The sequence below is a fragment of the Ciconia boyciana genome, chromosome 4 (genome assembly GCF_034638445.1).
Source record: "Ciconia boyciana chromosome 4, ASM3463844v1, whole genome shotgun sequence".
NCBI lineage: Eukaryota > Metazoa > Chordata > Aves > Ciconiiformes > Ciconiidae > Ciconia > Ciconia boyciana.
The window spans coordinates 36,523,910-36,668,088 of record NC_132937.1 but is presented as its reverse complement, the minus strand read 5'-3'; the positions used below and the strand labels follow the sequence as shown (position 1 = coordinate 36,668,088).

Sequence of the window (144,179 nt, the reverse complement as noted above, 5' to 3'; positions counted from 1 at the left end):
ATACTAATGGCAGGTGTTTTGTACTATAACCTCTGGCTGCTATTTTTCACTTGTTTTAGTAATTACTGGCCTAAATTAATCACTGCCAGAACTCCATTGATTCAGCAGCAGACCCTCCTAAATAAATCTATCCCCCAAGTTTAAGCATCTGCTGTACCTGCTCTGGCTCAGCTCTACACTGACAAAGTGGTCCTGAGAAAATGCTCATAGAAATACCTGTATCCCATTCCCTCTGCTACACAGGTATTTATTTCAGGAAGGTCTTTTCATAACATCCTTCAGTTTATCTCATTTCATGGTTTCTCAGCCGTAAAAATTTGGCAGAGAAAATGCATTTGTTTCTACTGGAAGAAATCGCCATTTTGCTGTTCTTCACTATTGCAGACATCCACCAAACTCAAAACATCTGCACTAGCTGCTGGCTTAAGCAACATCTATGTAAAAGGAGCCAGACCCAGAACCTCAGAAGAATGTAGGCCCCTGAGCACCACTGAGAGAGATCTATAAAATAAGGAATACTGGAGGGAACAACAATCACTGTTTCTGAAAGTACAAGATTACTAGGCACAAGAAATTTAACCATGTAGTTTAGGATGATGTAGAAGCCAAAAGCATATGCAAGTCCAATAACACAACAGACAGACTGATGAGCAACAGATCCACTGACTGCAGTTATCGGTGATGATCTGGACACAACCTCCAGCACAGCCAGTCTCTAAAGCACTGATTGCTGGAAACTAGAAGGGCATACCAGAGGAAGGTTTTTCTATATCTGCTTAGTTCCTACACTTGTAAGCACCTGCTGCTCACTGTTGGTGGAGAAGACACTAGAGCAGATGGGCTACTGGTCTCATAAATATTGTAGATACTACAGTATCTTTGAAGATAAAGGCCCCCAGTGCCTTTGTCATCACGTAGTACGGATCAGACCTCATGAAGACCCTGCTCTGACAAGGTGTCCTTCCAGACAGGTAGGACAGTCTCTCAGCAGTTTTATTAATCGACCCAAAGATGCACATCTATGCTCTTGGTCTCAATTTTAGACAATTGTTCCTGGCAGTTTTGACGGAGTGACTTCACACAGCCCCACCTGGGGTGAGTTAGAAATCTGCCACGGATTAGGCAGAGATCACCACAGCCATGGGCTGGATTGGAGAGGCTGCACAGCTGCTCCCCTTGCATGTGGCCTGAAGCATGTGCCACTTAGGAGGAGCGGGGACAGTCTCCTGCCCCCTCCCCACCATCCGCCAGCAAATCTCCTCCTGGATTAAGCAAGTTCAGTAAAAGGTTGTCTGTTATCTGGCTTTATTTCATACAGATCTCTTTTTTTTTTTCCCCTGCGTCTGAGCCCACTGCAATATCTTTTTGGGTGAACTTCTATAATGTGTCTTAGCTCCCAGTTAAAGATTGGTAAAGGCCCTACCGTGTGTTTGTGTGCAAATACAATGCGTGTGTCAGTGTGTGTGTGTGTATGATTTTGCAAATCTCAGTAGGCAAATGACTGTAAACTACTTGTTGTTCATCTTGTTTGACTGGTCATCTAAGGGCATTACGTATAACAAAATTTACTTGCTAAAATGCTTTCTGGAAATTGTAAAGCTCCAGCCTTGCTTGCATAAATTTAAATCCCTGCAGTCAGTGTTGTCCTAAAAGATTTATGCGTACTTACCACTTTTGGAAAAAAAAATAACAAAACTCAGAAAAGTAGATAATGACTGATATTTTAGAATAGCAGAATAATAAAGACCAGCTAAAATTTCTTATTCATCCGTAGAGACTCATGACATTTTCATGATTTGCAGACATGACAATTTCATATTCGTGCAGCTGTCAAGACAGTTGTGAGTTATAACCAGCCTCACAAGTCACAGCAAACAAATTCTGAAATAGAAAAAAATATTTGCAAAGGACTTAGCCAACTTGAATGTTAACACAAACAACTCAAGCATGCCTTTTCATATACTTAAAAATATCTTGGCCTATTCCATAAGACTCACTTTTTCTAAAAATGAAGGTACTCGTTATATTTACTTCTGTGTAGCCCTGTCCACTCCTGATAATGTTAAAATGAATGGCTTAGGACTTACAGACTGCCAAAGTGACTCCAGTTAAGAAAGAAGAAGCTATACAACATGTGCAAGTGCTATAATTTCAAAATAATTCAAGAACAGAAACACGCTCAAAGAACTATAAAACACTTCTGCCTTTAGTCAGTCACACGGCAAATCACAAAACCATTTTTGGAGTCTCTCATGTTTTTTTCAAGGTTGTTCAAGTTGCTTTGTGACGTGCCCATGAGGGATGAAGGGATGGGTCTGTAGGCTGGTTATTTTTAGTGCCTGAGTTAGTGAGAAAACAGCCATCACTGCCTTTGTGCACTTCCCTGTAGCCATTGCCTTTCTGCTGCTGGATACCACCTGCACCCGGCGGGTGCTTCGAGGCGGCGAGGGCAGCGCGTGGTTCCGAGCCCACGGGCAGGCTGGGGACACGCTCTCGTCCCCGTGTCCCACCCACCAGCCAGCGGCGAGCACAGCAGGCGATCGGAGGAGTGAGCGAGCATCCAAAACAAGGGGCACACAGTCTGATAGTCAGGAAAACCCGTGGGGGCATGGGCAACACTCGCTTTCCTCTACGTACTCCCCTGCTGTCCTGAACATGCTGTCGACATCTCGGCTAGGTAAAGAGTTTGTGCAGGCATACAAACACATGTGATTCAATAGCCCCTTCGTACGAAAACCACACTTCAGCACAGCCCCAGGCTGATGCTCAGGATGGGGCGAGCCTGGAGGCGTGGAAGCTTGCTGGGAGTTTGCTGGGAGCCTGCTGGGGCCCCGGGCCAGCTGCGGGGCCATGCTCACCTCGGGGGGCTGCACGGCCACGCTGCTGCCCACAGGCACGCGCCGTCCCTGACCCCAGTTGGCTGCCGGTGCGCCCGCAGCCCCTGGCTTGCCCAGGCCAGGCCGGGCCTGCAAACATGCATTGCCATCACTGACAGATTCTGCCATGAAAGCTGTCTTCTCAGCCAGATGAGACAAAGCAAAGCCATTTCCCTACCAGCTACGTCTCCAAAGACGCTTTGCACATTCACCTTTTGCTGAGCTAATACCTGTTTTTACTTTTCCAGCATTTTTTTTTTTCTTACTTTAAGCCTGCCTAACCAGACTGAAAAACATTTCCCTCTCTCTGAAAAAAATCTGAAGCGGGGCAATTTTGCCAGGAAGGTCTGTGCTTGTTTAACCTTTGGGGAGGCACACCCAGCGCAGGCTCTGCAGGGCGGGGAGGAAGCCGTGGGGTTTCATCTGTCACCAACTGTGCCACAGAAATCCGGCCGCAATGCACAGCGCTGGGCTGCACCCCGGGCCGGCCGCACGGCCCCCCTGCGCGGGGGCTGCGTCCCCTTCAGCTGCGGTTGCCTCGTGTACCCCCGGCACCTCCTCTCGTCTGCTCTCGTGTTCCTGTTCCTGCACATCTACGTGTGTAATCCATGAATTACTTCTGACCAACACATCTGGAGGTTTCAGTTACATTTGTAGAGGAAAAGTTGCTCCTTGTGCTTATTTTTCCTATGCATATATGTGAGAGATAGTAGACAGACACTCCAAGCTGAAAAATGTGTGACTGCATTAGTACGACGCTGGGCTTGAGCTAACAAACCAGGCTCGTCTTTGTGTCAGAGCACAAATTGAGCGAGTTCGTGCCTGTCCATCATATGCAGAGTAAACACACACAGAGTTTTCAAGTGGTCCCAAAGAGCTTCCAGTTTCTCTTGCCAGTTAAAGTATCCACATAGTTTAAGGCCACACTTTGACCCACTTGGATGGTTTTGTGATCTCAGGCAAGGTCCTCTGAAGTTCAAAAATTACTTCATATTAAAGCCACTTGTCAGCAGCAAAATATGTTTTCTACATTTCTGTTGCACGCTGATTCTAGAGACCATAGTAAGAAATGAGCAAACTTTACAACAGCCCTCCTGCAAACATTCACTCAAGCATTTAAAACCACATCAGTTCTGAGCACAGATCTTTTGCTTTCTATGAATAACCGATGAATATTATTACAATATTATTATTTCCAGTAAACTGGAACAGCAGAGCCTATGAAAGCAGACTGCAGCAGAACACAGCAATCGCCCAATTTAGTATTTAACCAGTAAGGCCACCCTCGCTCCCACAGCCAGGATATCGAGTGACCCAGCACCAGCCTGCCACGGCCATTTGGAAGCCCATTGCTAGTCCCAGGACTGCTAGCCGGGTGTGTGACCCTGCTCTGGCCTTCCAAGTGACCTCTACAATGTACTTCACCTCGGTGACTTTTCCTAACCTGTTTACATCTTGTCTAGGTAGACTGGAAAATCTTGGGACCTCAAGAGAGTTTCAGGTTGGGTTACAGCCCTGCATAACACCACGGGAGCACAGTGCTTTCTTGGCCCTCCCAGTACCACCATAATTTCACAATAATTACAGTAGTTATTGTACAGGTGGAGGGGGCATCCATAAATAGGTCTTCTAAGTCTGGGAGCTATTCTGGCTATGTCAAAGCAATAATGAATGCTACTGCAATCTGAAGGCCTGCTGGGTTGCAGATTTGATGCGTCTTCAGCAGCTGTAATAGTGTCAGTCTTCGAAAGCGTAATGTTGTTTTCCCTAGTGTGCTTGGCTTTCTTCTGAACCTACCTCTGGTGCTGTGGCCTACTCAGCTGCTTAACCTCAAATTCTGACAGTGAGTGCACTACGTATATTGACATACCAGTTAAATGTTTGCATTTTTGTTTGAGTTTCATTGGCACATGGTTAAATTGCCACTTCTGTGTAAATATAATAATACCAAACCACAGACCTGTGTGCTCCATTACTCCCAATGCACTTGTCACCTTGCAAACCTGAAGCAAAGCTCACAATCTGGGATGACATATCAACAGGAGTCCCAGGTATGCAAGGAATGCAGGACTAAACCCTTTGTGCCACAATTTGCATTACAGACACCTGGGTTTTTTTCCTCATATCTGGGGCTTCAACATACCTTGGCAATGAAATGTAAAATATTGCTAATCAAAGACTTTAATGGACACATACCTTCAATTACCCCAAACACAAAAAAGACAGAAGTCATCAGCGCATTCACTCCATATTACACACCTCACTGTAATCCCACTGAAGAGAGCCAGAGGAGCAGCTTTTGATGCAATATTGTGCAGCTGCGTTACTTACCTGTGATTTACCTGTTTACATCCGGACCACCCTGGTCATTGCTAAAGCTGCACAAGCAACAACCTGGCGTGTGTCATTGCATTGTACTTACTTTTGCTTGCATGTGCTCAAGTTAACGTACAGTCACAAAATGATCAGCAGCTAAAAAGGTAAACTGGTTCCAGGTTGTAGTTGTAAATAGAAAAATTGCATAAGACAATAACAAGACATGAATGGAGGAAGCAAAAAGTTATTCTCTAGGCACTGTGTAAATTCTGATGCTCAACTTTGTAATGACATCTGCCATTGCAACGTGGCCCCATCAAAACGCTTTTGTTCATGTTACTATTTTTTACAGCAACCATTTTACTTTTCTTATGTATGAATCTGACTTGTCACTGACTTTAGCCATGCCTTGACAACTTCCTCACTTCAGGGAAGCCAGCCAGCTTCCCTGAAGCGTGCTACGTCCCCAGCCAGGTGGTGAGATGTCAGGATAAGAGCTGTAAGCAATTTCTGTGTTTTCACAGGTCAGATGCAAGGGGCCAGCATCCCAAAGACATGCACTTACTCTGGCACAGAAACACCCACTATTATACAAAACTGCAATCGTTAGAAGGAACACAATGTAAAGATACAGGTGTGGGATTTAATCTTGTTATTGTCTTATGATTTCTGCATTAAGAGGCAGAGAAAGATACTCAAAAAACCAGGACTAGAAAGAAGGTGTGTGCTTCCATGGTTTGCTGCAGAAAAAATATGAAGCGTGGCTGGCTGATATCAGTATATTGTAGGCATTAATGAGGAACAGAGGAGATCTGTGTGATATAATAACCTTATGACATAATACATAGATTCCTGTTGTTTCTACAACCAAAGCTAATTGGACTGGATGCTTTATATTTGCCTTTCATATAATATAATAGTGCTCAGAATCAGGGGATGAACTAGTTTCTTTTTTAAGCAGTTCCTCTAAGAATTAACTTCTCACTCAGATTTCCTGTTTTCTGTTTAGTTGTGCCTGTTTGGGTTTGTTACACTGCCAGTGTCATCCATGTGTCCCATTGCAGAGTCAGAACACAACCACTGCTACGGCAGGTAGCGCTCCCAGAGTGGCTGACACTCCCTCACTAGCCCAGTTTTGTGTGTCTCATAGGAAAACTGGTACAGCAAACACACAAAAGCAGAATGGTGCAAATAGCCTTGAAAATACATTCACACATCCATCGGATATTATTCCTCCAAATCCAGTACAAAGATGAGTTGACCTAGCTGTCCCAGCAAGTCAGTGGCACAGCGAGACTGGGATTCCCAATGTGTACATCCCCATCCACTGGGGAAGAGGCAGCCGCCTTCTCCTGATGCAGTGCGGCAAGGGGCGGCTTTCTCCCTTTGCCTTTTTACTATACAGAGATACACCAGTCAGTCTGTTTTGTCTTTTTGATCCGCTCTTCTCGATACTGTTTTCAGCCCACCTGTAATTTGCTATCTACCTTTAAATGACTAACTTTTCTTGTTTAAGATAGTGCATCTTGGAGTTGAAGAGGTAAAAAACATGTTAAGCTTTTCCTGTATTTTACCAATGCAAATTTACTATCACAAAGGTTTACAGCAAGGCTCTGAAAGCTTACCATTCACAGATGATTAGTCATGCTCTGTACTGTTATTTGATATCTGGAATGGGACTTCATTAATTTGCAGGCATTCTTAATGCACTGCATAATGTCAGAGATTACCGGTTTCCCACAAATGAACTTTTCTTCCTCCGCTTAAAAGGATTTAACAGAAAAACAATGCAAGTGTCTCTACTTAAGACCTGCTTCTGCTGGTTCAAAGAGCCAAGTGCTGATCCCACCCCACCATCTACTGGGACTCTGCAGAATCACAGGACTGCCTTAGAGACTCCACTCTGCAGGCCACGATCTGGAGGCTGGAGACTAGGTGAGTGCTCAGAGGAAATATCGCTACATGCTTGTCCTGCAGTTTGCCAGACAGCTGCTGGTGAGTGCTATTTAGACACTGCGGTTACCAGGCTAGGTGAACTTTTGATCTGACCTGGAACAGACACTTTTTTTTCCTTATGTTATCTTGTAGAACAAACAATACAGAATTAAAAGAAAAATTAAAAAGCAAGGGTTTGCACATAAGTTTCCCTTTACCAGTGCAATACCACGAATGTGACATGTCCCAGCTCTGGCTCCCTGGTGTTGCAGACACGAGTGTGTACCCAGGACAGACACACCTGCACCTTGATTCTCCTGACTCAGCAGGTCTCCACACCCACCCCATCTGCTCCTCCACATGCACATCTGGCTTGCCCGCTCCACCAGGCTCTTCAAACCAGCCTTACACCATGCCAGAGATACTGAATGTGGTTTTAGACCTGAAAATATCATGAGGAAGTCTTTGGAGGGTAACAAGAGAAAGCTACAAGCACAGTAAGGGTGATAAACTCAGTGGGAGACTCCCCACTCCTTCTGAAGTGGGCACAACAATCAGTCTGAGAAAAAAATTAAATTTGGTTTAGTTAATTACAAACAGATTATAATTTGGTAAAACAATACCCATAAAACCAGTTACTGTTTAACAGCCCTACTCTAATTACAGAGAGGACTCCGAGGCGTGATGGGCTTGTTACCAAATTTGTCTCACAGGATGCTAGGGATGTCCCAATAAATCATACCATGGGAGGTACCCTGATCCCATTGAAGTCAAGGGCAAAAAGTCATATTGACTTAGCGGAGGATGTATTTGGCCTTATAAAGCAGGGAGAAGAGGAGAACAGATTCCCACTCTGTCTTACATTTCATGTGGGAACGTCTAAGATTAGCTGTGACTTTATTCTTCTTTCTCTAGTCACTGTTTATCTGCTGACATTTTAATGGAGATTTTGCTCATTTGGGTGGACCCCAGATCAGTTCCCACCAGAGAGCACAGCTGAATCCTTCTGCCTGGCTAGGGGTCTGACTTCTCCGCACATGTCTGAGCTTGGTGCTAACGCTCCCAACATTGAGGATGGAGCTCCAAATCCAATCAGGAGTTAGTTTATACATAGCATGGCACTTGAAATAGTTTATAATCAAATTATTATTACTGAATGTCCTTAGGAACAGAAAGTGAAGGTTGATGGTATGCCTTTGTTCATTTCGACTTCCATTCACTAGATTACATGCTTACCAAGCAATACTGAGGGTGTCAACATTCAGGCTTGTGACACACCCGTGAAGAAAGCAGGGAAGGACTTCACCCCTGGAGCGGCTGTCTCTGCGGTGCTGGCTGCTGGCAGTGCTCCTTACAGATGGGGGCACTGCTGCTCCAGGCGCTTTGCAAAGGCAGAAGATCATCCTTCCTCCAAAGCACTGATGTGTCAGGGTGAAAACAGATGCAGAACCCTTGCCCGCTTGCCGATGTCCTCTGCAGGGACAGCAGAAGAGCAGATATGTAAGCTGAGTCTATGCTCATGATGGCAATGTGGCACAGAGCAGGTGCTGACAGCTGTAAGCACCAATGATCTCTCAGCCTCTGCAATGCCAGTCTTCAGCCCTGCTCTGCACCCCAGTAAATAACATTTACATACCATTTGAATATATGTTTCGACCATTCTCTGTGGTCTCACCACAGCTTCTGCATTCACCTAATGAACAACAGTTAGAAGGAGACAGAGTTAACTGCTCCACATGCAGCCAAACGCTGATGCACAGGCAAATGTGGGCAAACAAACACAAAAAAAAGAGCTCTGTGTTTCCGCTTCTCTCTTTTCGTCACTTTTCTGTATCAGGGCTTTCTTTCAGTAAAAAAAAAAAAAACACCCCAAAAAAACCCAGCTACCACTGACAGCATAAAAAGTCAGGAACACTTTGCTTAAATTAAAGAATAATGTAAATTAGCAATATTAAAGCTATCATCTTCATCTGCTGCCTAGACCAGGCTCTACCTCTTTTGTGGCTTTGCTGTCCTTAGCCAGGGTTGCTTTCATAGCCACTGAGCACAGGAGGCCTGAGGAATTTGGAGACGTTTCCTTTAAGTCTTCTAAAGAAGCAATAAAAAGATACTTACAGAGAAGCCAGTGACTCAAGCCCAACTCCTAAATCTCAGCTTTTCTGGCAGCCTCTGAGCTGTGATATGTCTACCATAGCTGAGACACAGAGCTGTTCACTTGGTGCTCCTGTCTACATGGGGAAAGGTGTTTTGCTAAAGCATTGGCCTTGCTTCTCTTCTGATGGATGCAGAGGGCAAGAGTTCCCAGCTCTCAAACAGATTCTGTCCCTGTGGGCAGAGGAGGTGCCTGGCTTTCCGATAGCTGAAGGCAAGCTGAGCCCCTGGCAAATGTACACAGTGCCGTAGGGAATATTGTGCCCCACGTGGGACCCACAAGGAATCAGCTGCCAGGTGTTTCTCCCCAAAATTCCCTGGCTGCATACCTACAGTGCACCTCATTCCCAGACTAAGGGCCTCCTGCCTCCATCTCAGGAGTGGAATGGAAGGACAGAGACCCAGTAATGGTAACTGGGCAGGTAAAACTGTGAGTATTTAATTGATCGGATTAGGTAGTGAACAGTGGAGCGGCCAGCTAACTGCGTAACCTGCACTGCAGCAGTGCCCAAGGTCAGAAATGCTGCGTACACGGAGGACAAAGGGCCTCTTGTCACACGCAGGGAGCAAAGGCCACTTCTGGGGTCTTCTGAAGATCACCAGAGGTGATAATTTGCAGTTCACAGTGCCTGACCACAGACCCATCTCCAGCTCCAGTGTCTCCTCCATGAAGTCAGCAGCCGTGGCAGCTCTTTGAGCAGAGCCAAGGTGTTAGACTGGACGGACTGGACTGTCACCTGCTGGTGCCACCCCCTGAGCCATCCTCCTGGCAAGGAGATGCCAGCTAGGAGCCCACCGCCTGCATAATTAGTTATCTGTTCCCAGAGTGCATAGACAGCACTTGCCACACGGTGGATCCCTCCCCAATATAAAAAAGGCCTGAGACGAGCCGAAGCACAAACCAGTCAGCAGTAGAGAAAAGGAACAGAGCCAGTCTCTGGCTCCACAGTCCCACCACATGCCTCTCCACAGTTAAGGAGCCTTGAGCAGATCACACTGATGCATTTTGGAGAATTTCAGCTCTGGTCTTTCATTTCAGGCTGTTGAGGCTGTATTGCTTCCTGGACCATACTGTCTTTTTCCAAAAACATAGTTTGGATTTAGGTTCAGAAGCAGATGGTTGGGATGCGAATCAGGTCCAGATACAAATCCTACAGTGTCCACACATACATTATGTCTCTAGCATCCGTTGTAATCATGGGAATTGGTCAAAACACCAGAATAGAATAAATACAGTCAATAAAGTCTAGGGACTTCTTAGGCTGACCAAACTTAGGCATAGCTTTAGTGTAGGTCCTGTCTGCACTTTTGGGCCGAAAGTGTCTTGCCTTTCCTAATTTTCATATATGAGTTTGCCTTATTCAGCAGTATTGATGTGTCTTTTCCAGTGCACCAGTGCTAAGTAAACTTGTTACATCCCTCCTGTCCACCAGCCCCTAGGCACTGCCGGTGATCTACTGCTCCAGGTAAATTCAAAGTCAGCCCATTTATTGTTATTTCTTCCATGGAAACAACCCCACAAGAAGCAATGCTCACCAGGGTCCCCTCCCCTTTACAGTACAGAGTCTGAGTTCCCAACTTAGGGAGGTGGAAGCCCGGTCAAAAACATAGCACGAAGACATGGGTCTACTGTTGGTTTGGCAGACAGTGGGTTTGGAGCACCTGCTGTGAATTATAATACCTGTTGCACTATGCTGTTGGAGCTCTCTCTATCCACTTCAGCCATGGTAACGTGCTCTCGGTTACTATCCCTTCATTAAACATTGTACTTTAACTAACTGTAATCGGGTAGTACTAAACTAAGGTAGGAAGGGCTTGGCAATTTGTGTCCTCCACGCAGGAGTCAAACCAGGAATAGGTAGTCTCCGAAAACACCATTTCACAAGCCATCCTCAGACGCACGCTGACAGCACAGTGGTGCAGGCAGCCTGCCCGCCGGCCCGTCCGTGGGCGCAGCACATGTCGCTCGGCCGGCACAGCGAGGCTGCCCGCGCCGGCCTGCGCTGGCGGCTCTGCACATGCTCCGTCTGCCAGCCGAGTCCCGCTCACCCTCCGAGGCTTGTTTGTCTACAGGCAGCGCTCGGCTGCTGAGGCTGGGTGAGCCGCAGCATCTCTCCGAGCTGCTCGCAGGCCGTTTCCCTCGCTGAGGCTGAGGCGGTTTTCAGAAGCTCAGCTAAGCTTCCAGGGATGTCATTTCAAGAGGGTCCACAACAAATAGAATACACCATTCCCATCGGGCTAGTGATAATGTCCTCGCCTTGACAACAACCTGCAGCCGTAAAGCGAGCGTAATTCTCTGACAAGAAGACGCGACAGCTATCGTTGCATTGTTTACTGTAATATATGGGATTCTTCCCTGAAAACCCTGGAGATGGCATTTGTCTGGTCTGGTTGTAAATAATGAGATAGACCACAATGGATTTCAGTTCCTCATCAGTGTTTGATCAGCACAAAGGTAAGTCACCTGCTACTAATTTCAAAATCCTCCGGTCCTCCCATGCCTCCCAAGCAAATGTACTAAGATTACTTGGCAGAATGAATAACAAGAATTTTTGGAAAACATCAGGCTCATAGAGATTTATTTTGGTTACACATAAAGGACTTTCTTCCATCAGTTTTAGACATGGATATTTCAGCTTATTGCTACAGTGACTTTTAAAAATATTTTTTTCAGCAGAATAGCAACAGCATCTGATTGCTCTTACACTTAGCATTGAGATATGTATGTATATATTTATTGTTTATATTATATATTGGTCCTCATGCATATATATGTAAAAACAATTGCAATACTAGCAAACAGAGCAGTTTATAATGGAGTGAAAATTTAAGAAAAGCTGATTTTCATAAGTCTGCTAGTTTGTATACATTAAAAGGACTAGATGCTGACAAGTGATCAATTTTGCTTCAGCAAATCTTAGCTGTATAGGTATGTATTTCCATAATTGTGAATTTAAGGTATCTTTAAAAGCCCCAACATGAAGATTTTCTACGTGGTAAGGTTGCTATGGAAATACAAATGTCTCTTTTTTGTCTGTTTTTAAGTTAAATGGTTGAATTTCATGTCTTTATTTGCCAATACAAGCTTTTATGTTTTACGGCTTAATCCACCGTAAGGAATGTAGTGGCATTCCTTTTATGTTCCCAAAGTAGGAAGCTGTCATTGTTTGATTATCCGTATTGCAACAAATGTCTCTTTAAGTCAGCTTGCCAAATAATTTGTGTGCAGTGGCCACAGTTTCCAGTGCACACCTGCAAAGTGTCCAAGCTGACATGGCCGTGCTGGCCCCACAACGAAGGTGCTGACTGTAGAAAAAAGACGAAGGGCAGGAGGAAGACAGATGCTGCGGTGCCTTTTGGGCGGCCGGGTCCCACAGGTTGTACTTTTGTGCTTGCCTACGCGTCTTTGGTGAACCCAAAGTAAATACACTCCATGTAAAGCAGCAGACTTACAGCTGCCTTTCAGCCACAGTAACGCCCAAAGCACGAAGCAAGCCTTGAGAGTACTGGTCTACACCAGCCCAGCCAGGACCCCACCCTGAGTAGATGGGGAAGAGTGGGAAGCCATGAAGCAAAACTGAGTGACAAGAGAAAAAATATTACCAGCAAGGATAAAGGAGGCAAGGAAGTGCAATGGGAGAAGGGGGATCTGTGCTGCAGGAATAGAGACAGGTGCTCCTAGGTCATGGGCAAATGACATAAGGAGCATTTTCCCCAACAGGACAGAGGGGTGGGGCTGACTGAGCTTCTGCAGCTCCAAACAGCCATTCTCAAGCTCTTCTTCTGCAGGAACTATGAGTATGATCTGTGCCACACACCGACGCAGCAGTGCTCACCCTGGGGAGGGAGAGGGGAAACCCTGCACACTCAGTGCCATGGGGATGGCTGCCAGGGAGCCGATGGAAGTGGTGCTGGGAATAAGGCTGGAATATGACCAGAGCTGGGGAAGGAGGAGTCAAGTCTCCAGATGGATAAGGGGGCAGACAGCAATGCAGGAGGCCACGGACCCAAACCACCTTATCTGGATAGAAGTGAGAGAATTGGGAGGCAACATCTGCCTGTACCTCCCCTTGCTCCTAATCTGCAGCCCCTGCTCCTGCCAGGTCACTCTCCTCACTGACCCATCCTTATTCCTGTCCAGCATCATCTCCAGCCCCATGTCACACTCCACTCACAGCACCTCCCCAGCAACAGGGTCCCCTCCAGATAAATTCACCACCTCCCCTCCACCACCACTGCAGGGATGCTGGCTCATTAGATGGTGGGTGACTTACTGTTTGCCTTCCCTGCTAGCTGCATGGGAGGCAGATGGGGAGCAGGAGCAGACAGTAATGGGACAGTGAACCCATTGGTTGTCATGCAAAGAAAGCTCTATTCAAAATTTACATTGTACGGTGGATTTTATCTAAATAGCATGTTAATGTCTTGGCACATTACTGATTAATTATGAGGCATAAATTTTAGCAAGAAGGGGAATATCTTTCATTGGAGCAATTTATAACAATAGATGAATACAGACTAGCTTTCAAACACACCAGATCAATATCTGTTGGTCCAATAAAATAATCCGGCCCTCTCTACAAACCTTTTCTCCTCCACACACATCAGAAAAGTACCCTAGCTCCAGATAAAAAAAATAGCACTCCCGGCTTGAAAATCATACTGTGTCTTTGCAACACTTCCTATGGTACTGCTCATTAATATCTTGTAACACTTATCAATAGTAACAGCAGTCACGATGTGGGACTTAAAGAAGCCAGGCAACATCAGAAACCCCTCCCCTCCTAATACTGCTTGGTGTCATTTAAACGTGTGCTGTACCTGGCTTCAGATGTTTACCGTTTGAACAGAGAAGCTAGGCAAAGGCCTGGACTGGTACATTCACAGCCAGGCACACACAGGGATTATTACTTTGTTAAGCAATCAATAAATCCATAACATTAGAGAGGGAGTTACAATTTGCAAAAACTGCACGTATCCACCTCCCACTGACCCTTGACACTGACATGCTGATATCAAATAAACTGCCTAGTATTGTGTCCTGCTGACAAGCTGTGGGAAATCACGTAAGGCATTTGGCTACTGGTGGAGGCAAGAGGGTTTATAGGAAAGAGAGGAAATTATATACATCAATATTTCTTCTTCACAATGAACATAAATTATCCTGTTATCCAGCCTTCAGTTTTCAAAACTTAGCGTTTTAGCAAGGTCTAAATCAGTCATTGTCAAGACCACGTACACTAAGCTGCAGCAAATTTATTTAGACCTTAAAAATCCAATGCAGAAGAAAGCATGCACTTATGTACATCTAATGTGCACTTTGTAAGACAACATATCAGCCGACATTGCAAATCATGTAAAACGTGCATTCTTCATAGGAGAGTCAGAGGAGAATTAATGTCACAAGCAGTGTAATTTCATTGCTCTAAATCCTGTGATCATCATGCATTTTTCTTTATATACCCCCTTTTCTGACCAAAAGACAATTACTTTGTGTTAAAGAAATAAAACACTGCACCTTATTTCAGATAGATTGGCTTTTAACTTTGATTCTTTCTGAGGATTTTAGCTACAAAAGAAGATGCCACAACCCTGTATGTCATTGGGTCTTTGCTCACTAAGATTCTTCCAGACCTTTCTATGCCACTGTTGTGCCAGCCTGCGGTTTCTCCCTACCCTTGCTCTATGCACTGGCTCTCAGTTGGACCTTCTGCCTTCCTGAAGCTGGCTGACAGCTTCCTTTCACCAGTAGCACAGCAATTTTCCAAAATAAAATGTGTCTGAAATGGCACCAGTACTCACTGGCATTTACAGAAGTGCAAGACAATAAATGAAGTAACACTAACGCGTTTGAAGATGGAGGATCAGGCATTTGGCTGTTCACAACCCCTTCATTCTGTGTGGTGCTGGTGTCCCAGCCGCAGCCAAGCTCCCCAGCAGGGTAACCTCACAGAGGGGGACACAAGCGCTCAGTACCTCTCTGTCACCTTCTGCAAAGTGCCCACTCTCCAAACCATTCCTCTTCCACCCAGCAAAAAGAAATGGCCTACAAGTTTTGTGCTCATGCCCCCTCATTCCTTGACAGGGTGAGCTGGAGGAAGATGAATTGGGAGATGTTGTGTTACCTGGAGCCAAGTGCCCCCAACATAAATGACATTCAAGACCTCCTGGCATTTCCTGCTCCCTGTCATGTGAAGCATCAGAAGACCATGCATCTGTCTTCCTCCTTGCCCAGCACCCAAAGCCACCCAACAGGTCATGTTAAAGACACCCCACTTGAAATTGTGTCACCCTACAAAAATGGAATTAGTGTCAGCCTACTTTATGTCAGATGCACAATATTGGCGCTCATCAACTCCTCCTGGACCAGTCTCCCTCACCAGCAGGGTGACAGTGTGGTCCACCTGCCTCTCCTTGCTCTGACAGCTAGGACTCATGGGTGGGGAGGTGTGAATCTTGGATGTGGCTTCATGCCACCATCTCTTAACAGGAGTGGAGCCCGTGTTCTGCGAGAGCAGGCATGGGGTCAACATCTTCGTTCATTCATCCATCCATCCATCCATTCATTCAGAGTTTTGCTTCCTCTCCTCATACAGGAGGATAATTGCTCTGGGGAAAGCAGATTCAGCCCAGTACAAGCAAAGGCACAGGGGAGAAGGTGCTTTGGTTTTAGTTAGATGAAAAAGGGCAGAGGGACTCACGGACTCAAATGCAGGTGTGCATCCATGTCCTCATCTTACGGCCATCCTACCCTCCGGGTAAGAAACTGCTCTGCTCGGGAGATGGATTGTGGCTGGATTACTTTGCTCCTGACTCACAGCAGGAAAATTCAACAGCACTTACAGGGCTAAACAGCAAAAACTACAAAATTTACATGTGTAATGCATAAAAGGTGAGGGGCCCTTTGATCCACTGTCTGTCTCAGTACATCTAATGGTTTCTTTCCCAATGCCAGCAGCATCTTCTCTGTACCATTCCCATATCATAACCACCACATGCAGCTGTGAGAGGAGCTGTGTCAGTGCTCGTGCTGGCACCTCCTGTGTGCCTCCAGAGACTGGCCAAGAGGAGCAACACAAGCGATGAACCTCTGCCTTGTCTCCTTGCCTTCCCCCCAGCCCATACTACACCCCTCTTTGAGTAAGGGACCAGCTCATACCTGAGCTTGCTGTTAACATGTCTTTGCTGAGTTTACCGATTGTGAGAGCAGTCTGCAGATCTGGCATGATAAGGAAATCTGATTAACAGGCCCTGTGGTAAAGTCACTTCTTTTTTCATATACTAGTCACTCTCCAGAGGCAATGACTCTTAGTGTCTCCTGACCTCCCAAGCACACAGGTCAAAACTTCTGAGCCAAATGAACAGTTCCCTCAGCAATAGATTCCCAATAGAATAGCAATAAAGTTACCATTTTTAATTTACAAATTTTATCAAATGTGTAATTTAAAAGACCAGCTAGAAGAACAAAAGGAAATTAAATCCTATTCAGTTGAGTAGTGATGGAGAGGGAATCTGTGCACTGGTGAAGGGAGATTTAACATCAGCTTTCTAGTTTTCCCAAGCCCACAACCAGAGCTCCAGCTTTGACAGACTAACCTTTCCCAGACTCAGAGCTGATTGCGTTTCCACGGCAGCCAAGTTTTGAAGTCGAGAGTGATGACTGCATTCTGGGGAGACAAGGTCACATGCGGGGAATTACGCTGGGCTGCCAACCCCAGCATGGAGTTCATGCGGGTTCAGCTGTGACAGCGTCTGATCACAACATGAATGGCGTGGCTAATACTTAAAATTATCTTTAAGGATCTTTTATGACTCAAATATATATATATATATGACGATGTTTAAAATATAATTTGTATCAATGTGTTAATAATAATGTATTATTTGATTATGAAAAAGACTTTTTACTAACTTCTTAAATTTTCTTTAAACCATCTCCCTTTTTTCTGCACAGCTTACATAGTTGTGCTGTCTCCAGAAGACACGACAGTAAGGACAAGTCACCAGTCACTTAATCTGTCTTTCCTTTGATCAACTCTCTAGTGTGATTTAGACGTCAGTTTTACTTTCTCCTTCTAACAAGGTAGTGCAGTAGCTGGACAAATGTTATGCTCTGTAGCTCTGACCCTCAGCCACAGTGAACAGCACAGCTCACTGCAGGTGTACTTCTTTTTGAGTTAACAGAGATCAGAAACTCTTTTTAAAATTAAACATGAGACTGTGGCTGACCAACAATACACATCTAGAGCGTTTTACCATTACATCAGATTTGACCCTGCACCAAAAAATCAACTCTCTTGACTCCTAGAGTTGACAGGTTAATAGTGCACTTGAAGCCAAAGGAGGTGTAAGCATGTGGAGCATTGGATGACCAGTCTGGAAGGAAGTTACAAGCAAAGAAGCAAAGAGAGAATCATCACATTAATTTCTCTCGAAACAAAAATCTGAGGAGTGTTCAGGAACAGGTCCTGCAAGGCATCTGCTTTAAATTATACCTCATACTGTAACTGCCAAACAAAATAAACGTCTCCTGGGTTCCAAGCAATAGTCCACCTTTCCTTTTTGCAGGAATTATTAACACAAACCATTGCTGCCAGAAGTTCACTCTCCTGAGAAGAGAATTCCCCTGGACACCACAGGGAAAGGAAGTGAAAAGCCTAGGTCTTCTGACTGGTGCAAGGTTAACACTGAAACTGAAAACACCTGTGTCCTGATTTCATCCTATCTCATAAAAATGTAGCCAGCAATATTATGAGCTAGTTCAGTTATTACTTAGTTGTTTCTCAAGTCATGTTACATTAATGTTTGTATGATTTCTTATAAGGGGTGGAAACTTTCCAGAAGTTTTCTTATGTCCTCTCAGTGCCGACACCTGACAGGTTTTGGAAGAAGTTATGATGAAAAACAAGTTTCAGATTACTAACAAAACCCACCCAGTGCTGTTTAGATACACTTTGTCCCACCTCGAGTTATATAGTCATAAAAACTCAGTGAAATAAGTGTCATTATTTTCACTGTTAATCATTTGTACTTGCTCTCCGCTTACTCACGGATGTACTCCTCCCCTGCAGGTGATGCAGCAGAAGAGATTGACTTGACTGTGGTTTACCAAGCAGCAGCTAATGGTGATGTGAACACACTAACTGCAGTGATTCGAGAAGATCCTTCCATCTTGGAGTGCTGTGACGGCGAGGGTAAATGAAGGCTGAGCTTGTTCCCAGGGGATTAGTTGATTCAGCTTGCAATTAAATTTTCCAATTTTTATCCTGATTTTTGTGTTCAGCAAATTATATTTAGTAGCAGAATATGGGAAATTTGAGTTATTCTTTGGAACATCCACTGGAAATGCTCAGTTTGGATACTTCTTTCCCCCTGTAATTGTAAGATTTTTTATATGGATACAAATAAGTTGTTTTGCTACAATCAGACAGTACTTTATCATGAATCTATTTTATCTTCTTTAGGGAGATGTTGAGAAATTGTTGTCATTTCAGGGAAGGAAAAATAATATTTTTTATCAAAGCCAAATGCTATACTTTCTGCACATCTCTAGAGTAGAGGGTTACAGTCTTTTGCATTTAAAAAGTATGTGTATAGACACAGTTTGAATGATTTTGTCCTGTAATTTTTTTCCAAAGGCTTGGTTGTACAATGTGCAATGATCTAAATAATCTGTTTTATCTGTGAGCTGTGAGACTGTGCTCCTTTTCATTTTGTGTTCAGGTTACTATTTAATGTTATTACAAAGTGCTGTCCATTGGCTGGGTTTCATATGCACCTATTTCCCAATTAGAGCCACAGATCTCTGGAAGCTTCTCTCAAGGAAAACTTCATTTGTTTAGAAGTATTTTTTTATTGCAGTTTCTTTTAAAAGGTCCATATGAACGCTGTCTATTCTAATCTTTACCAGCTTTTACCAAGTTACCAATTTTTCCTACACTTTAAAGCAGACATCCTAACTTACCTTTAAAACATCTATTGGTCAGTAGGGAAAATGCTTAATCAAGCTAAAATGCTCTCAGTCCAGATCTTTAATGGGAGAGGGACTAGGTATGAAGGGCAATGGGTGGAGATAGGCTGATCAGCAAACGGAAGTATTCCAGCTCCAGAATAAATTTGTTTACTAGGTTGTACATACAAATGTAACTGAAGATCAGTGTTGCAAGACAAAATATATGGCTTATATCCTGCACATACGGCAGATTCTGCATAACCTCAGGTTGAGTAGTGCCCATTTGCTCAACAGTCTCATTGAATCCAGTAAGAATAATTATTCTTCAGTTGTGTCTGAAGTTTCTAGTAGTCTATAGTCTCTAATATTAATGTTTATTCCCAGCTTAGTTGCTTTAAATTGCTTTGTCAGATTCTGCAGGAAAATCTCTTGCTGTTATTCAGCAGTTAACAGAATGGAAGGAAGAGGAAGCAATTAAAGATATCATAATACTTCTTGAGTATTAGGCTTGAATGTAGATTTCAGGTTTTTTCCAGCACATAAATTGTTTGCAGAATATAAAGTAAGTTCTCATGACAACAGAAAAGAAAATATTCTAGAGCAAATCCAGTCTTTAAAATAAGTTATTGTCTACATAAAGCATCAACTCACACACATACACCTTTGCATGGGACAGGGCTTGATTTCATAAATCTTTTTAATACATAGAGACAGAATAAAGCTGGGGTTTGAGAAAATTAGCCAAGCACCATCTGGCTACTAGTCACTCTGAAGAATATCAGCCTCCAAAATGGTGTACAAAGCCAACAGTCCATACTGGGAGCTTGTGAACAGAAAAACACCTTTCCCTCCAGAAGCAGAGTTAATGAGGCAAGGCTTTTGCTAATGAGGTCATGCTCTTTTTAAAAATCAGTGGTCAGTAACTGGCACAGCAGTTATTTCCTGCCTGCAAAAAGCTGAGTACAACCGTTGCACAGTTGTCAGAGAAAGGATTTATTAATTTGCCAGTGCTAACATTAGCACATAAGAAAATATCTCTATCTTATGGCTTTGACAAAATAAAAATTGTAAAAGAACATTTGACTTTCTTCCCCAGGTTGCACACCTTTGATGCATGCTGTTTCAGGACGCCAGGTTGATACAGTGAAGCTTCTCTTGAAGATGGGAGCCAATATTAATACTCAAGATGCTTGTGGACGTACCAGTTTATCTCTGGCAACTTATCTGGTACCAAGACTTGGGGGAGAAGGATGGAAAGATAGATGGAGTGAAGGGAATAAATGTGCAGACCAAATAAGATTTCTGTTTATACTACAGAAAGAAAAAAAGTACAAAACATTTGGGTTTAGACAAGAGTGAAATTGTAAACTTTACAAAGCTGGAATCAATGATTATTAGGAAAAGATCAGGACTCCTGTCAGAGTGTCCTTTCTCTTTCGGGTTGTAAAGTCAGTGCATGGTACGGCGATCTCACTAGATCCAGGGTCCTCTGTGTGGGGTCAAGAAAACTGCTTGCTTCTGTGCACTGGAAAGTCCCCTCTTCTTCTTAATATGCAGATTAACTTCTCCCCTCCCACTGTCAGCATCAGATTTTTATGCTCCAGAGAAGGCATTCCTGTCTCAAATTCTGGTGGTCAGCAGGCATGTTTTCCTGCACACCACATGAGCTAGGGCATTGCTTTTTTTCACTATAGTGCTGGACCTTGTACGGCCAGGTTAAGAACTTAAGTTCAAGGTGCTTCAGGTGCCAGTGCAGATACTCAGATCATAAGCAATCCAATCCTCCAATCAACCCATATGCAAGTGACAGTAGGGGCAGACATCCCATTAAGAAGTTTGGGAAGGGAGATGTGGTGCTCTCTGTCTGAAGCACACAACAATGGTCCTCTTCTCCTTAGTCTTCTGCTCCTCACTGGAGGGAATTCAGGATTCAGAGAGAGGATGGGGACCAAGTTAGTTGGGCAGGGGGTTGGCGATGGGCTTCCGTTATTAGCTGGACAGAAAGGAGGAAGGAATGTTCATCCATGCTGCACAGTATGCGTTATGGCTGGATGACCACCAGCTCATTTAAACAGATACCATGGCAGCCTAATTAAATCACATCCTTTGCATCTAGTTTCTTCCTGCAAATTCAGGACAAAAACAATGCTTCTGCTCAGCTATGCAATATTCAGCCAGAAAATAAGTGTAAAAAATAGCAAAACAGGCAGTCTCATTCAGTGCAAGAAGCATGCCCTGCTTACTTGAGAATAAACATTTCCTCTGCCAGATATTTTTTAAAAATCCCATAATTAGTGTCATGCTCCTTTTTTCCTTCCTCTTTTCCCAGAGGGGAAAAAATATTCTTTGGAAAAAAAAGAAATTACTGGAAAAGATTTAAACCACCCAGGCTTCGAAGTTTCCATTTCTCTTTCTGTAATGGATATAATCGGAGGTCTAGAGAGCATTTGGCTGTGATGTCTGTCCAGAGAACTGAATTCAGCAGAGCTCCACAGTCACAATCGCATGCAGAATTCAGTGGTCTTGTACTTCCACCAGGAGCTGCAACAGGGATGTTCTGATTCCATCATTCCATACCTTTTCCCAATCCGGTGTAGCTGATACAGGAGGGAATGGTCTTTATCAATTGCCTGTGAAGGTTTGAACAAAACACTTAAACACATGCTTGATTTCCCTGGGACTTAAGTATACACTGAAAGATTTATGCAGTCACAACCAGATTGTTTACTTGCTTTTTTGCTGAGGTGATCAATAGAAGGTTTTAGTCCAAGAACTGATTCATCCCATCTGTTTTGGTGCTGGTTTCAGTCTAACATTGTCACTAATTCGAACTTCTGCAACAACGTTTGTAAGACCACACTCTAAGGCTTTTTACTATTGATTTGCCATCCCTGCTAAAATCTGATAAAGGAAATGAGATTAAGTGCTCATGTTCTTGGTTTAACCTAGCATAATTAAATCCACATGCAGGAATATGTGTAGCATTTGCTAGTGATACAGGAATTAGCAAGTTTTTAATCACTGTTTACTCAGTCGGTACTTGCCACAGCTGCAGAAAAAACAACATGGAGTGTAAAGAAAACACCTTATCACAGAAATGAATGATGGAGCTAGTCTGAGACTCAGACTCCAAAGGGAAACTGCTCTCAGTGCTGAGAGACCTCTATTGGGGAAACAAAAGACCAGTTCCTCTGCTGGCAGAAACAGCTACCGTCACACACATATGCCAGAACCACCACGCAAAGATCTGGCCTGATGCATTTCACTTTTCTCTTTGACATGCTCTAATTTCTTTTTTAGGGCTGGCTGGAAGGCTGTGTCAGCCTGCTCAGAAATGGTGCTAAGCAGAACATAGCCGACAAAAACGGGAGGTTGCCACTGCATGCTGCTACTGCAGAGCCTGACGTGAGGTATGTCCCAGGCTCCAACAGCATTTGCTGGTTGAATCTCAACAGCAGGTAGTCACCAACACGAGCTACCCAGCCCAAAGGGGAGCCCGAGTCAGGAAGGTTAGCTGTGACAGTTACGCCTGTGACTTTCTCCTTTGTTTAGTGGTTGTCATAAAGGGGGTAGAGAGGAGGAAAAGCATTGTACAACACTTGTGTAACAGAGATATATGGCCAAGTAAGGTGAGGAGCCTGCTTTAAGATCACAACAGCAGGAAGAAAAAAAAATTATAATACAGGTTGAAACCCTGGGTTTCCCCTGACCAATTACCTTTCTGCCACCTCCACACAAGAAACAGTACAAGAAGCTCCTTCTCTGGACTTCTCCTCTGAGTAGCATGGCAAATACGAGAATAGTTTTCCACACGACAACCTCTCTGAGAGCCCCTACTGTAAAGGGGAAGCTGAGGTTTGGTGGACTGGCTCATTTTTAACTACTTTTACTGAAGGTGGAGTAACAACTACAGAGTTTTTTCACAAGAAGTCTTAAGAAAGATCCTCTTTGTCTCACTCCAGCCTGTGATAATAGGAAGGCTTAACAAATTTTGATTTGTACATCTGAATAAATTAGCTCAAAAAACTCTCCTAAGTAAATCACATCTGGAGGGATAGGAAGACATTAGAGACAGGTAAAACATTCAGTACATGCAAAATGTTCATGTGACTTAATCACTGAGTCTATGGTTTTGCTGCTGGCACCATGTCAGACCAGCTCAGACCTCTGTGTGTTTCTGCTGATCTTGCTCTCCAGCCTTTTTTAACAGCTTTATTCATTTTCCACATTATCATTGCTTTTCATGCATCATTTGGAGAGAATAGTTTGAGGTTTCTGCAGAAGTACGGGCCACTATCATTAAACACAGCCTCCACAGAAAGAAGACAATATTTGTACAACACTGCACATGCTGCTACTTGAAAGGGAACTGTAATCTACTTTACCAGCAGCACACAGGGTTCCCTGAATGTTTCTCACGTTCTCGATGGATACGGGCAGACCTTTGCTCTGCACAGGATTTTACCAGTTGCTCAATTCCTTTTCCTCTGTCTTCTCACTGGGTTTGCCCCATGCCCAGAAGACATGCCTGGAGCACTGAGAGGGAGGCTTTTCTATCATGGTCATTGTCACTCTCTTGAATGACATGTCATTGCCAAAAGGGTACATGCAGTGGCCAGCTATGAAATACTTTTTCAGCCAAGTTTGAAAGCTGGCAGCCCGCTGCTACAACCCCATGTGCTGGAGGCAGCACATGGACCACATGGAAAGACAGAGACAGTGATCAGGCAATTTATGTATTGATTTGGTAATTGGTTTATGTGCTTCAGTTCCACAGAGCCTAAGAGGAAAGGTGGAAGGGGAATCCATGGACTTCCTGATCTATGTCTTTAAGAGTAGATATCAAATAAATCTCAGCTGCCTGGTTGAATATCTACATATTTGAGTGGTAGCACTTATGGTGCCATAGTTGTCTAAGGATATAAGCGAGCCAAAGTTTGTCGTTGATAGAGGTTTTACACTCAAAGAATAAGGTTTCCTTCACATACACTGGTTTCATTGATTAGATCTGAGGTTAAACTACAGAACCATGTATCAGATTATAAAACTATGTGATAAATGGTTTTTACAAGCATATTATGGTTATCTCACTTTCTTTCTACTCACTAATCCATTTTTACCCAGACTTGTTTTCAGATACTGAATTTCTGAGATTCTGAGTCAATGTGCCAAATGACCACAAAATGTCACTTCCCTTTTAAAAATTTTTACCAAACTAATCTCAGCAATCCTAAAATGTCATCCTTTTCAGAATTCCTATAGTATGACTCCATTATGCCATTGGTTGTGATTCAGAAAAGGAGCTGTAACACCCCTTTTCTACAAGTATTTGTATCCATATGCAAATGGATTTGAAGTCCTAGCAAAGCACTGGGATCTGCCCAGTCTTCACCCTTTAGGGATATTCTAGTTTGAAAAAAATTAAATTTGGACTTCTGGCACCTGAAGATGGCATTACCAACAGATAAGCTTCTCACCTGCAGAATTGCCCAAATCATCCCTAAGCAACAGTAAATGTCTTTTTTTTTAATAATTTACATTATCTAGTTGTTTATTACTGGGGGGGGTGGGGAGAAGAACAAATATGTCATGCAACATTCTCAGCTTGATCTGATATACACACCTGAGCACAGTTCTGGAAATTGGAAGATGTTGAAGATTGTCCTAATGAAAAGCAGCAAAAGATTTTCATTCAGTCTCCTATGCATGGGAATAAATTCATGGTTTATACATTTGTCTGTGAATTATCTGTACATTTATCAGAGTTCCCTCCTTGACACTTCATCATCTTTTAATTTCCTTGCAAAACAGCATGTCTTTTAAATGTCCATGTTTTGAAGGTTTCTAGCAAATCCATACCTTCATACCTTCAGATGAGCCATGACTTGCATTATTATCTTATCCTAGGATGCACTTAGGATGTATCTTTCCTTTTGCTAGAATCATAAGAACTGTACATCCATGTTAGGATCTATGCTATTTGGCTTTGTTACAGCCTGTTACAGGACGGTCCTTTTCATTTCCATGGTCCACCCATGTACATGATCCAAACACTTAGCATCCTACTATAAAACACAACCATCTTTGCCAAACCTATAGTGATTTCAGAACACCTTCATAGGATACCAAAAGGAAAAGAAAAGCAAAATCCATGCAGTGTTAAAAATATTATTGCACTTGAATAATATTTAATGTAACTATTTTATTGTAACTGTTCCCTCCACCAGAGGGGAGTGTTTGTAGTCTGATATTCTATAAAATGTGAACCAATGCATTGCTATATTTTATACCATAACAGTGGCCCTATTCCAGCAGACATACTGTAAGGCCTTGTAAAATACCATTGGTTTGTATGTGTGTAAATATGTAGTATGTGTGCACACACACACACACACACAAACACGTACACAACATCACATTACTCCAAGGGTTAAGGAGAGTGAAAAATCCTTTTAGAAACTGGTCATTAGCATTTCTGTTTGTTTAAAACTTTATAAAATAGGATCACAAAGAATTGCTAAGCTATCGAAACCTGCACACATGTATAGTATTTACACACTCTGATTCTAGCCTGGCAATCAGCACACGAATTCTTCCTAGTGGATCTGCTTTTAATTCCCAGCACTAAACTTCTGTTGTAACAGTAAGCCATAAAGTCTTATTTGCTTTTCTAGTATGACAAAGCTCAGACCTAAGATGCTGACCTGTGCCCATCACTAATACTGATTTTTCTTGAAATTGCATGTTTTGTTTCTCAAAAAATGTTGATTTTTCAGGTTTAGTCAGGAGTACAGCACACTGATTATGTCATTGCTTCCGCAGGCTTCTGAACGTGCTTCTGCAGCAGTCAAATCTTAGTGAAATTAATCATCAGGACAATGAGGTAAGTGAGCTTCTGCTACAAGTCACAGTCCCAGGTTCTGGGGCACACAAGTCATGCTGTTCAGAAAGAGTCCACTGTACTATCAATTTTATGAGGAGACTATGCACTAGTCAAAAATTTCTAGAACACTTTTGCTGAATTCTGCAAAGCATTATCTCATTTTTCCTGCTATACGTGATGCACCTTTAGGGTCATAAACCTTCTCCATATACTGCCAACTATGGGGTACCTTGAATCAGTCTCTTAACTCACTTGCCAAGACATTAATTGCTTTTGATTCTTCTGAAGTTAGACATTGGACTAAATCTTCACCTTTACAAAACATACTATCATTAAAATACTGTTCACAGGAAAAATATTGGAAAGGTGGTATTACACAGAACAGCCATGGAGCTACAAAAATTTATGGTATCCTCTGACAGAGGAGAGTGTTAACTTCCCCAATGTGTTCTTCTCCAAAAAGAGAAGCCAAGACACAAGAGAGACTCTGGATGTCTTTTCATGTTTCTCTTCACTCTAACAGTTGCTCAAGGATGTATCTCTTCTCCACAGTGCCAGAACCACCACAGGGTTGTTAATTTTCCCTCTTCCTATGAACCTTCCTTATCCACTGGATGGTTTGCAGACCCTGCTCACAACCACCTAAACCGGACGTATGCTTTGTCTTGGTGTAGAATCATGTTGCTAAGGAATTGCATGGAACCGTGGATCAAAATTTCAAGCCATAATGTTGTGCTGTAATGCACCACTACATGCAATTTGGAACTTCTAGTCCATCTCACTGTCATTTGGCACTGAGAAAATATTTGTTCAAGTGTCAGTACTAAGCCCTGAATATTCATGTTTTCCGAAAAATGTGGATCCTCAAAAATAACTGCAGCTAATAGAGCCGTTCTCTTGGCAAAAGTAAAACACTTCAGTTTTCCCATCTTACACCTGAGAAAAACACCTCAATGAATGCATGAACACATAAACAGTAAGAAATACATCTGGAGGTTTCATAGTTTCCACAGCTGTGGCTTTCTGTGGGTTTACTTATGAAGTCTGTGAGATGACAATGTGAAGAAACATTCCCTGAAAAGCCTTGAATCTGGGCAAAACAAGTGTCACACTGTATTTCCCACAGCCATATTGGTTTTTCTCCTTTTATGTTCCCTAATGCTCCTTATTTTTTATAAATGCGCAATTGTTTGGCTGTCTCACCTTTAATATTATATTCTGCTGGATCTTCAGCTTTGACAGCTCTAATATCACTCTCATGCTTCCTCTTGCAAACAGATGCTGCTCAAGGGTGGTATCACCATGCACAATCAGATGGGTGCGGGCTAGACAGCCATTGGCCACTGCAGCAGGCCCGCACGTGTGAGCTGCCGCTACAACCAGCTCAATGCTCTTTGCTCAGTTGGGTACTCCGAAAGGACACGTGGAATGTACAAATTGTTAGAAAAGAAATAGAGAACAAAACAGGAAGCAGCATTATGCTCTGTCTGAATCCTTGGTACACCCACATCTTGAATGTCGGCTGCAAGAGTAATCTGAAAAAGGATATACAATAAAAGGAACAGAAAAGGACTACAAAGATGGTAACAGTTATAGAATAGCTTCCTTTCCTGGGCAGGTTAACAACTAGAACAAACTAACTACAACAGGACTTTCAGCTTGGCAGTTATGTCAGAGCGATGATAGAATACAAGTCCATGGCATCATAAATTGCATGGAGAAGATGAAAAGAGAATTATTATTAACTGTTTTTTACATCTAAAATGATGGAGACACCTACAGAAATTATCAGGCAGCAGTTTTAAAGAAAATGCAAATAATTACTTTTTCAGAAAATGCATCATTACCCTGTGGAGGTCTGGATGTCATAGGAAGCCTTTAGCCTGATTACCAAATATTAGGTGACTATGTATCATCAAGCCTTGTTTCTTATATTTTCTCCGTAAGCATCTGCTACTGACCTCTCTGAGCTGTGTCCCTGTACCGGAGAGATCTTTGATCCCTACCCGCAGTTCTCACACTCTTATGTTACAGTTGACTCTGCTGGGTACCACAGTAGAAACAGAGAGAAAGTTGATTTTTCAAGGATTTTTTTGTCTATATCAACAGACTGAGAGTGGATGACAGAAAGCTGGCCTGGTACACTACAGCTTCTCCTCTTTCAGTGATTTTTCCTGCTCTCCAGGTCTAGGGGTGAGGACCCATTTCCCAGCTGGAAATCACTTCACTGAAGCCTCACTTCACCGCACTCACAGATACTGAGTGTCTATCAACAGTACTAAGTCCCTCGTGTCAAAACCTTGGTCCACTGACATCAATCGCAGAGCTCCCATTAATTTCAGTTAGGGCAGGATTTTACCCTCATTTTTGGTTTTACAAAACCAAAACCCCCATGATTAAGGTTTGCAAACCGTAACTAAAAACAAAACTGCTCTTGTTCAACTGCTCTATTTTGTCATCACCTATACTTAAGCCATCTGGGGACTTGAAAAGCCTTATAAGATACCTGACGAGTGAGAGAAATTAATAGTAGGGCATTCAAGCTTTTAGTTAACAAATCACTGCTAACAATTTCCACTATTAATGCATTGATAAGCTGTCTGCATCAATGTTTTTATAGCTCGTACTTTACCTGAGTTGTTGCCAATCAGCTTTATGGGGTTCTATGTCAAGTTTTAATTTCTTTTCCACTCTACATTTTTTGCTTTTCATCATTTTGGAAAGCAGGCAAGACCCTTGAAATGCATTTTCCCTGATAAAAGATAGTGAACAACACCTGCCCAAAGTAAAATGTTACCACATCTGAACATTACTAGCAATTTTTAAGAAACACATTATATGAGTAACTTTATACAGAAAATCTTTAATATTATAGATGTAGAGTAAAATATAGGTGTGTATAACAATGCTGATGAAGGTGCAAATACAGGCCATTAATTCTCTGATCTACCAAGACTGACTGAACACAGCTAAGACGGAATGAAAATGCAGGTCAATAGCTTACCATTTGCTTTGTTTTCTCCCTAAACAGTAAATATGAGATGTTTAGATTGTGACTTTTTTGTTGACATCACTGGGCCAGTTCCTTCGCTTGCTGATAAGTGCCAGCTAGAATACTAGCTTATAATATTTATTTTGGATCAAAGATAAGACCTAAAATAAACATCACACTGTGTCATGCCAAAGCACCAGTCTAAAACAGGCTTTTCTCACAGGATCCAAACTGAGCAGTGAGGAACCATCCCCCAGCCGTCGTGGTCCTGACCACGCATTATTTATAACAGGCTATAGTCATGTACGAAAGAAGCATTTGTATTTGTATCAATTTTCTGTAATAACTCCAAAAAGCTAATTGCTTGGTTCCCCCTTATGACTCCACAATTCAGAAGCTGTTACTAATTATCCCAAAGCAAGAGGGAGAGGGAAGAATCTGTCAGTCCCGAATGGTTTCAGAGACTTGAAGGGTGCTCCCGTGAGTGACGATTATTTGGTCTCCGGATTTGTGGCTTTCAGGGAATGACTTCACTCCACTGGGCTGCTTTCCACAACAGGCCCCAGCACACCCAGACTCTGCTGCACAAGGGAGCAGACCTGACTCTGGTGGACAAGGACTTCAAAACAGCTCTGCACTGGGCAGTACAGGTGAGCCACGGCGCGGTTTCACCAGGCAGTTGCTTGAGCTGAGCTGGCTATTATGGTGTCCTAAATATTCCAAAAGCAACTATTTTGGCTGTGAAATGAGGAAAATGGATGCTAGGAATGCCCACTAACAGCCCCAGCACTTTGCCAGTGGGCATGCCAGATCCATGTTAGATCAAGGATCTAACATCTTATTTGGCGAGCAAGGCATACTTAATATAGGCTCAGCACTGTTGCCCTAAACAAAGGTATCATTTATCTCACTGGGAGTATGTGTATGCTTCATGTTGGACTCATGCTTAAATTTTTTCACTAAATCAGGGTTGCAGAAATCAGCAGCTTAAATAGTCTTGCCAAAGGCCTCTGGGAATAAAATTATGTAAACACAAGTTAAAACATAATTCAACAGCTATAGTTGTGGAATAATTAGCCAAAGGGTTGAGGACCTACTTCTCTGGAGATTAAGGAAGACAAGGAGCCAAACACATTTCCTGTTGAGCTCCTATGAGTTCCTATCTCCTACACAAAAAGACTGTCAAATTGCTAAAAATTACTCAGGCCATCATTAGAGAAGAAAACCACATAGGTTTAATGTGGCATTAAACACTGTATTATGCAATTGGTAGTAAGTGGTCTAAAATACAGCGTAATATACTAAGTTACACCTAAACTTACTGCAGAAAACTTCCCAGATGAAATTATAGAAATATGTTTTTACTTGCTCCCTTGCCATAGCAAGTTCCGGTATCAATGTTCAAAACACCTGCACACCAGATAAGCAGAAATAGAACTTGCATGAAAATCCAGTAACATTTTCCTACAATGACTAAATATTTGCATCCTCACCTTTTGGTCTAAGTTCACCCATCTTAAAAATTGTGTCAACAAAGAAATTTAAAAGCTCTGAACTGCCACATACTATATTTGTAAATGAGTAAGGACACCTAGAACGAATAATCTGTTTCCTTCAACCACAGCCTCCCACAGATGGTTCACATACAATAGGCTCAGCTTTTGTTTTTCTGAAGTAGAGGTATATTTTGGCCTCTGCAACTGGTATTATTTCAATGCTAGTTTTGTTCTTTAATCCTAATCAATCTGCAATTGGACTACATCCCTCACTATTGTGCCTTAGGAGACGAAAGGTATCTACTTTAAAACCTGTTGTGCATTTTCACTAGGCTTACTCCAATGCAGGCTACTTCCAGTGGGAAATCTCTGAAACTCATGCAAACTCCTGAAAGCTAGGCAATGGTCTGGATCATAGCTCTGGGAACAAGCTGTCTCTCAAACAGACAAAAGGGAAACCCCTTCATATCAGGACCCTCAGAGTTCCCCTCATACCTTAATCTTTCCCTGACTCTGTATTTTGTAAATTTTGTTATTTAATTCCACCATTAACTCCCACCTCCACCTTTCTCTCACAAACGTGCAGAATAACTCTTGAGAAAGGGGGAAATTAAAATGGCACAAACACCACTTGGCCTCAGATGGAGGCAAATCACAAATGCCTCTTCTTTCTCCATTTAAGCTGCTCCCAGAAATCAGAGGAAATGTGCAGAATGACCCCCCTTTTTTTCTTCTTGAGTCACTCCTGCTATGAAGCCTTATAAATTGCTTCTTTCATCCACATACTTCTCCATATTCTAGGTCCAGAAGGGGTAGTTGAAATACCAGAGCATAGAAGAGATCTGTCAATATTTCTCTTACTCAAGTTTGGCCAAGAAAAAACACTTTCAGCCACTGCTCTCTGCTGCCCAGGAGGCTCAGGGGAAATGCGTACTGTGGACAGGCATGACTTTCTCTGCTATGACAGAGAGCAGAACAGCTCTGCTGGGTAGAATTATCATTATGTCTAATAGCTTCCTCAGTGGCTGCTAGAAAGGGGATATTTTTCCTTTAAGAATTGTATTAATATCTTCAGAGCACAGGAGACTCACATAGCTCAGGCAGTACCAGCTGCACGGGTTGTTTTTGGCTGAACAGGGCCCTGTGTTTAATTTCATTTTTTAAAAATGCACCAAGGGGAAGACCAGGCACTGCACAGAAACTTGTTTCAGAAGTTGCAGGGCAGAGGCAGTTTGTGCACACTGGGCTGAAGCACAGAGCAGGACCACATAAAAACCATTGCCCGCCATTCGAAACCAAATTCTCAGGCATGTTTCATATGAAATAATTGTTCCATGCTGGCTGTTTCAAAGACCACATTTGGCACTTGGTCTCCCATCAGACAAACAGTGGCTGTGGAGTCCCAGCCATGTAACTAGACAGACCTTGCCCACACCAAGGTCTGCTCTATTGTAAAGCTCAAACCTCCTGCTGCTCGAGTTCACGCCTTCAGTGCAAATGTGTTACATCGGTGTCAAAAACACAGATCATTCTGGTTTGAAGTGAGAATATCTCATGTCACATTTTTTACACACGCAATATTTTTAAGAGCTGGTGCAGATAGGGCTATATTAGAAGTGTCTCAGGAGGTATTTCTCTCCTTCCATTGCAGCCAGCAATAATTGCTGTAATGAAAAGGAAACACACCTTTGTAACAAAAAACTGTTAACTGATACTGGAACAAACTGTAAAGCCATTCTAACAGTTCTAGAGAATGATGTCATTGAAATCCTAGGAAGATATAGTTTATACTATACAGTATACGCTATCATACTACATACTACTGTATCATAACAGTATTAGTAGTACCTTGGAAATAGCCTGGGAAGTTTGGCTGAACTTCCTGCATTGGAAGCAGGAGTTCCTGCATTTGGAGTCTTCCTGCATTTGGAGTCTTCCTGCATTGCCTTGCCAGTTGTAATGATTTTTACCAGAAGTTTGTCTCTTTCTTAAAAGTCTGTCTCCCAAAGTCATATGATTATGTAAAAATATCAGCTTTCATTTAAAGAATAAACACACAATCAAACAAAGATTTCTTCTAAAGTGAAGAAATACAAACCTCTAGGGATAAAAAGAAGGTAACTAAAAAGAAGCCATTAAAAACACTATTCTGCCATGTGGAGCTGCACTTATGATTTTTTTGTAGGTTGATTCAGAGTGCAAAGTTTTAAAAAATTACGAGCCTGCACATTTGCACCATAGCAACAATGCAATTATTTCATTCCCCCGTTACCTGAGAGCGGAGTTAAATACCTGTATATCTTAAACACATTGTAAAAGCAAAGCATGGGCAATTATTCATTTGTGTTTGGCTGAGCAAGCGTGGCAGCCTCTCTGTAATTACTTGGATGGTGAGAGTACACTTAAATTTCAGGATCTCTAGGAACAAATCTTTCTGTTGCTGCAGGGCATCCCAAGGACACAGCTGGCCACCCAGCCAGGACAGAGGAAGGGGCCAGGGAAGGCAGCAGTGGCTCGGGGCCAGGGAAGGCAGCAGTGGCTCAGGGCCAGGGTCTCTCCAGAGGGATCACTGCACTCGTCCTCCCTGCCCAGCACCCCATTTTTTTCTTGTGAGCCGCCTACGGCAGAGTTCAGAGACTTCCAAAGACTTCCTGAAACTTAGTGGGTGTTTCTCCATGGCAGACATATTTGTTGTTGGATTAGGCCAGAAAAGGTGCATTTGCTAGGCACGGTTCACAGTCTGGTTGGTTTCAGGCAGATTTCTTCCACTGCAAAATTGTAATTGTTTTCTCCTTGTTTCATGCAGTTTTCTCGAGATAGCTAGAAAGGGAGAGTAGTGATTTCTTTTTTTATGTCACTAAGTTTTAAAGACAATTTTGACTGTCACCAAACAAATGAAAAACAGAAGCAATTTGCATTTTTTAAGCATACCCTTAAGAAATCTCTTTCTTGTGTAAATATTGTCATTCCAGCAAAGGTACAGCTGTTGCTCATGGAGGCTGGAACGTTGCATAGCAGCAGGGCTCTACAGAGTGAGCTGTCAAGTTGCAAAACAAGAAGGAAGAGAGTTTGCAAATAGTTGTGAGTAAGAAATAAACTTGCTCCAATACCATCAGAAGCTATTTCCAAAAAGTGCCCTAAACATTTGTGACAATGTCTGCAATAGCAAATTAAATGTGCTTGAGTCTTGGCTCTGGCACCAAGGCCAACTATCACAGGACAGCTTGTGTCCCTACTGCTAAACTCTCTTGTTCTCTAGAACAGGATGGTTGTATGCAGACTACTTACTGCGAATGGTCTGTGGCCCATGCTAGCTCCTGAACTATGTCCAGGAACTGGTAGGGAGAGTGTTAATTGACCCAAGCCAAAAACCATGCCAGGGAGGATTTGAAAAATTTTACGGTACAGACAACCAAGTTCCGATGCTCGGGGATGTTCCCTAGTGCTACTTAGTTTTTTATATAGCTGTAACCTATTTCTCCACTTTCATTTATGCCAGTTCATAAGCCAAAGCCCCTTTTGTGTCTTGTACATGGTACAGCAGTATTGATACACAAACTCATCAGTACAACCAGATCATCAGAAAAACTGCCTTTACCCAAAATAATTGACTGTTAAACAGTAAGTCCTTCAAGTATGAACATATGCCGTTGCCAATGTAATTATTCACGCCAATCAAATTTCCAAGGAAATCAGTTGCAGAACTCCCACTGAGCTTAGCAGGAATTTGTCTCAGGCAAAATGTGCAGGTAAGTACAGGACAATTGCCAGACCTCTTCCCAGCACACAGTCTATGTGTAACTCTGCAAGTGGAAGCCAGAACATGAGTAATGTACATATACCACACTTTTTGCATATCTATAAATGTCCTGATCTTCTATGCCTGACAAAAAGGCACTGGAAGACAAATGTTTCCATTTCTGTCACAGTAGTAAGGAATAAATCCTTATTCTACTGTGGAATAAAAGATGGCCTCTTTTTCAAAGCACATAAACAGCTCATCCAGAGAAAATCAGTCCTCACAACAATGTACTAGCAGGGGAAAGCTTCCAAGTAATTTTAGTCATAGCCATAGTCATTTACACCATAAATCATATGCACTTATTATAGAAGACTCCAAGTGAAAATAAATTCTCAGAGAGACTTGGCCAGTATATCATGCAGTTTTTTGTTTGAGCAAAGAGAGGGTAAGAGACAGGAACATTATGATAGCCATAGAGGTATGCCTCCATGACTGGCTTTGTCATTTGGTAGCTTTTTCCAACATCCACTAAGGCTGCTGAGAGGACAAATGTTTTAAAAGCATCATGTCTCCTAGCTGTACCAGAGGCAGCAGTGCTCTGAGGACCACAGAACAAAGTATCCTGTACAACAACACGTTCTCTTTCCAAGAGTACCACAAAGTCAAGCCAAGCTGGGTCGCTCTGAGACTGCAAGAGACACTGTCTCAGCGGGTGTCTAAGGCTGAAGCACTAGGGTTAGGAGAAGACACTTGAGCTTCTCTCTGAGCTGGCTGAGTCTCACCAATGTAGCTACAGTGGCGTCAGAAGAGTTATTGTTAATTTATATTGGTTTGCCATCTGAAACACACCCTGTGAAGTGCCTGGGCTGCATCCAGGCAACTTCTGGCAAAGTTTCCCTGGCAGGAGGAAAGCTGAGGATGGTATTATGGATTGTTCCTTTCCTCAGCACAGGGCCCAGTTGTCTCTGTCCCCTGGGGGCAGAGAAACCACAGGGTGCTCTGAATTTTTGCACTGGTTCTCCACTGCCAACACAGCCACCTGGCAGCCAGGGCATGGCAGCATTGGAGGTAGAGTGAATGTGCTTCCATTCCTCACCTTTCCCCAGCCTGGGGTACAGAGGGGGGATGCTGGAAGTCCTTAACAATGGGAGAAAGCTCCTGTGTGTGCAAAACTCTTCAGCAACGCAAGCTGCCAGCTTTATGGACATTTGTCACTGAACTATGTTTGCTGCAGACTAGAAGGAGCCGCATTATGTCTCTACTCTTGAGTTTGGCATTCTCCATGTTTAAAACAGCAGACACCCCATCTACAACAAGACAGGGATGTGTTGTTCTGATATAGACTTAATATTTGATTCCAACCAGACATATCCTCACTGTTAATGCAACATTATGTTTGTCTTGCTCTGATTCTAGGATGAAATTCTGAACTCGTTACGGTAAAGGTAATGGCATAATACACTGCCATGGTGCTCTGAACATGAACACAAGGAAAACTGTACTTCAGTGAAATGAATCCCATAAGGGAAAAAATTGTACTGGAGGGACAGTTCGGTTTTGCCAGTATAGCTGTAACCGAATGCAGGGCTTCTGCCAGCAAAGCCTTGAGTCAGAGATCAAGACTTTTCAAGCCCCAACCAACAGAGCCATGTGGGAAAAGTCTGTGGAATGGCTTTTGCTTTCAGTGAATACTGAATTTCAGAATCAAAAAGGAAAAAAGGCGACTTTGAATTGAAAGATATATTTACCAATGTAACAACCTCAACTGGAGTATAAAGGGAAAAAGTCCACAGACAAGTTATTTGTTCAAATTTTGCTATGGGTTGCTCCACAAATACTTGAAATGGCTCATGTTTCTTTATTTCAGCAAAGGAGAAAAAGATCTTTGCTTTTTTTTTTTTTCCAATGGCCCTGTTGGTGTTACAGTCAATTTCATATTAAAATATGCTATGTGTATCTGTTTGTGAAAGCTAAGAGGAAAGATAAAAGGGTTGGGAGACCAGCCAGCATTCTGTAACATAAAACTCAAACAGCACCCAATGATGCACAAAGATGGTTCCCAGGAGGAAGCTAGAAGTACTGATGCAGATTTAATCTATAGTAATCTATGGTGCTTCTTTATAAAAGTAAGTTACCTCCCAGAGTAGTGCAATGGGAACAGTATTTGCTTGTTGCTGCAGAAAGGAATGAAATAATGGTTGAAATGTCAAGCCATTCAGGGTCAGAGCAGAAGGACATCAAAGAGAACGTCAAAGCTTTGGATTCATAGGTGTGGAATTGAAAGAGGGAATGTAGAAGAAGAGGAAACACAGACAGACCTAAAGTGCAATGCTAATGATAAGAAGCAACGTCAAAAGCTGCTAGTGGGGAATTTCCATCCAGCAAAGCTGGCTATGGATATAGGAAGGCTTTAAAATACACACTAATACAAAGAGACAGAAAATATAGGAGAACTAATACAGCCTAACCACATATTCTCCAGAGGCATTCACTTGGAAGAAAAATACTTCGTCAGGGTTTCCTGAAAACAGCTAAGTGGTCCATAGCTTGTCCCTCTCACCCTCCCACCTCTACATTACTGGTAGCCACAAGCCAGCTTAGCAGACTCCTTTCACAGGATTCTTCTCTTTGGCATCAAAATATCTAGTTCACTAGAGTATTCTGACGAGGGGAAAAAATTAACCCTCTATACAGTGCAGTGAACAAGGAAAACATTGTAGTATGTACAATTGAAGACCTGGCAGAATAAAATGCGATGTTATGTTAGAACATTACATAAGTGACAATAAACTTCACAAGTAAAATTATCGTTCTACATATCAGGTGGACATACAAAGGGCTGAAGTATAAGAACAATGGCTGTAGTAACAATGAGGTAGAGTAACAATAAGTAACAATTGAGTAGACATAGGTGAAAAAAATGTCAGAACCAGAAAAGTGTCCCAAACTTGCAGGATTCTCCTCATGGTACTTGATTTGGTGGATACTTCCTGAAGAATTATTTTCTTATTTTGAAATAATATAATGAGAGATGCAACTATCAGAAGTTGGGCTTTTTATTAACCAACCTAAAGAAAACAGAGTTGTAATCAAGTGAAAGTGAAAGCTCATCACCCTCTTAGTGAATTGCCACTGTCTGGAGATGACACAAATCTCAGACTAAAACTTGCATAAATCACAATGAAAGTTTGCCTTGCAAGGGCTCCTGGATTGAGGCTTTAGGACATTTCTTCTTCATTAAGTAAGTTTAATTTAGATGAGTGATCTAAAAAAGAAAAGTTCACTAAGGAGAATGAATAATGGGTTTAAGCAAATAAAAGTGTGAGATGGGACAAAAGTGTAAAGAAAACTGTGGGGGGAGCCCTGCAGAATTATATAGAAACACATAGCAAAAATAACTAATAATGTCTGAGAACATTGCTGAAAAGAATTTGAATACAAAAAGGGAAGATGAAATGTAGGGATACATACTGCAAGGTTACAGAAACATGTAATTTTCCTATGGTAAATTTACCAAGGAACATCCTTGTCTAACAATAGTACTGTGGTTCATGGTAAATTTACCACAGGAAGACTACATTTTTTGTGACCTCAGCTCAAAGCTATCAATCTAGGAATAAGGGCAGTGTAAGCGTTTTAGGAGAATTTTGTGTGCAACTTAAAAAAGCCAAGATGAATGTAAAGATAAGAAGGCATTCCTAAAAAAAGAGAGCTGGAAAGCCACGAGCAGTTGGCCCGAGATCTCTTTCAGCAGAAGGTTCAAAATATTAGGAAATATCCTTTGATTATTTAGAAAATGTAATTAACAATTTGATAGAATTTTTAAAACAGGACAGTAATTTCATAGCCATCTTCAAAGCAATTATTGCTTCCTCAGATAAGACGCTATTGGATATAGTGTGTTTGAATGCCAATTAATCAGTTTAATACCATGTCATAAAACACAGAAATACTGGAAATGTGCCAACAAGATAAAGTTCATCACATGGCACAGAAAGCTTGTTAAGCAGGTGGTGGATAGAGTGACCATAAAAAGTCCAGTTCTCTGTCCCTTTCTGGTTTGAGAGTACATGCAATTTTAATCACACTGAATGATGTCAACAGCACAATTTGTATAAGCACAACCTGCTATAATGGACCCAGAATTCAGTCCAAAGATAGGATGTCCCAGTGGGGAAGAATAAGGAGTAATGCAATCAAAATCAACCCAGGGACTTGTATCACACATCATATATTCTCTATCAGCCACATTCAGGACAGTTCAAATAATCTTTGGAGGTGGACATCTCACAGACAGTCCAACCAGGGATTTATCATAAGAATGTTTTTATTTGTTCCATAATGAGGTGATGAAACACAGAACACATATATAACCCACAGCTAGAACCAAATTAGAGTGACACCAAGCACTTCATGGGTCAGGATGAAATTCAAAATCATTTTGATAAATTGCAGGAATGAACTGAAATTAATAAAATAGCACTGTGTACAGAACTCTGAAAAATTAAAGCTGTTTGCACAAAATGAAGAGTAGTAGACTAGTAGACTAGTGGATTACAAAGTGAGTAGGAGTTTAAATTATGGTGTTGATCATTCTGGGACATATTAACAGAAGTGTCATACATGTGGGTGCAGGAAGTAGCAGTGTCTTTTTCAATGTCAGGAGAGAAACCTCAGCTGGATAATTATGTTGTTTGGGGTGCCATGGTTGAAGAAAGATGTAGACAAACTGGAAAGAGGCCAAAAGCAAGCACCAAATATGATAAGTGGGTTGAAAAACTTGACCCATGAAGAGAGGTTGAAATGGTTTGTTTAGTCTAGAAAATGGAAGATTGGTGGGAGACAGAACAGTCTGTAAATGTATAAAATGCCAGTAAGAACAGTGGGAAATTTCTTATGCAAATGCTAAGAGTTGTGCAAGAACATTGAGGGACTGAAACTGTAGGTGCAGGATGTGAAATTTGGACTTAGCAAGACAGTATAAAATTAGAGGAATAGTAGTGTCACTAGAACATGACTATAGAAATAGTAAGATACTGCACGTTAATAATTTTTTGTATCAAAACTGACTTGGAGAAGGATGGTAATAGATAGATGTTTATTGTGGTAGTACTGGAATTATATAATAGACTTCTAGATTCAGTTAGCCCTGAATGTGACTAGAGATTTCTCTGATGCTAGTGACCAAAAAATGTAACTGAGAATTAGAGAATTATGCTAGTATGGAGGACACTGTCATTTGGCACAGGGACTGGAGAATAAAAACAACAATTATGCATAGGACCTCAGTGTTGGGAACATGAAGATCAACACTCTTTTTTCATTAGCTATTCAGACAACTATAAATTAATAACAATTTTAACACAATTAATGAGGACGTTATGAAATGCCTGGTCATAGAAAATAAGCTTGGATGGTATGATCATGAGTAGACTCTAAAATGAACAGGTGAGTAAACAAAGTACATGGAAAACAAAATTCCTGATTTCAGAGGGACATATTTTGGTAAATTAAGGGAATTCTCAGCTGGACTGAGAAGCTCTGGGACAAGCAGGTTCCAGGGACCTGGAATATATCCTGTCAATGGTGCAAAATGTAGCAGGAATCTGTACCCCACAAGCAGAGAAGAAAAGTGTGTAGAAGAAGCTTGAGATATAACAGATTACTATCCATCTTTAAAAGACATATTTAGAATAAGTAGACATCTTACAAAATAATGGGCAAAAGTACGGAGAAGCAAAAGAAGTTGTATCTCAAAATCAAGAAGTGAAGAGTGATAATTAAATGTCAAATGGAGGCTGGAAGGAAATTACTTTCAGGGAGAAGGCTTGAAATCAGTCTTGCTTAATATTTTAATGATAACTTGGCACAAAATACAGGGGCTTTCTGATGAAATCTGCCAATAACAAAAAAATGGAAGACAATAACAGAAAAGAATGGCGATATCATACAGGAGAAACTGGGTCACTTCCAAGTCTAAAGTAATACAAATGGGACAGAACTGAATAGGATAGAACGTTTAAGTCATGCACTTGGGTGCTAATAACAGAAGGTCCTCCCAGAAACTAGAAACTCTATGTTTGGAAACGACTATGGAAGTACCGAGGTGTAAAGGGTTATTCCAAAATGACGAGGAGCTTCTAATGGGACACAGCTGCTAATAACGCAAATGCTGTTCTGTGACATACCAAAAGAGGTATTTCTAACACAAATAGGGAAGAGCTAGTGTCATTGTACAAAGAGTTGGCAAAAATGTCTGTGTGTGACTAGGTACAATTTTAATCACCCCTCTCTAAGGATACACAACTAAAACACAGAAGGAGAAGGGTTAGTAGGTTGATGAGAGAAATAGAAAGCATATTTTACAAGGAAAACTTAAAAGGTCTTGATTGATTAGAGCAGCAAGAGAACAGCTCAGAAGGGATATGATGATTGTCTACAAATACATCTGAAGAACAAATACCAGTTAGAAGAAAGAAGTATTTAATCTAAATAATAATGCTGGCACAGAAACAAAGGGACATAAATCAGTCATGAGTACGAATAGAAATTAGAGATACTAATCATTAAAGCAAACAAGTTCTTGAACTGCCTTCCTTCGGGAGTAATGGGGACAAAAAAACTAATTGCTTTTAATGGACACAGTAAGTTTATGAAAGGGATGATGTAACATAGCTGCAAGTGATTGCAGGGATTGAATTTGATGATCGAGAAAGCTTTCCAGCTTTGTGTTTCTATGTTGTTATAAAAAAATCGTGAATTCTTTTTCTCTATTTCCACCAAGTTAGGATATAAAATACTCAGTTTCATTTGCAGGTTAGAGAACAATGTCAACTTTCTATTAATACACTGAAGCACTGGAGCAAACTAGCTAAGAAAGTTTTCAAGAACCACTTGAGCAAATATTTGACATGGCTTTTCTAGGTGTACTTGGACAGGCTTATATAAGTGGGTTGGTCTTTTGAGGTCCTTTCCAACCCTAAATTTCTATGAGAAAATATAGGCTCATATCTTTATGGACTCTGGCTTAGCAAAACAGCAAAAAGCCCAAGTTATTTCTGAGAAAGCTGTTGAGTAATTCACACGCTGTAACTTTTGGACATATTTGCAGTAGTACATTATTTATTATTTTTCCAGTGTTCAAAGTGTTCTAGGAAATTCATAAAGCAAACCCAATTCCCAGCAGGAGATTGGAAGCTTTTGGCTTTCATACCTGGGAAGTCTGGTATACACAAAACAAAACACCATTATTGTATTTAGCCTTCTCTAGCAGAGAAAATGCATTTTGGTGTGAGCTCCATTGTAAAATGCTTTTCTTCTCTGAACTTCCTCCCAGAGTGGCAACAGGATTCTGTGTTCCATCATTCTGGACCACTACCAGGGACCATCAATAATAAACTACGATGACGAGAATGGCAAAACGTGTATGCACATTGCTGCTGCTGCAGGCTACAGTGATATTATCAGTGAGCTGGCTAAAGTCCCGGAGTGCAACCTGCAGGCCCTTGATGTGGATGACAGGTAACCATGGAAACTCTGAAACTGAAATTGCTGCTTCCTTTCTATTAACCTGAGACTAGCTCTGTTTATTCTATAATCGTGTTTCCTGTTTCACAGGCTGTGGCCTAGTTAATGAACTGCACTTACAGAGAAGTAAGTGCTTCAGTACCGTGCTTGCTCAGAAACACTGCAAAGCAGTCCAGCTCACATGAATCATATCTAGTATAATAATTGACTAGTAGGAATATTTAACTCTGTGTTTCTAGTAGGAAATGATAAGACTATGTGTGAAAGGACTTTGTCACCACTTGATTTAACTTTTTTCAATCAAAAGTGAACATTCTTTTCAAAACAATAGAACAGGATCCTACAACTTGAAGCTGGGATCCTGCTGCTATTTGTATTTAAGAAATGGCAATGTTCCCTTGTTGCATTTAAGATGCTAACACAGTATTCCTATAGGACCAGGGGACCTTCACCTTCCATTCTGACAAGGCATTTGATTCCTTCCAGGATGAAATCTCTGTATCATAAGTGCAGAAGACTCATCTTCTTTCCTCTTTTTCACCCCACACCGACCTCTGTTGAAACTTTGCATGTAAATTTATTTGATGCAAACAGAACCAACAGACTCTTCGCATTGATTATCCTGCTCAGTGGAGCAAAAGCCAAGGTTTTCTTGGCTTAGGCCTTCAGGTGCTTAAAATAATAGCATTCTTCATGGAAAAGTGCAATAAAATGGAACAGAAATAAAACCAACAGGGTTCTGGAGAAGTTTCTAAACATCATTAAAATGTAGTTGAGAAGGCTGTGTTTCTATGGAAAGAAGGGTGAAGGGAGGAGTTTGATTATACTTAAAAGCTCAGTAAGACATGACCTCCTATTACACAGATATTTCCATAGAAGGTATTATACTTGAAGAGGGGAAAAGATAAGCTGTTCACTATAAACACACAGTAGATTTCCATTCTATTGTGTTCCTGACTGCACCCATCTGAAATCACTGGGATTGCAAAGAAACAGGCAGAGAAAAGTCAAATTTATTTTTTATTCTTGCACCGTTTTCTTATGGTGTTTTCTGTGCTTTCAGATTTTTCACAAGAGCAAAATATTACAATCTGGAAACTGGACAAAAGTTTCCAAAGACAAGACGCAAATCTTCTGCCAAGCAGAAAATCAGTTTGATTCTCCTACACGGATCCAAGACAATTATATCTGCTCCAGTCTGTGCCCATCAAAGAACACAGAAACTGGCAAAGGGGCAATGACAGTCTGGTAGATGTGTCCTGTCCTTCTCATTCATCTGGGGGAGGCTTCTTCTCCTATTACCTTCATGGAGAGCCCTGAGCCAACCATTGCTAATTGTGTTTGGTAGTAAAGATGAGAAGAACTTGTCCCTATGCAGTGGACACTACAAAGATTTTTTTCAAATTCTGCTCTGAAAACTTCAGGCACTCCTCCCAGTCTGCAACTCCAGCAGTGGAAGAGATGCTATTATATTGTATGTATGGTCATTCTGCAGCCCCATATCTACTTTCTCTACAGCTAAATAGATGTACATAGATAGATGCCAGTCTATGGCCTTATTACCACCACTGGCAGCTACATCAGTGTGGGATAAGTTGCTGCAGAATTCCTTAAAATGAATGTCGTGAATCTAGGCAAGTAGCATAGCAGCACACCTCGTTATGTCATTAATAGTTTTGATAGTAAATTTTTTCATCTATTTTAATGATACTCCCTCTTTTCTGTAGGACACCTTTGCACTGGGCTGCAGCAGCAGGGAAAGCTGACTGTGTGCAGACACTGCTAGAGCTGGGGATAGACAGCAGCCCTCGAGACATCAACGAAAACACTCCTCTGACATATGCAATGTACTGTGGGCACACAGCATGCATCAAGCTGCTGTCTCAGGAGAGCAGGTAAAGCAAAAGTTCACATCTTGCTCAGACGTTGCCACTACCTAGAAAACAAATTTATTGCTTTTTGTATGCTACTGAAGGGTTTGCACCCTGGGTGATGTCTCCTTGATTCATATGCAATACTCAGTTCAAGTTTTCCACCAAAATAGCAATGTTAGAATTAGTCATCTACTGAAGACTCATCACTGCGGTTACAGTGCTAGTCTGCCGATCAGCAGAGGGTTCTGAATCAAGATGTGAGTATAGCTCTTGCTCAGTCACCTTTGTGCAGAAAATTTATCTTACAGAATAATTTCAGTGCTCAGATATATGCCTTCCACTTTTTTGAAATCTCTATGCATTAGCTGCATGTTCATGTAATCAGACAGAGGAATAGACAACACAAAAGCAGCTTTGCCAGATAGATAATAGAATAAATTTCAAGTTTTCATCCTCAGGGTAAGGGTTTGGGAGCATTTTTCTAGCCCTCCTTAGGTGTCTACCTTGACTGTCTCTTCTTATTATCAGTTTTTTTCTGTTAAAAAGTATAATTCTTTTACCATTACTTATGATCTTCCTCTTGCTTTGTATTTCTCATGTTTCAGCATGTGTCATTTAATTCATTTCAGTTCTTCAACTTTGGTAAACGAGCATGCACTTACAAAGACATTTATCATCACATTTCTTTGTGCTTTCCCCTCCTTTCCAGTCAGCAGTTAGTATTATTTCCTGTGTTACAAATTGTGAGACATGGGTAACATTACCTCTCCTCCTCCTGCGCTCTGCCTGTTGGAGTAGGTCTGAAATGTTGATTAGTCAAAATCTCATCTAAAAACCACTACAGCAACACCACTGTAGGTAATTATCTTAATAGATCTTCTGAAACTGTGCCGGGCCTCTTTAGTACAGGCAAGGCAAGGGAAAGGGGAAAAGGGAGAAAGGGGGAAAGGGAGAAAGGGGGAAAGGGAGAAAGGGAGAAAGGGAGAAAGGAAAGGGAAAGGGAAAGGGGGAAAGGGGGAAAGGGAGAAAGGGAAAGGGAGAAAGGGGGAAAGGGAGAAAGGGAGAAAGGGAGAAAGGGGGAAAGGGAGAAAGGGAGAAAGGGAGAAAGGGAGAAAGGGAGAAAGGGGGAAAGGGGAAAAGGGAGAAAGGAAAGGGAGAAAGGGGAAAGGAGAAAGGGGAAAGGGATATGAAAGGGGAAAAGGGAGAAAGGGGAAAGGGAGAAAGGAAAAGGGAGAAAGGGAAAGGGAGAAAGGGGGAAAGGGAGAAAGGAAGGGAAAGGGGGAAAGGAGAAAGGGAGAAAGGAGAAAGGGACGAAAGGGGGAAAGGAGGAAAGGGGGAAGGGAGAAAGGGGATTACCGTGAGAAAGGGGAAAGGGAGATTAAGGGGGGAGAAAGGGGAAAGGAGAAAGGGGAAAGGGGAGAAAGGGAGAAAGGGAGAAAGGATAAAGGAAAGGAAAGGGGGAAAGGGGATGAGGGAGAAAGGGAGAAAGGGGGGATTATAGGGAAAGGGAGAAAGGGAAAGGGAGAAAGGGAAAGGGAGAAAAGGGTCAGGAGGGAGAAAGGAAAGGGAGGAGAAAGGGAAAGGAGAAAGGAAAGGAGGGGAAAGGGGTGAAAGAAAGAAAGGAAAGGGGGAAAGGGGAAAAAGGGATTAAGAGGGAAAGGAAACGATTATAGAGAAAGAGGGGAAAAGGAGCAAAAGGGAGAAAGGGAGAAAAGGAGAAAGGGAAAACCGTGGAAGAAAAGGGAGAAAATGGGAAAGGAAAAAGGGGGAAAAGGAAATGTGAAAGGTCGGAAGGGGAAAGGGGGGAAGGAACGTGGGGAAAGGAAAGGAAAGGGGGAAGGAAAAGAAGGGGGAAGGGGAACGTAAGGGGAAGGAAGGGGAAGGAAGGAAGGGGAAGGGGGAAAAGGGGAAGGGGAAGGGAAAGTGAAGGAAGAGGGGATACCGGGAAAAGGGGAAAGGGACAAAAGGAAGGGAAAAAGGAAAGGAGGAAAGGGGAAAAGGGGGAGTAAAGGGAAAGGGAAAAGGGAAAGGATAGGAAAAGAGGAAAGGGGAAATGTCAAAAGGGAAAAGGAGGGAAAGGTGAAAGGACCGGGGAAGGGGACAAAGGGGGAAGGGAAAGGAAAGGAGAAGGGGAAAGGAAAGGTGAATGTGAATGGGGGGAATGTGTGAAGGGGAAGGGGAAGGGAGGAAGGAAAGTGGGAAGGGAAAGGGGAAAGGGGAAAGGGGAAAGGGAAAGGGGGAAAAGGGGAAGGGGGAAGGGAAGGGGAAGGAAGGGGAAAGGGAAAAGGGGAAAGGGGGAAGGGGGAAAGGGGAAGGAAAGGGGAAGGGGGAAGGAAAGGGGAAAGGGGGAAAGGGGAAAAGGGAAAAGGGGGAAGGGGAAAGGGGGAAAGTGGAAAGGGAAAGGGGAAAGGGAAAGGGGAAGGGGGAAGGGAAAAGGGGAAAGGGGGGAGAAAAGGGGGAAAGGGGAAAGGGAGGAAAGGGGGAAAGGGGGAAAGGGGAAAAGGGGGAAAGGGGGAAAGGGAAAAGGGGGAAAGGGGAAAAGGGAAAAGGGAAAGGGGAAAAGGGAAAAGGGAAAGGGGAAAGGGGAAAGGGAGGGAAGGAATGGTCAACTAGTGCCTTTGTTACAGTGTTAGCAATGACTGTGCTGTTGGAAATACCATTTTCCAAATATGACATAATACAAAGACCACTTGGTTTTAAAGATCTCAGCATGTTCTTGTAATTATTGGATCTTGCCTCACCGTTAAGAATAATGATTCTGCAGCTGGTAGATGCTGAAGCCAGAAAAGTTTGTTTGTTTTTTTTCCTGATAGCTGCACTGAGCCTACATTACAAGCGTAAGGCAATGAACCCTCTAAGAAAGAGTGAAATAACACAGTATCATTTTCAGTCTTTGTTAATTACAAATTTGGAGTCCTAATTTTCTGCCTCCTTGAACCACCCCTGAAAATGTATCTGAACAGTATGTAGCCCATTTCATGGGCTAACACAGGCTGTATTTTTTTCATTTTTTGGCAATAATGACATCACATTTGGATTTGTACTTCCAGTAGATCTGAGCCAGTTCATCAGTTTCCCTCCCAGAACAACAGACTCCTAAAGAAAGAAGGACGATTCAGTATGCTGAACCACATCTTCTCCTGCAAAAAGAAGAAAGATGATCAGAAAACTAGTCAGAAGGAGAGAAGCAGAGACCGATATCCTAGAGAAGAGACCTCAGAAGTAGATGACATCATCACCACTTTTGATTGCATTATGGACACAAACTGCAAAGACGTTCCAGATGAGTGTGTGACCACCACTGACTTTAAAAGAAGGAACACAGACACAAAGTACCTCATACCAGAAAAGAAGCAACCAGAGTGTCAGGGACTTCCACCCGTCAGAACCCAGAGCCTTCCCCCAATCACAGCAGGCAATTCTTTCCTAACTGCTTCCCAGAGCACAACGTCAAGCTTCTCCTCCAGCACCAGCACCCACCATTTTGCACACAAGTCTCAAAAGAGTAGGAGTGAACACAACTTGCTGGACCACAGAAGCAGCTGCCAGGCTTTGTTGGATGATCCCTGGAACACGGACTCTAACCAACTACTCTCCTACAAAGTCTGTACTAGGACTCCTTCAGACAAACTGATAAATGGCTTAAACTCTGATAGAACTCACCATGTGCTTTTGTGCCCTCCCCGCCTTCCCTCACTTCCCAGTTCTCCATCAGGTAATTTCTTTCTTCTCTATGTCCCAAATTCTATAATCTCTACTGATGTGGCAAGCTGAGTCAGAAAAAATAGGTAAGTCTGACCCATGACATTTCTATTTCTTTAATATCTTTTTCAGTTTCTTCTCCCTGTATGTAGTAGCAATTACAGGCAGCATATGGACAGGACATCAGCTGAAGGAAGGTGCTCAGGTGTGGGAAATAAGAGATTTAAGTAGAGATAAGCAAGCAAAAATGCAGGTAATTAGGAAGCATGTAAGGTACCTGAGCAAGGTTAGTACTTCCAAGTTATATATGTGCGCTGTGAATTGCACATTAACACCCACTGCCATGTCCGCTGTCTTGTGTCTGCGTTTAGTCCTGGAACTAGATGTGCAAGGGAACAGTACTGCACTCAAATCTCTAACTGTGCTGAGGGCTGCTTCTGGATCCAACCAGGTAAGTCCACATGTGCCATGCTGGATGGCTCTGCACCATGCCACTTTCCCCTTATAGACATGTTCTGACTCCAGACTGTAGTGTCACCCCTTCCCAATCCTCCCACCCTGAGTGCCAGGTCTTTGGTCTAATGTGCTGTTCTTATGGTTTCTCCAAAGCTGAATTCAGGTTGCTAAATTTACAGACATGGAGTAAATACTCTTATGTTGTGGTTTGAAAGCTGTAATGCAACAGCAATGAAGCAGAGCATCAGAATTCTGAAGTAAACTTGAAACCAGGGTTTGGCAGGATTTAGGATCTCCTACTTTGTTTGACTCACATCCATGTTTAAATGAATCTGGCTGGCCTAAGTGCTGGAGTTTACTTCAACATATCAGTGTCTCCAACTTCATCTCCTTTGGGATTAGTCCCATGCCAAAAATTAAAAACATCTAGCATGCCTTCCAACCACTGTAATATCCAACTGAAAATGAAGCAAATAAAAGCAATCCCCAAACTTACCAGTACACGATTACAAGGAGTAAACATTACACAATAAGTTAATCTACCCTCACCCCAAAGACATGAGTCGTTATTCTCCAGTGGAAAGAGGAGTGAACAGAAACCCTGTCTGAGAAGAACCCTCAGTTAGGTCAGGTCACTATCTGAGCTTGCATGATAGTGCAAACTGTACTGACTCCTAAGCAAAGGGATCTATAAACTAACAAATCTTTGTTCACATCACTCTTGAATAACGAGAGTAGAGACAGCAATTTCAGAATGACAGGTCATTCTATGTTGTGCAAATAAAGGCTGGAAATAGTTTTTCAGGGTAAAAAAGGAGCTACTCAAAAAGTTCTACTTCCTGAACATCAGGCCATGTTCCTGAAAGCTTGATAAACCTGGTCTATAGGTGTCACTACTTTTTTACTGTGCGCTCTTCAGCTATTCACCCAACCATACAAACCCCAAACTCCACATGGCTAGCAAGGATTGCTCCAGCACGACTCTTTCTACACTGAACTCTGCAAGGTTCTGCTCACATGTGGAAGACAAGAAAACCTGCAGGGCTTCTTTACAACCTAGATATAATAAGGTACACTGAGGCTGAGATATTTGAGATCATCCATGTTGACAGTAGAAGGAGGAATGAACTCAAACTGGACAAACCAAACCTGAGGACAACTATGGGGAAACATTTCTTAGTGGAATTAGCTAGACTATGAATACATTTGATGTGGAAGTAACTACCATGTTATTTAAAATGTGATTATAGATTTTTCTTAAAACTGTAGAATACTGTATGGTTAAATCCTTGCTTGCTCTGGACAGAAGGACAGGTGATTTTCTATGAACATCCTATGACAAAAAGCTGCAACCAGCTGAATCAGGACAGACCCTGTGCATCAACTCAGTGCTCCATGATCTGCACAGGGACTCAGTACAGGACCAGCAGTCTACATGCATGAATGAGGGCAAAATCATATCAATTATGTGAAATCTTTTAATTGTTAGAATGGGAGCTGCCTTTGCATGTCCAAAGGAAGAGTAAATCATTTTATCTCTGACGGTTTATTATCCACCTCAGAGAAAAAAAAGCCTGAGTCTGCTTTAAGCCTAGTTTTCTGTGTACTAGCTCCCTTTAACAAAACTTTCCAACAATAAAAAGATTCCTGTAGCTGGCAAAAAGGACATCCACTGAAGCATGTGAATTAAAAGCTTGTAAGGAGGCAGAGAGTGTCTGACAGGAATACATTGCACAACCTAGATACTGTCTAACATTTCTTCACAGTAAAAGATCTGCTTATCCCTCTTCCCGCCTATGTGTGTGGTTTAAATCTGTCTGCCCCTGTAATTAAAGCCACCTGACTTGCTGTGAATTAGAACTGCATTTACTGTATGAGCTCCAGGGCTTCCAGGTCTCCAGTGCAATATGCCTGCAGGATTTACAGGGATCAGAAGCAAAGTAAACCTGGCTCCAGCCCAGCCAGCAGCACTATGCAGGCAGCTCTCTCTGAGGAAAAATATTTCCTTGTTGTTTTTTTTCTGCAGGAGGCCTAACTGAAGGGAAAAACAACATTGGGTCTTTGAAGTACACTGAAGTGTTAATACTCCATTCCTCAAGTCATGACTGCAGGGGCTACATGTAATCTCCTAATCACTGAATATCCAGGGCAGGATTATGGGTATCAATAATCTAGGGGAACTCAATTTGAAAATTATTTTCTCAGCTGACACACAGTGTTGATTGTCTTGCATGACCATGTCTTTTATTAAAGTCAGAGCTAATTTTTGTGTTTACTGCTACAAAGCAGCTGGCACATAGATGGGGATTTTTGGAGGTTTTTTGTTCTGTTTTCTGTGCTCCTGGAAATGAAAGATGAGTCAATTTACTCGCTGAGCCTTAGCACTTACACAAAGGGGAGAGGTTGCTGCGGGTAGCAATGAGACTTTCCTTGCTATCATGCCACTGGTTTCTCTCAGAATAACTACTTTGTCTTGCCCTCCACTGGGGAGAGCAAAGATAGACTATACCAAAACCTACTGTCAATATTGCAAGAGTGCTTGCCAGCTGCAGTGCTGAGCTGGCATCCACAATCTGAAGCATTTTGCATTTATGAGCTTTGCAATCATCTCTTCTTGCAAAATGTACTGCCATCTACTTTCCACAGGGAAAATGGGGTAAGTAGAGAAATTCTTAGTGACATAGGTAAAAGGAAGCCTGTCTCAAATGTCAGGCAGCTCTTAGTACCCTCTAACCAGCTGGAGTCACCCACTCATCTTTTAGATTACTAACCTTCCAGGTCTAAGGCAACACTTTATTACAGGTTTTATTACAGCAGCCCAGTACCTTATATTTGCTTGAACAGGTAATGTAAAAAATAGGCTATTATTAAGCTTATGTTAGCATAAACAGTATGGTATAGTCCAACAGGAAGCACTTCTTGGCCAGGAAGAGTAGAGCAAAGCTGATCACTGTGGCTGTTTCTTTCTCAAACTGAAGGACTGATTTACAGTGAGACATTCATCATAATATTTACAACTTTTCCACAAAACACACCACAATGTGGTTCACCTACCTAAATGCAAAGGAAAATCAAAGAACAACCTGTAGAAGAAGCCAGTAAATGAAATGCAGAACAGCCCTGTTTATTTATAATAATGAAATTGCCTCCTTTCCATTTCATTCAAAAACAAATGCCATCATACATATGCTTTTGGGGATGACAAAGATGATGTTTTAAAGAAAGAAAAACTTTTTTCTCTGATGTTTTGCGGAGCAGATAGAAAGGAAGAGCCAAGAATACTTCCACTTGATGCCAGAACTTTTAGACAACAAGGACTCTTTTCCAAGCATTCATATCAGCCTTGCAAACATGATTATGCTTTGTACTGTTGTTTTGCTGCCAGATATCCCCATTTATGAAATAAACATATCTCTTGATAGAAAAAACAACCTCCCATCATCAAAGCCATAATGGTACATAAATAATAAGCCATTAGTTCGCAGCATAAGCATCAATGAAACCAATATAACTTGAATTGCACTAATGGGAGCAGCAGGCTTGATTCTTTGCTATTTTGGAATGGATATATTTATTTCTTTGTGCACAGTGGATGCAATGTCTACAGAAGAAACTTACCAACTTTTGCACCCACTTTTTGATCACCCTAGAGAAGTGTTAAAGACTAAATAAAGAGTAAAACATGGGAAAATGAAACCAAAGTCTGTTTGTATTAGACACAGCTCGTCCATAAGAGATTCTTCATGCTTTAGCCCAATACACATCAGCTTTACCCAAGGGATCCAGTAGATCGATCCAATGTCTATCGACTGCCGTGGTCTTTGGACCAGAATCTGGCTCTATGTTGAGCTGAACGCTGCACTATAACACAAGGGTTTATCTGATAAACACCACTTTAGCCCCTTTCACACAGAATCCGTTTAGACAGTAACATAGTTACAGCAGTCTTGACAACTACTTCAGTGCATCTCTAGGAAACTATTCTACAACTATTTTCCTACAGCGTTATCTTGCACAGCCCAGCAATACATAGGTATTTTCAAGTACCAACTACAAAGCCACAAAGGCAATTTATATAATTCCATTTCTTCCTATTGCTTAAGATGTCCTACTGCATCCTGCCTGTGTCTCCCCTCATCTCTGCGTGCCGAGAGAGCATATGCTTACTCTGCAATGAGCTATGTTGCAATGCCATGCTGGATGAGCAGCTGTTTGGCAAGACAACTCAAGACTCCTTACAAGGTTCATCTCAGACCTGGGGATAACAAAAAGAAAAATTTGAGGGACTCAAACATCACAGAATAAGATCAACTCAGGAAAAGGTTCTGGGGAAAATGTTGATTTGGTGCTTGACTTTCTACTTTTTAAATAACATTTGATGTGTCATTTATGTAGTGCAATGCATTACAACATCTAACATATTGTCTTTTCTAATAGTACTAGATGAAAGTTAACTTTAATGTTAGCCAGTGAAATGCCACAGTTAGCCAATTAACCTTTAATTTTCTAGTATCTACTCTTCTTGGTAAAAATGAAATAGCCATAAACATAGTTTAATAAGAATCAGTATCAGTTTATCTCAGTTCTGCTATGTTTTCATCTGCAGCAAAACCCTCTCAAAGCTCATCTTTACTCCTGATAGACTTCCACCAGTCTCATTTTCCAACCAGCAGTTGAGCTCCATTTGTGTTCTAGTACTTAGGCTGAGACTGTATTAGAAAAGTTTGCAAACTAAAGCTTCAATTCTGAAATCAAATCCACCTAGTTGAATATTTCTACGAATTTAGTGTCCAAATACTCTTACATGGACCTAGCTACTGGACCATGTCTGTTTTAAGATCAATTACTATATTATATGAAAGGAAGTGATAAGGGTACACATGAAGGTTATATTAAATCAGTCACTCTTTTTAACGAAAGAGAACAAAGCAACTGCTTTTTTCAGTTAGTGGTTTCTTGTTATTACATATTTCTGAGAATTACTACGTAAGTTTTCTTTTTTTTTCTAGAAGCCAGAGATCTACAGTGTACCATATTATTTACAATTATTTTCATATGGTAACAGATTATCTTTTTCTTTCACAGGTAAAAATTTTCAACAGATTTCCGTAGACCAACCCAAAATAAAATATCTTACTCCTGTGCGGAACAGCCTAACTCCCATACCCAACCACTGTGCTCACAAAAGTAAGTACAGGCAAGTCTCAGTTACAGTATCATACTGTGCGCCTCCATCACTGGCATCTGAGGGCTTGAGAGAGGTTTCATGTTCCTTTTTCACAGCATTGTAGAATGGCTGAGGTTGGAAGGCACCTTTGGAGATTGTCTAGTCCCATCCCCCTGCCCATAGAGAGGTCACCTCCGGCAGGTTGATCAGGATCACATGCAGTTAGGTTTTAAATACCTCTAAGGATGGCGACTACACCAGTTCTCTGGGCAACCTGTTCCAGTGTTTGACCAGCCTCAGAGTAAAAAAGTTTATTCTTACTTATTTGTACCCATTGACTCTTTTCCTTCATAGCACACCACTGAGAAGAGTCTGGCTCCCTCTTCATTAGTCCCACCAATCAGGCATTTATACATATTGACAAGATCCCCTGAGCTGCCTTCTCTTCTCAAGACTGAACAGTCCCAGCTCTTTCAGCCTCCCCTCTGAGGTTGGACACTCCAATCCGTTAATCATCTCCATCGCCCTTCATTGGACTTGCTCCAGTATGTCCATGTCTCTCTTGTACTGGGGGCCCCAGAACTGGACACAGCACTCCAGATGTGTCTCACCAGTGCCGAGTAGAGGGGAAGGATCACCTCCCACAATCTGCCGGCAGCGCTTTTCCTAATGCAGGCCCAGTTGCTGTTGGCCGTCTTTGCCGCAAGGGCATGTTGCTGGCTCATGTTCAGCTTGTTGTCTATCAGGGCCCCTAGGTCCCTTTCTGACAAGCTCCTTTTCAGCTGTTTGATCCTCAGCATGTATTGGTGCAAGGAGTTATTCCTCCCAAGGTGCAGGACTTTACATTTCTCTTTGTGTCATGGTTTAACCCCAGTCGGCAACTAAGCACCACACAGCTGCTTGCTCACACACCCTCTGCCTCTCCCAGTGGGATGGGGCAGAGAATCGTGAAAAAAAGTAAAACCCATGGGTTGAGATAAAGACAGTTTAATAGGACAGCAGAGGAAGAGAAAATAATTAATAATAATGATGATGATTATGATTTAAAAAAATGTACAAAACAAGTGATGCACAATGCAATTGCTCACCACTCACTGACCAATGCCCAGCCCATCCCTGAGCAGCAATCACTGCTCCCTGGCCAACTCCCCCCGGTTTCTATACTGACCATGATGCCATATGGTATGGAATAGCCCTTTGGCCAGTTTGGGTCAGCTGTCCTGGCTGTGCCCCCTCCCAGCTTCTTCTGCCCCCAGCAGAGCATGGGAAGCTGAAAAGTGCTTGACTAGTGTAAACACCACTTAGCAACAACTAAAACATCAGTGTGTTATCAACATTATTCTCATACTAAATCCAAAACACAGCACTATACCAGCTACTAGGAAGAAAATTAACTCTATCCCAGCTGAAACCAGGACATGTTTTAAGAGCCTTGTCCGTCCATTTCTCCAGCCTGTCAAGGTCTCTATGAATGGCAGCACACCTATCTGCTGTATCAACCACCCCTCCCAGTTTCATATCATTTGCAAACTTGCAGAAGGTGCACTATGCCCCACCGTCCAAGTCACTAATGAAAACATTAAATAGTATTAGCCCTAGTATCAACTCCTCAGGTATTCCACTAGTGACTGGCCCACTTTCAGCTGGATTTTGTGCTGCTGATCACAACCCTTTTCTCCAATGAGTTTCATAGAGTTGGCCTACTAGAAGCATTGTACATCAATACAGGGGAGAGTTTGGTTCTACATTTGTTTTCCAGAGCAGAGGTGACTGGAATTCTCATAGACATGGGATTTTTCACTCTTGGTTTCACTCTCAATTGCATATGCCTGTATGAATCTATAGCTTTTCAGAGGGGGCAGGACATGACGTCATATGGTGACTTATAGGATGTAAAGAGATGGATGACAACACCCTAATGACTGCATGGCAGAGAAGGGTTGGATATGTGAGATAAAAGCCAGGATAAGGAATGACTATTCTGCAGACAGCATGAAAAATCTCATGACACTGATTTTTGTGTCCTTTTGCTAGCAAAAATTAGAGGGAAGAGGATTAGAACAAGATTATCAGGTTTCCAAAACCTTTTGTAATTTTCTGAATGTTACATCGCTGAAAAGATGTTCTATCTCTCTCTGTCTTAAGTACAGTGGATAGTCTAGCTTTTACATGAGGATGGGAATCATTCATTTCTCTAACAGCAACTGGTTTGGGTAGCTTCTATAACACAGGAGCTAAAATAAAGGGATTGAGAGAGCAGCAGCCTTTTTTCCTCTGCACTTTCAGCCAGCTCCTCATTCCCAAGGCAGTAAGAAGCAAGGTCCTGAAGAGCAGAGAGAGCCTCACCCCGCTCCCACAGCCCCGGCAGAGTGTCAAGACTTAGTGACTGTCCCAGGCTGGATCCAGCCAGTGACTGGGGTGTTCTTCACACACAAACACTAGCCCTACCCCCAGAAGCATCCTGCCCTCACATTCTTGTGCTCCACTAAGCACAAATCCCCCAATGTATTTTGGACGAGGTTTTGCAGGTTGCTGTTTGTAATCCTGCAAATCAGCCAGGTCCTAAAGCATTCACATTTCAGAGCTAAATTTAAGATTCATTGCCTCTTATGATCTGAGTTTCAGAAGCAATTCTGCAGCTATAACAATATTACTAAAAACGAAACAGCAGAGGTAGCTTTATAGGGAACATCAGATTGGGTAGGGGAAATACAGAATCCTGCACTGCTGCTGCACAGTAAGTAAGAGGAAGAAGAAAAGTGGAGATATGTGGAATACTGGGGTGGTATTCTCTGTCTGCTCAGAGCAAAGAAAATAATCTAACTGCTTTCAAAACCCCAGCTCCAAGTCTTCTATTTTTAAGCTTTCTACTAATGTTCTCTGTGTCTTCTAGTTAAAACATAGTTGTAAGCAAAATCCTAAAAAAAATTATTTCATAACCACTGGTGTTCTTGCAGTAATTCATGCAAACAGCCAGGATTTTTGTTCCAGTCTCATGCCAATAACTGTGTTTTACAAATAAGATACAATTATCACAGTTAATAATCATGGTTTAATTAACTAACACAGCACATTTATCCAGGTGCCATTACTGCTTGATCATCAGTTCAAGCCAATAACAGAAAAGCAAAGTTATTTGCAAAATACTTTACATTTCTTCTTTGTTAACACAAATGACACATTTGATCCTGGAGCTTTCCAAATAACTGTTTCAGAGCCAAGATTTCACTCATCTTCCATCCAGCCCTAAAAGTATTACTGTTCTGGACACAGCCTTTATCCAGGCAAATAGCTCCAGCAATGAAGTTTGAATATAAACATTTGTGTTTCTCTAATGTTTTCATTACACAAGATGTGTGTTAAAAAGATGCAACAAAGCCAGTGGAAAAAAAAAGCATCCAGGGAGCTAGAACAATAAAATAAGCATAAATTAGAAAGAGAACTGAAACTACTCAGAGATTAACAGAAAGAAGAAATATCTCCCAAAAAAGGAAGGGCAATGAAAAAAAAAGGAAGAGAGGCTTTAATCTCTAAGCAAAAACATTTAAAAATACAAGTTAGAAAGAGGATAATAGGAATGAAACAGTAGCCTAGGAAAAGAGTACTTGAGTGACTTTAAACCATAGTTTATAAACTCCCACCCTCCAGATGTTCCCAGGGTCAAACAGGTCCCTCACATGGCTTCTTGAGTAGCCTCAGCACAGCCTGGCATCTCTGTTACTCTGCATGCTGTTCCTCCACCCCCAGAACACCCTTTCTATCTCATCATGCGACTCTACCAAGGACCCCTGGGAAACAGGCTTACAACTATCACACACCGCTCACACAATGCCAGAATAATTTTCCAAAGAAATATGGGACTTCTAGAGAACTCTGCTGCTCTCACTTCCTCATGTGGCTTAGAAGGTCTTAAGCCATAGTGAGGTTATTACTTGTTGAACAACAACAACAAAAAATCTATTTCTGCAGATCATTTAACAATATTTTCTGGGGATCAGTGTTTTTGCTGTTTTTCATCGTGATTTGAAGTTTCTCCTTTGCCAAGTTAACAGCAAAGGATTCCACAAAGCACCCTCCTCTCTGCAGAGGGCCACCATGGTCCACTGCTTGCAAAAGGAAGAAAGTCTAAGAGCCATCCCTTCTGCTGAAGTACATACTCTTTGGGCAATGCCTCCCTGACAGCCTTATTCTTGCCTCTGCAGTTTGTAATAGCAGCCACTCGAGAGTCACTACGGAGTGGAAAAGGCTCCCTGAATTAGCTCTTATTGTATCACTAGGTCTTCGGTAGCTGACTCTGCGCTCTGAACATGAATAATTACTGGTGCATTTGCTGTATGTAGCTTCTGGATGTATGACACCCAGCCTAAAGTATTCTGTCTCTCACAGACCCCAGTGCTGGGTCCAGGCTCATGTGTTTCAATACATATACTAATACCAGTCATTATATGTATTATTTCAAAGCCATCCATGTACCAGTCCTGAAATCCTTATCGAAAATCCTAAACTGAGTACAGTATGTAGGACTAGGTGGACAGCATTGACGTTTGGATGCTGGTTTTTACTTCTTTGAATGAGCATGGGTTTGTGATGGCTATTGGGCCACGGGGGTGAAGTTAAACTACACTGCTTTTGCCCTACTTAAATCCATCATTAAGGGCTTATCTAGTATGTAAAGTGTCCTTAAGATATTTTACACAGGTGTAAACATTGAATGCATTAATATATGCCTATGCTCCAAACAGGGAAACAAGTGAGCCTTTCAATATGGTTTACAGACCAAAATTTCAATGAACTCAAAGCATCCTGTCATGTGCCAGAAAATAAATGGGCTCATTTATTGTATTTAGTCCTGCCTGAATCACACAAATTCAATACAAACTAAGCAAAGTATTAATGGTATTATTTTTTTTCATGGAAAGGAGAACTAAGCAATTTCCTGAACTTCTGAACATGAATGAACCTTGAATATGACCTGTGAGTTACACCACATTGCCAAAGGCCAGGCAGCTCTAGTAAACACTGCCTGCTCAGGCCATCACAACTTGAATTGCACTGAAATTAGCATGAAAAGAAAAAAAAATCTACCAATTTTTAAAATCCTCTCTATAAAGATTCTGCTTTGCCCCAGACAGATACCTGGTGGGTCTTAGAGAATTAGCACTCCTGATACATAACTAATGAATGATGAAATGAGTATATGGCATATGGTACAGATGAAATTAGTATACGGCATATGGTACAAGGGAATATGGCAAGGAGAACTTCAGCCTCTTTTGCACAATGTATATAGTAAAAAAATACATAGATCCAAAGCTCTTTCAGTGCCCACTGCAGATATTACAGAGGTAAAATTTGTTTTCAACAGGGCAAATTTCTGACTTATTAATTATATATTACGTAAATTTACAGACACAGAAGGGCTTGCATGAAGACTGGTGTGCTTCTGCTTTGCCAAGGCACGGAAGCTGCAGGGTTCCTGCTTGAACTTCTTCAATATATTTCTGACTCAGGCACAGTCTTTGTCCCTAGTTACCTGCCGGACTGTTACTCCCCTAGCCAGTTATTCCCCATCTTACATTTGGACTTTTGGTGGTCTGGGATTTCTTTGTTTGTTTTCCCTAAGTGTAGTGCTTTGCATTTGCCTTTGCTGAGTTTCGTTATCTGAATTTCTTCCTGTTTCTCCAATTTACAAAGGTCATTTTGCATTGTAAACCTGTTCTCCGGAAAATTACACCTTGAGTGTCTTTTTTTCATCAGGTGTGTGTCTACTTTATAGTAATGGATCTACCTTATTTTTTATGAAAATTTGGGACAAAATTAATAATCCTTCCTTATTAAAACTACATAATTCCTCCCTTCTCCTGCATCCACTCCGCCAGCGTCCCAGTTATTCTTTTTGATATTGCTTGATGAGCAGGCAGACTTCATAGGTTCAAAGATTCACTTCTGAGAAACACCAACTGTGGGCAGGATTTTAGGTATGTAGGATTTTTTAGGTTAGGTTAACTGACTTGAAATTCCTTAAGTCCTCTTTTCTTGTCTTTTTATTCTACAGCCCTCAAGAAACTCCATCCACTACTCTACCTATGAGTTCCTCAAGTGTGCTGAATGTTTAGTTTGGTTTGGGGATTCTTTTTAAGATCAAAATTGACTTGTAAGGTCCAGTTTATCACAGGTGCATTGATTGCAGTAGTTACTCAGTTCATACCAGCTGATTATGTGGTCTGTTATTTCTAATAAAAATGAGTTCATTTATCAGTTTATCCTTTATTAAAACAGTCCAAATCTAGATTAACTTCAGATTTTTCTCTGGAATTACACAAGATTTTCATTGGGTTAAGAGAGAATACTCTTCTCCATTCCTCATTTCTGTAGAATTTCCATGAACCTACACCAGGAAAATTTCTGTCAGAGATTATGAAAAGGGAATAATCAAAGGGGCTGCCAGGAAAAATGCAAACATGAACACTCAGGTTTTCATTGGAGTTGACTAGGAAATGGAATTATAATGATAGGCTGAGATGGTCACCTTCTGAGCAGAGTGCTTTATAGCAGGATTCTTCCTAAATTTAAAGAACCAGGACACAAGCATGATGCCAATCTGAGGACAAGTGGTTGGCTCAGAGAATGGTTTTTAATACCTGACCACTAGGAAGCATTTGTGGTTAGTTTCAAACGATGAAGCCAGCAAAATAGACAGAGAATCCAAATAACCTTCTGGAGGCTGCCATGACTAGTAAGATGAAACTCCAACTAGAACATCTCAGAAGAAAACGTTAATAGCCTGTCATATATTCATCACAACAGATGTGGATGGAAGGAAATCACAGATGGAATGAGAATGCAACCAAGGAAAAATTAATGTGAAAAATTGCAAGGAAGATTCTATAGCCAAAACAGAGATGGTGTTAACTCCAGTAGGGAACCCTTTATATGGTTAAACTGAAAAACCCAAACTGTTTGTATATAGAGCTTGTGAATAAAATGGAGAATTAAATGAAAAGAAGCTAATGCAATTCACAATAAATTCCAAGGCAGAGAAAAATACGTCTACAATTAAGGTTTTGAATTCTCCTTTTAATAAGCTAGGAAATTAGTTAGTGAGTTGCCTAAATGAAGGAGCTTGAGGATTTCAATTTAGAGAAGACATAGCACTATATTAACTTTACAGCACAAACAATGTTACACTGCCAAGTGTGAGGTGGAGATTAAGGATGATCTAAATCCAGAGTTTCTTACAAGACTGCTGACACACACAAGATAGACGACAGCAGTGGCTCTTATGTTTCAGTGTGGGTCTTAGTGTGCTACAGGGTAATGGGCTACTTTTGTGGCCTGTGACTTGCAGAGCACATGTAGACCTATCTTCATGATTGACTGTGCCTACAGCAACCCAGACACAGTGTCCCACATTCTTACATTTCATCTTCCTAAGATTTTGATCAGAATTTACCCCCGGTAATAGAGCATCCTCCCACAAAGGTTTTGTTAAAAACAATATATTCCCATGGAACATTTCTGTTTCAGTCAGCCTGTGGGTTTTGATGAAAAAATGTCTTGTGGAAATCTCTCCAAACAGACCAAGTCTCCTTCAGACAAACTATAGATTCTCTGCTTATCAAAGGTAAACCTTTGAACTTATCAAGTCTTATTGATCACAAAACACAAAGGAAATCACTTAACACTGGAGTTGTTTTCTTCAGTTGAACATTAGCCCTGCCAGGCTCTAGCCATTTTTTACGCATATTTTGATCACATTTTTCAAATGCAGGTTTGAGTACATACAACACAAGACAAACAAACAACAGTTCAAAGAAAGTAGCTAACTCCTTTGTAAAAATGTCATGCTTTTCACTTTCTGTGCACTCTTTCTCTCTTTTTCTTTTTCCTCTAGTTCAGCTACCATCTCAGGGTGCTAAGAAGTTTAAGTCCCTGCCTTTAAATTCCCTAAGGACTGGTGCAGTTATTCTCCCACCAGCCCCAACCTCCAGATCCCAGAAAAAGGGACATCCTCAGAGTCATTTGCTCTATTCTCTCTTGCCTGGTCTATCAGGAGAGCCTCTGAAACCAAGCCGTGTCCTACCTGCTATCCCAAGCCAGAAGAAATCTAACCATGCAGAAGAGCTTGAGAAATCTCTCACCAAACCAGACGCTGAAAATTAACTCATCACACTGGCCTCAATCAGTTGAAATATATCTAAGAGCTTGTTACAAGATAACTGTACAGTAAAATCTCATTAATTTGAACTAATGATGCTCTTGTGAACTGGAGTGTAAATGAACAAAAAGCAAGAAAGGGTAGCACATCACAAAAGCTGCACTGTGTATTTATATAGGCATTTTCATTATAGTTTTCATTTATGATGACATTACTAAATCAGTATTTAATGTGCTGTAAATCTATTTTGTGAATGGAATCCTCATAACATGCAACCTTGTTGCAGAAATGTGCTGTTAAGCCTTTCATAGAAAACAGGAACAAACAGTAAGATTTTCTGCGTGATTTAAAAGTTGGAATTAGGGAAACATAAATTGACAGGGATTCTCTGTAATTTGTAAATGCAAAGGTGCTGATTCTGAGGCTGTGTGCCATCAAAAATCTATTTTTAAGATCAAAATGATAAGCTCAAAATAAAAGGCAGTTTTAGCAAATGAGGGGTTTTGGCTCTTTGTTTTACACATATTTTCTACGTTGTAAGTTTGTGGCTTTTGTGAATTCAACAAGCTAAAAAAGTACAACGAAACACTAATCCCTGTGGGACAGACAGGGCTATAGTACACACTGTTCAAAACTGTTCATTGCACTTACAGATTTATGTTGCTTTCATTTAATTCTTCATATTCCTCAGTGACAAAAATGCAATTGTGTATTGTTATATTCATAAAACAAGGATTGCACAGTCCTGAGTTATTAGGCATTATTTCATCACTTTGATCACCAAACTGAAGAAGGAAATCTGACTAGACTGCTATTCAGTCAGGAGCCTTGGCAAGTGCTATGAGCCTTTGACTAAACATTTCACAAGACTGTCCTTTCCTAGAGGCCGACAAAGATGCCAGCCTCTGCTTGCTTCAGGATTCTTATCTAAATCTTGCTGCTATTACTCTGGAGGCTTCCCCATTTCTGATTATGGAGGGACTGTGGGCATTACTGTGGGCAGGGGGAGGGGGGAATAGTCCCCTTTTGTCACCCCTTCTGTATCACCATTGCTAGTAAACCTGTCCTACATTAGCTCTACATCAGCAGCTCATTCAACAAGGACATGGCATTTCTGTTTATCGTTAGATAAATGTTTTATTAGCTGTACAAACATTTCTTTTGCTGTGTCACAGTAAAAGACAAACCTGACATGAAAGAGCATGTCCCAGTAGCTGCAGTTTCCAATTTCCTTGCGGTAATGACTGTAAATAGAAGGATGGCTGGTGGCTGTCACAGACAGTCCCAGAAAGAAAAAAGCAGAGCACAACAGCTGCTCTGACGCAACACAGGGAAGAGGGAACTTTTGCACACAAATAAAAGGATATTTTATTTTTAAACATCTAATCCAAATGTCACGGTATAAAGCTCAAATTCAACAAGTGATGTAAACCTCTAGCTTCTTGCTGAAATCCGTGAGAGTAAAAAGCTCATGTGCTTGGGCCTGACAGGCAACCTAGTCCTTGAGGCTAGACGGAAAAAGTACGGCATCACAGAAGCATGTGCCATTAAAGGAAAAATCAATTCTGACATGCTCTGTCTTTGCACCTGACCAGTCCTGCTCAGTCCAGCCTCACTGAAAAGTCCAGAGTCCCTCCAACAGAATAGCAGACTGGTGTTTGCTCCACGGGGTCAGTGCCTGAGCTGCTCTGCTCTCCAGAGCCCCTAAGCTTCTCTGCCCTGGAGCTCCACCAGTTGCAGCCCCCAAATTCTCTGTTCTGACTCCAGCCCTTTTGTACCTCTCCCTGTGCCCTCACACAAGAGGCAAGTGGTTCAGAAGTCAGTTCCTAGAAACATTCAAGCTTCAGCGCAGACTTAAGCCACTATCAGATGGTACAGAGCAGATGGTTTTGGTGCAGACTGCACAGAGGAGAAGGAAAAACTAATTCATACAGCTCTGGCTGGTAGCGAATAATCTCTATGTTAACCCGAAGTGTCAGTGTAGACATTACAAGAATGAGGTTTGCTTTTGCAGAGTGAGAGCTCAAAGTAACGACGCTGGCAGAGATTATCTTTAGTTTAACACACTGCTTGGGAATGGGTGCAGTGTGTGGAAGAGAAGACCAAATGGCACAGCAAGGAAATCCCAGTGAGGTCAAATGTTTGTAACTCCATTGCGATTCTAGCCCTTCTGAGTGGGTAAGAAAACTGAGCTTTTTGCTATCAACATGGCTGCCTCAAAAGAGGCAGGTCACATGCTGCAACTCCATTTTTTCCTGAGTAGAAGGGGATCCTCGTTGCTATTATTGGCTTTCAGAGGGGGGGGTGACTCTCTCATCTCCTGTGTTACCCTGCCTTTCCAGTGACCAGGAGAGTCCTGGGCTGCCTAATAGCAACCATAGGAATCATATAATAGCAATAATAGCAATCATATAAAAGCTGTGGTGGCGCCCATTTGTTTGCCAGCTGGGGTTCCATGCTGGAGACAAAGATACAGGAGCAGTCTGTGTTGGCTTCCCATAGAGGCTTGAACAAATTTCAAATGTTTCCAGTATTACAGCAAGAGAGAAAGGGAGAGACATTCCCCCATGCCTTATGCTAGAGACTTCCATTCCCAGAAAGGAAGTAATCGGCTTTCTGGTTTTCCTATTCAGCAGTGCTTTGATAATGTAGCATGGGTGGGGTCAAAGATGAATAATGAACAATTTTTGATCAAAGATAACACTGTCTTTCAAATGAAATTCCTTCAAAAATGCAGAATTTCAGGTGCAGTCACCTGAAGCTAGAAACACACGTTACCGCTGCCTCCTCTCTATACAATCTGTGTGACGGGAGACATCTGCTAGCTGATTTTTTCCTATCATTTCCCCCTTCTTTCCTCATGATTTTCTAGGCAGGAATGTATTTTTGCCTGGGTCTCCAACCCAGAAAACAGACTTTTTCAGGAAAGAAATGCAAATCTAATTGCCTGTTCAAAGGTAAGCATAGAATACAGTACTTACCTGAACAGAGACAGTCTTAAATGCATGGTAATCTGAACTAAGTAAGAACCAGGTCACTTTTCTAATGCATTTCTTCTGTAGATTGTCAATAAAGAAGTAGTTCACAATTTACCAAATACAGATCTTTTAAAAATTAATGCTCATAGAAAGCACTAAAAATTATTCTCAGAAATGTTCCCACCAGGAACTATTCTTATCTTTTGGGTTTGATAGCCAAATTCTACAGTAAATAAACAAATCAAATTAAGTTGAAGTCTTTCACCTTCAGAGGAGAGCAGACGTTGACTGCAGTGTACTGCATGAAAGATAACAAATGAACCAATACCTACTTAAACTACACTGACCTCTTGCTCAGACCTTTCCTGGAAGATAATGGCAGGAGAGACAATAAAAGGCTAACACAGTTGATTAGCAACTGCCAAGAAATGTCTGGTCAGTAGGTCATGACAGAGATTTTTTTTCCTCTGTCTAGTGATTAAATATCTCTGGCACATTCTTCTGTGGCACTAGTTGAGAGTTAACTCATAGAGTGTTGCAGTACTCAGGTGTCTGGGGAGTTTGGCTTGGCACAGAGAGCTAAGAAAATATATATACATACGGGATACATTTTTAGACCAAAACACAATATACTTCCTGACTGGAACACGCTCTACATTCCATATATCATTCTTATGAACAGAATCTGAAAATGCTTTTAAAAATGGTGCAGCCTTTTCCAGTGGACCATTTACTTACACATTGATACTGAATGGAGTGGTCCACTATTCCAGTAAACTGTGCAGGAGGTTAGCACTAGTCCATTATTTAAAACAGAGAAAAATGTTCGTATGTAAGACAAAGGATCATCCAGTATTACAGGGACCTTTCAAAGGCTATGCTATTGATGAGCAGAGTATCTGATGAGCAGGCTAATTTTCTTGTATAAATACCTAAAGAGGAAGCTACATTCTCTAAAATTCAGTCCTAATAAAGCATTTTAAACACCCCTACCACTGCCAAAGGTGGAGATGTCTGTCCCTTCACCCCAAATACACTGCATTCTTCTACCATCACCAAAGAGGAGTTCGCACAATCCATATATTTTTCCACTGCAAAACACCAGAAGCATCACAGTTACCACTTCGGGACATAAAAGCATAGCAACTTTTCAAACAATTCTAACAGGGCTGTAAGAGCTCATCTGATCATACTGTCATCATGAGTCATCAGACCTGTTACTCTGCATCTGCATTATAATAGTGATTTAGAAGAAGACGGAAGTATTGAAAGTATACATTATTTGCCTTTGTATTTTAAAAGTGGAATTTTTCTCTCGTTATTTTCATAGGGTTTTCCTATGTTCCTTAGTTTCAGAGAAAGCAAAGATTTTCCTGTGCTGTCCCTATTGGTGGAAAAGCTCACCATTATGACAGAGGCAGTTCAGACCAGAAGTTGTCAGGTGTCCAGCATCAGAGCCACCTCTCACCAAGGGCAGTGAGTAGTACCTAATGTGAAGCAGTTGACACAGAGCTAAGAAATAAACTCCAGGCCCACTGGGATCCTAAAGTCCAAGTGTTCCCTCCCTGCCAGCCAACACTGTCACAGGCCTGCCTTCTGCAGCTGCTACTGAGCCTAGTAAGGTCTGCAGATACCTACGTGGTACAGCCTCCTGCAGTAACTTTCCATTCCCCACCTCACTGTTTGTGGTGCTATAGGGTACTTGGCATCATGGTGTGACCTCCTGCTGCTCTGCAAACATCAGGAAGAACCTGCAGAGTCAAGGGGGTGTTCATACTTGTCCAAAAGGACTACTTGACTCTATGCACATGTGCCTTCCTGCACCCTCGTGCATGTTTCTGTGCTCAGCATGTGGCATCCCATCCTTTGGAAGAAGGATGTGGTGGACTTCCTTGTATCACACAGGAGCAGACTGAAACTGTCTGAACACATCAGTGCACTAAGAAAAGGCTTGGTCCAGCCCTCCCAATGTGTCTCTGTAGCCGTCATCACCACTACAAAAGACCCCACAGTCCGAGCCTTCCCTATCAAGATTACATCAGGAAGATTAGTTTGGTAAGAGGACAAGTGAGGGGGAAGGAGCAGGAGAGGCAGATCCCCTGCTTACACACAGTGCCACAAACTTCAGCAATAATTTCAGCCTGTCAACTGAGCTGAAAGTAGCTTTGCGTATATACTGAAAACTACGAAGGGAGACCTTCCCACAGTGCATGAACAGTTGGCTACACTTAAATAATTGAAAAGAAATGGGACTGTATCTTTCATACACAGAAGTTGAGGGTAAATATCATCCGAAGAAGGAAAAAATGTAAGGTCTAACCAGAAAGCTATACTAAATATACAGTTGTAAAGATTGCATTTTCAGCTTCTAAATTTGCCAATCCTGTCCTGTTTCTGAAGTTGCTATTTGTAGTAGACTCTTGGAAATAAGGCAGAGATTTATTACTAAGAACAGCTAAACAAAACTGTTAAATGATGACTTAACCCAGAGGGAGGCTCTGCCTCCCATTCTGTCCAACTTCTAGCACCAGACAGACGTACTTTTTCTGATCTGGAGGGCTGGAGCTTCTTAAAGGTTCACTCAGCCTCCAGCTGTTGATCCAAAGGGACATCCTGTGTAGGGAATTTATCAGAAAGGGGCTGGATGCTTTTGAAAACTCTAATACTTGAAATTCTAAAAATATTTTTGTGCTTTGGCCTCTCCTGTTACAGTGTTTAGTGTTTTTTCTACAGTTCACTATGTTGTGATCTTACAGAGATTTTCCTCCCATTGTTGATTTGGGCATTTTTTTCAGTATGTCCTAGAAACTACTGGACTGAAGACACCTGAAGTTTGTCATTGTCCCTGCAGTCTTCCTCTCTCAGCTAAACATTTTTAAAAGATTGATTTTTCCTGTAAATAAATTTGCCATCTTATTTTCATTGTGGGTTCCAAGACATATCTTGGGAAAGCTGCTTCTGATTTGCCATTGCTTAGGTTTCTTCATGAGACACAAAATCATGCGCACCAAAAGGGTTCATGACAATTAATATGCATGGAAATTTCCAGTCAGAGATGTAGTGACTTCTCAGTGGCATAGGCCATGAGGACCAATCTGTGCCCTTGCTGTCCTTCTACTTCCTTCTGTTCTGTTGAGGTTGTTTTATGCCCAATGAACTTACATCAGGATTTTATTGTTTCCACTCTTACATACATGCCTACTGCACACTTAATCAAATGCTGCATTTATAGGCACTTTAAAAGCACAGCTCAAGCCTCCCCTACACTGTTCCTGATGTAGAGCTGGTACTACTTAGTTTCAGAAATACAAAAACCAATGTGTCAGGACTTTCAGCTATATTACTCCTTTCCTTGGAGCAGTCATTGAGAATTCAGACACCACCTTCTTAACTGCAGTAATTGTGAGGTCCTAAATCTCTTGGTTCACAACAGCAAGAAATACTTTTCCGAATTCTTTTTCACAAAGAAAATGGCATTTGACATCAATACTGTCATATCTATCAACATCAGTTTTCAATGTTATTTTTGTAAACTTAAGATCAGCATGTAGACAAGTGTCAAAAACAGACCGTGAAGTTGTGGAAGGAACCAGAGTATGCTCTTTATCTAAATGGAAAAAAGCAAGCAGTAGTTTTTGCACGCTTCTGGTGCTCTCTGGTAAGGTGGTAAACAGGAAGATAGTCTGCTTTCACAGAGGTTTTATTGTCCTCTCAGCTTTTATGTGAGGATAGCACCTGGTTACTAAAATCCACAGAGATCTTGTAGAAAACTGGAGGATATTTTCATATGTTCTAATGAAATTTAGCACTTAACAAAAAGTAATCATTCCAAAACTGAAACCTTCCCAATAGGCTACTAAATAATATTATCCCAATGTCACATATGAAGACACTAAGGCAAAAAGATTAGACACTAAATTTCCAATAGTGGCTTCTGAGAACTGGGCTTGGAGGGCTATCTTTAGTGCTCAGGTGTTAACCCTCCAAAATGTGGCTTCTGTTTTCCCTCCTTACGGGAACTTGCTTGTGAGTGTTCAGTATTTATGGCAATCAGGTGGAGAAATGCAGGAAGCAAATTAAGGGCTGAAAAGTAAAGATTATAAATGGCTCTCCTCAGGGCACAGTGCAGAGAGTCAGAGTCTGACAGCAGATCCTGGCCACTGGCCTATGTTTATCCTTGGCCAAAAGCCACTTTGGCCAGCTCAGCTGCAAAGCTCCTGCTGGGGAGTGTGTAGTAGTCACAGTGCTATCACTGACAGTCTGAAAAGCAACATTACCCACAGCTATGGACAGTTCACGCAGGATGCTGGGGATCTTGGCCAGGAACCGCAGCCCCACAGCAGTAGTAAAGAACTGAGAAAGAGCCTTTATCTTCAGGAAAATTAAGTGACAATCTTCTTCATGGCAGTTACTTTGTGTGATTACTGTCTGGGGTAGGAAATGCATAGAGCTGCATTGGATAAACTATCCGCCAGCTGAGATTAGCTCTTCCTTTGTCTCCTTGATCCTCCTTGTCCTCCTGTCTCCTCAGTCTCCTTAGAGGATGGAAGAGAACAGGCAGAGATTTTGGAGTTGCAGTACCGCTCTGCCATCCCAAACAACAGAAGAGAGACTAAACAAGCTAATACATAAAGAGCATGTTCCAGCTGCTCTCCTGACAGGTTTTGTGACTTCTAACTGAACTCATCATATAATACCTACAGCAATAGTCACTGAACAATGACTGTTACCACATAGGAGAGCTGCAGCCGTTCTCACAGAGAATGGTTTTGTTTCACACCCTCTAGCTGATCCAAATCGAAATGCTGCTGCCCCCTAGTACTGCCCATGCAGGGACAACAAATATGGTACATGAGGTCAGCACAACCTTTCTTGGGCAGCACTGCTTGGTAAGTACCTCAGCACATCATTTTCACCCAAACAAGATGGTGGGTGACCAGCACTTCAGATTGCAGAGCTGTATTTACAGGTTAACCATAGGAAAGTGCTGAGGAGGCTGGGGGGGGGTGTCATGTTCTCCATTTGTAACAAATGGAAAACTCTTGCAGTAAAATCTAAATCACAAGTTTCTTTGTTCTTTTCTTTGACTTGCCTTTAAGACTTAAAAGGCCAGGGCTAACTGTCTTCTGTGAGCTGAACCAAAATCATCAAGTCAAACCACAGAGGCCACTGGAAAGCTATAGGATGAGTTCAGTTCTTACTGACACACTCTGTTTCAGTCAGCAGTCTACTCTGAAGTTTCTTGTATTACTGTGCCACCCAGATACATGCAGTCATGGAAATAAAATCCACATTAGCATAACTCCCTTGTTTAACGCCCTAAACTCCATAATCCTAATTTACTAACCCAAACGTTGGGCTAAATTCAACAGTTGGGCCAGTTCAAACTAACAAGTACAAATTGTTTCAAGTGATGACTTAAATTATCCTAATTTAAAACGTGAATAAAGCCTGAAGAATTTCCTTTCTGCACTAACCTTCACTTGTTTATGGTTTTCTTTGAATATGCCATTACACAAGTAGAAGCTTTACTTATCTCCTGGCCCATCTTCTCAACTCTGTCAGAACATCAAGCTAATTCTCACATTCATGTGCATTTCTGCAAGTTTACAATCTGCAAGAGTGTGACAGATTCTGCATTCCACACTACAGAGTTTGGGGTTTTTTTCTGTTGGTTGCTATGCATAACCACATTGCATTATTTAACTGTGTAACAGTATTACATTGACAGTCACATTGATTTTCTATTCCAAACATTCTTCAAGAAAAATTTTAATTCTTCAGCTGCCTGAAGCTGAGAGATATCAGAGATCTGTGTCAAAATGTTCTCTAAATAAAGAGACCTTCAAAGAAATGCCACCACAGGTGTGAACTACTTCCTTTCAAGCACATCTACCAACAATCTCAATCCTAGAGTTAGTCTGAGAAACCGACTCTCAAGCTATTTTTAAATATATTTTCATAACAGAAATCATATCTCAGCTCAAGAGAGAATTTTTAGAGAGAAAAGCATCGTAGTGACATTTTTTATTTGGCAGCCATCTGGATTTCTTCGAGTCTGAATTCTGCTGGGGAATATTCCTTTCTTCTGCTAACGGGAGACCCCTGAAAGTAGTCAGCACTGACCCTCCAGCTGTTGAAATCTTATCCACATGGTAGGATGAACAGTGTTAACTCCTCAATGCCATCAACACACAGTAATGTGATGCATTATTGGAAATGATAACACACCGCATTATATGAACTCTCAAACAGCTATGTCACAACATCAAAATGGCTGTAATTAGTTCCAGTACATCAGGGTATGGTGGTATGGGGTACCACCTCAGTGTAATGACATGTATTTGTTCAGGCGTTATTTTTTTGGACTAAAACTGTCAGTCTGTCATTTTTAAACGGATTACCCAATCTTCCTGGGCAGGTCTCCCAGAGTGTGTAGCCTTGTCTGTACAGTGAGTAAGAAAATATTGAATACTTTGTGATGTGGGGTGGTTGGGTGTTTTTTTGTTTTGTTTTTAATGGTAAAGGAGTGTCAGCTGAATGCTGAAATTCTAGGAAAACAAAACCAGCTATCTCAGATCACCAGTTCACTTCTGCTGTGTACTCTGAAAAAAATGTCGCTTTCTTTATAAAAATGGTATGTTACCTTCATTTATTTCAGCGGCGTTCTCAGTGGATTAGTAAGAGACATTATTTGTAAATCAGAACTTTCTTCCTGAGGCTTACACTTTCCACCCCAACCCTCTGCAAAGAGGAAACGGTAGTGCCTAGTTTGGCACAACAGAGCAGCCATAGCAACAAAATGGAAGGAAAGATGACAATATACTGAGCTCTGAGTCCAGTGTCCCATACAGAGGCACTCTGGAAAGCTGTTGCCAAGGGGGAAGGAAGGAACTGAGGAACAACCACAAGATGCCACTTTTCCATGGTGAAGCTCACAATGTGATTTGAGCTAAATCAAGATCTTCAAGGAGGTATTCACAGTAGTTGTGGAAGCAACTATTGCCACTGGATCCTAAGTGACTAGCAAATAAATCAAAATAAGATATTCACGAGAGGTAGCAGCATGGTCTCTGACTCGATCTGATTATTTTTCAAGAATATCTGCAGGGTTATCTACATACAAAGAAACAAACACCAGAACACAGTTCCAGTTTCTGCAATCAAAAATGGGAACCTGCTTTCCAGGCAGAGCCAGAGGAGATTATTCCTTCTCTGCGCATTGTGGTCCTAACAGTGACTCTCCCTTTTCTTGTGGATTCCTGGCCACCTTCTGCTGTGAGCATATACTGATTTTCACACCACCCGTTCATACTAGCCAGCACCAACATAGCTGGCTCAGGCACCACCTCAGGAACGTGTTCTATATACATGTGAACTGTTTAGCATTGTACAGCTGTGCCATATAGTGCCAGGACTGTGCTAACAGTTTTGACTTGCTGGGAATACTTATCCAAATTAAATTAAGATCCTACTGGCAAGTACTCTTAATAGCCTCTAGCAAGAGTTTAAGAAAGTAACCAATAAATACGTTTATGAGAGAGTGGAATGTCACTGAGCAGCAGGGCACGTGACAGTAAGATGTACTGGGATCTATAAAAGAGAAACCATTTAGGGTGTGATTTGTGTGGTTGGCTTAAACAGCAAAAAAAAATGCAAATTCCATTATGCAAAATATTCTTTCACTTTGCAGTCAGCATAACTGGAAATACAGCTAGTGGCATAAGCCAGCATTGCCTCAGACTGCAGCCGTCCTCTCCCAAGCTGCAGGGAAATCTTTTGCTATTCATTCTTGTTCCATTAGACTCTAATTGCACTAAAGTCCACCTGTTATACATAAGATGTGACTACTTATTTAACTGTTCGTAATTGATTTACTTATATCAAAGTAGCATCTAGACATTCCAGTGAAGATTTAAATCTCATTGTGCTTCTTACTGTGCAAATACATTGCAAGAAATAGACCCTGTAATCCCAAAATTTAGAACTGAAATAAGCAGGCTACACATACAGTAGCAAGAGTAACAGCAGCAGTGAAATGAAACAATTTGGTCAAGGTGCTACAGCAAAGATGTCTCGGTTGGTTTCTTGATTCAGCCATACATATTGTTAGTAGTTTTCTGAAATTGAAAATATGATGCCCATTTGCAGTTAATGACTGAAAATGGTGGTATTCTCATGTCATTATCCATTAATATCAGTCACTCTGGTTATCAAAACAGGTCAGCAGGAAATGAAGCTTACAGAGTAGCAGGGTGTGGTTTTTCCTTTTATCTCCTTGCTTCAGATCCTCCAGCTGTAAAAGAAAGATATGTTATTTGGAGAAAGGAAGGCTAAGCTATCCATTTCTGATATTCATGAATCAGAAAGAACATTTGCTAATAGCATGTTGTAAAATGTGCCCATTTCTCCACAGAACTATGGTAAGAAAATCATAAAAGTCATGAACTTCATTCCCCATTGTGTTTTTCTTTATGTGAGCTCTGCGAAACAACATTCAGGAATGAAATAAATGGTGCTTTAAATGACACTTTGATGAAACCATTCAAGTGTGAAAGGTCTGCTTTCTCTTTCTTACACCTCTGGTGGTTGTTTTCCCTGTAGCACTACTCTCTTGCGACCTTTTAATTCTCAAATAGACTGAAACTCTTCATATTATCATTGCAACAGGGTCTTACAAATAAGACGAACGTCCTTGCTATTTGATTTCCATAAGCTTATATTGTCATATTCTCATTTTATCTGAATGTGGGATTTCATCAGTGTTTTACAGACATTGCATATGCACTGCTTGTCCTTCCTAGTTATGTACTGTGCGTGCAATTTCACCTTTCTCACTGTTAAATGACAGGATGGATCTATTAACACAGATACATACAATCCGTGTAGTGCTGATAAGCCCTTTTTAACTCACTAACTTTTCCACCCTAGGAGGGGGCTGCATTTTAGCAGTGGATAAAATATAATCATCACATATGCATAATTCCTCAGGCTTTCTCTAAGTATTAGCTATTTTTAAATTAATGGTAACAGCCTGTGCTCCTCCAAACATGTCAGCAATGTATATAAACTAAGAAATCCACATTCTTTCAACAGTTACATAGCTTCACTATTTCGAAGGAACTTTTACACAGAGTGCTCTTTAATCCTCCTGCAGAGCATCTCTTAGCTCTTACCTCATCCCCATTACTATTTTTAGAAGCCAGAGATTTAAAGGTATTCTCTTAAATGGAAGATTGCATTTGGTGTAGGAAAGATTCAACAAGGCCAGTTGAAAAACATAGCTACTTGGATTCTTGCATATGCTAGTGTGAAATCACTGTAGAGGCACATTGGGCCAGTCAGAATTAACTAAGTGATTTAGCTTCAAATGTTCTGGTCAATTTTAAAATGACATTTGTAGAGCTCTGGGATGCTGTTGGACTGCAAAACATAGCGACAGATAAGGGCAGCAGGGCTTTCAGAACCCTTTTTATCTCATGTCACAAGAGCCTCAAGATATATTTAGTATAAATTCTTGATGTTTTGTTAATATTATAAAGCATTTTAAGCATTTTTCTAAATATTTGAGATTTTTAGAATTTTAAAACTCTTTTTTTACTCATTTACACTCCTGAGGTGAAAAGAAAAAAGAAATACATGACAGACCCATTTGCAGCAATGCTTACATCAGTATTTGTATTAGAGAAGAGCATTACAAGAAGTAAAGAGGAAATACTATAATCAGCACCCACAAGCTTTGAATGATTTAATGTAGAAAGTGAAAACAGAAAGACCAACATCTTTTTCCCAAAATATTTCTCGTCCTCTTTAGGACAAATTCCAATTTGTATCTGAACAATATTTCCAATGTAGTTCAAGTGTTTATATAAAAAAATCACCAAAAAAATATATTTTATGTTCCCTGGTGCTTTTAGAAAAAAAGTTTCTGTCACAGAGTTTGAGGCTTAAGGCCAGCTAGAAAGTGTGGCAGCTGCTCAACAACTATTCGAGGTGAACTGTAGACAGAGGTACTTTTATACATGGAAATTCACCCCTCCCTTTTCTAACCAGAAAAACAGGCAAGGTGCCAGGAGCTACAGGCTATGAGCATGTTTTTGAAGGGGGAATTCACCTGCCAAATCATGAGATCCCTGAGGACTGCACGACCTTCCACACCCTCTCTTCCAGAATATACTCTGAAACAGCTCTGCCTGTGCTGCAGCCTGGAAAGATTAGAAACTGTGACCTATTCCCAAGGTCCTTCCCTGGACTTTCCTCACTAATGTTATTTGACCCTGTTCTACGTCCTGCATAATAATTCTCTATGCACATACAGAGAGGCCTATCATGCAGCTATGCTACCGACAGCCTCTCTTACCATAGATTGAAATGGTTCAGAAACCCCTATGGCAGGTTTCTGAACTACATTGGCTTCAGTCTGTTCAGAACTGACATAAGACCTTATCTGGATGAAACAGCTGATGAAAAACTAATAATTATTTAACCACAAAGTTTAGATTAACACTTCTATTTTATTTCTTCTCTGTACTTTCTAGGCTGGGAACAGAATTGTTTCACTGCAAATGTAGTAACCTGGCTGCTGACAACACTCCTTAAAACAATCTTACCTAGGTACAACTTGAGAGTGGGCCACAAAATGTGTAGTGGAAAGCAGCAGTTTTTCTTCTTTCTGACATTACATTACAAAGGTGAAGTACAGCACCATCCTCATCACCCTTAACAGTAAACCACTTCAATGTCTACATAACTTCAACATATCTTCACCGGTTTCACAACACTGCTCAGTGCCTGGGAAGTTTGTGCTTTCCAGCCTTGCAATTAGAATATAAATCCTGTATGTTGCAGCAGAGGGTGTGGAAGCCAGGCCACTGACACAAAGCACCACCAAAGCTGTAGAGTTAGTCTTTATAATTTAAAGCTTCTACAAGCCCCCATAGTATGCAAATTTGGCACTCTTTCAAACCAGGAGAAAAACTGCAGATAATGTTGTTTTGTTTTGCTTTTTTAACAACTCTTATTATCTTGGAATTGAGCACTATTTTGCTCTTCCTGTAAGCTGGAGCAGTTGTTTGTTTCCTGAATTGTAATTGTCAGACATGGTTAGCATGGTTTTCATGAATGCAGAGCTGTAAGAGGCAATAGAGAAGACTTTGAGTACTTCTTCAGAGCAGACTGGCTGTCCAGAGTACGCTTCTGCTTTTATGGCATAGTCGAAGCAACACGAGGTAAGATGATGAACAGTGGCATCTAAGAGATCTCTGGGATCATCAAGAAGTGCAACCATCAAAGAAACCCCTTATGAAACATATTATTCCAGTGGTATCTTGTTCCATTATAGCCCAAAAAAAGAAATCAGCATTCTTTGGAAATGTGCTGAATGTGAGGAAAATGGAACATTCTTCCCCATCTGCTGGAAATACTCTAAAGTAAATAAGGATGTTAAGTACTGGGCAGAAATACTGGAAGTAATTTTTTAAAATAACAAAAAAGCAGACGCCAATGGAGGCCCGTAGTTGTCCTCCTAGGCTTAGCACTGGAAAGAAATTATGGTTTGGGAAACTAAATCTACAGATAGCTGCCAGATGGTTAATCATGGTTAGTGGAGAACACAAAGGGCTTTGCTTGATGATCGGGGCTTAGCAAAATAACAGATGTCCCAAAAAAATGAAAATTTTACAGGTTCTGAAAGGTCTGGAGTCAGTAAATTTATACAGTCTGGCTCACAATTCAAACCCTTAATTTAAATGCATGTCAGACCCCACTTAAATGTTGATTGTTGCCTAGGAAATAGAGGCTGCTAGGAAAAACCTCAACAAACTTGAATCTGAGGGGAACAGGGTTTGACTCTACTACTAGTATACCACAACCAACATTAGACTAAGATGATAAAACTATCAATTCTCATTCTTGTGTTATTAGTTGGTTGGCTAGGAAGCATTTCCCATACCAGCATTAGACAACAGAACATTTGCTGTACCTACTATAGTCACCTCAGGTCTTTAGATACTTTACAAAAGTAGGCAAGTACTATCATCGGCAAGAATTCAAAGAAGTGACCTAGGAAATAGAACACATTCATAATAATTAGAGAAATATGTTTGTTTTTCACAGGAGAGTGAGTTGTATGCCCATTTTACAAATGTAATCAAAAACTGACAGGAACCCCAGTTTTAGTGCAAGAAATAGAGAAGACTGAAATGTTGAAATTTGGTGGGGTTTTAGAGCAATTTATTGCTTAAAGCAACTTATTTGAAGCAATTTATAACATTCTTTGTGTAAGGTAAATAATAAAATATATTTTTTCTTTTTCTTGCAGAAGCTAAAATTTATACACTACCCAAAATATGGTTGACAGGGCCACAATGTGCTCTGTATCTCTTCAATAATCTTGTTACTTGCCTTTTCCTCCTTTTTACCTTGACAATTTGTGGCCCTTTTCAGACAACTTACTTTGCTGCTATTATCCCTAGTTCTTTTTTTAGCACTAGGGTTTGACTCGAATAGGAAGTGGAGTTGCTGTGTTTCCTCTCCTTTCAAGCTGTGTGTATGTCAGTCAGTCAAGCAGTAAGCGTCCTGTGCTTGTTTTCTTGTTTTTCATTTCACTTCACCATTATATTGGAGCTTCTTTTCATAAAGGAATTGACACTAGTGCTGTCATCGATGTTTCAAAAATCAAGATATGTTTCAAAAATCAACAGTAACTGAAAAGATACACACTGTAAAAAAAGTACTGTTAAAGGCTCAAAATGTAGACCTCTGTTACCGTGACTTTTCTTTACATTTTTGGTTAGATCTCAGTTACTCACCTAGGTAGCCTATTTTTGGAAAACTGAAGATGAAACCTGACCTTGTAAAAGACAATGGAAAAAAATGTAACTTCAGCAAGATCAGAATTTCCCTCTACTTCTTCTTTTATACATTAAGCTTTTCCAATGAAACTTTGTTTTTCAGTCTCCATTTGTACATGGGCAACTTTCACAAAACATTATTTGGGCATTACATTTTTTGTGCACACAACAGATTAAATTCCCTTGCAGAAAATGAATTCTGTCTCCCAGAGTGGTGTAACTTTCTGTCTCCATTTTAGACTCATCTGCAAAAAATTAGTTACACAAAACTAGCACATATAGATCGACCTCATTTAACACAGATACACTGCATTAACAGCATAAAGTTTCATATGGGATAAGAAGGTTGCTGCTTAAGTAAGGATTTCTCTTACTAGATATCGGCTTTATATATCCTAGAACACTTTTTCTCCTCAGTTAACTTTAACAACATGGAAAAAAAAGATACTACTGGATCTTGAAATAACTGCACTTTTGTATAGCAGTATTTTATAAAGTTTCTGAATAGTTAAAGATACTTTCAGAATGATCCCATATGCCTGTAGGTAATTCAAAACATCTTGCCTGTTATAATTGCAAATAAGTATTTTCTTCTTATTAATTTCTGAGCAGCAGCCTGTCTTAAGAGCACAGTGACAGGTTTACTTCCACTTCTTCATAAGTCTGAGTTTTGTCCTCCCTAAAGTTACTTTAGAAGGGGATATGAACTTCACTTTAAGTATGGGCTATAACCTCTAAAATATTTTAACTGGTGCGTTAAGTCAAGTTGCAAGTTAAAGATGAAATAAGATAATTCTTATGACAATTCATATTCTTGAGTATTTTCCTGTAAATCATTACAAGTTCATGGTACTGATTGCTTAGGTTCCATATAAACAAGAGGGGTTAGTAGACGTCAGCAGAACCCTGCAGAATTTGACAATGAGAGTCCAGTTCAACTGTTATTGAACTCAACAGTAAATTCCTGTTGATTTAAATGAAATCAGAATTAGGATTAATATACATTCATTCTCATGCTTAACTTTGTAATAGTAGCTGAAGATTTAATTCCTCAGAAAACATCCTCACGCTACAGGGTCAATAATAAAACACTCGTTAGCTTTGCTGGTCTAGAATTTCATCAGTAAGTTTCACTTCACAGTTCAGGAACCAAATCAGCTTGCCCTTAATATGATGAAAATCTAGCTATGATTCTTCAATATATTCATACTATCGAGATGACTTCACGTTACTACCAATGACAACACTGAAAACATACTGGTCATGTTGACTCTGACTAGTTTTGGGGAAAAAAAAAACAGTCGTAAGGTTATTACCAACAGAACTTTCTCATCTAAGAGCCAGAATCCATGCTATGAAAAGGCATTCAGAAATCCTAAATCATGACCTGAAAAGCTTCTACTTAAGATTTTTTTTTGCAGTAACTGTTGGAGTATTATGTTAGGTTACATTCCTTTCCTCAAGAAAAGCGTAATTGATTAATGAGCAGGCAAAAAGTTGTTTCTTGAGCTGGCTGGAAAAGTACCTTCTTACAGCATAGCACATACTCACAAATGATATAAAAAGTATGTCAGTTACCACTTTAGAGCTATCAAGCTTACAGTCTGTGAGCCACTAAGCCCGATCTTGATCTGGATCCAGCTTTGGATAATTAACTTCTTCCTGCCTGCAAAATTCCCCTACAGAATCAGCTGGATATAATTTAAGGCTTCACATTATTGAACAATTGTTACATTCACTCCAGACATGGCTGAATTCAATCATCTGTAAAAGGGACTTCTTACACACAGAAATGAGACTGAACTTTCTGTCTTCAACCCAGACTTTTTTTTTTTTTTTTTTAAGGCTGTGGACAAAGAATTACTGCTTATAGAGAAAAGAACTGTGTGAACGCTGAGAATAGTTTCCTCTCATCCCTCAGATACAAGGGTCAGCAACTTGTAAAGAATTATATGTCAGATTGTATTTTTCTTTTCTAAGTCAGTGGTTGAACTTGCTGGAAGGAACTCAGCAGGAGCCAGGAACTGCTGCTTCCCAAGGGGCAAGATCCCATCTGTATGTGAGGTACTAGTTTCTGGCTGCCACCAAGTCCTAACTCAGGCAGTGAGGGCAGCAGCTTGTTAATCACATCTTCCTTTTCTTCCCTGTCTGTATCTGCTCCTAGTACTTCCATCTGTGGCAAGGGTTCCCATAGATCACAGGCTGTGATACCAGCCCATCGTATGAAATTTGCCTCCTGACACTGAGACATGCCCTGGACGATACTAAATAAAGCCAGATGCAACAGTCAGAAGGAAATGTAGTGGAGCAAACAAGGAAAAAATAATTTTAAAAAAAGCTCTAAAGGAAGACAAGGCAGAAAAGGAGACCGTGACACCTAAAACACTGCAGGAGAGCAGACAGACAGCAACTACCAGGTCATTCCTGAGAACACCAAATGTCCTAAGAAACCTTGAGCTACAAATAACCTGCAAAGCAACTTTAGGCCATAACTTACACAACATTTGAGGAGCTTTCCCAAGGGTGGGAGTGGTACACAAAGGGACTATACACCAGCTTTTGTCAAAATGAGATATGGAATACATCTTTACACTAAAAATGTAATCGCTCCAAAGTAGATGGGTGCTTATTGTGAATGTATTGCTGTATTTCCAGGCATTAATGGTCATCTGAGTCTCTATAAAATGTGCATATTCTCAGTGATGCACAATCACACTTGTAATAAGGTATGCATAAATGTAACATTAAAAAAAAATCTAAAAAGACATATTGAATATATTCCAGTAACCCTATAAATAGCACGTATTGGACAGTACATGGACTAATAGCCCAATCTTCAGTGATAAGCTAATGATTACCATAGAATTGTAAAATAATTTAGAAAGAAAGCTCTGAAGACACTGTAGTCCAACCCTCCCCTCAAAGCTCATATTATCCACCATCAGCCCATGGGAGAACAGTGCACTCAACATATCCAAAGATGAGATTACCAAACTTCACCCTAACGTTTTTCCAACATTTAATTTAAAAGAACCTGCATATACTATTGCTGTTACATGTTGACATGCATGTGATATACAGTATGAACCTGCCAACAGGAACCTACCAGGAGAATGTCAAAGTAATCTGAGAAATTTTCATCAAATCCAATGTATTAAAAGTCATTTGTTAATGGGTCCTTTTGATTCAAGCTTATCGGGCAATTAATGAGTGACATCATAAGAATTTACAAGCATTTCTGAAATACATTTATTCACATTGCTAAGGACTGCACACAAAATATCAGGACAGTGAAAATGTTAATGCCTCTTGTTCAACAAACTATCATTGGTGAATGAATCATTCTTTTAGTTGAGATTGATTATCACAGACAGTCATATAATAAAATTCAATTTCAAAAGCTCAATACTTTACGAGCTATAACTTTGGTGCAAGTACTAGCAAGCAGTTTCATACTGTCCTTCAGAAAGGATCTATTCAGAAAAAGCACTAAAATACAAACAGGAGCAGCCTACGTGTTTCAGGATATATTGATATTGACATGACTTGAACCTCATCTTGAGTACATACATATCTCCAAGAAGATTTGCTCACTGCTTAATTAAAAATATATTTATGTCAGCCTTTACAGGCTGAATGATAAGTGGCTCCAATTACAGAACTTTCTTCTGAAGAGCAAAAGAAAAGAGGCAGGAAAGTGACAAAGAAAGGAGAAGACAAGGATAATGTAAAGAATGGGGGAGCATTAGTCTATGATTACGATAATGATTTGGTTTGTATGTTACATCTCTCACCACTAATGTTTGTCTGCCATTTTCTTTGATCTTTTAGGATCCCTGATTCAGAAGGTCTGCATTTTTCCACACATTTATACACCAGCAAGACAATGAGCTCCTAGTCCAGGCTGGGAAATTTGAGTGCTGCAACAAAATCAAAAAGAAATCACAAAAACTACAGAACTCTGTTCTTGGAAGTTAAAGCTTCATTACAAATATTCATACCAGAATTTCAAGTAACAATGACAATTTCTAAATTGGGGCCTTGGCTCTAGAAAGAATGCTTCACAGCTCAGTGTAGGAGATGCTTTCAGGCTATGATTCATATCTCTCTGGCTTATCTCTTAAAGCAAGCTTTTACTGCTGTTGGCACTACAGAGGAGTTTCAGTACTGAGAAACTAGGCTTGATTTTGCTATGGCTTATGCATGACCACCATCCTTTTTGTTTCCTAAATTCTGATTGCAAAGCACTTGTTACTGCAGGTGGTGAGACAAGATGAAAAGGAACTCTGTAATTTCAGATTTTTGGCAGAATTTGGTTTGTTATATAGCTGAGTGATAGTATAAATAAGGCACACAAGTATTCTTATACAATTAACCTTCTCCTTAAGATAACCCTTAGAAGGAATTCTTTTGACAGGCTGACGCTGGACAAGTTGTAAATATAACAGCTGTATTTAAGGTAATGCTAAAGGGAGCAGAGAAAAGAGGAAAAGACCTGAAAGTAAGGTTGGCAATGGAAGATGAGAAAAAGAGCACAAGGAGATAAAAGGAAGAACTCTTAATAAATGATAAAGAATAAGGGTAAAGTAGAGGAAGAGGAAAATACAGATCAGCGAGACCAGAAATGTAAAATGCAAAGTAGATCCTCAAAGGTAGTGCAGCATATGGGGCAAAGATCTTTATCTGTATCTTTGTACCATATATAAAGTTGCAGTATGAATTGGCTAATACAAATCATTATTGTTTCTTTTATTTCCCAGTGAATGCATACGTTTCCTAGGTACCTAAATATATTGTTCACTCCAGATACAAATTATTTAAGACCTGTAGATGATGGCAGCTATATCACAGTCTAGTATGTCTTAGCAATGGGAAATTATTACCAAAAGCCCATATTCTCCTTTGTTCTCTTCCATTCTGTTGCTTATTTCATTCTATATACAACCCTTTTGTGCTACAATTTCATGTACAAATTCCTATACTCCTTCTTGTATCTCTTAGTTACATATTCACACACAAATACACCTGGCATGCTGAATTTTGTCACTGTTTTTTCAATTATTCCTATTCTCAAGTCTTCATTCCTTCATTGTATGAAGTTGTTACTCTTTCTCATGAATGCACTCACTTTTGGTGACATTACCAGTAAAATACTCAGAACTGAATATATTTTTCTACGCATAGCCTTAACTGCTCTGAATAGCATCAGTCAATTTAACTGTAAGGCAGCAGTGAATGAGGGGTTCTCTAATACAGAACTTGGCTTCAGTTTTACTGATAAGAATGTACTTACCCATGAGTCCCACAGCCTTTACTTGTAGCAACAGGCTCCAGCCTTTTGTGTTTTGTAACAGCTCAAGCAGAAAACTTCAAGCACAAAGCTGTCAAGATCCCTTTTTTAAAATGTGTCACTTGAAGGCAATTAACTATATATCATTGCTGATAGCTCTCTTCCTGGAAATCAAGTGGTATCTCACTGTATTGATTTCTGTCTAACAGTAGGTATAGCGTGGAAAAATACAAAAAAGATTTGTCAGTAGTTTGCCTGTAGCAGATTTCCTCTCTGTAACCTCCATATACACTTTGTTCAGTATGTCTCTACAATCCTACACTGAGAAGACACAAGTTATAGTATCAGAAAGCCAATGTTTCCAACCATAACAACAACTTAATTCATACACAGCATGCTACAACAGAACAGGTCTTCAGAAGCTGGGTGTCACCTCAATATGTGAATTCACAGGAAGCAAATTTATTGTTCTTAAAATAAGTCAAGCTGAACTATTTTCTACTGCATACAGCTTCTTATACCACAACCACCCTGGCTGAGTACTTTCCAGTATTAGACAGCATGACTAGCAGTTATGAAACACAGCAACTTCAAGCACAAAGTTGTGGTTGTTGTTACAGCTTCTCTTTGTGTACAGGAATGTGCTAGCTGGTATACCACTGCTTAAGTTATGGCAATTTTTTTAATGTTGTATTGTTCCGTGATCCTGCTTTCCCTATATAAATTAAGAAGTACACCTTGCACTTAGAGGAAGGATGAAGAGGTCAGCGATAGCTCTTCGTGTTTAGAGTCATTCCACTACCTAAGACCAGCCCTCACACAGACAAGTTTTAGCTTTAGTATGGAGAGCTCCACTGTGTGATGGAGCAATCACAGTGTGGAGCCTGGAGTCAGGCACCCTCTGTGCTGTCCCTGCTATGCTCTGCAGTTGAGGACCAAGAACATGAGCTCCATTTGAAATTCTGTGCCTTGTAAGCCAATTATCATACAACCCGAAGAGGCATGTCATGTGATTTTGTTCTGCACTCACTGGAACGTTGTTACGGCCTGTTCAAAACACAAGGAAGGCCTGAATAATCATGGCCAGTCACAATTTGTCTGACTAGGACTGTTCCCTTGCTCACTGGAAAAGACAGAAAGTGCCACTTACATGTGTTTTTTAAGAGGTCGACATCAGAAAGAAATCCACAATTATATCTATGTAACACAGACTGGCTGTGAATATACATCCTATAACAGGAGACTGAACCATGGCCTTGAGCTTTCAGAATGCCTTTTTCTAGTGCTAGTATCACTTCTGTTAGCCCATATTCAGGCTCAGCTCAGCTGTTCTTCACACACGACCTCATTTTGTCCAAATACTAGATTACCTTGGCAATGAAGGACTGACTTATATTTGCTGGCATATTTGTTATTGGCCATACCGGTTATGAAAGTCTTTGTGGCCAAGTAGGAAAGACAATCCCACTCATTCTGAGGACATCTTCCTCTCCTTTTTAATAATCTTCTGCTACTCCTAGTTGGGTCTTCTTGTCCACTGTCCAAGAGTTCTGCCTTAACCATTTGTCCAAAGAGACGTCTACACTTTGGGCTGTGTATGCCAAATCACTCCAAAGGCTTTTTAGCTGTAGCTCATACTAAACCCATGGGCAGCTCACACATGTGGCATAAGTGACTGCAGCATGTCATAACACCTTCAGCTCATCTTAGCTACCAGTCTGAATCAGCACTTCCTTGCAGTGAACTGCAATTTCACTGTATTACTCATTCTAACTTAAGCATTTTCTATGTTTGATTAATTTTGTCCTTTTCAGTATTTTTATTTTATCTTCACTGATAGTCCAGTTTTGCTTTCTTTGATTTAGAAGCCTTTTCATTTTCCTGGTCTCACTTTTGGCCTTATTCCTCCAGCGAAGGTCAGACCCCTTTTCTTCTGACTGTCCTGCTCACTACCTTTTGGGAAAAAAACACCACCTAGCAACATGTTCCATCAGTCAAAGCTTCCAGCCTAGGTCTAAAATGACATTAGCTGTACAATTTCCACCCCAGAAAAACAAGCAGATTTCTAGGTTCTGCACCACTCTGCCCTCTTCCTGAGAACCACAACAAAATAATTGGGTCAAGTCCTCTTCAACAACACAAAGCTTCCCTGTCAAGCTTATCACATGTGCAGGAGTCAACTATCCCTATTTCTAACTTCTTCCAATGATCACAAAATTTTCCTCAACTGTTGAATCCCAGTTACAGCTCTACAGACCCTGACTGAATTTTGCAAGACCTTGTCCTGAGTCTCAGATTTTAGCAACCTACTGGGCACAGCGACACTAAAGAATGATAGCCCTGTTGCCATATGCATCATTCATTGCTTGGTGCAACAAGTGCCACCAAGTATCAAGTGGACTTGCTTTTGCCTAGGTTGTATATATTTGTTGGTTGCAATAGTGGCTGCTTGGCTCAGTGTACTTTTACCCCTTTGTCACAATGATTACAGACACCTACTTACTCTAGGGAAAAAGCAATATCCTCTAATCTCCCTCAAAAGCAAGTAATTAATTACCAAGCCTGTTTTTTGCTGCCACTGAGCAGCTCATGTGTGGTAAGTTATAAAGCTGGGAAATGCTATAACCTTCACTAAACCATTTCCAACAGTCACATCATGCATTTTTTCCTTGCTGCTGCCTCCCAGCCTGCCTCCTCCCTTCTTCTTCAGGGGACTTTACCATGACTTCATGACCTACAAGACCATGGCTTGAACACAGAAGTCTGCTACTGTTCGCCACCTAGGCCAAAGGACTAGTCCTCTCTACTCTTGGGGAAAAAAAGTGAATCTTCTTACTGTTAAAGAATGTCAGAAGATGGAAATCCATCTTGAGTGTAAGGACACTGAACACCCATATTCGTAAGTTCAATTTCAGGACAGTGATTCAAGCTGAGATAACATCATCACTTCAGCAAGAGGTTTGGATGTGTCACTGAACCTCCCAGATGAATAGTTCTGTATAGTGATTCAGCCATCTCACAGAAAATGTCTTTGACTTGTCATGGGTCAGAACATTGCCATTAAAGGGTCTTGTTGTTCAGCTTCTCCATGACTTTGAAAATCTTTCCAAAAATCTCTGTTCTGACAGTGACCCCATCTCCAACAAAACCAGATGTATCCAGGACTGAGGAATCTTTTCACACCCCTGATGTATCTATGGGACACTTCATGTCCTTATACCAAGATAACAATACATTCCAGAAAGATCTTTTCCTCTCTGTGGCACATCTATTGTAGGATTCATCAGATTTTGCATTCAGTGCAGACTTTGTCACAACTTGTTACAAAACTGCTGAAATGACCCCTAAAGAGTGGTAGAAGTTTGTTCCTAGGCAATCTCCAACAGCATCTCTAAAAATGTCTCTGCTCCTGCAGTCAATCAGCTACCCAGAAACCTTTGCCAATCACTGAATGTTTTTCAAGTGTTACTGCCAATCTCCGTATTCCCACGCTATCCCCTTCTTCCTGGGGCTGAAAAAATAGAGGGTGTGAAGACATGCTCCACCTACTTATATCCTAGCTGTGGATCATGGGAGCTTGGAAATGTGCTGTATGCCATGATCTGAGCACTGTGTTGGAACACAAATTGCATTGTAAATGAGCAGATAGATAGTTCATCTCAAAGACCTTCCAATTCCTGACAATTAACTTCCTTTTATTCTTGCCTCATATATTTAATGAATTCAATAGACTAACTTATTTCATATAGTGCTTAATTCAATGTGCAGACTAAAATGCTGGTTTGCAGGAACATTTTTAAAATGTGGCCAGAATTTTGAATTTCTCTGTGTATTTGAAACTTTAAATTACTGGTGTTTATATTACTTATATATATCAGTACTATACTGCATATACTGCAGCAGTATGCTGTGTATCAGCAGGGAAGAATATAATGCAGTAAATCAAACTAAATAGTCTCTCATCCATGTGCAGAGAAGGCACTTCACAACATGCTTGAAGGCCTTAACTGTTTTCTTTACCTGGGATCCCGAATGTCCTGATTCTATCAAATGGCAGTTGTAATGCTATTAACTTGTTTTTACCTGCTTGCACCAGAAAATGTCTAATGATGTTGTAAGAACAGTCAGATTTTTGGTGTGTTATTGAAAGTACAGTCTGTATATTTTAAAAGGCCACAGTCCCGACAATTTATTTTATAATCCAGGCTACAAGACCCCGTGCCAGAATGTAAGCATTTACAGCTCCCAGGAACCATGTTGTTTACGCCAGCAGAGGTTTTGGCCCAGTGTTTGCGACCACAGTTGAGTTTCACCTTCACCAACAAGATTCAAAACAAAGCGTCTATTACTAGAGAAGATGCTGACACAGAACTAGAAATCACTGCAACATGAACAATCCTCCTGTCAGATTAAAACCCTAGGTTTCGTAAGAATAAAAACAAAACTCAGCCCACTCAGTGATGTAGTGTAATTGTCCAAAACATTCAGTCCTGCCTGTGAAAGAAGGAAAAGATTAATATAAACCACATTTGGGGTAGATGGTGATCATTTAAGAAAAATATATCTTACCATATTTAATGCCACTTACTTCCATTTGCAACACGGATGTCAAATTATTTCCTCTGAGTAGCATAAGGCAAGCCAAACAGCAGCCCTGACTGAGAATTACTGGACTAACAAGATCATCTAAGTGGTCAACAGGGGCTATACAACTGTCTTCAGGTCACCCACAAGGACAGCGGCTACCCCACCATCCATGTCACCATTGCAGTTAGGGCTGGTGGAAAATACAGGACCGACTTGTGCCTGCTGACTGATACCATAGAGAAATGGGACTCAATCTGTCCATAAGGCTATTTCTTTATACTTTTGAGGTATCTTTCCATGCATCTAGAGTTTGCAATGGGTTCTTAAGGGGAGATAAGGTATATAGGCAAGCACACTATCATCACTTTCCAAACCTACAAAAAATCTTTGGGAAAGTCAATCATCTTAGAAAAAGAGCTCACACAATACTGAATACAGCAACTAAATCATTATTATATTAATGATATTTTGTGCCAATACAGAAAAATTAAGTACAATTGCAAACAAATTGTTTTGTTCTTCTGTGCAACTTCAGCTATGTGGAAATAGTTTTACATTGCGTCTATAAATAGCCTATGAAATACAACAGCTCTTGCTTATTTGAAGAGTTACAATACGTGTCATATGTAAGTGAGGCCTGAGACGGGATTGGTTTTGAAGGGGGGGTGTTGTTCTACAAGTTCTGGCAATAAACCAGGAATCGCTTCAGGCTATCAGATTTCGGAATGAGAATGTCACAAGAGGCTTTCTGTGGGCTGGGGGAAGGGGGGAGAGTTGAGTGTCTACTCCTGGAATGTCTATTGACCTTACAGGACACAGAAGATATGCTAAAACAAGATAAAAAGAAACATTATTTTTGCAGTCCCTCTGGTTGGAGCCTGTTTCCACTTAACCTTTTGTTGTCAAACACTGATTTTTTTGAGGGTACTGAAGCAAGTACATCCATACAGACTGGAAATCTACCAGTTATACATGATTCTCAAACTGTAATCCCACATCAACTTAAGCGCAAACACACCAACCATAATCTGAAGAGAAAGCAAAAGTGACAAATTGTAATGCTGAAGTACTTTTTTTCATAATGAAAAAACTGTGAAACTTATTCCCCAGATGTCAGTTGTCCTGATACATTAAGAAGGGTTTGAACACCAAAAACCCTGTAAGAGAAGATGGAAAGGACTGGATCTATTAAGTGCAGAGACCACCAATGGGAGAAGCAGCAACAGTACAAGCATCTAAGGTTGCTATAAAGAGCATCAGCTGTGAGTAGGGACATGAAGTAATAAATTTATTCTGCAGGTTAGATAAATACCTCTCAGAAACTATTTAAGTATAGCCGATTTTGTCTTGAGGAAAGTGGAGGAACTAAATGACCTCTGAAGTGCCCATCCAGTTTTACTCTGTTATGTACAAAATACACAACATTCTTGAAGTTAGTAACAACAATATTTTTGTTGGGGATATTCAGCCATCTCAGCAAGTAAACCAAATATAATCAGAGACTGGTACTAACCACGTGAGAAATAGGTTATCTTCCACTACCTTTTTCCAAAGTTCTTAATCTTTTCTCATTAGCAGCTCATGCCAGCCAGTGTTGGAAACAGGATACTGGACTAGATGCCTTATTTGTCTAGCCAATCTGCCTATTCCTCTAAAGATGCAACGAAAAATATAACATAGTGCATATCCCATTCGAGCCCAAAGATAATCTAAGAAGTAAATGGGCAAAAGGCTAAAGCATATGGCAGGAAGCAACCTGGGCATGCACCAGTAATGTCTGGTACTTTCCTGACTAGAAACAGCCTAGTTTTGACACTCAGTGCAGTGCAAGCTTGTGGATGTGGCACTGAAACATGTTCCTTCTCACTCACGAACTGGAAAAAATTAATCTGGAATGAAGAGGACATCTTAGAACACATGACTGTCTCCCATTTACAAAAGTCATTTTTCAGAGTTACTGAATGAAGAAATGTACAAGGATAACCATCGAGGGAACCCAGAGGCTTCCCTGGATCCTGATCACATGAACGATGTATACTAAGGACCATTTCCTAGCAACCCGGCCTTCCACAGACACCTTTTCTAGGGTCTGCTCTCGGTAACAGCGTTTTGCTAACACCACTGCTGTTTATAAGAGTAGTCTCCAGCCGGCCGTATTCCCAGGGGAGCCTTGCGAAACGCTGGGAGGGCTGCTCGCTCCTCAGGCCTGCCCGGGAGGACAACCCCGCCGCGCCGGCAGCGCAGGCCCGGCCTGCTAAGGGCCGGGAGAAGCTTCCAGAGGCCTCGCCGGCGGCGGCCCGGACAGGGGCCGGCTCGCCTCAGCTAAGGGTCCCGCGGCTCCCCTCCACCGCGCAGGTAAGAGCCGCGGGGGGCGACGGAGGTGACCGCGCTCCCGCCTCCCCGCCCCCCCCCCGGGAAGCTGGGCTCTCCAGCCCCTCGTCTGTTCTTACACACCTTGAAGGGAAAACCCTTCGGGGAGCGTTTCTCCGAGGGGAGGGGGAGCCCAGGCACCGCCGAGAGAGGGGAGGAGCGCCGGGCAGATGGCGGCGGTTGGGCGGGGAGAGGGGGGCACCCGCCTCCCCTCACAGACCGCCGCCGCCCTTCCCGCCCCTCGCCGGCCGCGCGCGCCCCTCGCGCCCGGGATCCTGGCACCGGCCGGCGTGTTACGGGAAGCTCCGCCCCCCGCCCCCTTTCGGAGACGTCACGCCCCCCGCGCGCCAATGGCGGCGCGAGGCGAGGAGGGAAGGGCGCGGGGGGGGGAAAGGAGGAGCGTGACCGGGCGTGGGGCCGTGCGTGCGGGACGGCGGCGCGATGGCGCGGCGCGGCGGAGCCGTTATTTAGGGGCTGTCGGCGGGGCGCGGGGCGCCGTGAGGTGCTGGCGGTAGCGCCGCAGCGGCAGGTAAGGCCGGGGGGCTCGCGGCCGTAGGCTGTCTTCCCCTTCTCTTCGGCCCCCCCTCAGCTTCTTCGCCGCCTCTGTGCGCCTTTCTCCCTGAAGGGGCGTCCGCCGGCGGGGGCCGCGGTGGCCCGTTCGTCGCCTCCGGGCCGTAGCCGGGCTCGGCAAGCCGGGCCGTGCGCCGCGGGCGGAAGGCCGGGGCGGGCGGGTGGGCGCTCGGCCAGGGCTGACTGGGAGACTGGGGGGGAGGACGGCAGCCCTGCGCCACTCGCTTCCCGAGCCGATCCCGAGCTTTCCCCCCGGCGGCGGGGGCGTCCGGCTGCAGTCTTCCGCGCCCCGCGGCCGTGAGCAGTCCTCCCCGGGCGGGGTCCGGCCCGGCCCGGCGGGCTGTGAGGGGGGCGCGGGTGCCTCCGCCCGATCCCCGCAGCGGCGCCTCGCCTCCTCTCGGCGGGCGCTGACGAAGCTGGCCCGGCGGTGGCGCTTAAAGTGCAACATGGCCTCGCCCGCTGCCGGGCTGCCTGGGGCCTCCTCGCTATGGGGGCCTGAGGGGCTGTCGAGTCCCTTTTCTTGCCGGTGTGCGTAGTACCTGCTGCTGGGGGTGCCCCATCCGCAACCCTTCCCCTGTCTTGATGCGGTTTTACTGACCTGCTGGCGTGGCGCGGAGGGTAAGACTGAAGATTATCCGGGTCTTTCTCCAGTGCCGTGGTTGTTAATGCCGACAGTCTTAATTAATAAAGGTGCTGCGGCCCTCACTGGATTCGTGTCTTTCGGGCTTTTTCAACTCTCTGAGAAGCTTGGCCATATTATCGGCAGGCGTTTTCTTATTGAAAAGCGTTACGTTTTGTTGCCTTCACCGCAACTGGTCTGTTCTTGTTGCCTGTAGACCAGAAGGTAGAAAACTGCTGGCCTTGAAAGAAAGGCACACTTTGTTTCACGCTTGGTCCAACTACCGGAGAGATTCCCTGAGGAACTGGGGAGGAACGGGTATAGTGAGCAGCCTGGGCCATCTGCTAGTTTCCCATGTGCTCCTGAGCTCCAGTCATCCTTTCAGTGGGTCTCTGACGCTCTTCCTAAAGAAAAACGGTGTCATTTTCATCTTGCAGATGATGAAATTGAGGCACAAAGGAAAGCAGTCTGCCAAATGTGCTGGCAGTGTGGAGGAGAATAAATCCCAATCTCAGTTTTCATCGTTGTTTTAGGCTGACTAGGTGATTGCCAGCTGGTGTCTGCTTCTTAATTCTGAGGCATTTCCAAAGGAGAAACCTGGTAATACAATTATGTGGGGTTATAGTTTTGTCATTAGTGATCTGTCCTGTCACTGAGAAGGGGAAAAAAAAAAGAGGGTCCACAGCCTGAAGAGGTTGGATACTTTTGGGAGTTATGGGCTTTTTTCTTTCACCCTCTTTTCCCTTATAGAACACTAAATTTATACTTCTCTTCCTAAATACTGCTACTTTCAGAGGAATAACGATATGTAAAAGGTATCTGTTGAAAGCATGTAACTTATGAACTTAAGGAACTTCTAATCTGTATTTTGGTGTATCACAATAGGAAAGTAGTAGAGGATGATGAAAACTTGAGATTACTTCATAGAAGTTAAGCATTAAAAATAAATATTTGGATCTTGTTTACATGTGTAGAAATGTGATCTCCTCAAGTAAAGCTTATATGTACATTGTGGGGGGGATGATACATGCACATCTATAAGTCTGTACACAAAAGGGAGATACACTGACCCCCATGCTGTTTCTCTGGAGGACTGGCACAGTTGTATGAAAACAAATAAAATTCTTGGCCAATTTTTTTAGAATCATTCTTATATTAGCAAGAATTGTCTAAATTAGAGAACCAGCATTGGTGGTTGTCAGTTTTGGAGGTTTGACTTCAAGATGAGAACATGGAATACTAAGACATTATTTTGTATAAATTTATTTGCTTTTTAGACTACAGCTACTTGCTAGCTGCAAAAAAAATCTGAAGTTTTTCAGAGAAAGTGAAATGCAGTTTAAGGTACAGAAAGAAGAACTTAATTCTTGCAAGCAAATATTTGGTGCTTCTAATGAGGTGTTTCAGTCATTTTAATCTGTGCTCCTTTGTTTGGGTTTTTTATTCTGAGTGCTATACTAAAACCCCAGAGGTAGGGAGAAGCCTCCTTCTAGAGGCAAAGGAATGAGTAATGTGGAGAAATGACTTGGCTGTTTGGTGAAAGGGATAGAGATATAATTTGTGTATAGGTATTTTAAATATTAAAAAGAATTTCAGAATATTCTGTGCATATAATGTTAGGTAAGATTTTTCAAGTGATTCTCTTAGAGGTGTTTGGGATTTTTTGAGTCTCATAAATATTTCCAAGAAGGAAGTGAGCTTGGAGGAAGGAAGGAAGCTTGCAGATGAAATACTCCTAATTAGAAAGCAGTTACAGCTTGAGTAATCAAAATTCCTTGAGGATAGTTACAGCTTTTAGATGGGCTTTAAGTACTACCTGGCTTGTTACAAAACCTCAAGCAGTAGCTGCTATGTGCAGTATCACTTTTATGTACTGGTTCCTTGCTCTATCTGCCTGAGCTATGTGGATTCTTAGTGAGAGATTGTAAGCTGTAAGCTTGAATCTGTAAGTTTAGCTCTTAATTTTTTTGAGGAATTTCTGGAAATCCATTTGCCAGTAACCTTTGGGCTTTGATGATTGATGTGATGATGAGCCTTAGCCTAACACCTTCCTGTAGTGGTCGTGGTGTTATCTATAATTCCTGACTGGCAAGCTGGCTTTGCTGGCAAGAACATGTTATTTTGGCTATAGTCTCTTAAACTGAAATTGTCATTTGTAGGTCACTTGGAAAGTAATTGTCACCTCTCTGAAATGGAGAGGTGATAACTCATCATATGACATATACCTGTATTCATTTTGGGGTAGTTCTCATGATTTATGAAATAATATTAATTTGTAAGACTTCTCTGTTGCTCAGGATAAGTAATGATATCTGTTTTGCATGAATGCCTGACATTTCTTCAAAAACTGCTACTCACAGGTTAGTCATAAAGCTCAGTGCTGTTTCTACTTTGTGCATGTAAAGCTTGACTTTAGGGTCGTTACTAGCTTTTCATAGGACACTGCCTGAAGCACAATTTTAAGGTTCAGGCATAAAGGCATATTGCTTTCCTTTCAAAATGGTAGCATACAGGCATAGTGCTTTCCTTTCAAAATGGTAGCAGGATGTGAAGAATAACAGAAGTCCCACATGATTTAGGGATTAAATGGGGTGATCTCATGGCATATGAGTTTCATATGTCTGTCTTTACTGAAGTAATCACAGCTTTTTAACAGGTTTTTTTCCTCTTTAAGATAACTTACATTCTGCAAGTTAAGGACTGTCACCAGCAGCAGTTCTAAATTGACCATGTTGTTTTTACTGTGTAGTATTTTGATGGACTTTGATCCTTTGCCACTTTGGCAGATTTAACTATGAAAGTAACCTGACAAACTTCTAACATAATTTTCTTTCTCTGTCTTCCTTTCCTCTTCACTTAGTCGTCCACAACAACTATATAGTATAGATAAAATGTTGATTTGGCTTTTTTCCAAAAAAAAAAAAGCTTCTGAACTGACTAGCTGCTTCAATGTTAGTAGAGCATCAGGTTGAGCTTTCACCTTAGATTCCTAATACACCACACCAGTCTGTAAAACAGAAGACTTTGGGCTGTGCTGCATAATCACTGAAACTGTTGAGTTTTCTGTTGTCCAGACTTGAAACTTAGTCTGACTTAAAGTAGTTAATGGTGAACAATTGGTCTTTAGCAGCATTTCTTTTGAATGATGGCACTATGTTTGAAAAGTTTTGGTATAGCTTATATACAGGGTTTCTGCACCTGAGCATCTTTACATGCTCAGATTAGAAAACACTAGTTTCTATGGAAGTATTTTCCTCAGTCTAATCTGAAGTATGGGTCCTTGTTTTGTTAGTTATAAGGCCCACCATATTTTTTTCACTCTTTTTTTACAGCTTTCATCTAGGCAAGATGGATGGAAGTGCTCAGTGTAACTCTGGTTCTTTCCCCTAGAACTAAATTTCCATTAAGAATTGGTCTTGTAAAAGCCAGAGAGGCTAATGTTTTAAAAAATAGCACACATTAGAAGGGATTGCAATAGCCCCTTTGTGGGTTCAGAGATGTGTAGCTTCAGTCTTCTTCAAACTACATTGATCAACAGGGGGGGAAATATAAAATACATCACAACAGCCTAAAAGCAGGTAAATGCTGAACTGTAGCATGATTTTGACTCTATAGTTACAACTGCTTATTTCCTGTACTGTAGGTGGGTTGGTTTTCCGCTTAACTTTCCGTTGCAGGTGATGGAGCATGAGTTTCAGTTCTCTTGCCTTTCAGGAGCCAAGTGTGGTCGAATAAGTACTGTAAACTGTGGAGGGTTTCCTTGCTCCCTCAAAACAAACTAAACTTTCCAAAGTGGAAAGAAGTAGAGATTTGGACTTCAGCTTCCCATGTGTAAATGAATCTGCTCCGGGCAACTAAAATGTTGTATTCCAAGTCTGGAAGAGAGTTGAATATAGAAATGGCATTTATTTAAAAAGATGAAATCATCTTATTTTATTTCTTATGAGAAACATTATACTTTAGAGCAAAATATGTGAAAATTCTATATTTTTATTTACTTCTGTTGAGTTGGTTATTGCTTTTTAAGTGTTGGGTTTTATGTTCCTTCAGGTGCCTCACAGTATTTTTTTAACCGGAGACATACTTAATATGAATTAATATGATTTTAACACCAGCAGTTCTGGAGCAGTTTTGTGGAAATATTGTTTAACCTGCAATAAATCATTACCAGAAGGAAAACCAGTAACTTTGTAATGATGTAATACTTAGCTGACACTGCCATTATTCTAATGTGGCACCAATTGTGATACCAAATGGGGGAGAAATGCTATAATGAACATTCTTTTAAAAACCTCCCTTTTTGCCTTTTTACATCTGCTTCACTCTTTCCTCTTCAGTGTGGAAGCTGCTTCTGCTGTTGTTCTGAAGCTTTTGGCAATTAGCAAGGAAGTGGAGCTGCTGCTTCTTTCCACCTAGCTTGTAGTTGCCCCCAGGGTTCTCATGAGTTTCAGATCTTCTGCAACTCAAATTGTTCAACTTAAATAGCTTTAAGTGAATCTTCCTTAAAATAACAAATCTTAAGGTCTATCCTTAATAGAGCACAACAAGCTTTAGGTAGCAAGCAGTATTTATGTTAGAGTAAGTCAAGACACTAAAATGGATTCCTATGTGCTAGTTTTATTCAGTTACTGAAGACCTAAATCAAAAGAGAATACTCTTCTGAGTTTGGCTGTATTCACCATGTGAATTTATTAAAATTTGTGAAACCAATTGGGATTTTAACATGCAGAAAGGCATGGGTGGGTAGAAACCTTATTTTTCAGATATTGGAAGATTTTACATCATAATAAGCAAAAAACAGTTGGTTTTGTTCTCTCGCTGTATGTTTGTAATAAATATGTAAAGATGTATTGCACTTAAAACTGTATAATGGTTTTCATATCCAGCCCAGTGAGTACTTGAGTGTAAAGTAGAAAAAATTAATAGCTTTTTGATTCTTAACTCCATACAACTCCAGTCTGATTATAAATAAGTCTTGTTATTTAGTTAAAAAAAACCAACCTCTAGTGACAAGTACAAATGCTTGTTAACATAATTAAGTCTTCTGATCGGCAATATTTCTAGTATAAAATTTCTATATAGGAAATTTTGGTGGGCTTTTACTAATGAACTCACAAGTATAGATGCATATAAAGACACAAAGATACTGGTGAGTGATTCTGACAGATATTATTTTAGTCCTAACTGAAACACATCTACGTTGGTGAGCCCTACAAAAACTGCTGTAAAGGTTTGAGATGGGCTTTCGTTTAGTTGTTGGTCTCTAGTTCTTGGGAATAGAGATTTTCTTTGCATTACACTGTTTACCTTGGTATGTTAAAAAAAAAAAGATGTGCTGATGCCTAAGGAATGAGGTTCTAGTTTGGTATTGATACATCAGTGCTTAAATGTCTTGTCTAGTTTTATTGATTTATATGAAATACCTTGTGTCTTTCTGTCATTATAATAAACTACATGCAATCGAAGCAGAGAAGTATTTCCTGCTATAAATTGCAGTTTCTTTCCTCTAATAATTGTAAATGTAGCTTTTAAATTTTCCTTTCTAGGGAATACTGAGGGATTCCTTTAAACTTCTTAGTGAGTTGCCTTTTATAGGGGTAAAGCTCAGAATACCAGTTTCTGAAGAAGTTTTATCAGGTCAATGAAAATAAAACTTCAGAAGTAGGGTTGCTGCACACAATCTCAAATAGTAGCAAACCTAGAAATTCTATGTTTAGTTTCTAGCTATAAGAACAGTATGAAGTCTGCTTCTAGAAATCAGGTTGTGGACTAAATGCCCTATTTGACTAAGCCGATCTACCTATTCCTGTAAAGATGCATAAATGTAACTAAAAATAATATAGCTTATATGCTTAGTATAGAATGGTCACTTGCTGTTAGTAATTTAGGGCTGCTTTATAACTGGCAGTTGAGAAATCCTGAAGAGACTTTGTGGCTTCAAAACAGCTGGAGTGGAAACTACTCTGTGAATGCTTCAGTTTCTCTAACCTGTTTTGTAGAATTGTCAAAATGGAGAACAAGTGAGCTCTGCTGCAATCTAGAAATAAAGAACATAAGATGTTGAAAAAAACTTTCCAACTTTTGAGGAATTCCAAACTCCCTTGTAAGGTTTTAAAGAATTAGTTAATGTTTTTTCTACAGTAGTCAACAGTTCTTGATATGGAAGTGTTGTGCTTCGTAATTCTTAAATGTATTTTAAGTCACTCTTGTGAATGAGACGTGGTTTTGTGCTGAGTTGTCCTGAACCTTGTGCAAAGCATTTATGTCGGTGCCTTTGAAAGCTAGGTAAGTATGGTAACCATAATCGAATTCATAGGCTTCTGTTTTAAAACCTGAGCCACAGTGTTACGCTCTTTATTCTAACTGAACATCCCACAGAAGTACCAGTGAAGTTTGTTTGCATTTATGACACAAAAACCTTAAGCAGATGCATTTCTTAAATTTGTAATTAAAGAGGCTTTAAACTGCATCAGTTGTCTTAAGTAGACATTGGATTTTGTTATAGCAGTGAGTAAAATGGAAACAATATGCCCATTCTTCCACTAGAGTGAGAAGATACTAACTCTTTCAGGAAAGTGAATGCGATACCTGAGAAATTGTCATAGATCAATACAAATCTGAATTTGACAGTGATCTAAAGTGAAGAGTAATAGTTTAAATAAAAAAAAAAACAAAACCAACTTTCTCTTGTTACAGGAATTCTGTGCAGCATGTTTTCTGGGTGGAACTGGGTGGCCCATGGCTTATATCTGCTCTTGAATATTTGTTTCCTTGAAGGTAAGACTTCTGTGTCTCAAACACAGGAGACTTGTAGAACTTCTTTGATTGGATGCTTGAAGCACAGACTTGCTTTTTGTCTAGAAACTTGTGGGGTGAGAGCAGAAAGCAAGATGTATTAGGACAGAGAGACCGCTCTCATAGACCGCTAGTCTATGCGCTTAATACTATGGTAAAATAATGCATGTTAAACCAATACTCACTTCTGCTTCTATTCATTGCTCATCTGTGTACAGAGATAGTGAGGAGTGACTTTGGTCAGTGAAAGGTTGCTTTGGTTGCACTGACATCACTGGAGCTGGTCACTGTGGCAAACTGAAGTTTAATTTCACATACGCCAAATGGTATCTAATTGAAAGCATGTCTTGGTCAGACTAAACGCTGTTAAAACAATAAGCTACCAGTGAACTAGTGTAGCAGGCTCTGTGATGAAGTTAGAGCCATGGGCCACTGCTATTGTGTAGCAAATGATCATCCTCAAGATGTTTAGTATGGCTGTTGATTCAAGGCAGTATTTCAATCATCTATTTCATCTTTAAAACTTGACACTTTTCTCTTTATGTGCCTCTGTAGCAATAATCACCATTTTATTGTTGTGTTGAAGTTCCTTTGTAAAACGTACTATCAAATGTGCAGAGTTCACTATAATTCCCAAATATGCTTATAGTATACACTCTGAAGCTTTTGAAATGGACAACTCAAGGATTTAGCTGTTTGCGTGCAATTCTAAAACTAATCCACCACCACAAAGGTGCACACTAATAAAAAATTTTTATTGTAACTTTCTCAATAGAAAATACCTTTTTAACTGCAACAGTAACATCAAGTGTATTACCTTCCTCCTTCAAAAAATACTAAACATTCAATCCTTGACTCTCCTCTCTCTGTAAAGGCCCCTGTTTATTAATAGAGCTTTTCTTGCTTGGTAAAACGCTTTTGCAAAGCATAGGGAACACTACACTGGTTTTGCCCCTTAAATCTGCTTGGTGGTCCTCTAATGCATTTCAGTTTTGTAACTGTCAAGTAATTAGACCCATGTACTATTTTTAACATTACACTAGTGTTATCAGCAATATTGTTTATGGAATGCTCTGTAGTTTTTAATAAAGATGCAATTCTTTTTAGTTTCAGGTGGACTTGTACAGTCATGTGGTCACATCATCCCAGAGTCTCCTGTGTTGGCCCTTGGTTCCAATTTTACAGCATTATGCATTTTGAATGAGAGTTGTCTTGACTTTGGCAATATCTATGCTAATCAAATTATCTGGAAAATTAAAAATAGAGTGGTACCTAAAGAACAGTATCATGAAATAAACAGAACAGTTTCCAGTGTCACATTTAATGACACTTCTTCACTAGCTACTCCTCTGACCTGCAACATTTTGGCAGATGGACAAATTGAGCAGAATATTTATGGAATTACAGTTACAATAGGCTGTAAGTACCATTTTTCTTGCCTTTTATTCTAGTCTTAAGAAAATCGCTTCTGAGAAATGGGGAAGAAGATGTAAACGGTAGAAGGTGTGCACATTTTGAGATGCTTATTTTCATTCCCTCATTTCCTGGATAGTTGTATAAAAACATCATCAAATTACATGCCATCAAAGGTGGTAAATATGCACAGAATAAAGTCTTCTAAAAAACAGAAGATACTTAGTATTTCAGTGTTGAAATAGGAAGAAAACAGAACAACAGAAAAATGTTGAAACAGGAAGATTTAAATTGCAGAAAGAAGATGTGAATTTAGCTGAAATAGATCCTAAGAAATAACTAACTTCTTCTTGCTTCTGTTTCAGTGTTCAAGGAAATACAATAAGGTCGTATGTCCTGCTTTCATAATAACAATGTGAAATTAATGTTTTCTTCATTAACAGACTGGGAAATATTTAGTCCATCTGTATCACTAAAGCTAACCTGAACTGCCTTAAGGATGGACCATGCTATTTGGATTACTCTACCTCTATACATAAGAAATTACTTTTAACTAATTATAAACTTTCCTTGTTCAAGCATGATAGCACTTGCATAGTTCTGAGCAAGTGCTCTTTGAGACAAGGCTGAGGTCTTGAGAAAGTAACATGAATAACTTAATATACTACTTCTTAATTAGTTGGTGGACCGTTTATAAAGTAAGTGTTCAAGTGTCCTTAATGCCAGACTATGAATGGCTGATGAATTTTGTTGCCTCCTAGTGTTGGCAAAAGGTATTGCAGTTCTTGCACTGCCTGTGTACAAAAGGCTGGCTTGAGTTCACAATTTAAACTAATGTGGTTCTAGCATGAGTTACAAAATGCTTTCAAACAACAATGGTTTTTGTTTCACCTTCTGAGGAGTAAATTTTTTACCAGAAAGGTGTGACAGGCAAAATACATGGAAAGGTGAGGACAGATATAATATCCTAAGATAACATTCTACAGTTGTAATTCACATGAATCTTGAGATGCATTTGTATTTAAAGCTACTGTATTTTCATACTGTCAGTTAAAGAAAAATTCTGTAAACAATGAGAATAACAACAGGTTTGAGAAGAATACAACTATTCAGGAACAAAACTATAAGGTTCATAAGGTAGTTCTGTTGAAAATAGCATTCTGTTTGAAAGGAAATAAGATTCTTTCAGTGCATTATGCTCTTGTAAATAGTGATATTCTAAAAGCTAGAAGCAAACTCTTTGTATGCTATTATCTGAATTTAAGAAGGGAAAAAAATAATTGAGCTACACTCTGAAAAAGTTTGTTACACACTACTTAAGTGCATTGATGAAGAACCCTTATCTCTGTTGTCAGTGTTTGCAGCTAAAGCATCCTTCTTCCATAGCTCGGGTGGGGGAGAATAGACCTATCACAATTGCCTTAGAGCTCAGGTTATTGGCAAAGTCGGCATATGCAATCCAGTTGTAGTGCTCATTAGCATTTTTTCTGTGTGAATTAAAATAGATTTAGATTAGAGATGGTTGATACCAGGTGTTCTGCCTCAAAGAATCGGAAATTTGTGCTGTTTCTTCCTGTCAGGTGCTTGTTCCTTATACAGCTTACTGTTTCTCAGAGCAGCTGGTTAAGCTTCTTAACTTCTGTTGGTGGATGGTATCCAGCACTTTTTGCACCCTCCTTTAGAAATAAATCTGACTATAAATACTTCTGATGTTCACTGAAATTGCTCTAATGGGACACTTAGCATGATTCTTAACTGGATTGAAATGTGTAAATATATTAGTTACTACTAACTTTTTCTGTACAGTGCCCCCAGAGAAGCCCAAGAACTTAAGTTGCATTGTGCATCAGGTGTCAAAACTCACGTATCCTATGACTTGTACCTGGAACCCTGGAAGGCATACATTCCTGGACACTCAGTTTAGGTTGAAATACAGATGGTAAGTAGCCCTCTATAGAATATCTAAATAATTTTGAAGAGTATTTGAAGGCTAAACCAAACTTCCTTGAAATTCTGTGATACTTTGGAAGAGTTCTTAACTTAAATCCAGTATTCTGAAGCATTGCTGTCTTTTTGGGGCAGAATGGAAGAGTCAAAGAAGTTCACGTTTCAAGTAATTTTAAGTCAGACTTGAAATTTTATTCCTGCACTTGTTTTGGAGTAACAGCTATCTCGTACCTGAAGAATGGAAAAATATGTGATTACTGTGGCTTGAGTACAATACACCTAATCATTAGGCGGCTGGACCTAAATTATATATTTTACATTTTTCTGTGGTGACTGTTCTATCCCATTCTAAACAAGTAGAAGATGTCCCTGCTTATTTCAGGAGGGTCGGACTAGATGAGCTTTAAAGGTCCCTTCCAACCCAAACCATTCCATGATTCTAAGTAGAGAAACCAACATATAGTGACTGGATTTCGTAGAGGTATTATCTACTCTGTACTTCCTAAGAACTCAGAATGGTGTTTGTCCACAATTAATCCTAACATGAAAGCTTCAGCAAAAGTATTTCTCCTGTGAAAGCAAATTAACTTAAGTATTTTTCAAACTCTTCAAATGGTCTCTTGTAGTTTAAAATGGAGTGGACAGAATTGTTGCTCTGCCTTGGAAACAGGAAAGACTGCCTACAGCTTTCCATCTACCCCATTCCACTAAAGTGTTTTGATAACAAGTTTAGTAGAAAGTATGGATAGATAGAAAATGTTAATGTTTTGCAAATCTCCTGATACCCCTAGAACTATGTGCTGTTAGTATAGCAGAAGATGGTGAACAGAAATGATGACGCATTGCAGCTGTAACACTGTACTTTCTAAGGGTATGCAGGTAATACGGACTACATCTTCTAATGCATGAATATGCTTCTAGTTACTAGCCATATTGCTTTTGAGTAAATGTATCAATTCTCGATCTTCATTTTTTTTAAGTTAAGTCAGGTTTTTATACAACTTTATAATTACAATAATGTGGCTTGTGCTTTTGAAGATATGTGACTTGAAGTCAAGAGATTTTATTCTAGTTTCTGTTCTAATGCAATCATGCATTTGTGGCTGAACAAGCTGTTCCAATCTCTTCACCTTTTCTTCTTGCCCCTCTGCTTACAGAGGTAATGGCAGAGGGGAAACATACGAGCTAAACTGATTGATCACTCTGATCTACTTAAAAAGATTCTCTAAAGGAAACCAAACTTACTGCTTTATACCTTGTTTTTCCTTCTCTTTTTAGGCCACAAGAGAACTTTCCTGACTGTATACCAAAAGTTGTAAACAATTCTTGTACGATTACTGATGTTCAGTTCTTTGTTAACCTGGAGGTCTGGGTAGAAGCAGTAAATGCTCTTGGGAAGGCTGAATCTGATCCTCTTGTTCTTGATCCCATTGAGATTGGTAACTATATGTCTCTTAATAAAGCTTTAGTAGTACATAACTGCTGCTTCTGTGCATATCGCTGAATTGGTATGTTAACGTTTCTTCACTACGGAAATTAACACTGCCAAAATATTGTTGACTAAAACTTGAACTGTGCTGGACAAAGGTAGGGAAGGTGAGATATTTGATCACAAATCAGATAGCAAGTTCTTGTTGAGCAGTCTGCTTTAGAAACTAGTGTGAAGCAGTAGGCATTTGAGCTTGTGAAAGGTTTTGACTGTAGTGTTACTGTATAGTGTACCAACTGCTAGAGTCATGATAAAATACAGCTGTAGATTTGACTCTAACTCCTTCTCTTCTAGTTAAGCCTCTGTCTCCACACAACTTATCAGTCAACTCAGGAATACTACCTACTGTTCTGAAGCTTTCCTGGGAGAATCGGATTTCAACAGCTGTGATGAAGCTGAAATTCAATATTCGCTATAGGATCATTGGTGACACAAACTGGATGCAGGTAATACTACTAATGTCCCTTGTCACTCTTCTGCTGTAACCCAGTCATTTGTCAAACTGCAGAAGAAGTTCCCTCACTGCTACAGTTCAGAGGATTCACTTTATTATCCTTAGGCCTCATGTGGCCTCCGAAGGTAGCTTATCTGGCCTGTTCATGAAGGTTGTGATCTAGGGGTTTTTTTGGCACAATCTAGAGTACAGTGACCTGTCTTTTCTTTGTGGACTTCTTTGCTGTCATGTTGCAGTGTGTTCATTTTGAATTTTTATTTGTACATGCAACATCTAGATCATTCATGAACTTTCATCATCCCATGCACATGCAAAATTACTGATCTGAATGTCATTTAAAGCTTGGACAAACACTGTACAGTGCTGAGATGATTTTTGGAACTTGCTGTACCTGCACTTGGGTCACAATAACCTCATGTAACGCTAGATGCTTGGGGAAGAGTGGCTGGAAAGCTGCCCAGCGGAAAAGGACCTGGGAGTGTTGGTTGACAGCTGCCTGAATATGAGCCAGCAGTGTGCCCAGGTGGCCAAGAAAGCCAATAGCATCCTGGCTTGTATCAGAAATAGTGTGGCCAGCAGGGAGGTGATCATCCCCCTGTACTTGTCACTGGTGAGGCTGCACCTCAAATACCGTGTTCAGTTTTGGGCCCCTCACTGCAAGAAAGACATTGAGGTGCTGGAACGTGTCCAAAGAAGGGCAACGAAGCTGGTGAAGGGTCTAGAGAACAAGTCCTATGAGGAGCGGCTGAGGGAACTGGGGTTGTTTAGCCTGGAGAAGCAGAGGCTGAGGGGAGACCTTATCTCTCTGTACAACTACCTCAAAGGAGGTTGTAGCAAGGTTGATGTTGGTCTCTTCTCCCAAGTAACAAGCAATAGGACAAGAGGAAATGGCCTCAAGTTGCGCCAGGGGAGGTTTAGATTGGATATTAGGAAATTTTACTTCACTGAAAGGGTTATGAAGCATTGGACCAGGCTGCCCAGGGAAGTGGTTCAGTCACCATCCCTGGAGGTATTTAAAAGATATGTAAGTGTGGCACTTACAGACACAGTTTAGTGGTGGACTTGGTAGTGTTAGGTTACCGGTTGGACTTGATGATCTTAAAGGTCTTTTCCAACCTACATGATTCTATGATTCTATACAGTATGGCTGTCCTGCATAAGCCCGGATGTCCTTCCTTTAGCCTGATGCAGTCCAGGAAGTGGAAAAGCATAAGCAATATGCCTTACCTCTAGTCCACTGTAGTATGTTCATGTCATCAAGAGTTGTGGTTTTTTCTTCTACATCAGTCTATGGACATATTTTTCAATAGCTTCTCCGTTTTGGCTTTCTTTAAGCCTTCTCTCAGAGCAGCAGTATTCCAGAAACACTCTTTTCATCAAGATCTTCCCATCATTTGTTTCAGTATGGAGGCCCAAAAGTACTCTTAATTTCATGACTTGTTGGAAGGCAGACTGCTTCTGACTTACCAAAATACGGTGTTTGAAGCAGGTAGCATAACACAGCTGCTTGTGATGAATGTAGTGTATTCCTTTAGAGGAACTTTTCAAGCTTTAGATGCAGAGATTAATTATTAAGGTCACCTGTATTCATATTGTAAAGAACACTGTCCCACACAGCTTATTCTGCAACTCCAGGATCTGTTGTTACATTGTCCTGTTAAGTCCTTTTAACTTGTCTTGCCCTTGTAATGTGCACAAGACCATTGAAATAGTAACTTTTAGAACAACTGAGCTTGCTTAGCTGTGGTAAAACTTGACTATTTTGACAATTCTTTGCACTCAGGATTAACCTCTTCAGTGTCCTGCATGTGTGTTTAATCTGCAGTCATTCCTCTTGCAGGGTTGCTCACTATAAAAACCCCTTAATTGCAAGTGAAATAACATGTGAAGGAGTCAGTGTGTGTGTACCTACATACATCTATTATCTATGTCACACATCTGTTTGTACATATGCAGTAATAATACTTCCTGGCATTCAGTTGCTAATCTAAGATAAAGGAAAGAGCTTATGAAAATAAACTCATTTATTAGCAAAAGTATAAACTACTTTAAAACAAACTGTTTCCAATGTCAGTTAAGAAACACTGTTCTGTATCAGTGGAAGCAGTGATCCTGGATTCTGTAGCTTTATAGGAGGCTTCTAGCACAGGTATTTTGCAATTAATCAAGCAGATAACCTAGCAAAGTTCTGAAGCGCAAGGTGGGATATTACAGATCAGTAAGTAGGGGAATTATATGGGAAGGAAGGAGAGGTAGACATAAACTAATTAAAAAAGAAAACAGAGTATCAGAGATTGTCCTGAGATAGCTGCCTACCTATTCTAGTGTATGTATTGTATTATAGCTGGTAAATACACACAACTGTGACTGATCCCTTACCAAACCATGGTTGAGAATTGAAGCTTTTGGAAATAAGAGGGGAGAAAAACTATGTTGTTTGTATTGGGTGTGTATGCAGTGGGGAGCCCTCTTGGATGTGAGCTGTAGTAGCACAGAACTCAGCTTTACAGTTTTTGATCAGTGCCTCAAATCTTTCTTGCATTTATAGGTTCCTCCTGAAGATACAGCTTCACCAAGAACTTCATTCAGTGTTCAAGGGCTCAGACCCTACACAGAGTATGTCTTTTCAATTCGTTGCATGAAGGAAGATGGAGTGGGCTACTGGAGTGACTGGAGTGAAGAGAAAACTGGGGTCACCACTGAAGATAGTAAGTAATATAAGGAAGTAGGTCACTGACTTTCAAAATGTGTGAGTGCTCAGCAATTTGGCAATAGCCAGCTGAAATTGTGTATCCTTGCTTAAGCTGTTTGGTTATACATGCAACAAGGTTCTCCTAAGTTACTTTCAGTACTGACTGATTTGACCCATGCATTCTAAGGAGCATGAGAATAGCTTCCCATAAAGCTAGTCTAGAGGTGCTCCCCAAAAACAGCTAAAATGGGAGGCAGGGAAGAAAAGCTTTCTTCACAGAAAGTTATATTCTCGAAGTCTTTTAGAAGATATGTAGGCTTTATGCTTGTTTCTGTTGTTCTGAAGGTTATCATCTGTAACAGAAGCTATTCTGCTTGTGTGAAAGGCTTGTGGGGTTTTTTTGTAGACAGACTGCCTTAGTTTACAAACAACTCGCTGTTTAGGAGGCCATTAGATAGTCATAGGTGAACAAGCATAAGTAAGTATGAAACAGAAGATTGTAGTCATATAGGGTACATGGGCTTCTTCACAAACTTAGTAAAGCAATGGTATGAAATAATGTGCATAGGGGAAGTGTAGACTCTTATGCACCAAAGCATCTAAATAAAACACTCTGGTTTACTCAACGTTCCCAAGGTATTCTGCATCTACAACACTTTCTTGCTTGTCAGAGTCACAGCTGCCTCTGCACTGTCTTGTACCCACTTGTTTACAACACTGACGCACAGTAATCAAGAGTCTTGCTGTGCATCGTGGATATGGTTTTCACTCTGGGAGGCGTAAGGGAGAGAATGCCATCTGTAAACTGCTGACTTTAGGCAAGATTGAGACTATGTGGATAATGGTTTTACTTTGGCAATATTTAATCACAAAAATTACTGTTTCTTTACAATTTCCCTTCTTGATGGCATAATCATTGGAATTGTCATCTTGTAGTTATGACTTGTAATATCCTGTCCCTTTGCAGTAGGGGTGAACACTGAATTGCTGCTATCAAGATTTAATGAGGAAAACTTCTTAATAGCATCAGCTCTTTGGGTGCAATATTTGGATCATGTTTTGTCTTGCACAAAAGGACTTTGCAAGCAGGATATATACAACTTCAAAGTATAAACCAATTAGTACTAAAAATACACAAAAGATAGCAAACCACTAGGTGAAGCTTTAAGTTCATAGCCCTGAAAAAAACTTGCTTAAGAGCCTCAATCAAGTGTCAGCCTTCACTGCTTTGTGGAACAAATCCTCAGCATTGCAGAGTTGCTGCCATGCACCAAATCTGTTCACACTACAACCAGCTCATCAACTTGGCTGGCCTTTCAACTCCTTGTGATGCTCCAGTCAGCAGTTATGACATTGTCTGTTTCCACTGAACTGTATGTTCTACAGGTGTGCTGCATTGCCCTGGACTTAGCCATATTCCTTCAGGACAGGGGCACAGAGACTGTTAGGGCACTCAGTGTCTTCTAAGATCTGTGTCCACAGCATTCCACAGCATGTTTAACTTCATTGATTGCTTCCAGTTGCTCATGAACACATGCATTGCTTGAAATATACTGTGGCATTGTTGTGGTTTAACCCCAGCTGGCAACTAAGCACCACACAGCCGCTTGCTCACTCCTCCCTGGTGGGATGGGGGAGAGAATCCAAAGAGTAAAAGGGAGAAAACTCGTGGGTTGAGATAAAGACAATTTAATAGGGAAAGCAAAAGCTGGGCACACAAGCAAAGCAAGGAACTCATTCACTCCTTCCCATCAGCAGGCAGGTGTTCAGCCATCTCCAGGAAAGCAGGGCTCCCTCATGTGTAATGGTTACTTGGGAAGACAAACGCCATCGCTCCGAACGTCCCCCCCTTCCTTCTTCTTCCCCCAGCTTTATACACTACTGAGCATGATGTCGTATGGTATGGAATAGCCCTTTGGCCAGTTTGGATCAGCTGTCCTGGCTGTGCCCCCTCCCAACTTCTTGTGCACCTGTCAGAGCATGGGAAGCTGAAAAGGCCTTGACCAGTGTAAACACCACTTAGCAACAACTAAAACATCCCTGTGTTATCAACACTGTTTTCAGCACAAATACAAAACATAGCCCCATACTAGCTACTAGGAAGAAAATTAACTCTATCCCAGCCAAAACCAGGACAGGCATTAAACTAACTACTATTCACTGTGTTATGAATTTAATATACTTCACAGCTCATGGAAGTCATTGCAGTATTTCCCCACTAGAGAGGCTCTCCTGCAAGTTTGTTCTTAACTACAGCAACTGTGCCTTCTGCCACTGAGTTGTGCCAAAACCATTAGTTGAGTATGTTTAGTGTTTTGCGTTACTGATTTTTTTGTTGTTGTTGTTGGCTGGGGTTTTTTGCAGCATTTCATGACTTAGCAATTGTTGCAGCAACTGTAAACTCGTACAAAATAAAGTTGCACAACAGTAACTGAGCAGTAATTATTGGAACACTGACATTAAAAACACACCCATGCATTTGTTACAGTATGAAAAATCCTGTTCTCAAATAGTGCATTCTTGCATTTTCCACTAACAGAACAAAAATACATGCAGTGTATATACAGACACAACCTAGACCTATGCATTTGGCTCTTTAATTGCTCTCCAAATAAAAGCCCCAGGCTTTGATGTAAAATTTACCTTTCTGTGGTCTATTTTTCCTTTTGGCATTCATCTGAATAGCCCACTTAGACTGAACTGGAACTAATTTAATGTCTTTAATAGATGCTTGAGAGGTGCTAACTGGTATCTTCTTGAATCTGAACCTCTATTGGTGTCAGAACACCCTACATTAGTGTCTTGCTTCTTGCTGAAGGTAAAATGAACTAATTTCGGTGTGCAGTAAGCTGTTGAGGAATACCTGTGCCATTAGTTGTGATACACTGCTGTGCTGGTTTTGGCTGGGATAGAGTTAATTTTCTTCCTAGTAGCTGGTATAGTGCTGTGTTTTGGATTTAGTATGAGAATAATATTGATAACACACTGATGTTTTAGTTGTTGCTAAGCAATGTTTACACTAGTCGAGGACTTTTCAGCTTCCTATGCTCTGCCAGGTGCAGAAGAAGCTGGGAGGGGGCACAGCCAGGATAGTTGATCCAAACTGGCCAAAGGGCTATTCCATACCCTATGATGTCATGTTCAGCATATAAAGCTGGGGGAAGAAGAAGGAAGGGGGGGGCATTCGGAGTGATGGTGTTTGTCTTCCCAAGTAACCATTATATGTGATGGAGCCCTGCTTTCCTGGAGATGGCTGAACACCTGCCTGCTGATGGGAAGGAGTGAATGAATTCCTTGCTTTGCTTTGCTTGTGTGCACAGTTTTTGCTTTACCTAATAAACCATCTTTATCTCAAGCCATGAGTTTTCTCACTTTTACTCTTCTAATTGTCCACACCCATCGTGTGGTGCTTAGTTGCTAGCTGGGGTTAAACCATGACAACTGCAAATGTAAATACAGTCTGTTTTCTGCTGGTAGAACAGCATTTCAACAAATTGTTGTAGCATTTCAACAAATCTGTTCCTTCCTAATGATAACAGGATAGTCGCACTTTTTCTACATTGCTTGCTAATCAGTTAGCATTTTTTTGCTATTGTAGCAATATGTTGACAGTAAAATAATTTCCTGTTCTGAGTTTGCTCACAGACAACTTCAGAGGTGTGGTCACCTCTTGCAAATGCCTAGGTACACTTGCAAATTTATAGGATAGTGGGATAACTTTAAGTTGGAAAGGAGCTCATGAGGTCTGTAGTTCCCTGATCCTTTTTCTACCAAGTGTCAAGCTCAGAGAACGGACTTGAGGTTGCAGTTTTGGCAAAACCTGTACCAAAATTTTATTTGTCAGTTTTTACTGCACGGTTGCCTATTGCAAAGATTAAATGAAACAAGCAGACACTGCACACTTTGTTATTTATACCATTATTATTGCCCTCAATCAAATTATAAAACTGACTTTTAGGTGTTGTGCTTTGTCTAAGACTGTTAGACCCATATCCCAGAAGATTCCACATCTGCTTGCCTTCTGTATGCAAAAGATATGGTGTTTGTCTCAGTAGCAAGCTGCCAAGATACAGGTGTATCTATATTCTATATAGATACTATATTCAGGAAGGTATACTTCTGTATTTCTGTATGGCTTTATCCAAGTGTTATGTTTCCAAGTGTTAAGTACTGTAACTTATCAAGTGAAGTTTCAACGGAATCCTTAAATGCAAAGGCATAAATGTACAATCATGATGCTGAAGAGTAATGCAAGCATTCCGGCAATTTTGAAATCTTTTGGCAATTGTTTTACTACCTAATCCTTATCAGGAAACATCTACTTTGTACCTCCGAGTAGTAACTGTCGCCAAGGGTCTTTATATCCAGCAGAGCAGGTTTGCTGCATAGCTGTGTATATTACAATAATATGCACTGTGATTTCTGGGGATTCTAGAATTAATGAATCATCCTCAAAGGGATTTGATTTTAAAAGCTTATTTGGCTTCCTCCTGAATCATCAGTAGCAGAAGCATTAGGAATCACTTGCTGATTTCTGACTTTAAAGATAATTAAACAATGTGGGGATTTAACGTCTTGTTTTTCCGGGAACTTGGTTATTATCAGTTAGAAACTGTTCTCTTCCAATTCTAGGGTTGTGAGGAGTGAAACTACTTTAGCTTGGTCCCGCTTCCATTTCATTGCTACTTTGATAGCCTGCAAGATTGGCTTTCTTTCTGGCCTATACAGACCTACCCCATATGGAGCTAATGAATGGACCTTCTGGTTGTGTGCTTGACACCCAGTAGGGAAACTATTCTTCCCTCCAACTGCTACAAATACTTTGTGATATCTGTTTAGCTTCTAAGTCAGCCTGATTGATTTTTTTTTTTTAAATGCGCTTTAACCTTTCCTGCTTGCACTCTTCCTGGTCTCCTTTCTGTAATATCCTATCTGTTCCTTAGTGCCTTCCAAGGCGCCCTCTTCTTAAGCAGTCTATTCAGTGCAGGATTTCAGTGTATGTCTTTAAACAGAGTTAAACCAATACAGGTTTCATTGTCAAAACACCACTTTGTGCTTGGAGCTTAACTGCACTGGATCAGAAATCTGTCCTTATTTATCCTAATTGAGTTCCCAGTAATGAATTTTGATTGAATTCACATGTCATGTTATATTGGAGAAGTAAGAGAAAGATTGTAGTATATACCCTACTTGCTTAAACAAAATGGAATTTATGTGTGCATAATGGCATTGCTTCAGCTCTACACAAAACTTACTTTCTCTGGGGGGGATGCTGTAACATATTCTTTCAGTATTCTAGTCACTTCTTTTCAATTCCTAATGACAATATGGTTTTGTTTTCTGTGGTTACTATCTCAACCTGAGCAATGAGGATTTCAAGACTGCCTGCCTATTTAGGCTGTGTTGCTGTTCTGCTGTGGTGATGGGCTTTGCAAAAATACTGCTGTTAGTGATTAAGTACCAGTGTCTTATTTTACGCTCAGAACAAAGGTGTTATAGTAGGAAATTAATGTAAGGCACGTCATGTTGCATTCATGATCTATGTTAGGCAAGATGTGTAATTGCTTCTGTTTCATGTGAATCAGATCAAGATACTCAAATGAGATTGTTAAGAAAGAGCTCTCTTTGCCTCAGTTCCCAGTTCTTCCCTCCTGATGTAAAGCATAATAAGAGACAAGATGCACACTGTAGCCTTGATACTGTGTTTTGGACATAAAACAGCCAAAAACTCGTAATGATTAATATAAAAAATGCAGTAAAAGAGCTCCTAGAGAAAATACAGTCTAGCAAGATTATAAATATAAATGCATTTTAAGGTCATCTTTCTATTAGGGCTAATGTCCTCACAAAGGATTGGCCACTTTTTATTGCTTTATGCACTGTAATAGATTGATTCATTCTACTTTGAAATGAAATTTGTAGTGGAAATAATGCTTGAATTTTTTACAGTACCAATGCCAGAAAGTATTGTAGTATTGTACAAAAGTACTGCAGTTCTGTTACCCTTTTTAGCATAAAGGATATAGGAAACTTGGGGAATTCTGACAGGAGAAATTTGTCTCCTTGTTACCTTTTCTGTACTTTCCTTTTTTAGGTGACTTGATACTGAGGGGTAGGGAGAGTGTTGCAGCTACAGGCCATAGCAAGATTTGCAGTATACAGACGTGCAGGGCTGTGCCTCCGGACACGGACTGCATAGTGCAGGTTTGGTCATGCCTCACTCAGCACTGTCACCGTCAGCCCATTGTTGCAGATGCTTAGCATGGTGACTCTCAGTTATTTTGATACTGTACACTTGGAACTGGTGTTTTGCTCATCCCTTCAGGAAATCTTTCCATGCAGGTGTTCCACTTAATATACCAAGCATTATTTTCTCTGAGGAACTAAGGAAACACTTTTTGTATATGCTTTTTTTTAAAAAAAAAGTAAGCATCTAATGATAGTCAAAGGATGCATTCAAACAGATTAAATGAAAATATTTCTACTATTAAACATTGTTTCTTTCATCAGAACCATCTAAAGGACCACCCATATGGAGGATCATTGATGCATCTCGCTCACCAGCTTCCTGGACTGTGCATCTGATGTGGAAGGTAAAGCAACACGATAAACTGCAGGAACTGAGCATTCTTTTATAAAACATGAGGTTTTAAGTGCAAAATTTACCTCAACAAACTTGAGTAGATAGTTGGGATAGTACAGGTTTGATTGATATGAGAAGTGACTTTAGTATTCTTATTATAATAATTAGTTACGAAAAATTAAAAGTACAAATGTAAAGGCCATCAGTTAACTAACACACATCTGTGATCCAGAGTATACAGAATACACTTTCAGATTCCTGACTTGTCCTTAAGCAGTCTGTGGAATTGGAAACTTTCACTTGAACAAAGTAAACCTTCATGTTATGCCTTCCGCTGTGTCCTAAAACTTTTGTAACACTGTCTGGACAGGGGTACTCCAGCTGCAAAATCCATTAAGCCTAGAGACATTCCAGAGGCCAAACTTATTAAATACAGCACTGCACATTTGCATGCAGTAGGCTGCTGTGTCTAGTTGGCTGATTGGTCCAGGGCTGAGAAAGTGAATGCAATTATGATCAGTCCCCATCTCCTGCTTGCTTTTGGTCTATGAACTTTGTCACATTTGATCTAACTGTCTTTTTATTATTACTTTTTCCCTATTACTAGGTGGCTTGTGTGAAGTTACATGTATATTGATATGGCGGCGTTTTCTGACGTAACTCATATGCCATGTGCTACTTCTGACATTATTAGCTTAGAATAGAAAAAGTGGTGCTACTTTAAAGTTTCAACAATTTTCTCTTAAGTTATCTGAAAACTAATATCGTTACACAGGAACATAGTATTTTTCTGTGTTATTAGATAACACAGAAACAAGTATTTTTCAGTGTGTAATAAAAGAAGACGACTTGGGCTGTTTTGCATTCGCGTTCAACACAGCTTAAGACGCGGGATTCCTTTTATGTAATTGTGTTGTAAAGTCACATAAAATGCAGGTTTTATCAACACATGTTCTACAGTCTTTACAATCTTTCTTGCAATCTTTAGCTTTTATTAAACTACTAGGTAGGATTGTGAGCCAAGAAAAAGAGGACTTAAACCAGAAATAGTTCTGGAAGTTACTGCTTTACAGAAATGAATGCAGGTTATTTGCATTTTCCTTAAATATGCAGTTATTTGATCTACGTAACTTGTCTTGCTCTCAGATTTTTAAATTATGCATCAGACAATAAAGGTTAAGTCATGGTTGTTCAGTATCAGTCTAATCAAAGATGTGTTTCTAACAGGCATTGGAGCCATTTGAAGCCAATGGAGTAATCTTGCATTATGAAGTTACTGTCAGAGCTAAATCATCTCTCTCCAGTCCACCAGAGAAATACAACGTTAATACCACCAACCTTACACTAAAGCTGCCAAATGGAACTTACGAAGTAACTGTGATTGCCCATAACAGAGTCGGGGCATCCCCTCCATCAGTTTTACTTATCCCAGCAAGTAATTCAAAAAGTTAGTGTCCTAGTAATGTCTCTTTCAAATGCATGTGCATGGCTTTTGTTATAAGAAATCTTCAGTGTTGTAAAATGATACCTTTTACATAGACACATAATTAAAGTATTACTGCATGTATCTACAGTCTTATGCTTTATAATTATGCTACCAGTTGTATACTAGGGAATGTGTGGATTTATGTACTCACAGGTTCATTTGAAGCTATATGTGCTATTTTGCTGTTCTTTTTGATCCTTAGAGCTACTATGCACTATATTCCGTATTGTTTCTTTTCTTAGCATAGCAGACATTTTTGTTTTCTTTTTAAAAAATCAAAGGGTTGGAGTAGCAAGCATCCTTTACTTCATGTGTATACCATCTTGTCATTGTTCTTCTTCCTTCTGCTTTCTGATCTCCTTCTTCCCCACCCACCCCCCCACCCCCGCCCCTTGTCACAGTCTCACTCTCCCACATTTTCAGTATCTTGCCTGGTTGCTTTGTCATCTACTTCCACTGTTTCCCTACTGTTCACATTCCTTTCGTTGTGCAGTAGTAGTAACTACAAACTGGTTTCTCCTTACTTCCAGCCTCCTCTTAGACAATCTGAACCCTACCAGGACAGGAAGCAAAAAATAAGTATACAGACAGATGCTGCTTTCAGTGTAAACACCAAGGGAGAGCCACAGGTTCTAAAACTATTAGCTGAACTAATTAAGGGTATGTTTCAAACAGAGTAGCATTGCAGCCAAAAGTACTTGGTAAGGTACATGTGTGAGGTTTAGAATGGGAATTTAGAAGTGTCTCAGGGTTTGATTTCTTGGAGAAGTAGGCCCTTTCTTTTGGAAGAAACATGGTATCTGTTTACTGTGCAATAAGGCAACTTACTGTGTTTGAGAACAGAGAAGCTGAGTCTAATTTCCAGTTTTTAAATAGCCTAATACTGCTTATTTTGAATCTCCGATACAGAGATTCAGATGTAAGCTTCCAAATTTCAGAAAATGGCTTTTATGTTTACTTAGGTTCTGTCAAATTGTCACCATCACAGCAACCCAAAAGTATCCACAATTGACAAAATAGATATTATTATTAATATCTGCTGGAAGAACTGTCAATATTTACCACTTTTCTGTTTTCTTTCATCACAGCTCCTGTGAAGAATGTTAGAACACTACCTAAAGATGGCAAGTTATGGGTAGGGTGGACTGCTCCTAACAGTTATGTTCTTAAGTATGTGGTTGAATGGTGCCTGGTGTCCAACAGCTCAGACTGCATCATAGAATGGCAGAATGAACCAGGAAATGTTCAAGGAACATACTTAAAAGGTATTTAGCTCATAAGTCTACAAATACTTTGTAGAACACTCTAAAAACCTAGTAAGTATCCTCAAAGTGAGGAACATCCTCACGCTGACTAGAATTTTATTGTAGGACTGGAATCTGGGATAATGCTGAGGGCTTCTCAGTTTATCATGAGTGTGAAAGTATCTGTATACTTTTGTCAAATATAAAACTATCTCATTTTGCATTTTGAAATTTATATTATATAACAGCAAGGGTTTTATCTGCATTTTGTTTTTAGGCTTCTTGTTCTTGGAAACCATTAAAATAGTGAACAGGCTGAGTTCCTTCAGAATCAAATTCTCTGATCCCTCTTTCAGTTCAAACAATGAAACTTGATCAGCTTTACAGTTGTTTTCAGATTATGATCAGTGGCTTAAAACAATAATGTGGGGGTTCAGTGCTGCAGACAGATAAAGGCTTTTTATTTAAAATAAATTAGAAAAAAACAGACTTCTATGAAGTCTGTTTATTAAATTTAATATTTGAATGTGAACCATTATATTGTTCCTTTAGTTAACATTTTGGAGCAGTATATCAATGATCTCTAGAAAAAAATAGCCATCTGCATTAGATACAAGTGCATCTAACAAAACAGCCAAAACCCAGAACCCTGTATCTGAAGTAAATGAGAAGGATGGTGAGGAATTTGACTGTCTGTGAAACAACACATTTTAAATTCCTTTTATTAGGTGATATAAAGCCATTCAAGTGTTACTTGATCACTGTGTACCCTCTATATGCTGATGGTCAGGGAAGTGGACAGTCTGTGAAGGCTTATCTTCAGCAGGATCGTAAGTACCAAATAGTCATCTTGGAGCACATAAACTGACTTTCTTGACTAAAAATAATGAGACCTTTGCTTCAGTGTGGACTACGTAATGAAAAATGGTCGTATGCTTGAGGGTCGTCTGACATAATTGATCTTGTCCCTTCTATTAATATCTATTCTGCTTATTTACAGTATTTAGGAGTTAAACAGATGTCTGTGGCTGACTCTTTCCCTTTTTCCAACCTTTATCAGATAATTTGGTATGAGTTTGTTATTTTATTGGTACAGTAATATTACTATGCTAATTTATTTTAAATTTCAAGTATGAAGCCAAGACTAATTAACTACAGTTGAAGATTTCATGTGAGCTGCTGATTACTGTTTTTCATATGTTTTTTCCTGAAGGTTTCTCTTTTAAAACATCTTTTCAGTTGCTATGTTGTCTGAAAGTAATGCTTTGCAGATAAGTTAGTCCAGGTACTCCATTGAAGTTTTTATGCAGTAGCAATTCAGTGCTCATTAATACACTGCTTCTGTGGATGCGAGGGTGCCTAATCTTCATCTCCCATTACAGGTCCTTCAAAAGGACCAACCGTTCAGACAAAAAAAGTAGGAAAAGCTGAAGCTGTTTTGACATGGAACCATCTCACAGTGGATGAACAAAATGGATTTATCAGAAGTTACACCATATTTTACAAAACTATCGATGGAAATGAGACAGGTAACAGAAAGCAGAGAAGTGCTTTGTGGCACTGAATTATTCCATCTGTCTCCTTCCTAATACATGCTCCTTAAAAACAAGATACAGAATCGAGTGTGGCTGACAGTCTGTTCTGATGACATAAAGCTGATGTCTGAGGCATAGCTGTCCTCCATACTGAACAGAAAAGTCCCTAATAAAGAATTCAGAACATTCAGTCTGTGTATAACAGGGTACTGAGTTTAGTTTCTGAAAGCTGATTTGCGGGTATTGTGCTCCCATCTTTCTATCTAAACACAGGATGAGGTGATGGTATAGCAAGATGAAGCTAGACCATTCGAGATGTAAAGGAGCTGACTGCATTTAAATATGATAAAGCCTTAAAAAAAAAAGAGTTTTAATCCTCCTGGAACTCTGGATCAATGTATTACTGATGTAAAACATCTTGTTTGAAGTGTATTTTAGTTCAGTAGTGTGTATGACCTGCAGACATAAGACAGGGAGCTTGCACTATCAAAAGTTTTTCTTCTTTAGATTTGCTTAAATTGGAAGGGTCAATTACTTATGCTTACCCTACTTCTTGTTATTTCTAGTTAACCATGTTTTTTCTAGTTAATAACTAGCTATTTCTAGTTAGCCATGTATTCTGCTTATTAGAGACCTTTAAGCCTCAACTTTACTACTAGTTTAGTTTGTAGCTACATTCTGGGGGGAAAAAAAAACCACAGGAAATTAACACATAAAATATCATCAAGAAAGAGACTAAATTCAAATACGTGAACAGAAACAAACAAACCTCAGCATTTCTTGTACAAGTTTGTAGTCTATGTATGTTATTTTCCATACAGCCATGCATTCTACTAAAACTGTCTTGTCCATCTGAAGACGTGATGTCCTAATGCTACTGTGTTTGTGAAGATCTAATAAAATTGTACAGAAAACTAGTATAAATTTTTTCCTCTCTTCAGCTGTGACAGTGGATCCTTCCAAGACAGAGTATACCCTTTCTTCTCTAACCAGTGACACACTGTATACTGTGCGGATGATGGCATACACAGATGAAGGAGGCAGGAGTGGACCTGATTTTACATTTACTACACAAAAATTTGGTAAGGAAGAGTGGCACAATTAGTAGAAGTAGGAAGTAATGTTGCAACAGTATAGCAAGGGTCTGTGCATGATCTGATAAGAGGGGAAGGTGATTTTATTTAGGAGAAAAAAGTTTCAGTCGCAGTCATACTCACGAGGTGCACGATATCCAGGCAGCCTATCTCGTACTCAATCACAAAGAGGTAGTTTAGTCCAGATTTTTTCTGATTATACAGTGGACAAGCTATTCTCTGCAGGTCTCCTGGATTGCTCTTTTATCTTGGCAAACACGCTGGTTTTGGATGCATTTTCTGTATACTTTAGGTTATAGTATTCTTTTGTCCCAACTTCGTGTGAATCATTAGGATTTACTCAGTGCCCTTCTCTTCTCTTCTCTTCTGGTGTCTGGTATCTCCTAGCCTGGTCTTAAAGAGTCCAGTCTTTGTTTTAATCTGAAGGTAGGTTGGCCTTTATTGTCCTGATACCGGTGTCCTGAGAAGCTGCAGAGCTGTGCTGGGATCTTGATCTGCTAATCTACATGCTAGTCAGCGTGTGCCATTCTTACAACCCTTCCTCAGGTTCTGCATTCTCATTCATATTACTAGTGAAGTTTGCTACAGTTCTCTACAGAGACTCATTCTGAAGAGTTAAATTTATTGTATGTTCAGCTTTAGAGAGTGCTTCCTATTTGTAGTGGTAAGAGCACCAATATTCACTGAACTTAGTTGTGGAAAGCACTTCTTTAGGTTTAGCAGGGTTTTATATTTTTTTTTCTGTATAGTGTTGCTCTTCCCTAAGCATTCTGTAAGTTTTACTTAAGAATGTGTATAATACTGGAAGGAATACATAACAATAATGCAACCTTAAGTGTTTGCAGGCACAGAATGTTTTTGTGTACAGAATAAACTGATGGGTGACTAGTGACTTTGCTTACATTACTTATTTGACCATGATGTTGTTATGGCAGCCAGTAGGCCACTGAAACACCTGGACCACAGATGAATTCACATAGATGTTACTGTCATATCTGCCCTAACTGTAAAATGACTTGCTCTATCAGTATTACAGCTTCTAGAGCAACCTGTGTTTTCTTGATGCAAGGCATTAGATTGTTGGGACAGACCTTTTCATGTTTTCACCAACAGGCTCTTTTCATATGGTGAAAAGGTTCTTCTGAAGGTGAAGCTTAAGGCTGAGCGCTGCGGGTGCATGCAGTTTCAGATTCTCTCTCCCTTTGGGAATGTATGCTGCTGCTGACTTCCTTAAATGCCAAAGTGGGCTGTAACTGCTTCTCTTCATTTTCTTCAGGGAAGGGAGAAATTGAAGCCATAGTTGTACCTGTGTGTCTAGCGTTCCTGTTGATTGTGCTCCTTGGAGTTTTGTTTTGCTTCAACAAACGTGACTTGTAAGTATAAATGAAGTCTTTCTCTTATGCTGCTGATGTTTCTGGGCATAACAGAGAGATGGCAATAATTCAATACAAACAAGTAAATATTCTGCAGTTAGGTCAGAAAAAGAAGGTAAAACACACATACATTGATTGGTGATAAAAATTTTTGTGTTTTCCTTGAGAAATCAGGGCCTCTTCTGATGCTAATTTCTTACTGCTAACAATTAGCACACAAACTAAATGTTCCATGACTCAATCCTGCAAGGACATTCCTGCTTTCCTTGCTAGAGTCTCTCAGAATTAGGTTTGTTAGGTTTTGATCAGGGTATACTGTCTGTGTTGTTTTCTTAGTTATCATATGAGAGTGGAATGATGGTCCCCAGTTTGTGAAGCACAGAATATCTGTTTGCTGTATTTATCTGGCTTGTAAATATCTGGCTGTATTTAAGCTATTTAATTACCGTGTTAGCAAACTTTAAGCTTTACAGCCAAAAAAATCAGGCAGACATCTTACTTATCTACCTTGCATAACCTGTCAAACTCTGTGCCTGTTTATTATCTGCTGGGAAACATCCTGCCTTCTCCTGCTCCCTCTACCCCAGAGCTCTTGTCTGTGGCTTTAGCTGAAAGCTTATTGCTGAATTGTTTTTCCTGGCAAGGAGTAGCACCTCTCCCAGGTCCCCAGTCAACTGTCTTTTCTTTCTAATTACAGCATTTTGTGCCCTTTTCCTTCTGACCTCCCTGCTGCTTCTAAAATCAGTTCTTAATGGATGTCAGTTGAAAAGCCCATCTTGCAATGTTCTTCAGAGTTCTCTTACAGAGGATCTGTTGCTGGAGCCTGTTTATAAAGAGCAGGATAGGTGCATCAGTTTCAAAGTTTGGTTGGGGGTGACTTACCTAGAAACTTCTATTGTTAAGTAATAGTTACTACATTCTTAAGAGTTCAGAGTTACAAAAGACCAAGCAAGTTATTCTTCAAATAATTTCACTTTATTTTTAGCTGCAAAATTGGATTAGATTTTGACAGCTATGATATATACACTGTTGCTTCTTTAAGATAACTATGAATTTTTATACTGACATGCATCATAGACTTTACCTAAATAATTGCTCTGTAGATTCTAGAGTGCTATAAATTTGAAAATCCCTCACTAACTGTTACCATTTGTTGGTTTGCCTTAAGTTGGATGGCTACATCTAATGTGTGGAGGAGTTGTAAGTGCAGTGCTGTGTTTTGCTAAGTAGTGCAGCATCTTAAAAAGATGTAAAGAAGTGCAGGAAGCATTCCTATTTGGAAATAAATACTACTGCAAAATTGCTCTGTTAAGGGAGTGGTGTCCTGGATTATGCAGTACTTCCTGTCAACATAGGAATTTGGGGAGTGCATCTTGTAATTTTATTCTGTTTTTAATCTTTCACAGAATTAAAAAGCATATCTGGCCTATTGTCCCTGATCCATCCAAGAGTAACATTGCTCAGTGGTCTCCTCAAGTTCCAGCTAAGGTAATACTCATCTTTCTGCATCCTGTATCTTCCTAGTCCACAAGGTTTCAAATAAACTACCCAGTGGGAGTCCTCTGTCTTCTAGCACAGACAGATTTCAAGGAAAAAAAGCCTGGATGTTAGGTTTCATGACATTGTTATATGATATGGTTAGAAGACTTTATTGCATCAATAGATTCAGCATTAGAAATACATGGCCCTTAGCACAAGTTCACAACATAGAGCAGGCTTTAACATTGTGAATTATATTCAGTTTACTAGTTGGAAGGGTCAAGTCCTAACTATTTTACTCATTCACAGGAAATCAGGATTAAGTAAACAGAATTCATGACTCCTATTCTTAAAACCCTGAAGTGACTTGCTTGCACAGTTAAGTCATGAATGAGAGAGAAAGCTCTAAGAGTTCCTCATGGATGAGGAGATGGCAGCAAAATTTATGCCCCATGTGGGGTGAATGACATAGCAAATTCTGCTCAATAAACTGAGGCTAACTTCTGTGAAGAAGTGCTGTGATGTTGACTACATTATTGGAAGTAATGTACATATGGCCTCAATATGGAACATTCCTATGCTGCACAGCAAATGGGTTCTACGTTTACAGCTCTTAAGAATAATTAAACTTGGAGCAAAGCTTGCACACCCACTATGGTTTTAGAATAGCTGCATAATTAAGACTTTGTGTTGGAAGCAAAGCTATGTCCTTCATTTTGTAACAGATACTTTGGAGATACTGCCAAACTTAGTAAGGAGAAAACTTATATGGAGAAACTCAAAACAATTACAGAATAAAAATTCAGATATTTAATGGGGTTTTTGATTTTTAACATAACCTTCCTCTTAGGCAGAATCCATCTCTTTCTTTCAGCATAACTTTAGTTCCAAAGATCAGATGTACCCAGAAGGCAGCTTTACAGATGTAAGCGTCGTAGAAATAGAAGCTGATGACAAGAAGTCTTTTTCAGAACAAGATCTAAAACCCTTTGACTTGCTTAAAAAGGAAAAAAATACTTCAGAAGGGCACAGCAGTGGTATTGGAGGGTCCTCATGCATGTCTTCTCCTAGGCAAAGCGTCTCTGACAGCGACGAAGGTGAAACTACACAAAACACTTCAAGCACTGTACAGTATTCAACTGTAGTACTTAATGGCTACAGAGACCAAACACCTGTACAAGTCTTTTCAAGGTCTGAGTCGACTCAGCCACTGCTAGATTCAGAAGAGAGATCAGAGGATCATGCTGGAGGAGGTGACAGTACAACACAGAGGCAGCAGTATTTCAAACAAAATGGTGGTCAGGATGAAACCAACACAGACAGGCCATGCTTTGAAAGAACAAAGCAAATTACTCCTGCTAATGAGGGGGATCTTGTTGGATTTGCACAGCTGCAGATCTCAGGTCAGAGTTCACAGCCGTTGGGCCTTGGGCTGGGAAAAAATACCCAGGAAGCTGCTCTATCAGATGTTGTACAGACAAATACTGAAGGACAAACTGTGAGACCTGAAACAGTGGAAAGAAATCCACCATCAGTTGATGAAATGCCAAAAAGTTACCTCCCGCAGACTGTGAGACAAGGGGGCTATATGCCTCAGTGAGAGAAGAGACTGGCTCTGTTTAGGCCTTCATTAGTGCCTGTTCACACTTTCTCCTGTGTTTCTGATAAATTAAGCTAGGTATTTTTATCTGAATGCAGATAGAAATATTGAAATTAAGTGAAGAGTAATTTGACAAAGTACAATAAGGACACTGTTTTTGTGGAAAATTTGGAGTCCACACCTACTGGAGACTTACCTTTATGCACTACATAAAATCTTATGTCTGGATAGCTGAACAAGCCTTTGTGCTACCTTTGGTTTTTTGTGTCTTGTCATATCAGATCTACACATGATTGAAAATGGCAAGTTTCAATTAATCACATCAACCAGTAGACCTCCTAGAAGAAATACTTCCATTTGCGACAGTATACAAGCCTAAAAAGCCAGCTTTAGTTGCTTGGAGCATCTTTGTGCAAAAGTAAGACTGAAGCTTAGTATTCTATCATGGAAGAATACTTGCATCATATACTTTTCAGTAGCTTGATTGACTTTCTGAATTTTGACTTGGCCCAGTGTCTCAGTTTCCAGCTTACCAGACATGCAAATCATGTTTATCCCCATTTAAAAATTATAAAAATTAAATAGAACTTGCTATGGTGTGCAAATAAGAAAACACCATGATTGCTTGACTCTGAATGCTACTCTAGTAATTGATATTCTGCCTACATTTAGATATGCGTGCACTTGAACTATATAATAATTTGGCCTAAAAATGTGCCTTGCAACTTGATGCACAGCAACTCAGTCTCATGTTCGAAAGTTTAAAAATCCAGATGAAAACACAGATTAACAGTTATTAAAAGGTTTTGTACCCAAATCATTATCTGATTCTACCATACATTTCTGGTCATATAAATTGCCTTTGTTTAATAAGTGCACCTTTGCTGTATACAGCTTGAGAGGCAAGTAACAAGCTGTAAGTTTTTACCATTTTTCTAACTGCTCAGGAGAAAGGGAATATGACCTTCTTCCTGATTGACTATAACGATTAGCGTGCTGCAACTTCACTGCTAATGCCGCAGGACCTCCTTGAAACTGAAAGCAGCAAAAAACAAAGCATTGAAGTCATTGAAGCTCTCAGAAGAAAAACCAAAACCGGTACCCTGAATTGGAATGTTACTGGTAGTATGTATCTATTAGCAATCATGAGCCATAAATAACACTTAGGTGGTTGTTAAAATCCCTTATTTTTTTCTTAAGTCTCACTTTTCCCCTGTTCATACAGTTTGCATTTTATTGAAGAAGATAATTCTTGGAGACTGTCTCCAGGATTTAAAGAAAAATGAAATTATATTAAAATAAACCCCTTCTCCAATGATAACTAGAAATTATGGCACTCTTGTAGATTTTTTTTTTTTAACCTTAACTTAGTCTAGTCAGCTTTCTAACCTGACACTAATAAAACCTTAATTCAAAACACTAAATGCTGTGTTGTGAGAATAAAACAAGGGTTTTATTTCTCCTTCAGCAAAAGAACTATGTATTTAAGACCACCTGAAACCTTTTGTGCTGTGACCTCTGGTGCTGCTGTACTGCAAAGCACTTGTCAAAGGCCCTGGAAAGGCAGGTGTCAGTATCATTTCAACTTTCCTTGTCTGCCAGCTTGCGTGGAAGGACAGGTATACATATAAATGTTCACGTGTCTTCTGTTTTTGTTACAAAGATATTCAATACTCGAGTAAATTCATAAAATGACTTCTTGAAGTCTGGACTATTTAAAACAGATAAAGAATGCAAAATCTTTAATAACATTTCAGTATTCCATAGTTCCTTTCTCCCAACAGTATTTTTTGTATCTGGGCACTTTTTTAAACTAAAAGGCTATGTTGCAGCTTACTATAACTACACCTTTCTTCAAACCACTCCCCTTCCTTTTCTCCTCACTCCGTCTCAGCACCTTCAAACTTCCTCCCAGAGGGTAAGGGCATAATGAAAGCTATGCTGTCATGAGACAGCAGAGACTGTCTTGTTTTTTCAGAGGTTGAAGGAGCATTCCTTTGTCAGAACACATTCCTCTTGGAAAATAATAGCAGTTACTTTACTACTGGGGGATGGGTTGTCTTCTCTATGCAAACTTCATAGTGACTGTAGAAACCACAAGTAAAAGGAACAGTCTCTGTTGAGCAGTGTGCATGCTTATTAGAACTGCCCTGCAGCCATGTGCATCTAATCCACCTCCTGCTCATCTCTGAAATATTGTGGGCCACAACCTGGCTACTTAGTCTGAACATGGCTTCAAAGGCCTAGATGTTTTCAAAAACATGCTGATGATTCCTTTCTCTTTTTTTAATTGTTTTTTTGTGATCCAGTGATACTAACTTTTGATAGCATATGCCATATTTGAGGGACAACTTCAGTTATTCCTGAAGTTGCTGTTCGCCTTTCTGTTGTGTAAAGGGAAGGCATTTTGTTCTTAGTTGCTGTTAATCATGGACCATTTCCGACGTTAAACAGCATCAAGAGATTCTCATTTTTAAAGGTCTGTGCTAAAAAGAGTTCAGACCTGTCACTTCTGGCATCTTTCTTTCTCTGTTGTTTATGGGCCAGTGGTAATAAACTCACAGAATTGTACAGGATTGTATCCTAGAGAGAATTCTGCCTGGCTGGCAGCATTATGTTCTGTCTTTCAGGCTTGTGCATTCATCTAGGGCTAAAATACTAAAGACTAAGCAGGAGATACTGGTGGGTGAACAGCTTGTAGAAGCCACAATACATATAAATAACAGGTTTACAGCTTGTTCATAAACCTATGTGCCAAATGTTATATCATGTAGTGTTCAGGGTTTACCTTAATTTTGTACTTTGGATCATAACAATCTAATTGTATCAAACAGTTGCATACAGGTTTTTAGAGTGTCTGTAATGTAATTATAGCAATCCACTGAAATTCTTTGAACTTGGCCCTAACATAGTAATTAAAGAAAAAGCTTTCCCCCCAATAACTATGGTGCACTTTACAAAATAAAGGCATTATTAAAATAAAATCACACTTTAGTATTGACATTTTCATGTCCATCTCGATTTCCTGGACTGGAATTTTTCAGGTAGGGGTGGGAGAATAGTTGTAAAGACCTTGTTACTTTGGTGGCAGGGAAGGGAGGCTAATAGAAATACGAAGTATTTTTCCTGTATTAGCATGTTTGAAACATCTCTTAAGTGCAGGCTGGCTAACTGCTCCTCTGTTTACAAGAAAAGTTAATATATTTATCTCTGTAGTTCTGTTGTGGTGGTTCTGTTAGAACAGGAGGTTGTTGCGTTTGTTTCTGGGGTGTGTTGGTTTGCTTTCAGGACAGTTAGTCTGGGCATATCCTCTCTTACTGTAATGAAAGTCTTGGGATTATGTTTCATATGCCCTACTGTAGTAAACTAAACTGCCTGTTAAGCCTTAACCTGGCAGTGCACAGCACAGCAGAGCAAACATTTTTCTAAACTTTGTTCTGGAGTGTTTGTGACAAGCAGGTGCCTACCTGTGCTACAGCAGCCTAGTAAAATGCTAATTATCAGGACTGGAAAAAACTGGCCCTGGGAGGAGGAGGGCGTTTGCATGCGAGGGCTGAGTCCCATTCTTGGGCACTGGAGAAGCCCCATGGCCTGGGGTGGGGTTTGCAGCTTCAGCTTTGACTGTAAATCATGAGCACTGCCAAATGGTTAAAACTTACTTTAGTGTGCCCAATATGTGGGAATCCCCATGCCAGTCTAACTTCAGTAACTGAACTTGTTTCATTAGTGCCATGTCTAATGAATATCCAAGATGCACATCAATATCTGTTGCTATGGTATTGACTTCACAGTGGGATCTGAAACTCCAAAGACTCTGAAATTGTTAAGTCAGCCCCACTCCAGGACATACACATTTTAAATTGTAATTTATGTGCATTACATAGGACTAAATATACTGGTTTATTTTCCCTGAGACAGTTGTTGTAATTGAGAGTAACTGTTGTTTGGATATGTTCCTTTAGCTGTGTTAAAAAGTTCTCCTGACTGACGGATTGTAAAACTTCATTAATCCCTTGTAACCTCTTGTCTGTTTGCTAGGGTGGATACATACAGCTATTTTAAACTCCCAAGAGTTGCTTTTAATGTTATTTGGAAGCAGTTTGTAACAAAAATGTTGACTTTTTTGTCATGAAACAGCCATTTGGGAATTACAGCCATCCCCACAGTCCTCAGCTTAGCTCTTGATCCAGAAAATGCAGTGAAGTGGAGGTATAAGTGCAGAAGTCTGGAGAAGGGTAAAATTAAGTATCTTGCATTAGACTCACAAATTCCCATTTCTCTTCCTTAAAAGGGAAGGGATCAGTTAAAAAAAAAAAAAAAAGCTTGGACTTAAAGTCCCATTTCTCTTCCTTAAAAGGGAAAGGATCAGTTAAAAAAAAAAAAAGCTAAAACGCATATGTGTGTGTGCTTTCACTGTTGTTTCCTTTGTAGTACTTGTGCAATCTGAGCCATTCCTAACAATGAAAGCAGTGCTGACTTAATGCACAAGGATGCATTTTTAAGGTCACAAGATTTGATACACACAAATTTAAAATTAATGACTAAGGGCTCAACAATTGCCCACACCCTGCCCTTAATTTTAGTGCAGAGAGAGGGTGGGCAGTAAGTACCTCCCAGAACGCAGCCTTAGCCAGTACCTGTGTTTATTGTCAAAGACAACTTTGAAGGGGATATATGCGTGTCCTGGTTTCAGCTGGGATAGAGCTAATTTTCTTATTTCAATGCAATAAAGTCATTGATACTCTGCAGAAGCACACTTCTGTAACAATAGATGAAAAACATGTATGGCACAACTCGATAGACGGCTGGAAAGCTCCACGTCCTCCTGCTCAGACTGATGTGTCTTCTGCACCCTGCACCGGCTGTTTTTCTCCGGCGATGGCAGACGTCGTAGATGGGCATTCCCGGCAGTGTTGAAACTGGTAACACCTATCGCTTTTCTTCATATCAAAGCACATCCGTTAATGGATCCAGTCAACTTGCCGTGTTTTTTTAACACACCAGTCTTGTTTACAGTGTCACATGTAGCCTGACACTTCAGTACAGCAATGGATTGTCTAGTAACCAAGTGCTTTTATTTGGGGTTAAGGAGTCTATGGTCAAGGTTACTGGTCACCGAATGTTGCTGTGCCAATATATGCATCTAGGTGAGCGGAGGTGTGGGACACAGGGACAGACATACTAACAAGGAAAGTGCCTTGATGCTGGATTGGATGGTTAGTGAATGTAAACATTAAGTCAAATTTTACTATGTACTTACGTATGGCTGATTAAGCTATTGGTAATTTGAATGCCAGCTTTAAAGGGCTTGCATACTCCAGCCAGAGGTTAAACTTGTAAATTGCTGCATAAGCTGTCTTTAAATGGAAATGTGTTTTAATACCAGTACACTATCTTCATTCTTTTGCAAGCTGCATGTTTATTGTCATATAAACTCTGCTTTCTACAATTTACTTTATGGTCAGTTTTGAATGTTTTGCTACCCAGCTGAGCCTGAATGTTGCATTTGTCTAGTCCATAATCTACAAAAAGAAAACAAAAAAAAATTCCATACTTGGCTTGTGTGCTGGAGTCGGTGTTTTGTAGGACTGACTTAAGTAGTAACCACAGAAGGAGAAGAGTCTGGGCACTACCTCATAGGCAAGAAACGGAGAGCCATTCCCAGAGAGAGACATGACCATGGTATACCAGGACAAAAGCACCTAGCTGGGTATACTGGGCCAGTTCAGCAGCAGGTGAATGTCCTTTAGTCCTCCCTTTGTAATTGCTCCTGTAAATAGGTGTCAGCTGTGACTGGCTGCCCTTGGTGGTGAGACAGGTCCCTGTCCCAGGGGCCAGGGAAGGGGTGGCTGTCTGCCTGTGGCTCGGGGCTCTGAAGATGTGGGACTGGCGGGCTTGTTAGGTCTGTTGAAAACAGGAAGACAACTGTACGAAAGTCCAGTTCTCGGGAACACTGTGAGAGTGAGGGGCAGAGTATAATACTGCCTACTCACACAGACCCATTTCCAAGAAAGGAGTCACAGACCTGGCCATGTCTGATATTGCCCTCCGTCTCACCTGGGTTTGGTTCTTTTGTTTCTAATGGGTGGAGGACCCTCACAGGCCTTTAGCTGAGCTTACATCTCAGTACTGAAAAAGCACAGTTGCATCTAAAAAGGATGGTCACATCCAAAAAAGGCTTCAAGGGTGGTGCCTTAGGAAAGGCAGCATCCCCTTCCTGGCTAAAGTTCTGACTCGGACCCACGTAAAACTGAGGGGGCGGGGGGTGGGGATGCGGGTGTTACATTATGTGTCACTTCCAGCACCAAAAATTGTTTATGTCACTGCCACAGGAAAGCCATCCCAGACATGTCATGCCAGTTAACACTTCAGTGTTAAATTAGGTACAAATATAACACTAGACTCCTTTTCCAAAGTGTTAGTTCACTGCACAGTAGTTCACTTGCTGCTGTTTCAGGTAAGGCCCCTGAAGTTTCTACAGCAGCATGGGTTTTTAGGTGTCCTCCTCACTGGGGCTTGTAGCTACTGAGCTTGTATCAGCATGGCAAAGTGCATGCAGAAGAGGCAGCAGCTTTGTCTTCATAGACTGCTTCACTGCTGGCAGAACAAGATTGCTTCCTGTAACTGTTAAACAAAGGAAATAAGGCTGGACCGTGAATGACAGGAATGCCCTGCTTTCCACAGGAAACACGTACCTGTGCAGTGTACACATCAGAATGCCAGAAGCTGCCAAGTTCCTGGCAACAGGTCTCCATCCCCATTGCCAGGGGCCAGCAGACCCCACAGAGGAGCTGGCAATGTGCCTAGCAGCGTGCTAGCCTTAGCACAGCCCGGGTTTGTCCAGCCAGGATGGGCGCTGGGCAGCAACACAGCACAACAGCCTGAGAGCAACAGAGACGCACAGAAGCCGTGCCAGCCCTATGCACCTCAGGGCGATGTGTTTGGAGGGTTACGGCTTCATTTTGGCCACTGGTAGTCACAGTAACATTGAACCTTTCTGCAAAAGCTGCTCACGTGTATTTTCCAGACATTTGTGCTGTTCATGGTAGAGCGATCCAGTGCCTTCCTGTCTTCCCAGCAGTCTCCAACTACCATGAAATAACCAGCCAAGCCAAAATATCCCTCCCACCCCCTACAAATAGCTGGGAAGTTCCTGTCTCAGCCAGGGAGGCTCTGAGCACAAATGATGCAACGGGGAGGTACAGGACAAAATTCAGGGCGAGTAATCTGACTCCAGGCTCACCTGCAAAATGGAAACATACTGTGCACTGGTGTGCTAGGCATCACACTGGCTTTCCTTTTACGATAACACCTAAGTCATGCTGCGGGCTCGGGCGCTGAGCTGGGTCGAGGGCCAGCAACAGGTTTCAGTGAGGGGACAGCTCTGCAGGAGCCATCCGCCCGTACCCACCAGAGCTCAGCTGGTCCTCTGCAACGGCTGGCACAGCACGTTATCCTGAGTGCACGATGCCATGCAGCAGGTTCTGGACATCAAAACCCCAAATAAAGCTCCTCAGAAAATGCTCTTCAGGGCCACGAGTGCCTGGGGCACTCATTACCTCCAGGATGCAGCTGGGCAGCAGACGCGTGCCGCAAAGCTGACTGGGACCGGTGAGGGAGCACCCTGGTGCTGGGGCTGTGGGCAGAAGCTGGGCATCATCTGGGGACCCAGAGCACTACAGATCCGCTGCTCTCAGCAGCACAGCATGGCCCCACTCCTGGCCTTCCAGCTCCGTTTCTGGGGGGTCCTGGGCAGCGCAGCCTGGCCCCCAGCACCCCAGGGCCCGTTCAGCCCACCGGGGCCACGCCAGGAGATGGCAGCAGCATGTCACCTTCAGGCCGGACATGCTGACTGCTCCAGCCCCAGTTCCTACCCGCGGCCGAATTACTCGTGGTTTTTTAATATTGTGTTTCTGACGGTTTAGCAAGTCCCCTTCGCTTCTCTCCTGCCTCTTTGTCAGAAAAAGCTCTGACCCTGGTTTCGTGCTTCCATCACCCGTGATCCTGAGTGGGGCATTAAATCCAGAGCTGTGGGCAGGCTCAGCACCCGCGTGCTGCCAGGCATGTCAGCGTCCCAGTGCCTTCTGGCACACGTTCCCATCGGTTCGGGCCGCGCAATAGCGGTCCACACGAAACAGGCCCAGATTACTGGCTCCTTGTCCCTGTGGGCTGACTAACATGCTGGGATTTGCTAATAGGAAGCTGGTTCTCATGCATTGCTACAGCCTGAATCACTGCACTGCACCATCCAGGCAAGTAATCACCACCAGCCCTCATTTGTTACCAATATACATTCCCAGGCACTTCGGGAAGAAACACAGGGCTCTTGAAGACCATTTCTGGACCAGGCCTGTGGCAGCAACTCTTCCTGCTCAAACGGATGCAGCTTTCTCCCATGTTTTGAGGAGATTCAGCACTGGAGAAAGAACATGGCTGGCTGCATGTGCACCAAAGAGCCACAGGGACCACCCCACCGTGCACGCAGCCTCTCCCCGCCACCACTGCAGGACTTGGTTATGGACGAGGCGAGGGTGCTATTTTTGGTACTAAGACAAATTTTCCTAGATGGGGGTACTGTAATAACCTTTAAAACATGCTCCGACTGCCATTTATCATGGATTACGTGAAGCTTACCCTGTGTTGAGTCAGAGACACCTGAAGAGGTTCCCTCCTTCCCTCCCCATCTTCCTCTCCCAGACATTTGTCTGGACAAGCACTTGCCAATGGCCCCAGGAGAAAAGCAGATGCCTCCAGAGCCTGCTCGGGGCACAACTCATTCAGCAAGTCCCTATTATGCTCCATTTGCTGCATGCATTTTTACTCACCTGTTTGCTGGACGTCCTCCTTCTTTAAGTGAAACTAGTAACATTCCTGTCTGTCTGTGTCAGAGCACCTTTTCATTTTATTTATTAATATAAATTAATGCCATTTAGATAGATAATGCATAGCTACGCATCTGTACATGAAAGCAAACTGAATCATTACATAAGTACGAAAAAATAAAGGAACTTGTATGAGCCTTTAAAATTAGCCTGAACGCTATGCAGGAAAAAGGTCAGATTGTGAAAGTTCACCATGTGGCATAATTTAAATAAAAATGTCAACATAGAAACACCAAAAATAAACAAACACTGCCAGAGCACAAACTCCTTTAAAGGCAGTGAAACTGATACTCAAAAGCTGGAGTAAATAGAGATACCTCACATGACATGTGTTTCTGTCCAGAGAGAAACTCAGGTTAGCTGGCCCTGTCATTAAAGAAAAAAGTTAAGTCCCTGCAAGAGTAAATGTCAGCGGTGGGAGTGGAATGACCACAAGCTGGAGACAACGCATCCAAGAATTTGTCTGAGGACATGGCAACAAAACCCACTCACCACAAAGCAAGCAGGGCACATGAGTGATTTTTCCCACACACGTACACTCCTACCCCATGGTCCTGGTTTCACCTGGGCTAGAGTTAATTTTCTTCCTAGTAGCTGCTACAGTGCTGTGTATTGGATTTAGTATGAGAATGTTGATAGCACACTGATGGTTTAGTTGTTGCTAAGTAGTGCTTACACTGGTCAAGGCCTTTTCAGCTTCCCATGCTCTGCTGGGGGCAGAAGAAGCTGGGAGGGGGCACAGCCAGGACAGCTGACCCCAACTGGCCAAAGGGCTATTCCATACCGTATGGTGTCATGCTCAGTATAGAAACTGGGGGGAGTTGGCCGGGGGGCAGCGATCGCTGCTCAGGGATGGGATGGGCATCGGTCAGAGGGTGGTGAGCAATTGCATTGCGCATCACTTGTTTTGTATTTTTTTTTTCCCTCTTCCTTTCTGTCCTATTAAATTGTCTTTATCTCAACCCATGAATTTTACTTCTTTTTCCCCAATTCTCTCCCCATCCCACTGGAGGTGGGGGGAGTGAGTGAGCAGCTGTGTGGTGTTTAGCTGCCTGCTGGGTTAAGCCACAACACCAACATTAGATGCAGCATTGCCAGCTCACTTTCACTGAGAAGTGAGCTACCTTGCTCCTACCTTAAAGTCAGATCAGGGACCTGGGCCACATCTACAGACTACCAGACCTACTAGTAAATCAATGGCTTTTAGGTAACTTCACAGTAACTGCTCAGCAGTTTTGCCTTGTGACAGTCACAGAAACTGATGGCACGAGGTAATTATATGTCCCTAAGGACACGGGGCCAGGGAAATGGGAATGTGCACAGTGAGGGTGAAGAGGGATGGGGGGAAAGGATGAGGTCACCTCTGTTCAAGATCAAGCGCCTCCTCTCCCTCGCACGCCAGTATATCAGGAGGCATAGTGCACAGCTTATATCCACGATCATCCTTTACTTTGTAAAGACAGTACTTACAGACAGAGAACCAGCCCTGTGTGCTGGAAGAAAATGAAAATTAGCAAAATCTAAACTCCTGTGTGTCCATTTTCACCCAAAATGATTCAACACTCCCCTGCTTCCTTCCTCTTGCAGCTCAGAGAGCATGAAACCTTGTTAGGCTCATAAACTGCAGATACCCTTCATCAGAAGTGTAAAAGCAATTAAGCCCTTCTGAAAATAAAAGCAAAAGCAGAAGAGAGATTTAATCCCTAAAGAAAAGCAAAACTCAGGGCCTACTCGTGAACCAAGCTATAAAACCATTAAAAAATTGCTGGAGATGAAAGCAAATGCAGGGAGAATGTTTGAAGGAGCTGTAAGCTCATGGGAGAAAGAAGCAGATAGCAAAGGCAGCAAGCCATGAAGGCAGCTGGATCTAAGCATTTCTGGGCAGTATGCTAGTTATGAAAAAGTTTTACATTAAAGCAAAGACACTATTCCTTGCTGCTTAATTCTTCCTGTGTTCAGAGGATTTTTAAGCATATTTTGTAAATAAAAACATCTGTAGCTCATAAACTATTGATGCTAGCATAAATTCCTACTCCTAAAAGGGGAAAAAAAAAACAAACAAACCAACAAACAGGAAAAGGAAACAAAAATCAAAACCCCTTCCCGCTCAACCCCCCCAGGTAACTGCTTGAGATAAAGTCAGTAACAGAAATATAACCTAGAGGCCATACCCAGACGCAGCAGACACTGACTATGAGAAGACTCATTTCAGAAGCGTGCTGTGCTCATTTGGTAGAATTAAGGATAAGAAGAAATTTCTTGCATTCTCTTACATTAGGATATAATTTGCCACAGTATCATTTTAGAAAGCCTCTCAAGCTCCTTTTTTTCAGAATAAAGTGTTGGGTTTGGTTCAGTGATGTTCTAAGTGGACATCCCAGAGCATTTGCCCTCATTATAATCGTATGCTCATTGTTTCTGACATCCCTGAATACTCTTGCGTAATCTTTCCATGATTATGAAAATGTTACTTGGTCATCAACCTCATTAGACATGCAGTTGCTCATGTAATGGTGGATTCCGCAGAAGTTACCCTTGGCTAGGTCAGCACTGCACTCTGAGGATAGCAATGACAGACCCAGGAAATGTAAATAAAGTTGCTTTCTGAGAAATAAGTACTCACTTCAAAACTCCAGTTCTATTGAGTCAGAAACTGAAATCTAGACAATAGAAAAGTTGGCTCCGCAGGCTTTCAGCAATGATAAAGCACTTGTAGCTCATCAGTGTGGGGCTGAGCAATGCCTGAAAAATCAAGACAACCTAAGAGGTTGAGAAAAATGCTGGTGGTGGACACTCAAACTTGAAAATGTTGACCTCATTACTCAATAGGACTAGTCAATGTTAAAACAGCACTTCTGAAATATAAAACACCATATTATAGCATAGTTTCTTTGATTGCTTGAATTGGGAAACACAAGCCCGCTCCAGACTTACAGGGACCATTCTGTTACTGAGCACCCGCCGGGCTGCAGCAACTCTCCCAGCATCCTTGTCCCGCAGCAAATGAGCAGCAGGGTAACCCTTCACCCTCCTCCACGCTCCCAAAGCTCACCCAAATAACCCAATAACTCAGGACCCTGGGAACGGACATTATTAAGCTATAGCTGGGGCAGCTCAGGGCAGCCGGCACCCTGAAGTACTAATCTCTCAAACTTAGATACATGACTGGCTTGAAACTATTCCCCTTTCCGTTTGGGGACAGCATTTTCTACAAATGCATTGTCTTTTAAGAGCTGAAGAAAATAGAGCATAGGAATGGGCAGCATGAAATAATCACTCCGTCTTTACTTTTCAGGTATCCTGTTTTAAACAGAATTGGGAGAACAAATCTACACCATGCATATACACATCTGTTTCTGTTCATGTTTTGATATTTAAAAAAAAATCTCATTTCACAGAAGAACATGTTAGTCAAACATCTGTTCCAACTTTTGGATTGTCACTCTTCATGTTCATGTTCTGAGTTCAAAAGACCTAGATAAAACAGTAGTTTGAATTAAACAGCAAGGTGGCAGTGAAATTATTTACTCTTGGAAAAAAGGGCAAACAAAATAATCATAGGAAAGCCCAGGCAAAGAGCAGGCAAATTAATCCAAGTTCACCAGAATAATTACATTTTTGTCAAATACTGAAAAAAGAATTTCTGCTAAGTAGGAAAACTGTGAAGAAAACTGAAAGACGTAAAGAATTAAAAAGACAGTATTTCGTTTACAGCCTCTGTCCTGAGTTATCAGACTGGCAATCACAACATGTACACAAAAAGGGTACAGTTAGTATTTTGTAATAAACATGCCTGTGCTGGTTTTGGCTAGGGTAGAGTTAATTTTCTTCACAGTAGCTAGTATACCCCTGAAGAGACTGCAGGCACAGATAAGGCTCCACTTGGAGCAGGTACACCCCTAAGGGACTGCAGTCTGTGGATAAGCCCAAGCCAGAGCAGGGGCAAGGGGAGGACTTAATTGCAATGTTAAACCTGATGGTCTGGTCCAAAGGGACCAGGGGTGGAGATTGTAATGGAAATGCCTTTAAATTGTTATAACCCAGGATGTGAGTTGCATGTTATAGGAATTACTATAGCAGGAACCCCTTGTTGCTAGCCAGGCTAGGGCCAAGGAGAGGAGTTCATTGCAATGTTAAACCCTATAACCTGCCCCAAAGGGACCAGGGGTGGAGATTGTAATGGAAATACCTTTAAATTGTTGTAACCCAGGATTTGAGTTGCATGTTATGGGAATTACTATAGCAGGAACCACCTGAACCAATGGAGGAGAAGCCTTACAAAAAGCAGTGCAAGTGCAGCAGTGCCCTGACCTGAGCTGCCTTTGGTGGCCAATATCTGCACGCAACACAGCACCCCTCCTGTCCTGAGTGACCACTGTAATAGATGGAGCCCAAAGTCATGGACTAAATGAACTCAGTGGACATTTTGTGGACATTTTGTGGACATTTTACAGGGGTGGTCCATAGGCTAGAGGAATGATATCTGTATATTATATCAAAGAGTGGGAAGGGGGGTGGTGGGTAATGAGAATGTATTGGATAGTATGAGACCTGAGCACGATGTAAATGGTATGGAATAAGAGGTGGAGAATGTGCTGGGTTTGGCTGGGATAGAGTTAATTTTCTTCATAGCAGCTAGGATGGGGCTGTGTTTTGGATTTGTGCTGGAAACAGTGTTGATAACAGAGGGATGTTTTAGTTGTTGCTGAGCAGTGCTTACACAGAGTCAAGGACTTTTCTGCTCCTCACCCCACCCCACCAGCGAGGAGGCTGGGGGTGCACAAGGAGTTGGGAGGGGACACGGCTGGGACAGCTGAACCCAACTGGCCAAAGGGCTATTCCATACCATATGGTGTCATGCTCAGCATGTAAACTAGGGGGAAGAAGAAGATTTGGAGTGATGGCATTTGTCTTCCCAAGAAATCATTACATGTGATGGAGATGGCTGAACACCTGCCTGCTGATGGGAAGGAGTGAATTAATTCCTTGTTTTGCTTTGCTTGCGTGCATAGCTTTTACTTTCCTTATTAAACTGTCTTTATCTCAACGCATGAGTGTTCTCACGTTCCCAGTGGAGGGGAGTGGGCGAGCAGCTGCGTGGTGCTTAGTTGCCAGCTGAGGTTAAACCATGACAATGCCTAATAAACATTATGACTAAGAACAGTTCATACTACAAAAAGAATGCTTAATGTTTTTCTGTCGGCTCCACTTACAAATTGTCATATAGAGAACAAAGCAATTGCTTTACATATGCTCTATGTTTGAGCCAAGAGTAGTGCATTTTCTGATAAATAGCTCTATTACAAACACACCATAAAGACCACTGTATATTTTACTTCTTTCTTGCCAGGAGGCAGAAGAGGTTGCTATTAACAACTACCTAAACTTACAATAAGTCCATATACTCATGGGCTCAAGACTTACCTACACTGAGAATACGCCCTGCTTCTTGCTATCAATACGGCAAACATTAACAGAGGGGAGGAAAACAAGTCTTTCACTATCTTTGCAGTAGATTTGAAACCAGAGCAAAGCAACTCAGAACACTAGCTCAAATTAATACACATTTCAGCTGTTTACAAGCAAGTTTTATATAGTCTCATCATTTCGTAGAATCATAGAACAGTTTGGGTTGGAAGGCATCTTTACAGGTCATCTAGTCCAACCCCCCTTCAATGAGCAGGGACATCTTCAACTTGATCAGGTTGCTCAGAGCCCCATCCAACCTGACCTTGAATGTTTCCAGGGATGGGGCATCTAGCACCTCTCTGGGAAACCTGTTCCAGTGCCTCACCACCCTCATTGTAAAAAATTTCTTCCTTATATGTAGTCTGAATCTACCCTCTTTTAGTTGAAAACCGTTACCCCTTGTCCTATAGCAATAGGCCCTCCTAAAAAGTCTGTCCCCACCTTTCTTATTTACCCCTTTAAGTATTGAAAGGCTGCAATAAGGTCTCCCCAGAGCCTTTGTGAAGGATGCACTCGACCTCTTAACCAAACTACCAGCAGTTTGGTACAGGCTCCAGAGGAGGTAAAGGCTTGAGCCATGGCAGAGCCAAGAGCTCCTGGATCCAATTTGCTCTCTGAGAACCCACAAAGGAGCCGAGTGGCACGGAGAGCATCGATGCGTATGAGCTTGGAACACCAATCATGTGATTGACACATGAATAGCGGTTGGCTTTTCCAAGACTATTTATCAAGGAACAAAGAAAGTTGTGGGTACCAGTAGTCTCATGCATACCTTTTCCATTGCATGTAATTTGACTACGAGCCAACCACTTTACCCATAAATATGACAGCCCAAGTGAGCCTTTTTTGAGCTCTCCCTGCTGGGTAGCATGGCTGCATGGCGGTGATCTCCCCTTGAGCTGGGACACCTCTCAAGGTTGCTCCTCGAGCAGAGAGACCTTTACCAATGGCAGATCTTTGGTAAACGACCAATACCGCGCATAACCTTGTAGTATGGTAACGTTGATTTTGTCTTGCTAACTTTGATTGCATGCTGAATTGATAAATTTTGCATCTATAATCCCTTAGACATAAACCGTTGTCCAAGTCTGAGACTAAGATTGGACCTAGCCACACCTAAGCTCCATCAGGAGTTCAGAAAGCAAGGGGGTCTACTCTGAACCTCATGACTCAATGGGAGGATCCTCCGCACCCTTTTGTATCCTTGGTCTTTCTGTGAATCATTCTAACTCGAGTGTAACCCAATTTTCCTTTGTATGTTTCTTCCATGCAGTAACTAATAGAGTGAGCCTTGCCATCGAACTTTAAGTCGCACTTCTACAACATTATATTAAAACCACTTTTGCTAATACCTTTCACAGTGATTTTTTTAAGCGATCTAAATCACTCATTCATGTCAGGCTTCTCTTCTCCATGTTGAACAACCCCAACTCTCAGCCTTTCCTCATAGGAGAGGTGCTCCAGCCCCCTGATAATTTTTGTGGCCCTCTTCTGGACCCGCTCCAACAGGCCCATGTCTTTCCTGTGCTGAGGGCTCCAGAGATGGACGCAGTACTCCAGGTGGGGTCTCACCAGAGCAGAGGAGAGGGGCAGAATCACCTCCCTTGACCTGCTGGCCACGCTTCTTTTGATGTAGCCCAGGATACGGTTGGCTTTCTGGGCTGCGAGCACACATTGCCAGCTGCTGTCCAGCTTTTCATCCACCAGTACCCCCAAGTCCTTCTCCGCAGGGCTGCTCTCAATCCCTTCATCCCCCAGCCTGTATTGATACCAGGGGTTGCCCCAACCCAGGTACAACCCAAGACCTTGCACTTGGCCTTGTTGAACCTCATGAAGTTTGCATGGGCCCACTTCTGGAGCTTGTCCACGTCCCTCTGGATGGCATCCCATCCCTTGGGTGTGTCAACCGCACCACTCGGCTTGGTGTCGCCTGCAAACTTGCTGAGGTGCACTCGATCCTGCTATGTCATTGATTAAGATATTAAACAGTACTGGTCCCAGTACAGCCCCCTGAGGGACACCAGTTGTCACCAGTCTCCATCTGGACATTGAGCTGTTGACCTGGATGTGACCCAACCAATTCTTCATCTGCCAAACAGTCCATCCATCAAATCCATATCTCTCCAATGTAGAGAGAAGGATGTTGTGGGGGACCATGTCAAAGGCCTCACAGAAGTCCAGGCAGACAACAACCATAGCTCTTCCCTTGTCCACTGATGTAGTCACTCCATCATAGAAGACCACTAGGGTAGTCAGGCAAGACTTGTCCTTGGTGAAGCCATGCTGGCTGTCTTGAATCACCTCCCTGTCCTCCGTGTCCTTTAGCATAGCTTCTAGGATGATCTGTTCCATGATGTTCCCAGGCACAGAGATGAGGCTGACAGGTCACTAGTTCACTGGGTCCTCCTGTCTACCCTTCTTAAAAATGGGTGCAATGTTTCCCTTTTTCCAATCACCGAGGTCTTCACCTGACTGCCATGACTTGACAGCCGGCTGAACATGAGCCAGCAGTGTGCCCAGGTGGCCAAGAAAGCCAACAGCACCCCAGCTTGTATCAGAAATAGTGAGGCCAGCAGGACTAGGGAAGTGATTGTCCCCCTGTACTTGGCACTGGTGAGGCTGCACCTCGAATACCATGTTCAGTTTTGGGCCCCTCACTGCAAGAAAGATATTGAGGTGCTGGAGCGTGTCCAGAGAAGGGCAAGGAAGCTGGTGAAGGGTCTAGAGCACAAGTCTTATGTGGAACGGCTGAGGGAACTGGGGTGGTTTAGCCTGGAGAAGCAGAGGCTGAGGGGAGACCTTATCGCTCTCTACGACTACCTGAAAGAAGATTGTAGCGAGGTGGGGGTCGGTCTGTTCTCCCCAGTAACTAGCGATAGGACGAGAGGACATGGCCTCAAGTTGCACCAGGGGAGGTTTAGATTGGATATTAGGAAAAATTTCTTCACTGGAAGGGTTGTCAAACATTGGACCAGGCTGCCCAGGGAAGTGTTTGAGTCACCATACCTGGAGGACTTCAAAACACATGTAGATGTGGCACTTCAGGACATGGTTTAGTAGGCATGGAGGTGTTGGGTTGACAGTTGGACTAGCTGATCCTAGAGGTCTTTTCCAACCTTAATGATTCTATGACTTTTCAAATATCATGGAGAGTGGCTTGGCAACTACATCAGCCCATTCCCTCAGGACTCTGGGATGCACCTTGTCAGGTCCCATAAACTTATGTATATTCAGGTTCCTCAGGGGGTCATGAACCTGATCTTCTCTTACCATGGAGGAACTTTGCTTCCCCAGTCCCAGCCTTGAGGTCCATCCACTCAAGAGGTGTGGAAAGAGAGGTTGCCAGTGAAGACTGAGGCAAAAAAGTTGTTGAAGTTCCTCAGCCTTCTCCTCATCTGACATTACCAGTTTGCCAGTCTTGCTCATCGGTGGGGTACACTTTCTTTGACCTTCCTGTTCTGGCTCACATACCTGTAGAAGCCCTTATTATTCTTTGCATCCCTGGCCAAGTTCAGCTCCAGCTGTGCCTTGGCCTTACTGACCCCATCCCTACACAAGCGGGCAGCGTCCCTATACTATTCCCAGGATACCTGTCCCTGCTTCCACTGCCTGTGCATCTCCTTCTTGCCCTTTAGTTTGACCAGCAGGTCTTGACTCATCCATGCCAGCCTCTTGCCTTCCTTGCCTGATTACTTACACCTGGGGATCGAGAGCTCTTGCACTCTATGGAAAGCATCCTTCAAGATCTGCCAGCTTTGTTCTGCTCCCTTGTCCCTGAGGGCAGTTTCCCAGGGGGTCCTATTGACTAACTCCTTGAACAGCTGGAGGTTTGCTTTCCTAAAATTCAGGGTCCTGACTTTACTCTTCACCTGTCCCATATCCCTCAGGACCGTGAACTCCACCAGTGCATGATCACTGCAGCCCAGGCTGCCTCCAATCTCCACGTCACCGATTAGGTCACTTGCGTTGGTGACCAACAGGTCCAGTATCGCATCCCCTCTGGTAGGGCTGTCTATTACCTGGCTTAAGAAGTTACTCTTGATGCATTCCAGGAGTCTCCTGGATTGCCTATAGCTCACTAAGCTACTTTTCCAGCAGATGTTGGGGTGGTTGAAGTCCCCCAGCAGGACGAGAGCCTGCAAGCACCATGCCTCCCACAGCTGGAGTAAGAAGGCTTCGTCAATAGGCTCCCCTTGCTATGGTGGCCTGTAGTAGACACCAACCACAAGGTTCCCTTTGTTGCCTCAGTCTCTAATTCTTACCCATAAGCTTTCAACCTGCTCGTGGCTGTTCCTCAGAGACAGCTTTTCACAATCTGTCCATTTCTTGATGTAGAAGGACACGCTCCAGCACAGCTCCAGCACCCTCTGCCCCTCCTTCCTCTCCTGTCCCTTCTGAACAGCCTCTAGCCATCGACAGCAGCACTCCAGTCATGGGATTCGTCCCACCAAGTTTCAGTAATGGCAACTAGGTCGTAGCTTTCTTGCAGCACGGTGGCTTCCAGCTCCTCCTGTTTGTTGCCCATGCTGCATGCATTGGTGTAGAGGCACTTCAGCTGGGCTGTCGGCCATGTGTCCCTCTTAGAGGAACACCCCTTGATTCCTTTGAGGTATTTCACTGGTGTTTCCCCGTTGGCTCATATTACCTCAGGAGCCCCTGGCTCATCTCCGTAAGAGTTCAAGTGTGCTGCAGAGTACCCAGCACGTCTCAGGGCAACAAGCTGAGGGCCCTCACTAGCACCCACCCCTCTAACCTTGGCGTGTCATCCCACAGCTTGTCACAGGCAAGCCTGATATTGTCCTTCTCCCTCTTCAAGTCTAGTTTAAAGCTTTATAGTATATAAGCTCTAGATGTTATTTCCAAGTAACCTTTGGCAGAGTATCTTACCTGAATATTTCAGAACAGCTGCTAGTAGAACACAAAGCTATTGAATAAATATTCACAAATTACCTCTTATAATCCTAAGGACTGTGACATTTTTTATGAAAAACACTGTTTTGTGTGACCACTGAGATTTAGAATTGCATTGCTCGTTACATAAACAACTTCCCAAATGTTGTGCTGTTGAGTCTTCAGTATTTTGTATTTTGACATCTAGGTTAGCAAAGTTAAAACATTACAAACCAATACCTGAAGCCCCTGTTATAACAAATCCCTCTTAATCAAATACATCAAGGGAGATTTCAAAATTAAAATCTGAGATTTCTTTGAAATAGAGCTTCAGAATTGATTTATTATCTTTTCTTGAGATATTTCTGATCTCTGACAACATAAGGCCGAAGGATTTGGTATCATTCAACTGCAAAAACTACCAGCTGAAACCTCACCTTCATGACCACATCACATTGCATGCACCACAGTTTCTGAGGCAGCAGACAGCATGATCTCTGACGTTTGTTCCATCCAGACTTTCAGTGTCATTTTGAAATGTATGAAACATAGCCCAACATTACTGCCCTAAGATCTTTATGTCTGCAGAGATCTGCTCAACTTATCCATGACAGCTGCCTTGCCTATCACAGCTGCAATCACTGGGCATTTAAAGTTATTATCTTACCATTGATCATAGTAATTATCTGTACCATAGGAGCACTGGAAGATACACCTACACTGTCACTGTAGTTCTAGACTTGAGCCTGCCTGTGTCTCAAGCTTCTTGATCATCCACACTGCTTAAGTGCTGGTTTGTACTGAACTGCAAATGGAAGGAGCCAGCCACCTCCTCACATGGGATACTCAGACGTGAAGGCAATGCATACACTGAAACAAGGAGCATCAATCTAAAAGCGTAACAACAAATACACTAAAGACTTAGATTAGGATTTCTGGTCAAGGGCCAGGATTTTGTGGGCTCTTATGCTAGACTCCATGCATAACATAAAACAGAAGATCCCAGCAGTGAAGCAGCTTGCAATCTCATCTGTGCTGATGAATGAGAGTAAGCAGCAATATAAATTACATTTAAAACTTCCTTCTCTGCAGGTATTACTGCACAAACACTAGATTAATTATGATACCTCACTGTGTCTGGGCTCAGGCACACGCGTACACAAACATACTTAGATGTACACAAACACTTCAGCAGGTAGTTTCTCAGAGGAATCAATGGAGTTGCATAGATGATATATATCTGCATAACTTCTGCTGAGGCTACACCAACTTGCACCAGCAACAGGGCCACCTCCTCCTCCTCTTCAAAGTCTACATCCAAAGATACTCTGTGTGCTCAAACTCTAAAGGAAGCAAACAGTGAGTGTAACATTTGAACTTTCCTTACCTGTGAATGTCCAACATACTGGAAAAATCATACTGTGCACAGAAACAGCACAATATGCTTTCCATTGTGTATGCAATTTTGTTGTTCTCACAACAAGGATGCTTAAGTTTTCTCATACAGGCCAATTTGGTGAAGACAGGTATATATGCATAAGGCATGGTAACCGTGAACACATCTTCATATAAAGTCTAACAACCATTAGGGAGACAACAAAGGGGTGTAGGGGGGTGGGGGATCAAAATGCCCATATAAGTAATTTAAGACTAGCTGGCAAGAAGCTCAGAACAAGCAAGACATGAGTGTGTCAAGTAGGTTAAAAAGCATTAAGATAATTCTAAAGTCATTTTAGTGTTTAGGAGTAGTATGCATGGGTGTACCTACAGAAAGCCTGTAACAGGATCAAATTTCAGATCTCATTAAGTCCTCAGCTCCTGTCTGCCCTGGGAAATAATTAACATCAACAGAGTGGATTATATCTAGAATGCACCTTATAGAATCATAGAATCATTTAGGTTGGAAATGACCCTTAAGATCATCGAGTCCCAACCATTAACCTAACACTCCCAAGTCCCTAAAGCATGTCCCTAAGCACCACATCTACACATCTTTTAAATAGCTCCAGGGATGGTGACTCAACCACTTCCCTGGGCAGCCTGGTCCAATGCTTGACAACCCTTTCAATGAACACATTTTTCCTAATCAGGCTCATATTCAGGTGGCTGTTGATCAACACCCCCAGGTCCTTCTCTGCTGGGCAGCTCTCCAGCCGCTCTTCCCCAAGCCTGTAGCATTGCATGGGGTTGCTGTGACCCAAGTGCAGGACGCAGCACTGAGCCTTGCTGAATCTCATACAATTGGCCCCAGCCCATCCATCCAGCCTGTCCAGGTCCCTCTGCAGAGCCTTCCTACCCTCCAGCAGATCAACACTCCCACACAACTGGGTGTCGTCTGCAAACTTACTGAGGGTGCACTCGATCCCCTTCGTCCAGATCATTGATACAGATATTAAACAGAACTGGCCCCAACACAGAGCCCTGGGGAACACCGCTTGTGACCGGCCGCCAACTGGAGTAAACTCCATTCACCACCACTCTTTGGGCCCGGCCATCCAGCCAGTTCTTTACCCAGCAAAGACTACACCGGTCCAAGCCATGAGCAGCCAGGTTCTCCAGGAGAATGCTGTGGGAAATGGTGTCAAAGGCTTTACTGAAGTCCAGGCAGACAACATCCACAGCCTTTCCCTCATCCACTAAGTGGGTCACCTTGTGACAGAAGGAGATCAGGTTGGTCAAGCAGGACCTGCCATTTCTAAACCCACACTGACTGGGCTTGATCACTTGGTTGTCCTGTACATGCTGCGTGATGGCACTCGAGATGATCTGCTCCGTAACCTTCCCTGGCACCGAGGTCAGACAGGCCTGTAGTTCCCCGGATCCTCCTTCCAGCCCTTCTTGTAGATGGGCGTCACATTTGCTAACCTCCGGTCAACAGGGACCTCCCTGGTTAGCCAGGACTGCTGGTAAAGGATTGAAAGTGGCTTGGTGAGCCCTTCTGCCAGCTCCCTCAGTACCCTTGGGTGGATCCCATCTGGCTCCACAGACTTGTGTGTGTCCAAGTGGTGTAGCAGGTCACTAACCATTTCCCCTTGGATTATGGGGGCTTCATTCTGCTCCCTGTCCCTGTCTTCTGTCTCACAGGTCTGGGTACCCCGAGAATAACTGGTCTTACTATCAAAGACTGAGGCAAAGGAGACATTAAGTACCTCAGCCTTTTCCTCACTCTTTGTCACTGTGTTTCCCCCCATGTCCAATAAAGGCTGGAGATTCTCCTTAGCCCTCCTTTTTATGTTAATGTATTTATAGAAACATTTTTTTA

At 41.4% G+C, this 144,179-nt stretch overlaps 2 protein-coding genes and 1 long non-coding RNA gene across 8 annotated transcripts; 2 read left to right on the top strand and 1 right to left on the bottom strand.

The window, feature by feature from the left end:
• Positions 1-11,693: 11,693 nt before the first annotated feature.
• On the top strand, positions 11,694-61,356 carry ANKRD55 (ankyrin repeat domain 55). Its single transcript, XM_072861003.1, has 11 exons — positions 11,694-11,733; positions 18,350-18,472; positions 20,327-20,457; positions 22,531-22,640; positions 26,053-26,113; positions 29,627-29,755; positions 41,680-41,864; positions 43,598-43,765; positions 46,795-47,459; positions 52,988-53,089; positions 60,964-61,356. Exons 1-11 carry the CDS (start codon positions 11,694-11,696, stop codon positions 61,230-61,232), a joined length of 1,983 nt encoding a protein of 660 aa, XP_072717104.1. The 3' UTR covers positions 61,233-61,356.
• Positions 61,357-70,926: 9,570 nt separating this feature from the next.
• Positions 70,927-89,985, bottom strand: LOC140651494 (uncharacterized). 2 transcript variants are annotated; one of them, XR_012042403.1, is made up of 4 exons: positions 89,388-89,985; positions 82,350-82,548; positions 80,851-80,976; positions 70,927-72,501 (listed from the first exon to the last, which is right to left on the bottom strand). It is a non-coding gene; the product is annotated as an uncharacterized lncRNA (long non-coding RNA). The 2 variants fall into 2 exon arrangements; XR_012042402.1 differs by lacking the exon at positions 82,350-82,548 and having other exon boundaries at positions 89,388-89,984.
• Positions 89,210-127,129, top strand: IL6ST (interleukin 6 cytokine family signal transducer). Of its 5 annotated transcripts, none has more exons than XM_072861001.1 (16): positions 89,210-89,288; positions 97,189-97,269; positions 98,395-98,706; positions 100,507-100,639; positions 101,926-102,086; positions 102,431-102,582; positions 105,139-105,298; positions 111,793-111,875; positions 113,093-113,312; positions 114,440-114,616; positions 115,324-115,425; positions 115,978-116,124; positions 117,072-117,212; positions 118,501-118,597; positions 120,004-120,085; positions 120,951-127,129. In XM_072861001.1, the coding sequence occupies exons 2-16, from the start codon at positions 97,203-97,205 to the stop codon at positions 121,674-121,676; spliced, it is 2,760 nt and encodes a 919-aa protein (XP_072717102.1). In that variant the 5' UTR covers positions 89,210-89,288; positions 97,189-97,202; the 3' UTR covers positions 121,677-127,129. The 5 variants fall into 5 exon arrangements, with proteins under 5 accessions (XP_072717102.1, XP_072717098.1, XP_072717103.1 ...); XM_072860997.1 differs by lacking the exon at positions 89,210-89,288 and adding an exon at positions 89,691-89,832; XM_072861002.1 differs by lacking the exon at positions 89,210-89,288 and adding an exon at positions 89,691-89,832 and having other exon boundaries at positions 121,148-121,313.
• The last annotated feature ends 17,050 nt before the right edge of the window (positions 127,130-144,179 follow it).

What these genes read in the sequence shown, in the direction of transcription:
- IL6ST (XM_072861001.1), top strand. Translation starts at nt 97,203, where the DNA reads ATGTTTTCTGGGTGGAACTGGGTGGCCCATGGCTTATATCTGCTCTTG. An exon ending in TGGGGTCACCACTGAAGATA is followed by an intron (nt 105,299 to 111,792) that starts GTAAGTAATATA and finishes TTCTTTCATCAG; the next exon opens with AACCATCTAAAGGACCACCC. An exon ending in CCCAGCAAGTAATTCAAAAA is followed by an intron (nt 113,313 to 114,439) that starts GTTAGTGTCCTA and finishes CTTTCATCACAG; the next exon opens with CTCCTGTGAAGAATGTTAGA.
- ANKRD55 (XM_072861003.1), top strand. Translation starts at nt 11,694, where the DNA reads ATGGATTTCAGTTCCTCATCAGTGTTTGATCAGCACAAAG. An exon ending in GGAGTGCTGTGACGGCGAGG is followed by an intron (nt 18,473 to 20,326) that starts GTAAATGAAGGC and finishes TTTCTTCCCCAG; the next exon opens with GTTGCACACCTTTGATGCAT. An exon ending in CTCTGCACTGGGCAGTACAG is followed by an intron (nt 29,756 to 41,679) that starts GTGAGCCACGGC and finishes ACTTCCTCCCAG; the next exon opens with AGTGGCAACAGGATTCTGTG.